At 42.8% G+C, this 123,852-nt stretch overlaps 3 protein-coding genes, 2 non-coding genes and 1 pseudogene across 10 annotated transcripts; 4 read left to right on the plus strand and 2 right to left on the minus strand.

Moving 5' to 3' along the window:
* The first annotated feature begins 7,401 nt into the window (after positions 1-7,401).
* Positions 7,402-7,841, plus strand: LOC120361358 (NADH dehydrogenase [ubiquinone] 1 alpha subcomplex subunit 1 pseudogene; annotated as a pseudogene).
* An 8,816-nt stretch (positions 7,842-16,657) lies between these two features.
* KNL1 (kinetochore scaffold 1) lies at positions 16,658-96,600 on the minus strand. 5 transcript variants are annotated; one of them, XM_074394088.1, is made up of 27 exons: positions 96,405-96,600; positions 84,122-84,173; positions 81,986-82,025; positions 80,687-80,746; positions 77,258-77,319; positions 74,387-74,439; positions 72,936-72,966; positions 69,520-69,557; positions 67,803-67,919; positions 65,221-65,273; positions 58,910-63,493; positions 54,809-54,947; positions 54,027-54,094; positions 53,333-53,431; positions 39,681-39,796; positions 36,811-36,901; positions 35,826-35,942; positions 34,223-34,310; positions 29,862-29,939; positions 29,648-29,687; positions 28,816-28,917; positions 28,261-28,361; positions 23,773-23,844; positions 21,465-21,574; positions 21,152-21,270; positions 18,920-19,042; positions 16,658-17,477 (listed from the first exon to the last, which is right to left on the minus strand). In XM_074394088.1, the coding sequence occupies exons 2-27, from the start codon at positions 84,154-84,156 to the stop codon at positions 17,363-17,365; spliced, it is 6,651 nt and encodes a 2,216-aa protein (XP_074250189.1). In that variant the 5' UTR covers positions 84,157-84,173; positions 96,405-96,600; the 3' UTR covers positions 16,658-17,362. The 5 variants fall into 5 exon arrangements, with proteins under 5 accessions (XP_074250189.1, XP_074250190.1, XP_074250188.1 ...); XM_074394089.1 differs by lacking the exon at positions 96,405-96,600 and adding an exon at positions 96,126-96,379 and having other exon boundaries at positions 84,122-84,170; XM_074394087.1 differs by lacking the exon at positions 96,405-96,600 and adding an exon at positions 96,126-96,379.
* LOC120361413 (small nucleolar RNA U13) lies at positions 79,773-79,876 on the plus strand. The gene has a single exon (XR_005577613.1). It is a non-coding gene; the product is annotated as a small nucleolar RNA U13 (small nucleolar RNA).
* LOC101048886 (small ribosomal subunit protein eS24) lies at positions 86,929-87,485 on the plus strand. The gene has a single exon (XM_003935711.4). The coding sequence runs from the start codon at positions 86,969-86,971 to the stop codon at positions 87,359-87,361; it is 393 nt and encodes a 130-aa protein (XP_003935760.1). The 5' UTR covers positions 86,929-86,968; the 3' UTR covers positions 87,362-87,485.
* A 3-nt stretch (positions 96,601-96,603) lies between the features above and the next one.
* TRNAS-GCU (transfer RNA serine (anticodon GCU)) lies at positions 96,604-96,685 on the plus strand. Its single transcript has one exon. It is a non-coding gene; the product is annotated as a tRNA-Ser (tRNA).
* Positions 96,686-113,274: 16,589 nt separating this feature from the next.
* RPUSD2 (RNA pseudouridine synthase domain containing 2) lies at positions 113,275-119,094 on the minus strand. Of its 2 annotated transcripts, none has more exons than XM_003935713.4 (3): positions 118,649-119,094; positions 116,573-116,869; positions 113,275-115,268 (listed from the first exon to the last, which is right to left on the minus strand). In XM_003935713.4, the coding sequence occupies exons 1-3, from the start codon at positions 119,069-119,071 to the stop codon at positions 114,534-114,536; spliced, it is 1,455 nt and encodes a 484-aa protein (XP_003935762.2). In that variant the 5' UTR covers positions 119,072-119,094; the 3' UTR covers positions 113,275-114,533. The 2 variants fall into 2 exon arrangements, with proteins under 2 accessions (XP_003935762.2, XP_003935761.2); XM_003935712.4 differs by having other exon boundaries at positions 118,466-119,094.
* Between the last annotated feature and the right edge of the window lie 4,758 nt (positions 119,095-123,852).

Below are 123,852 nucleotides of genomic sequence, written 5' to 3' on the forward strand. Positions count from 1 at the left end.
ATCAGGAGTTTCAGACCGGCCAGGCCAACATGGGAAGACCCGTCTCCACTAAAAATACAAAAAATTAGCTAGGCATGGTGGTGGGTACCTGTAATCCCATCTACTCAGGAGAGTAGCTGAGGCAGGAGAATCACTTGAACCTGGGAGGTGGAGGTTGCAGGAAGCTGAGGCAGGAAAAATTACTTGAACCCAGGAGGTGGAGGTTGCAGTAAGCTGATATTGCGCCATTGCACTCCAGCCTGAGTAAGAGAAGTGAAACTCTGTTGGAAGGAAGGAAGGAAGGAAGGAAGGAAGAAAGAAAGAGAGGGAAGGAGGAAGGGAGGGAGGGAGCCAACTGAAAATACTAACTGCAGCTGGGCACAGTGCCTCACACCTGTAATCCCAGCACTTTGAGAGGCCGAGGCAGGTGGATCACAAAGTCAGGAGATCAAGACCATCTGGCCAACATGGTGAAACCTGTCTTTACTAAAAATGCAAAAATTAGCTGGGCATGGTGGTGTGCATCTGTAGTTTCAGCTACTCAGGAGACTGAGGCAGGAGAATCGATTGAACTCGGGAGGAGCAGATTACAGTGAGCTGAGATCTCGCGACTGCACTCCAGCCTGGTGTGAGAGCAAGACTCTGTCTCAAAAAAAAAAAAAAAAAAAAAAAAGAAAAGAATAATTACAACTTTTCAAGACATAGTACAATAAGACAAACAAAATATTAAAAACCAGGGGAAAAAGTGAAAGTGTACAGATTTTATTTTTTTTATTATTTTTTTTTTTTTGAGACGGAGTTTCGCCCTTGTTACCCAGGCTGGAGTGCAATGGCGCGATCTCGGCTCACCGCAACCTCCGCCTCCTGGGCTCAGGCAATTCTCCTGCCTCAGCCTCCTGAGTAGCTGGGATTACAGGCACGCGCCACCATGCCCAGCTAATTTTTTGCACTTTTAGTAGAGACGGGGTTTCACCATGTTGACCAGGATGGTCTCGATCTCTCGACCTCGTGATCCACCAGCCTCGGCCTCCCAAAGTGCTGGGATTACAGGCTTGAGCCACCGCGCCCGGCGCAGATTTTATTTTATTTTTGTGTGTTTCCATATGCAATCAATGTTGTCATCAATTTTAAATCATGGGTTGTAAGACAGTATTTGCAACCCTAATAGTAGCCTCCGATAGAAAAACATACAATGATACACAAGAAATAAAAAGCAAGAATTTAAAGCATGCTACTAGAGAACATTACCTTCACTAAAAGGAACACAGGAGGGTAGGAAAGAAGGAAGACAAGACTGCCAAACAACCAGGAAACAAAGCTAAGAATAAGTCCCTACTTACCAATGACATTGAATGTAAATGAGACTAAACACGCCAGTGGAAAGACGCAAAGTGGCTGAAGCGATTAAAAAAAAACAACAAATAAACAAGTCTCCCTGGGCGCAGTGGCTCAAGCCTGTAATCCCAGCACTTTGGGAGGCCGAGGCGGGTGGATCACGAGGTCAAGAGATCGAGACCATCCTGCTCAACATGGTGAAACCCCGTCTCTACTAAAAATACAAAAAATTAGCTGGGCATGGTGGCACGTGCCTGTAATCCCAGCTACTCAGGAGGCTGAGGCAGGAGAATTGCCTGAACCCAGGAGGCGGAGGTTGCGGTGAGCCGAGATCGCGCCATTGCACTCCAGCCTGGGTAAGAAGAGCAAAACTGCGTCTCAAAAAAAAAAAAAAAAAAAAAAAGTCTAATGATCTCTTGCCTACAAGAGACACATTTAACTTATAAAGATACATATAGACTTAACATAAAGGGACGGAAAACGATATTCCATAATAGTGGAAACCAAAAGAGAACAGGAGTCACTACACTTATATCAGACAAAATTGATTTAAAGACAGCCGGGCGCGGTGGCTCACGCCTATAATCCCAGCACTTTGGGAGGCCAAGTTGGGCAGATCACCTGATATCAGGAGGTTGAGACCAACCTGGGTAACATGGCGATATCTTGTCTCTACTAAAAATACAAAAGTTAGCTGGGTGTGGTGGTGAGAACCTATAATCCCAACTACTCAGGAGGCTGAGGCAGGAGAATCCCTTGAACCCAGAGGCGGAGACTGTAATCAGCGGAGATTGCACCACTGCACTCCAGCCTGGGAGACAGAGAGAGATTCTGTCTCACAAAAAAAAAAAAAGAAAGAAAGAAAGAAAAAAAGCTGGAAAAGTAAGAGCAAACTAAACCCACAATTAGGAAAAGAAAATAATAAGGATCACAGCAGAAATAAGTGAATTTGAAATGAAGGAAACAATACAAAAGATCCAGAAAACACAAAGTTTTCTTTTTTTTTAATTGTACTTTAAGTTCTGGGGTACACGTGCAGATCTTGCAGGATTGTTGCATAGGTACATACATGGCGATGTGGTTTGCTGCCTCCATCCCCCTGTCACCCATATCTGGCATTTCTCACCATGTTATCTCTCCCCAACTTCCCCACCCCCCACTGTTCCTCCCCATCCCCCACAATATACCCCAGTGTGTGATGCTCTCCTCCCTGTGTCCATGTGTTCTCATTGTTCAACACCCACCTATGAGAACATGCGGTGTTTGATCTTCTGTTCTTGTGTCAGTTTGCTGAGAATAATGGTTTCCAGGTGCATCCATGTCCCTACAAAGGACATGAACTCATCATTTTTTATGGCTGCATAGTATTCCATGGTGTATATGTGCCACATGTTCCTTGTCCAGTCTGTCATTGATGGGCATTTGGGTTGGTTCCAGGTCTTTGCTATTGTAAACAGTCCTGCAGTGAATGTATGTGTGCATGTGGCTTTATAACAGAAAGATTTATAATCCTTTGGGTATACACCCAATAATGGGATTGCTGGGTCAAATGGAATTTCTATTTCTAGTTCCTTGAGGAATTGGTACACTGTCTTCCACAATGGTTGAACTAATTTACACTCCCACCAACAGTGTAAAAGTGTTCCTGTTTCTCGACATCCTCTCCAGCATCTGTTGTCTCCAGATTTTTTTTTTTTTTTTTTTTTTTGAGATGGAGTTTCACTCTTGTTGCCCAGGCTGGAGTGCAATGGCGCGATCTCGGCTCACCGCAACCTCCACCTCCCGGGCTCAGGCAATTCTCCTGCCTCAGCCTCCTAAGTAGCTGGGATTACAGGCACGCGCCACCACGCCCAGCTAGTTTTTTGTATTTTTAGTAGAGACGGGGTTTCACCATGTTGACCAGGATGGTCTCGATCTCTCGACCTCGTGATCCACCCACCTCGGCCTCCCAAAGTGCAGGGATTACAGGCTTGAGCCACTGCGCCCGGCCCAGTCTCCAGATTTTTTAAATGATCGCCATTCTAACTGGTGTGAGATGGTATCTCAATGTGGTTTTGATTTGCATTTCTCTAATGACCAGTGATGATGAGCATTTTTTCGTATGTTTGTTGGCCTCATATATGTCTTCTTTTGTAAAGTGTCTGTTCATATCCTTTGCCCACTTTTGAATGGGTTTGTTTGTTTTTTTTCTCTTTTCTGTTTTAATTTTTTTTTTTTTTTTTTTTGAGACAGAGTTTCGCTCTTGTTACCCAGGCTGGAGTGCAATGGCCCGATCTCGGCTCACCGCAATCTCCGCCTCCTGGGCTCAGGCAATTCTCCTGCCTCAGCCTCCTGAGTAGCTGGGATTACAGGCACGCGCCACCATGTCCAGCTAATTTTTTGTATTTTTAGTAGAGACGGGGTTTCACCATGTTGAGCAGGATGGTCTCGATCTCTTGACCTCGTTATCCACCTGCCTCGGCCTCCCAAAGTGCTGGGATTACAGGCTTGAGCCACCGCACCCGGCCCTGTTTTAATTCTTTGTCGATGCTGGATATCAGCCCTTTGTCAGAAGGATGGATTGCAAAACTTTTTTCCCATTCTGTTGGTTGCTGGTTCACTCTAATGATTATTTCTTTTGCTGTAAGTTCTGAAGTTTGATTAGGTCCCATTTGTCTGTTTTGGCTTTTGCTGCCAATGCTTTTGGTGTTTTAGTCATGAAGTCCTTGCCTATGCCTATGTCCTGAATGGTTTTGCCTAGATTTTCTTCTAGGCTTTTTATGATGTTAGGTCTTATGTTTGTCTTTAATCCATCTGGAGTTAATTTTAGTTTTTTTGAAAAGATAAAACTGACAAATCTTTAGCCAGATTAAGAAGAAAAGAAAGAAGAACCAAATAAGTAAAATCAGAGATGAAAAATGAGACATTACAACTGATACAGAAGAAATTCAAAGGATTGTTAGTGGCTTCCATGAACAACTATATGCCAATACATTGGAAAATCTGAAAGAAATGAATATATTCCTAGACACATACCACCTATCAAGACTGAACCATAGCCGGGCGCTGTGGCTCACACCTGTAATCCCAGCTCTTAGGGAGGCAGAGGCAGGAGGATAGCTTGAGCCCAGGAGTTCGAGACCTGCCTGGGCAATATAGCGAGACCCTGTTCTCCACAAAAAGGAAAAAAACAAAAAGACAAAAAAAAATAAATAAATAAACGTAAGACTGAACCATGAAGAAATTCAGAATCTCGCCGGGCACGGTGGCTCAAGCCTGTAATCCCAGCACTTTGGGAGGCTGAGGCGGGTGGATCATGAGGTCGAGAGATTGAGACCATCCTGGTCAATATGGTGAAACCCCGTCTCTACTAAAAATACAAAAAATTAGCTGGGCATGGTGGCGCGGGCCTGTAATCCCAGCTACTCAGGAGGCTGAAGCAGGAGAATTGCCTGAACCCAGGAGGCGGAGGTTGCGGTGAGCCGAGATCGCGCCATTGCACTCCAGCCTGGGTAACAAGAGCGAGACTCCGTCTCAAAAAAAAAAAAAAAAAAAAAGAAATTCAGAATCTCAACAGACCAATCACAAGTAATGAGATCAAAGCCGTAATAAAAATTCTCCTAGCAAAGAAATGCCTGGGGCCCAATGGCTTAACTGCTGAGTTTACCAAACATTTAAAGAACAATTAATACCAATATTACTCAAACTATTCCAAAAAATAGAGGAGGAGGGAATACTTCCAAACTCATCCTACAGCCAGGCACGGTGGCTCATGTCCTTAATGCCAGAGGTTTGGGAGGCTGAGGTGGGCAGATCACCTGAGGTCAGGAGTTCTAGACCAGCCTAACCAATATGGGGAAATGCCGTCTCTACTAAAAATACAAAAATTAGCTGGGTGTGGTGGCACATGCCTGTAATCTCAGCTACTCAGGAGGCTAAGGCAGAAGAATCACTTGAACCTGGAAGGTGGATGTTGCAGTGAGCCAAGATTGTGCCACTGCACAAAGGGCGAATTTTTTTTTTTTTTTAAATGGACTTTCGTTCTTGTTGCCCAGGCTGGAATGGAATAGGGTGATCTCAGTTCACTGCAACTTCCCCCTCCTGGGTTCAAGTTATTCTCCTGCCTCAGCCTCCCAAGTAGTTGGGATTAGGCATGTGCCACCATACCCGGCTAAGGCTCTTTTGGTCTTAAAGGGAAACAACCTTAAGCTTCTCAAGAAGTATCAAAGAACTGGTGGGTGTCTGTAGGCTCATATCTGTAAGCCCAGCAATTTGGGAGACTAATGTCGGCGGACTGCCTGGGCCACAGAGGGAGACCAGCCTGGGCCACAGAGGGAGATCCTATCTCTCCAAAATTTTTTTTAAAATTAGCTAGGTGTGGTGGTGCACCCCTGTAGCCACAGCTACTCCAGATGCTGAGTTGAGAAGATCACTTGAGACTGGGAGTATGAGGCTTTGGTGAGCTGTGATTATACTGCTGCACTCTGGCCTAGGTGACAGAGTGAGACCTTGTCTCAAAAAAAAAAAAAAAAAAAGCAAGTATGAAATAACTGAAACTCACCAGATCACCACATCCATATGAGATGCCAGACTCCTCATATGTCATAATTGCTTCCTTACTCCTCCCTAGTTCCTGTTTTCCCACATGTACCACATACAGTTACATTTCTTCCTGCTGCATAATCACCTAATTTTCATCAGGGAGACAGTCTTTTTTTTTTTTTTCTCTTGTTGCTCATGCTGGAGTGCAATGGTGCAATCTCGGCTCACTGCAACCTCCGCCTCCCGGGTTCAAGCAATTATCCTGTCTCTGCCTCCTGAGTAGCTGGGATTACAGGCATGTGCCACCATGCCCGGCTAATTTTAGTAGTTTTTTTAAGAAGAGACAGGGTTTCACCACGTTGGCAAGGCTGGTCTCAAACTCCTGACCCTGTGATCCACCTGCCTCAGCCTCCTGCTAAAGTGCCGGGATTACAGGCATGAGCCACCACGTCAGCCAGGGAGATAGATTTGAGACGGATCTCCCATCTCCTTGGCTGCAGAATCTGATTAAAGCATTATTCCTTGGCAATACTTGTCTCGGTGATTGGCTTTCTGTGCCACAGGCAGCAGGACCTAGACCAAACCCCTGGGTGTGTGTGTGTGTGTGTGTGTGTGTGTGTGTGTGTGTGTGTGTTTGAGACAGATTCTCTGTCTGTTGCCCAGGCTGGAATGCAGCGGCATGATCAGCTCACTGCAACCCCCGCCTCCTAGGTTCAAGTGGTTCTCCTGCCTCAGTCTCCTGAGTAGCTGGGACCACAGGTGCATGTCACCATGCTCAGCTAATTTTTGTACGTTTAGTAAACACAGCGTTTTACCATGTTGGCCAGGCTGGTTTCAAACTCCTGAGCTCAAGTCATCCACCCACCTCAGCCTCCCAAAATGCTGGGATTATAGGTGTGAACCATGTGCCTGGTTTAACCCCTGGTGTTTTGATAATGCCTTTTCTCTAAGGTCTAGGACAAGACAAGCATGATCACTTTCAGCACTGTTATTCAACATAGCACTGGAAGTCCTAGCTATAGCAATCAGACAAAGGAAGGAAATAAAGGGAACCCAAAACTGAAAGGAAGAAGTCAAATTATTCTGTTTGCAGATGACAGGCTGTTACATTTGGAAAAACCTAAGGACTCCACCAAAAAACTATTAGAACTGATAAACAAAGTCGATAAAGTTGTAGGATACAAAATCAACAAAAACAGCAGCATTTCCTTTTTTTGTTTGTTTGTTTTTGAAATGGAGTCTTGCTCTTTTGCCCAGCTGGAGTGCCGTGGCACATTCAGCTCACTGTAACCTGTGGCTCCTGGGTTCAAGCAATTCTTTTGCCTCAGCCTCCTAAGTAACTGGGATTACAGGCACATGCCACCACACCCAGCTAATTTTTGTAGTTTTAGTAGAGACAGGGTTTCACCATGTTGGCAAGGATAGTGGTATTCATCTCCTGGCCTCATGATCCACCTGCCTTGGCCTCCAAAAGTGCTGGAATTACAGGTGTAAACCACTGTGCCCAGCCAAGCAGCAGCATTTCTATATGCCAACAGTGAACATCTGAAAAAGAAATCGGGGGCTTACTGGGAAGAGAGCCGAAGATCCGTCACCTTTCAAGGACGTAGAAATAGGGTTTTGGCCTAGGTAACCGGGCAGAGATGTGGTTCGAGATACTCCCTGGAGTCGCCGCCATGGCTGTGTGCTTGCTTATTCCAGGACTGTCTACTACGTACATCCACAGGCTGACTAACGGCGGCAAGGAAAAAAGGATTGCTCATGTTTTGTATCCATGGAATTTGATGGAAAGAGATAGGCGCATCTCTGGAGTTGATCTTTACTATAAGTCAAAGGGTTTGGAGAACATTGATTAAAGAAGCATTTTCCTGATTGATGAAAAAATAACTCAGTTATGGTCATCTACCCCTGCTAGAAGATCATACAGTATATTATGTAGAATGCAGTGTGTTATGTAGTGCTTAATAAAAATAAAATGAAAAAAAAAAAAAAAAGAAATCAAGAAAGTAATCCCATTTACAATAGCTACAAATAAAATAAAACACCTAGGAACAAACTTTAACTAAAGAAGTGAAAAATCTCTGGAATAAAAACTATAAAACACCGACACAAGAAGTTAAAAGGGACACATGAAAAAATGTTATTCCATGTTCATGGATTGGAAGAATCAATATTGTTAAGATGTCCATACTATCCAAAGCAATCTACAGATTCAATGCAATCATTATCAAAATGCCAATGACATTCTTCACAGAAATAGAAAACAACAAACCTAAAATTTATATGGAACCAGAAAAGATCCAGAATAGCCAAGCTATCCTGAGTAAAAAGAACAAAACTGGAAGAATCACATTTTCTTACTTCAAATTATATTACAGAGCTATAATAACAAAAACAGTATGGTAGTGGCATAGTGGCATAGTGGCAAAATAGACACATAGACCAATGGAACAGAATAGAGAACCCAGAAATAAATCCATATATCTACAGTGAACTCATTTTGACAAAGGTGCCAAGAACATATACTGAGGAAAAGACAGTCTCTTCAATGAAAGGTGCCGGGAAGACTGTATATTCATATGTATAAGAATGAAACTAGATCCCTATCTCTCACCATATACAAAAATCAAATTAAAATCTATTAAAGATTTAAATCTAAGACCTCAAACTATGAAGCTATTAAAACAGGTAACCAAAGCAAAAATGGACAAATGGGAACACATCAAGTTAAAAAGCTTCTGCACAGCAAAGGAAACAATCAACAAAATGAAGAAACAACCCACAGAATGTGAGAAAATCTTTGCAAACTATCCATTTGACAAGGGATTAATAATCAGAATATAGGCCAGGCACAGTGGCTCACATCTGTAATGCCAGCACTTGGGGAGGCTGAAGCAGATGGATCACTTGAGGTCAGGAGTTCAAGACCAGCCTGACCAACATGATGAAACCCCATCTCTACAAAAACAAAACAAAAAACAAAATTAACCGAGTGTCATAGTTTGCAACTGTAATCCCAGCTACTCAGGAGGCTGAGGCAGGGAAATTGCTTGAAGCTGGGAGGTGGAGGTTGCAGTGAGCCAAGATCAGGCCACTGCACTCTAGTCTTGGCGAAAAAGCAAGAATCTGTCTCAATAGTAATAATAATAACCAGAATATATAAGGAGCTGAAACAACTCAGTAGAAAAAAAATCTAATAATCCAATTAAAAATGGGCAAAAGTCCAGGCACCGTGACTCACGCCTGTAATCCCAGCACTTTGGGAGGCTGAGGCAGGTGGACACGAGGTCAGGAGTTCAAAACCAGCCTAGCCAAGATGGTAAAACCTGGCTCTACTAATTAGCTGGGCATGGTGGCAGGCACCTATAATCCCAGCTACTTGCGAGACTGAGACAGGAGAATCGCTTGAACCCCGGCTGACGGAGGTTGCAGTGAGCCAAGATCGTGTGCCCCTGCACTCCAGCCTGGGCGACAGAGTGAGACTCAGTCTCAAAAAAAAAAAAAAAAAAAAAAAAGGCAAAAAAATCTGAATAGGCATTTCTCAAAAGACATACAAATGGCAAACAGGTATATAAAAAAGTGCTCAACATCATTGATCATTAGAGAAATGCAAATTAAAACTACAATTAGAATCATATCACTTAAGTTAAAATGGCTTTTATTTAAAAGACAGGCAATAATGAATGCTAGCAAGAATCTGGAGAAAAGGGAACCCTTGTATGCTCTTGGTGGAAATGTAGTTAGTATAACTTTTTTTTTTTTTTTTGAGACAGAGTTTCACTCTTGTTACCCAGCCTGGAGTGCAATGGCGCGATCTCGGCTCACCGCAACTTCCGCCTCCTGGGTTCAAGCAATTCTCCTGCCTCAGCCTCCTGAGTAGCTGGGATTACAGGCACATGCCACCATGCCCAGCAAATTTTTTGTGTTTTTAGTAGAGACGGGGTTTCACCATATTGACCAGGATGGTCTCGATCTCTTGACCTCGTGATCCACCCGCCTTGGTCTCCCGAAGTGCTGGGATTACAGGCTTGAGCCACCGTGCCTGGCTAGTATAACTTCTATATACAACACTTCAAAGGTTCCTTAAAAACCAAAAATAGAGCTACCATAGGATGGAGCAATCCCACTGCTAGGGCTATACCCAACAGAAAGAAAAGCAGTATATCAAAGAGATGTTGGTACTTCCATATTTACTGCAGCACTATTCACAATAGACAAGATTTGGAAGCTACCTAAGTGCCCATCAACAGACAAGTGGATAAAGAAAATGTGGCACATATACACAATGGAGTACTATTCAGCCGTAAGAAAAAATGAGAGCCTATCATTTGCAACAACATAGATGAAACTGGAGGTCATTACAGTAAATGAAATATGGCAGACGTGGAATGGCAAACTGCATGTTCTCACTTATTTGTGGGAGCTAAAAATTTAAATAACTCAAGGAGAAAGACAGTAGAATGATGACTACCAGTGACTTGGAGGGTAATGGGGATGGAGGCAAGCGTGGATAGTTAATGGGCATGAAAATATAGTTAGATAGAATAAAATCTAGCATATGATAATACAGAATTGTATGTGATACTGAGTTTAGCATACAAACAGATTTTAGACAGAATCAGCTTATATGTCATGAAATATATTTGTACTTAGCCATGGACAACAATATTTCTATGTTAGTCCATTTTCTGTTGCTGATAACAGAATACCTAAAACTCAGTCATTTATAAAGAAACAAAAATCTATTTCTTACAGTTCTGGAAGCTGAAAAGTCCAAGGTTGATGAGACACCTATGATGACGGCCTTCTTGATGATGGGGACTCTGATGGGAGTGCCTGTTGGCAGAAGGCATCACAGGTCGAGGGGGCTGAGAGTGTTAGCTCAGGTCTCGTTTCCTGTTTTTTTTTTCCTTCTTTTTCTGTAGGGGACAGGGTCTCACACTTACCCAGGATGGAGTGGAGTGGCACGATTCTTGGCTCACTGCAACCTCTGCCTCCTGGGCTCAAGTGATACTCCCACTTCAGCCTCCCAAGTAGCTGGGACGACAGGCATGCACAACCACATCCTGCTAATTTTTGTATTTTTTGTGCAGATAGTGTTTTGCCATATTGCCCAGGCTAGTCTCAAACTTCTCAGCTCAAGCAATCCTCCCACCGCTCCTCAGCCTCCCACAGTGCTGGGATTACAGGCCTGAACCACCATACTTGGCCCTCTCTTCCTTTTTTTTTTTTTTTGAAACGGAGTCTTGCTCTTGTTGCCCAGGCCGGACTGCAATGGTGCAACCTTGGCTTGTTGCAACCTCCACCTCCTGGGTTCAAGCGATTCTCGGGCCTCAGCCTCCCAAGTAGCCGGTACTACAGGCAGGTGCCACCACACCCAACTAATTTTTTATTTTTATTAGAGACAGCATTTCACCATGTTGGCCAGTTTGGTCTCCAACGCCTGACTTCAAGTGATCTGTCCACTTTGGCCTCCCAAACTGCTGGGATTATGGATGTGAGGCACCATGCCTGACCAGCCTCTCTTCCTCTTCTAATAAAGCCATCAGTCCCAGTCTGATAGTAACACATAAATCCATTCATGAGGCCTCACCTTTCAATACTGGCACATTGAGGATTAAGTCTTAACAAGTGCTTTGGAGGAGACAAAACATTCAAATCATGGCAATTGCTTTCTCTTAACATTAATTCCTGCAGTAAGGCTCTTTTGGTAATGTGAATGCTAGTTGTATGTACAATAAAGTATATGGATACATTTGTTAAAGTTTTATTAACAACCATAATATGCTGTGTTGGTGTTACGTTAGATAAGAGCTGCTATGTAGAAGTCTCTTGTGTTTGCTTAGTGCAAGTCTAAACACCTTACAGAGCTCCAGTAAAGGTTTGAGGCAGGAAAAGATTTTAGACAGAATCTGCTTATGCATTGTGAAATCTGCGTATTTATCCACAGACAACTGTGGCAATAAGCCTGAGGACAATACTCTGGTTTTGAGAGTGTTCTCCAAAAAAGATAATATCCTGGTGATTCAAATCTCTTACGGCTGGGTGCGGTGGCTCAGGCTTGTAATCCCAGCACTTTGGGAGGCCAAGACGGGCGGATCACCTGAGGTCAGAGTTCGAGAACAGCCTTACCAATATGGAGAAATCCCGTCTCTACTAAAAATACGAAACAAAAAGTAGCCGGCCATGATGGTAAATGCCTGTAATCCCAGCTACTCAAGAGGCTGTGGCAGGAGAATTGCTTGAATCCAGGAGGCTGAGGTTGCGGCAAGCCAAGATTGCACCATTGCACTCCAGCCTAGGCAGCAAGAGCAAGCCTTCGTCTCAAAAAAAAAAAAAAAAAAAATCCTCTTATATTATTACTTTAATTATTTCAGGGGAAATTTTTTTTTTTTTTTTTTTTTGAGACGGAGTTTCGCTCGTTACCCAGGTTGGAGTGCAATGGCGCGATCTCGGCTCACCGCAACCTCCGCCTCCTGGGCTCAGGCAATTCTCCTGCCTCAGCCTCCTAAGTAGCTGGGATTACAGGCACGCGCCACCACGCCCAGCTAGTTTTTTTTTTGTATTTTTAGTAGAGACGGGGTTTCACCATGTTGACCAGGATGGTCTCGATCTCTTGACCTCGTGATCCACCCGCCTCAGCCTCCCAAAGTGCTGGGATTACAGGCTTGAGCCACCGCGCCTGGCTCAGGGGAAATATTTTAATAGGAGTGGAATGTGTATTTTTGCCACTTCGGATTTATTCTGTTATTCAGTCTAAACACCTTCTTCAACTGTGAGTATAATTATTCTCAGCTATAGGTCCCACCAGGCTCCGTTTGACTTGTTATTCACTGTTCCTTTTCACAAACTGTAGAGCTGAAGAAAATTTTAGGCCAGGTGCAGTGGTTCACATCTGTAATCCCAGCACTTTAGGAGGCCGGGGTGGGTGGATTGCTTGAGCCCAGGAGTTTGAGACCATCCTGAGCAACATGTTTAAATCACATCTCTACAAAAATTAGCTCAGGGTGGTAGTGTGCATCTGTAGTCCCAGCTATTTGAGAGGCTGATGTGGTAGAATCGTTTGAGCTCAGGGAGGTCAAGGCTGTAGTAAGCCATGATTGTGCTACTGTACTCCAGCCTGCGTGACAGAGTGAGATCCTGTCTCTCTAAAAAAAAAAAAAAACATTTTAGAAGCAAACATATTAGTGCCAGATATCAATCTCTTGCCCCACAAAAATTTTTTATTTGTAGAGCAACCACCTCAAAACTCTTGTTCTTCAAGTCTGATCTGGATCTTTGAGGCTGAACTCTGTTATGAAGCAACGTTCTAAGAAACAATAATCTCATTTTCTTATTGATTAAAATATATTTATTTATTTAATTTATTTATTTATTTATTTATTTATTTAAGGCTTGGCACAATGACTCAGGCCTGTAATTCCAGCCTTTTGGGAGGCTGAGGTGAGAGGATCACTTGAGCTCAGGAGTTTGAGACCAACCTGGGCAACACAGTTAGACTTGGTCTTTCTTGAAATAAAAAAAAGACATACATATTTAAAAACATCAGATTAGGAGAATGAGTGGTAAAAACATTCCTTAGAAACAAACATATTGGGCCAGGCACGATGGCTCATGCTTGTAATTCCAGCACTTTGGGATGCCAAGGCAGACCGATTACCTGAGGTCAGAAGTTTGAGACCAGCCTGGCCAACATAGTGAAACATTGTCTCTGCTAAAAATATAAAAATTAGTTGGGTGCGGTGGCAGGTGCCTGTAATCCCAGCTACTTGGGAGGCTTGAACTCTAAAGGCAGCGAGCTGAGATGGCACTATTGCATTCCAGCCTGGATGACAAGAGTGAGAAACTCTGTCTCAAAAAAAAAAAAAAAAAGTAACTGTATCACCTTAAGTATTTGTTAAAAGAATGAAAATAGGCCAGGCGCGGTGGCTCGTGCTTGTAATTCCAGGACTCTAAGAGGCCAAGGGAGATATATCACCTGAGGTCAGAAGTTTGAGACCAGCTTGGCCAACATGGTGGAACCCTGTCTCTACTAAAAATGCACAAATTATCTGGGTGTGGAGGCACACACCTGTAATCCTTGCTACTTGAGAGGCTGAGGCAGAACTGCTTGAACCTGGGAAGCTAAAGTTGTGGTGAGCCGAGATTCCGTCACTGCACTCTAGCCTGGGTGACACAGTGAGACTTCTTCGTCTCAAAAAAAAAAGTATGAAAATATACTTATCTGGCAGGGGAGATACCATGATCATGAAGGTGGTTTTCCCATTGCAAGGCTTATCCATTGCACTCTGGATGTGCTAACCCCTACGATTTCCCATTAAAAAAAAAAAAAGTATGAAAATAAATGAGCTAGACATCTACTATCACAAGAAATTAGAATAGCAAACTGGGTACAGTGACTGACACCCGTAATCCCAGCAATTTGGGAAGCTGAGGTGGGAGGATCTCTTGAGACCAGTAGTCTTGAGACCAGCCTGGGCAACATAATGAGACCACATCTCAAAAACAACAAGGCCGGGCGCGGTGGCTCACACCTGTAATTCCAGCATTTTGGGAGGCCGAGGCGGGTGGATCACAAGGTCAAGAGATCGAGACCATCCTGGTCAACATGGTGAAACCCCGTTTCTACTAAAAATACAAAAATTAGCTGGGCATGGTGGCGCGTGCCTGTAATCCCAGCTACGCAGGAGGCTGAGGCAGGAGAATTGCCTGAACCCAGGAGGTTGAGGTTGCAGTGAGCCGAGACTGCGCCATTGCACTCCAGCCTGGGTAACAAGAGTGAAACTCCGTATCAAAAAAAAAGTTTCATTTTTTTCTGAGATAGAGTTTCACTCTTGTTGCGCAGGCTGGAGTGTAATGGTGCAATCTCAGCTCACTGCAACCTTTGCCTCCTAGGTTCAAGTGATTCTCCTCCCTCAGCCTCCCACGTAGCTGGGATTACGGGCATGTGCCACCACAACCAGCTAATTTTGTATTTTTAGTAGAGGCAGGGTTTCTCTATGTTGGTCAGGCTGGTCTCGAACTTTTGACCTCAGGTGATCTGCCTGCCTTGGCCTCCCAAAGTGCTGGAATTACAGGTGTAAGCCACTGCACCTGGCCAAGAAAAAATTTGTTTTAGAGACAGGGTCTTGCTATGTTGCCTGGGCTGGATTTGAACTCCTGGCCTCAAGCTACCTGCTCAACTTGGCCTCCCAAAGTGCTGGCATTACAGGTGTGAGCCATTACACTTTACCTAAACTCAGTTTTGAAATAGGTGGGTGTCCCTAAAGGAAGGTTTCTTTGGTATATCTTCAAAGGTCTATTGGATAAATGCTAAAATACTCTTTATAAAGAAACACTACTCACAAAAGATTTCAAGTAATAGACTTATTTTAATAGTGTAAAAGGTAATCTGCTTTCTAACCAATGAAAGAAAAACTTCCAAAAAATTCATGAAACTAGCCAATACCTTGAACAAAGAAAAACACATAACTAAGTAAATATTACAATTACGTACTCCAAATCCCCAAAAACACAGACCGTTACTACAAGCCAAATCATTCTTAGTGCTGGTTGTTGCAGGTTACTAAATTGCATAAAACAAAATCTTTACTTTTCAGACTAACAAAATAAATAAAACAACTCAAATAAGAAAGCTAACTTAAGTTTCAAGGGAAACAGACCATACTGATGACTTTAAAGTTTTTCAAGGAATTTATGGAACATCTGTATCTTGATTTTTATGGCAAATGAGTTTTGTGTTGACTTTTGAAACTTAGGTGTCTTTTGATGTATAGCTCAGAAAGATGGACAATAACATTTATGGGACCCACAGGACTTTAAACTGATCCTAAAGCATAAAGCAAAATTCTGAGACAAATTAGTTTAAGAATGCAAATCAAAATTATCATAATTATGATATGACTGAAGTTTGAGTAAAATTTTTTTAGTCTACTTCATACATAATATTGGTCATTTAACAATATGTATAACAAGGGTAGGCATCAGAAAACAACAGCAATAGTAAGTCTATCACTGCTAGAAATTAATAAAACTAGTCATTTGGATGTAATATTGTTGGATGTAGCATTATGTAATAAAAGAAAATATAAAATTTTGCTGTAAAACATTCCTCAGAAAGACGGAAACTGGCTATGCAGATGAGTATCTATATATCTCAATGAATTTCTATATACATCTCCTTATTACATCACAAACACAAAAACAACATTAATACATTTACATATATATACTAGACAAAAATGAATTCACTTTCCCTAGAAAAACCATACTTATTAAGAAAACATTAATAGACACCAAAGAATAGAAAGCAAGGCCCTCAAAAAAATGGCAACCATTTCAATAGCTGGAGTGCTACTGCTTTCTCTTTGTTTTTTGAGACATGGTCTTGATCTGTTGCCTAGGCTGGAGCGCAGTGGCATGGTCTTGGCTCACTGCAAACTCTTACTCCTGGGCTCAAGTGATCCTTCTGCCTTAAACTCCCAAGTAGCTGGGACCACAGATGCGAGCCACCATGCCTGACTAATTTTTGTATTTTTTTGTAGAGGTGGGGTTTCGCCATGTTGCCCAGGCTGGTCTCGAACTCCTGGACTCAAGGTATCTGCCTACCTTGGCCTCCCAAACTGCTGGGATTGCAGGTGTGAGCCACCCACCACGCCTGGCCCTGCTTTCTGTTAATAGCATTTTAGTAATGGAGAAAAAAGATGAATAGTTTGTAGACAGATAACATCTCTACTGAAGAAATAATGGCTAGGCAGAAGCCAGGCTACTTAAAAATAGTTCTATCTATGGGATTTATGGCTGAGGGCTACTGCTTTCTCTCTTTTTGTTTTAGTGTGGGGGAAAAAAAAAAGAAATTTTGTGGGAAAAGGGCCATTTTTTTTTTTTTTTTTTTTTGAGACCGAGTTTCGCTCTTGTTACCCAGGCTGGAGTGCAATGGCGCGATCTCGGCTCACCGCAACCTCCACCTCCTGGGTTCAGGCAATTTTCCTGCCTCAGCCTCCTGAGTAGCTGAGATTACAGGCACGCACCACCATGCTGAGCTAATTTTTTTTATTTTTAGTAGAGATGGGGTTTCATGATGTTGACCAGGATGGTCTCGATCTCTTGACCTGTGATCCACCCGCCTCGGCCTCCCAAAGTGCTGGGATTACAGGTGTGAGCCACCGCGCCCGGCTAGCTAATGTTTTTGTCCATGGTGACACTTCCTCTTATACTTAAAAGTTAACCCTTAGGGCCTGTACTAAAGCAGAAAGCACTAGCTTAGTTAGGAGAAATTTTTCCTCAGTGTCCTATTACTTAAACCTTTGGTACAAAGATGAATAAGTTGGTAACAGGCCTTTCATCAATCCAGTCTTCATCACCATCATTCCGCAAAGATCTAAAAAGCATACAGATTAACTATAACATCATCAGAAGGAATTTTACTCAGCTTGTAATGACCTAAAGACAAAGGCTACAGAGCAATGGCATCCTGACATAGTATCGACGACATTCCGCTGGGTTGTTCTAATGGTGGTCCAAGCGTCTAGTGGTAGAAGTGGCAGTCCTGAAGCAGATCTTGGTAAATTTGCTTGACTACATTCTTCAGGTAGTTGTTCTCCAGGGGCACTTTAGATAGAATGGTAGCAATATCATCTTGGCTGTAAAGAACAAAGGTTCATCAATTTTTCTTTTTTTTTTCCTTTTTTTTTTTTTGAGACGGAGTTTCGCTCTTGTTACCCAGGCTGGAGTGCAATGGCGCGATCTCGGCTCACCGCAACCTCCGCCTCCTGGGTTCAGGAAATTCTCCTATCTCAGCCTCCTGAGTAGCTGGGATTACAGGCACACGCCACCATGCCCAGCTAATTTTTAGTATTTTTACTAGAGAGGGGGTTTCACCATGTTGACCAGGATGGTCTCGATCTCTTGACCTCGTGATCCACCCACCTCAGCCTCCCAAAGTGCTGGGATTACAGGCTTGAGCCACTGCGCCCGGCCTGTATTTTTTTTTTTTTTAAAGACAGAGTCTCACTCTGTTGCCCAGTCTCAGTCTGGACTGCAGTGGTGTGACCCCGGCTCACCGCAACCTCTGCCTCCTAGGTTCAAGTGATTCTCCTGCCTCAGCCTCCCTAGTAGCTGGGACTATAGGCTCCCATCATCACACCCAACCAATTTTTGTATTTTTAGGAGAGACAAGGTTTCATCATGTTGGCCAGGCTGGTCTTGAACACCTGACCTCAAGTGATCACTCACCTCGGTCTGTTTTTTGTATATTTAGTAGATACAGGGTTTCAAATGTTGGCCCGGCTGTTCTCAAACTGCTGACCTCATGATCTGCCTGCCTCAGCCTCCCAAAGGGCTGGGATTACAGGCGTGAGCCACTGCACCTGGCCTAGGTGAGCACATTTTTAACTCTGCTATCTTCCAATTTGTCAGCAGTGTGTCTAAAAAGTCACAAAATACATCACAGCCTAGGAGGAATGAGACATTTTTAGGTCTGGTTCCACAGACTCTGTTTTGTTTTGAGACAGTGGCATGATCCTGGCTGATGGCAATCTCTACCTCCCAGGCTCAAGCAATCCTCCTAACTCAGCCTCAGGATTAGTGGGACTAAAGGTGCTCACCACCACACCCAGCTAATTTATGTATGTTTAGTAGAGACAGTGTTTCACCGTATTGGCCAGGCTGGTCTGGAACTCCTAAGCTCAAGTGATCCGCCCACCTTGGCCTCCTAAAGTGCTGGGCTTACAGGCGTGAGCCATCATATCTAGCCCTAACTCTTTTTAAGGCCATAAAATTTGTTTACATATAATCTGTACTACTCTTACATTGAATTTTTTCCTTCTTGATTCATGTTTTAGGTTGGCGTGTTCAAAAAGTGAAGCAGGTATAAAAGAAAAGACCAATGGTCTCCAGCATCCACTGGAGATAGTAATGAAGGTAACTGACTTTAAGAAAAAAATTATTCAAAATGAAGTCAAAGAACTGACTTTTAGCTCCACTATGATCCACTGATTTGCTGACCATTTTGAGGAATCTTTCAAATAAAATAAACAACATTAAAAAGTAGTCCAGTGTCTCAGCCTGTTGGCCCTTTACTTACCTAGTGTTCCCAATATGATTCCGAATGGTGAAAGGTAATGGTACAGATGGATAATGGGCTGATAGAAACAAAGTTATTTCAAACTTTGCAAATGCTGCAGAGCTAGAGAATAAAAGTCTCAATCTGTAAAAGACAAAATCCATAATTAAAAATGCAATACAATCATAGCATGAAACACAATTTCTTTTTTGTTGAGATGAAGTCTTGCTGTGTCACCTATCTTAGGTCATAGCAACCTCTACCTCCCAGGTTCTAGCGATTCTCCCGATAGCTAAGATTACAGGTGTGCGACATCACGCCCAGCTAATTTTTGTATTGTTAGTAGAGATGGGGTTTCACCTTGTTGGCCACATTGTCTCGAACTCCCGACCTCAAATGATCCACCTGCCTCACCTCCCAAAGTGCTGGGATTACAGGCGTGAGCTACTGAGCCCTGCCAAAAACCAAGGATTTCACCATGTTGGCTAGGCTGGTCTCAAACTCCTGGCCTCAAGCAATTTAGCCCACCTTGGCCTCCCAAAGTGCTGGGATTACAGGTGTGGGCCACCATGACTGGCCCATTATTTCTTTTCTTTTTTTTTTTTGAGACAGAGTTTCACTCTTGTTACCCAGGCTGGAGTGCAATGGCGTGATCTCGGCTCACCGCAACCTCCACCTCCTGGGTTCAGGCAATTCTCCTGCCTCAGCCTCCTGAGTAGCTGGGATTATAGGCACGCGCCACCATGCCCAGCTAATTTTTTGTATTTTTAGTAGAGACGGGGTTTCACTATATTGACCAGGTTGGTCTCGATCTCTCGACCTTGTGATCCACCGGCCTCGGCCTCCCAAAGTGCTGGGATTACAGGCTTGAGCCACCGTGCCCAGCCTGGCCCATTATTTCTTATCCTCATCTAGTGAGCAAAGGCAAAACACCTGGAACAAGGTATTATAATGACTGCTTTTTCATTGCTAGTCATGAAATGCACTAATATATTCATTTAAGGCGAGGCACGGTGGCTCATGCCTGTAATCCCAGTACTTTGGGAGGCTGAGGTGGGCAGATAATGAGGTCAGGAGTTCGAGACCAGCCTGGCTAAGACACCAGGCTGGCCAATATTGTGTAACAGTGAAACCCTGTCTGTACTAAAAATACAAAAATTAGCTGGGCATGGTGGTGGGAGCCTGTAATCCCAGCTAGTTGGGAGGCTGAGGCAGAATCGCTTGAACCTGGAAGGTGGAGGTTACTATGAGCTGAAGATTACGCCATTGCACTCCTGCCTGGGTGACAGAGTGAGATTCTGACTCAAAATATATGTATATATTATTATATTTTTTTATTAAATAAAATGAATATATATATATATATATATATATATATATATATATATATACACATACATATATTCACTTAATAAACTGTTGACCAAGTACTTACTGTTGGGTTGAACTGTATTCCCCAAAATTCATATGTTGAATTCCAAACCCCTAATACCTCAGAATGTGACCGTATTTGGAAATTGGGACACTACACAAGTAATATGTTAACATGAAGTCCTACTAGAGTAAGGTGGGCCCCTAATCACCCTATGTCTAGTGTCCTTATAAAAAGGGGAAATGTGGGCTGGTCGCGCGGTGGCTCACACCTGTAATCCAGCACTTTGGGAGACAGAGGTAGGCAGATCATGTGGTCAGGAGTTTGAGACCAGCCTGGCCAACATGGTGTAACCCCATCTCTACTAAAAATACAAAAATTAGCCAGGTGTGGTGGCTGGTGCCTGTAATCCCAGCTACTCTGGAGGCTGAGGCAGGAGAATCACTTGTATCTAGCAGATGGAGGTTGCAGTATGACAGGAGACCATGACATTACACTCTACCCAGGGTGACAGAACAAGGTCAACAAAGCAAGACTCTGTCTCAAAAAAAAAAAAAAAAAAAAAAAAAAAGTCAGGGGGGTGAGGAATGTGAATGCAGACATGCACAATGAAAGAACACCATGTGAAGATGAAGGCAGAGATCAAGTTTATGCATTTACAAGCCAAGGAATGCCAAAGATTGCCAGCAAATCACCAGACATTGGGAACTGGGAGAAGGTATGGAAGATTCCTTCTAACAGCCCTCAGAAAGAACACCACTGCTTATACCTTGATCTCAGACTTCCAGCCTCTAGAACCATAAGACAATACATTCCTGCTGTTTAAGGTACCCAATTTGTAGTACTCTGTCATGGCAGTCCTTAGGAACTACTACACTTACTCAATATTATTAACATCTATGTTCATTAGGTTATAATTTGGTCCCCATGTCTTTAAATACTCAATCTCCTCTCCAAGGAGTCTGCAGTGGTTCACTACCAGTGAGAATTCTTGAAGCATCTAGAAAAAATGGAAATAAAAATCCAATGAAATTATGAAAACATTTCAATGCTTAGTGGCTCACTTATAAAGAATTCAAACAAGTTAAACAATTGAATACATTTATCATTTACTATTATATATGTAAAGTTTCAATTCTGCTTTTTTTTTTGGAAAGCTAATACAAATTTTCCTTTAAATACTTCAGACTTTACCTTGGGTACTTGATGCTGTGTTGCACATGTCTTCTTCCAGGATTCCTTTTCCTCAATGTACTGGAAAATAAGCTTATGAACTAAAAGGGAGGAAGGAGGAGCTTCATCCTCTGGGGAGGGAAAAAAACGCAAGAGCAGGTTATTACTCATGATTCACATATTTTATATAAGCAAAAAATACCCTAATATATAAGCTAGAAATACTCTCAAACTACCAGGTACCTAAGTATTCTCTCCTATTTTTTCTTTTTTTTGAGACGGAGTTTCGCTCTTGTTACCCAGGCTGGAGTGCAATGGCGTGATCTCGGCTCACCGCAACCTCCGCCTCCTGGGTTCAGGCAATTCTCCTGCCTCAGCCTCCTGAGTAGCTGGGATTATAGGCACGCACCACCATGCCCAGCTAATTTTTTGTATTTTTAGTAGAGACGGGGTTTCACCATGTTGACCAGGTTGGTCTCGATCTCTCGACCTCGTGATCCACCCGCCTCGGCCTCCCAAAGTGCTGGGATTACAGGCTTGAGCCACCGCGCCCGGCCCTCTCCTATTTTTTCTTTCTTTCTTTTTTTTTTTTTTTGAGACAGAGTCTCACTCTGTCACCCAGGGTGGAGTGCAATGGCGCAATCTCGGCTCACTGCAACCTCCGCCTCCCAGGTTCAAGCAATTCTCTTGCCTCAGCCTCCTCAGTAGTTGGGATTACAGGCGTGAGCCACCCCACCCGGCCATTGTTGCTTATCTTTAACGTACTTTGTTAAAGAGTTCTCAAGGAGCACTTTATACCTGTGTATCACCAATAAATAAATTTTTATTTATTTATTTATTTTGAGATGGAATCTCACTCTGTAGCTCAGGCTGGAGTGCAGTTGTGGAATCTTGGCTCACTGCAACCTCCACCTCCCAGGTTCAAGGGATTCTCCTGCGTCACCCTCTCAAGTAGCTGGGACTATAGGCATTCACCACCACACCTGGCTAATTTTTGTATTTTTACAGGGTTTCACCATGCTGGCCAGGATGGTCTCCAACTCCTGACCTCAGGTGATCCGCCTACCTCAGCCTCGAAAAGTGCTGGGATTGGGCCGGGCACGGTGGCTCAAGCCTGTAATCCCAGCACTTTGGGAGGCCGAGGCGGGTGGATCACGAGGTCGAGAGATCGAGACCATCCTGGTCAACATGGTGAAACCCCGTCTCTACTAAAAATACAAAAAATTAGCTGGGCATGGTGGCACGTGCCTGTAATCCCAGCTACTCAGGAGGCTGAGGCAGGAGAATTGCCTGAGCCCAGGAGGCGGAGGTTGCGGTGAGCCGAGATCGCGCCATTGCACTCCAGCCTGGGTAACAAGAGCGAAACTCTGTCTCAAAAAAAAACAAAACAAAACAAAACAAAAAAAAAAAAAAAAAAAAAAAAAGAAAAGTGCTGGGATTATAGGTGTGACCCATAGCACCTGGCCAAATTTATTTATTTATTTATTTATTTATTTTTTGAGACAGAGTTTCGCTCTTGTTACCCAGGCTGGAGTGCAATGGCACGATCTTGGCTCACCACAACCTCCGCCTCCTGGGTTCAGGCAATTCTCCTGCCTCAGCCTCCTGAGTAGCTGGGATTACAGGCACGTGCCACCATGCCCAGCTAATTTTTTTTGTATTTTTAGTAGAGACGGGGTTTCACCATGTTGACCAGGATGGTCTCGATCTCTTGACCTCGTGATCCACCCGCCTTGGCCTCCCAAAGTGCTGGGATTACAGGCTTGAGCCACCGCGCCCGGCCCAAATTTATTTTTTAATTAAAAAAAAAAAAAAAAAAAAAAAAAAAACCTCATTTTTATTGTTGTAGAAACAGGGTCTTGCTATGTTACCTAGGCTGGTCTCAAAGTCCTGAGCTCAAATGATCTGCCCACTTTGGCCTCCCAGAGTGCTGCAATTATAGATGTGAGGCACTGTACATGGCCCAACGAATTTTTATTTTATTTAATTTTGATTTTTTTTTTATTTTTGAGACATAGGGTCTTACTATGTCGCCAGGCTGGAGTGCAGTGGTGTAATCTTGGCTCACTGCAACCTCCACCTCCTTGGTTCAACCAATTCTCCTGCCTCAGCCTCCAGAGTAGCTGGGGCTACAGGCAGGCACCACCAGGCCCAGATAGTTTTTGTATTTTTAGTAGAGACGGGGTTTCACCATGTTAGCCAGGCTGGTCTTGAACTCCTGACCCCACATGATCTGCCCGCCTTGGCCTCCCCAAGTGCTGGGATTACAGGCATGAGCCACAGTCCCCGGCCCCAACAATTTTTAGAGGCTTAAATGTTTTCAACTTACCGTCTAACAGAGATTGAAAATTCACATCAATAATCTTCCTTACGTAACGGTTGTCCAGGAAAGGGAGACCAACTAGAAAGAACCAGAATAATGCTACATGATTGATGTTTTTTTTTCTTTTTAACTACCTGATTTGAAGCCACATAAAACACAGTACTTTAGATACCTATTCCTTCTGTGTAGCATAGTTTTTTCCACAGGAAGTTGAAGGTTTATCCTTGAATTATTATTCTCTGTATATCATAAAGGCTCTTCTGAGACTGTTCAACTACACTGATTGGTAGGTCTTTCAAGGAAATTTAATACGTAGTACACAGCTATATTTGTTAAGGCCTCCTCTCTTTTTTTTTTTTTTTTTTCTTTTGAGACGGAGTTTCGCTCTTGTTACCCAGGCTGGAGTGCAATGGCGCGATCTCGGCTCACCGCAACCTCCGCCTCCTGGGCTCAGGCAATTCTCCTGCCTCAGCCTCCTGAGTAGCTGGGATTACAGGCACGTGCCACCATGCCCAGCTAATTTTTTGTATTTTTAGTAGAGACGGGGTTTCACCATGTTGACCGGGATGGTCTCGATCTGTCGACCTCGTGATCCACCCGCCTCAGCCTCCCAAAGTGCTGGGATTACAGGCTTGAGCCACCGCGCCCGGCTGGCCTCCTCTCTTAACCCCTAACATCTGTGCAAAGATAAATTTATTTTTTAGGAATTGCATATTTTTTTTAAAAAGGCTATAACTTCCCTATACCTATACTCCTTGTATAAATACAGTAAAAATGAGTTATGCTTTTAGCATTGCTATGTTTTGGGTAGCTGAGATAGCTGCTCACTCCTCCAGACTAGGGTTATCTCTGTCTCTTAAATTGATTCTTTTCTATTTGTTGAATGCTTTGTTAAATATTTTCTATGTGTTAGGCACCGGGGACACCATGAGAAAAGCAGATATACTCAACCTGTGCCCTCAAGAAGCTTACAATTAAGGGAGACATACAGATAACTGCACTAATAAACACAGAACTATAATCTAATAAGCTATAACTATATAATAAGCTATAACTATATAAGCTATATATATATAGCTTATATATATAGCTTATATATTATATATATAGCTTATATATATATTATATATATATAGCTTATATATTATATATATAGCTTATATATATTATATATAGCTTATATATATTTTATATATATAACTTATATTATATATATAGCTTATATATATATTATATATAGCTTATATATATAATATATATAAGCTATATATAACTATAATAAGTTATATAACTATATAATAAGCTATATAATAAGCTATAACTATATAATAAGCTATAACTATAATCTAATAAGAACTATTAAGGAAAACCACAGGACACAAGGAGAACATATAATAGAAGGGTGAGAAAGTGATCAGTGAGGCTGGGTGAGGTGGCTCATGCCTGAAATCCCAGCACTTTAGGAAGCTGAGGTGGGCGGATCACGAGGTTGAGAGATCGAGACCATCCTGGTCAACATGGTGAAACCCCGTCTCTACTAAAAATACAAAAAATTATCTGGGCATGGTGGCGCGTGCCTGTAATCCCAGCTAGTCAGGAGGCTGAGGCAGGAGAATTGCTTGAACCCAGGAGGCGGAGGTTGCGGTGAGCCGAGATCGCGCCATTGCACTCCAGCCTGGGTAACAAGAGCAAAACTCCGTCTCAAAAAAAAAAAAAATTAAAAAAAAAAATAAATAAATAAAAATAAAAATTAGCTAAGTGTGGTGGTGTGTGCCTGTAGTCCTAGCTACTTGGGAGGCTGAGGCAGGAGAATCACTTTAACTCAGGAGGCAGAGGCTGAAGTGAGCTGAAATTGTGCCACAGCATTCCAGCCTGTTGATAGAGCGAGATTTCGTCTCAAAAAAAAAAAAAAAAAAAAGAAAGTGATCACTGAGAGCTGAGCTCTTACAATTATTAGTAGGAGTTCATTAGTGAAGCAGGGGAAAAGAGCTCTTAGGCATAAGAAACAACAGCATGATGCGGGGTGGGGATTTGGGGAGAGATAGCAAGGGGAGAAATGCCAGATATAGGTGAAGGGGAGGAAGGCAGCAAATCACACTGCCAGTGTGTACCTATGCAACAATCTTGCATGTTCTTCACATGCACCCCAAAACCTAAAATGAAATTTAAAAAAATTAAAAAGAATAATAAGATAAATAAATAAATAAATAAAAGAAACAACAGCATGAAGGTGTTGAGATAGGATGAATACGACTGAGCAGGAAAGACCACAATCATTTAAGGAAATAAAAGAAGTCTACTGTGGCCAAAACATGCAGAGGTAGGAAGGTAGTATGAGATAGGAAAAGGAGAAAAATTCAATTCAGGCAGGGCTTCATAGGCTAGATCAGGTGTCCCCAGACTTTTTACACAGGGGGCCAGTTCACTGTCCCTCAGACTGCTGGAGGGCCGCCACATACTGTGCTCCTCTCACTGACCACCAATGAAAGAGGTGCCCCGTCCTGAAGTGTGGCGGGGGGCTGGATAAATGGCCTCAGGGGGCCGCATGTGGCCTGCGGGCTGTAGTTTGGGGACGCCTGTGCTAGATCAAATACTCTGATCATTAGCCTAAGAGTAATAGGTGCATAGTCAAATTTTCAATAATCACTATAGCTTCATAACTTCAGGGAAGAGAAGGAGAAGATCCATAAAGTCCAGTTGGAATGTTACTGCAGTCATCTAGGTTAAAGATGATTATTGACAGAACAGATGAAAAACAGTGGATGAATATTAGGAAATTTAACCAGTAGGTTGGGTGCTGTAATCCTAGCACTTTAGGAGGCCAAGTTGGGAGAATCACTTGAGGTCAGGAGTTCAAGACCAGCCTGGCTAACATGGTGAAACCCCATCTCCACAAAAAATACAAAAATTAGCCAGGCGTGGTGGCACATACCTGTAATCCCAGCTATTTGGGAGGCTGAGGCAGAAGAATCCCTTGGACCGGAAGGAGAGATTGCAGTGAGCAGAGATTGCACTAGTGCACTCCAGCCTAGGTGGCAGAATAAGTGAGACTCTGTCTCAAAAAAAAAACCAAAAAACAAAAAAACCCCACAGTATATCTTACTGATGATTTGAATATGTACATCGAGGGAGAAAGAGGTATAGAGTGACTCCTAAGTTTTAATTTTGAACCTGGACAGAAGGTAATGCTAGTCATTGAGAAAAGAAACTTTTAAGGAGAATCAGTTTTAGAGGCCCAGAGATTGTGAAGATCCTAAATTCTAAAACAGCCATGTTTGTCCCTGGTTGGCCACTTGAAGCTGATTGGTTAAAGAGAAAAGACACTTGACAATTAGGACACTCCAACAAAACAGCTGGGCCTCTGTCCAGTTACCATATAGTGATTTCTACCCTATATGGTGATTTCATCTTTTTAAATGAAAAACCCACCTATACACACAACTTCCAAATAACTTGTTAGGGCTTCACTCTTAAGTCAAAAAAAAGAAAAAGAAAAAAGAAAAAAAAAGAAGAAACACTAGCCATAGCCATTAGAGTAAATTATTCTATTCTCTATAACAATAGATGGAGATTAAAAGAAAGAAGCTCGCCGGGCGCGGTGGCTCAAGCCTGTATTCCCAGCACTTTGGGAGGCCGAGGCGGGTGGATCACGAGGTCGAGAGTTCGAGACCATCCTGGTCAATGTGGTGAAACCCCGTCTCTACTAAAAATACAAAAAATTAGCTGGGCATGGTGGCACGTGCCTGTAGTCCCAGCTACTCAGGAGGCTGAGGCAGGAGAATTGCTTGAACCCAGGAGGCGGAGGTTGTGGTGAGCCGAGATCGTGCCATTGCACTCCAGCCTGGGTAACAAGAGCGACACTCTGTCTCAAAAAAAAAAAAAAAAAAAAAAGAAAGAAGCTCACAGTTAATTGGAAATAAGTAGCATGTTTATCCATTATTTGGATAGCAAAATTTTTATCATTTAATGTAATTCAAAAAAGGGCAACTCTGACTAACTGCATTTTTCTTTTCTTTTTTCTTTCTTTTTTTTTTTTTTGAGACAGAGTTTCGCTCTTGTTACCCAGGCTGGAGTGCAATGGCACGATCTCGGCTCACCGTGACCTCCACCTCCTGGGTTCAGGCAATTCTCCTGCCTCAGCCTCCTGAGTAGCTGGGATTACAGGCACGTGCCACCATGCCCAGCTAGGTTTTTTTGTATTTTTAGTAGAGACGGGGTTTCATCATGTTGACCAGGATGGTCTCGATTTCTTGACCTTGTGATCCACCCGCCTCGGCCTCCCAAAGTGCTGGGATTACAGGCTTGAGTCACCATGCCCGGCTTATTTTCTTTACAAAATAAAATTCTGCTATCACTAAAGATGACTCTTCTAAGACTTTCAGCAGTGCTCTCATCAAGTCAATAGTTATCAGTATAGCAAAATAAAGATTTGAATCTTTAGTTAGTATAGCCATTAATTTTTCTGTAGAGAATTATCTCACTTTGGCTCCTTACCAACTGACTCTCCAAAGGTAATGGTGAGTTCTATCGAGTCATAAACAAAGGTGAATACAGCTTGATCATCACTCCACTCAACAACATCCCACTCAGACAAGCTGAAGAGAGATAAACAAGATTTTTAAAAAGCATTTTTGGAAACAAGATAAAACCAAACTTCTGATACCACCCAAACAGTACCAATAGCAGCTGCTAATGTTTTTCCACTGATTGGGAGACAATCAATATTTCCACTGATTGGGAGACAATCAATATTTCAATTCAAATATTCAATGTCCAAACTTAAGCTTTTGAAAGAAGAACCCAATTTTGAGTTGTGTATCGGAGAAACACCAAGTCTAGGCAATGAACGATGTAAAATACTGAAAAATTGTAAGTCCATAGTTCTTCTACTCTATTTTCAGCTTACTGCTGAGTACAGACTCTTTTTGAGACTGCACTGTATAGGTTAAAAACAGCAACACATTAAAAATACATCAACTGCTCCAGTGGTTTCAGACAACCACAAGGTACAGATTAAAACACAAACAAATGACACTTGCATTTCCTTACCTCAACTGATCCAGTAGCTCTTCAGTTCTATTTGTTTGTTTTTGCATAAAGTCTATTTGAACAAGGGTCTGCTCTTTTTGTACCTCCAGTTCTAAGAGATTTCTGTAAAAAAAAGCAGGTATTCACAGAGAGATAAGTCTTTTCTTAGAGAATTCAAACTATCAATATAAAAGGTTTATGATAAGAAGTCACATGCTACATGACTCCCCACTGAGGTAATAATGTTAGGTGTATGGCATCCATTTCTGCATTCTTTTTTTTTTTAAATAAGCATTAATCTACCTGAGAAATGCATAAATCATTGTGTTTCAAATTAGGATCCATGAAGGTATTTTTATTTTTGATAAAAAGCAAAAATATAAAGATATAAGCATAATGTAGATCATAAGATCTACCTTAAAACTGAGACATGTCACAGTTAATTTCAGCCAAACACTATCCCTTGTCAAATCAATGTTGTCAACTAGAAATTTAGAGATTTAGTCATTATTTCTATTTACTTGATTTTAGACTGATAGCTGAGTAAGAGTCATAGGCCTAAGAAAGTATACTTCATTTTACACTTGTTTATTTTTATATTTATTAAACAAAAAGGATACTGGTAGTTTTCAAGCTTTAGAAACACTGTTTTAGATAAATGCCCTGTAAACAATAAGTGCTTCAAAACTATTGTTGACAAAGATGGACTCTAGGGTTCCATTCAAAGTGGAGAAGCCCTGAGTCAGCCTGTCAAGACTCATGTCCCCAGTCCTGTCAGTCCCTGGAAGCAAGAAGTCATCTAGCCTTCTGTAGTTTGATATTATATTTTCTGACAGTTGGATTGAAGGCTGACCTTTGAAACTCCTCTTCCTCAGTTTTCAGCTGTTCCAGTTCTTTGGAAAAAGAAAAAAAAGAAAAAAAATAACAAACACATTAGAATGTTGCCCAAAAAATTATGTGTTTTACTAAAAAGTCTATCTGACTTAATCTCATCTAAGTATATAAACAAACTCAGAACAGAAGGGCTTCCCCCACCCCCCATTTATCTCCTTAACTACTTCATTTACCTTTCTCTGCAGTTCTCATTTCAGAATCCCATTCTTCCACAAGATTGTCTTTCTGTTCATCCTCCAAATTCTTAGTTTCTAAAGTAGACAACACGTGTTACAATAATTCAGTAAAAAATAAGGAAAAAATAGAACTATTCAGTCAAAAACTTTCTCTTCATCCTCCGAATTCTTAGTTTCTAAAGTAGACAACATGTGTTAGAATAACTCAATAAAAAATAAGTAAAACAGAAAACAAAATAAGGGAAAAAAATAATTCAGTCAAAAACAGTTTACTAAACAACAAGAGATTGTTTCTTTAGTAGTAGGGAGTTTAGAGGTTCCAGTTTGATGGCTTCTATTTTCTTTTTCTGTGAAAGAAAAAGTAAGGTAGTCAACAAAGGGATGAAGTTTAGACCATGGAATTCATGTACTCATTGTCAATTCAGTGCCAAAAACATGTACTAGGCACTTATTCTGTATGAAACTAGAGACTCTGAAGGATATGCAGAAAAAGAGCTAATTCTTCACTCCATAGAAATCATAATTTAATCAGGAAGAAAAACTATCCAAATAACTATAATACAAGTATATGATGTGATTGATGAGTGATATAAAAAGTACTAACAAATCCAGACGAATGGTCATCTAAAAAAAAAAAAAAAAAAAAAAAAAAAATTACTAACAAAATAGCCATGGGAGCTCAAGGAATATAGACTATTTCTTTTTTTCTTTTTTTTTTTTTTTTTTGAGATGGAGTTTCGCCCTTGTTACCCAGGCTGGAGTGCAATGGCGCGATCTCGGCTCACCGCAACCTCCGCCTCCTGGGCTCAGGGAATTCTCCTGCCTCAGCCTCCTGAGTAGCTGGGATTACAGGCACGTGCCACCATGCCCAGCTAATTTTTTGCACTTTTAGTAGAGACGGGGTTTCACCATGTTGACCAGGATGGTCTCGATCTCTCGACCTCGTGATCCACCCGCCTCGGCCTCCCAAAGTGCTGGGATTACAGGCTTGAGCCACCGCGCCCGGCGGAATATAGACTATTTCTTTTGGTGAAAAAACAGAAGAGAATGTAGTAGCAAAAACAAAAGTGGTAGAAATGGTCAGGCTAGTGGTGTGTACCTGTTGTCTCAACTACTAAGGAGGGAGGATTCCTTGAGCCCAGGAGTTTGAAGCTGCAGTGAGCTATGATCACGCCATTACGCTCCAGCCTAAGCAGCAGAGTGAGACTCTGTCTCTTTAAAAAAAAAAAAAAAAAAAAGGCGGGCATAGTGGCTTATGTCTGTAATCCAAGCACTTTGGGAGGCTGAGGTGGGCAATCACTTGAGGCTAGGAGTTCGACACCAGCCTGGCCAATATGGTGAAACCCCATCTCTACTAAAAATACAAAAATTAGCTGGGGGCGGTGATGCATGCTATAATCTCAGCTACTTGGGAGGCTGAGGCACAAGAAATCACTTGAACCCAGGAGGCAGAGGTTGCAGTGAGTAAAGATCACACCACTGGCCTGAGTGACAGAGAATCTGTCTCAAAAAAGTGGCAGAACTGCATAAAAACAGCAATGTTTGATTGGAATTTAAGATGTGCATGGGAGTAGTAACAAACCACGTAAATTTGAATACAACTGTAGAGAACATGAAATGCCCAGCTCAGAAGTTTGGACTTTTTCTTTTTTGAGACGGAGTCCTACTCTGTCACCCAGGCCGGAGTGCAGTGGTGTGATCTCGGCTCACTGTAACCTCCGCCTCCTGAGTTCAGGCGATTCTTCTGCCTCAGCCTCCTGAGTAGCTGGCACTACAGGCTCACACCACCACACCTAGCTAATTTTTGTATTTTTAGTAGAGACGGGGTTTCACCATGTTGGTCAGGCTGGTCTCAAACTCCTGAGATTACAAGCTTGAGCCACTGCACCGAGCCTTCTTTTTTCTTGAAGCCAACCACAGAGAGTTAAGTTTGGATTTTATTTTGTAATAAATGGAAGGACAGAAGTTTTTCAGAGGAGTAACATTAATGAAAACTGTCTTTCATTATTATTAATTTGGCAGGAACGTGCAGGTTGGACTAAAAGGAGGCAGAATAATGGTAAAAATGTATAAAGATGAGTTAGAAGACTGAAATTGCACATGTCAGAATTAATGAGAGCCTTAATGCGAAAGGGAAAAAAACACATGAGATGCTGAAGCTGCTGCTGTGACAGGACTTGTTAAGAGAGCATCAAAGACAATGAAAGTATTGAGCCTCTTATAATGTGTAAGAATTGTGACTACTATAAAGATGATAAACATCGTTAAGAGAGAACAAATTTTTGGATTTATTTTGGAGCTGGGAGAAGATAATACATTTAAATGTATTTACTTATTTAGTTTGCTCTGTTGCACAGGCTGGAGTGCAGTGGTGTGATCCTGGCTCACTGTAGCCTTGACCTCCTGGGCTCAAGAGATCTTTCCACCTCAGCCTCCCAAGTAGCTAGGATTACAGGCATGTGCTACCATGCTGAGCTAACTTTTTTTTTTTTTTTTTGTAGAAATAGAGTCTCATTATGTTGCCAGGCTAATACATTTCATTTTATTCACAGAGTTTAAGGAGCTTAAGGATACCTCTGCATAGAGGTTCAGAAGGAAGCTAGAAATTAAGCCTGGAACTCAAGAATGAGAGGCTAAAGATGTCCTCACCTGAAATGATTACAAGCTACTTTAGGGCATAATTTGTGTCTTAAATATTTTTATTTCTTTTCTAATACTAAGCACAGTATCTGGCAAGCAGTAGATGCTCAACAAATGCTTGGAGATTTAACTGAATTTGGGAATCAGTCACATAATTATTAAGGCAGACGAAAGCACTGGGAGAGATAATATAGAAAATAATAGATGATAAAATTTAAATCCCACAAAGGGTCAGTTAGAGAAAGAGAGGCTGCCAGGTACAGTGGCTCATGCCTGTAATCCCAGCACTTTGAGAGGCCAAGGCAGGCAGATCACCTGAGGTCAGCAGCTCAAGACCTGGCTGGCCAACATGATGAAACCCTATCTCTACAAAAATACAAAAAGTAGCCGGGCTCAACGGCAGGTGCCTGTAACCCCAGCTACTGAAGAGGCTGAGGTGGGAAAATCGCTTAATCCTGAGAGGCGGAGGATGCAGTGAGCTGGAGATCATGCCACTGCACTCCAGACTGGGCGACTGAACGAGACTCCACCTTAAAAAAAAAAAAAAAAAAAAATAGGCCAACAGAGAAGTTGGATGCAGCAGCCAGGAGACAACAACTGAGTCAGGGTAGTATACTATCACACAGGTTAAGGGGATGAATGTTTCAGGCAAAAAAAAAACATTCATTAATGTCAAATTCTGAAAGAGGTCAAAATGGCTAAGGACTAGGAAGAACAAAATGTGATGACTAAGCAGAATTACGTGATTTTTTTTTTTTGAGAAAGGAGTTTCAGAGTAACACTAACAACTTGGGCTTCTGAAAGGCCAAACTGAAAGGATAGACAGTTTTCAAACTGAGATAAATTTATCTGTTAAAAAACACAAAACTGGCTGGGCATGGTGGCTCACGCCTATAATCCCCGCACTTTGGGAGGTTGAGGTGAGGGAGATCATGAGGTCAGGAGATCGAGACCATCCTGGCCAACATAGTGAAACCCTAGCTGCATTAAAAATACAAAAATTAGCCAGGCATGGTGGCGGACGCCTGTAGTCCCAGCTACTTGGGAGGCTGAGGCAGGAAAATCACTTGAACCCGAGAGGTGGAGGTTGCAGTGTGGGGAGATCACACCACTGTACTCTAGCCTGGTGACAGAGTAAGATTCTGTCTCAGAAAATAAAGCAAAACAAAACAAAAACACACAAAATTAATCTAGGTTATCTTGAGCAGCTCTTGTTGACTGTATTACAGATGACTATAGTAAAGGAACTTTAATTTGCATTTATTCATTCATTCAGATGGAGTCTTGCTCTGTTGCCCAGGCTGGAGTGCAGTGGCACAATCTCAGCTCACTGCAACCCATAGCTCACTGCAACCTCTGCATCCCGGGTTCAAGCAATTCTCTGGGTTCAAGCAATTCTCCTGTTTCAGCCTCCTGAGTGGCTGGGATTATAGGCAGGCACCACCACCCAGAGTTAATTTTGTATTTTTAGTAGAGATGGGGTTTCACCATGTTGGCCAGGCTGGTCTTGTACTTCTGACATCAGGTGATCTGCCTGCTTTGGCCTCCCAAAGTGCTGAGATTACAGGCATAAGCTACCACACCCAGCCAATTTGCTCTCATTTAATATCTCAAGCTGCTAATACAAGTCTTCAGTAGAGTGACACCAACACTCTACTGTAGAAAAGCATTTATATAAAATTAAATTTTCTTTTGGAAAAGAATTTAAAATACTTTACCTATTTCCACCTCAGTGAGACAGTTATCGATCTTCTTAAGTATTTTATCCATCTCATGTATCTTTGTCTGAAGTTTCTCCCTCTCATTCTAAATACAAAAGATTATAGACTGTCAAGTTAAACCTCCAAAGTATTACAAATGGTTCAAACTGCTCACATAATTGCTCTATCAGGATCATGAACAGGTAAATTTTTTTTTTTTTTTTTTTTTTTTTTGAGACGGAGTTTTGCTCTTGTTACCCAGGCTGGAGTGCAATGGCGCGATCTCGGCTCACCGCAACCTCCGCCTCCTGGCTTCAGGCAATTCTCCTGCCTCAGCCTCCTGAGTAGCTGGGATTACAGGCACGCGCGACCACGCCCAGCTAATTTTTTGTATTTTTAGTAGAGACAGGGTTTCACCATGTTGACCAGGATGGTCTTGATCTCTTGACCTCGTGATCCACCCGCCTCGGCCTCCCAAAGTGCTGGGATTACAGGCTTGAGCCACCGCGCCCGGCCCATGAACAGGTAAATCTTAAAATTAAAGTCAAAGCTTTAAGTTGGAACTTAAAAAACAAAAGTAAATTTTATTAAAATAAGTTTTAGTCAAAAGAACTCTGGAAAATAAGTTTATTTTATAAATTTAATAAAATATTTCATTAAAAAATAAAATCCTATAAAAAGTATATTGACATAAAACTAATTTTGGTACTTTATTTTAGCATTTCTATATGTGTTCCATGGAATATAATATATTAATATCTATTAAAAATATTTCTATGATGAACTAAACATGGGAAACACTGGTCAAAAAGAATTTACCATTTATGTTTTGACTTAAAAAAATTTGTATTTCTCTGAAAGGGCATATTGCTTGCAGCATTTCCAAACTTATCTGCCACTGGGAAGTTTTTTTTTTTTTTTGGTTTTTTTTTTTGAGACAGAGTCTCACTTGTCTCACTCTGTTGCCCAGGCTGCAGTGCAGTGGTGCAATCTCAGCTCACTGCAACCTCTGCCCCTCGGGTCAAGTGATTCTCCTGCCTCGGCCTCCCGAGTAGCTGGGATTACAGGTGCACACCACCATGCCTGGCTAATTTTTGTATTTTTAGTAGAGATGAGGATTTGCCATGTTGGTCAGGCTGGTCTCAAACTCCTGACCTTGTGATCTGCCTGTCTCAGCCTCCCAAAGTGCTGGGATTACAGGTGTGAGCCACCACACCTGGTGCAAAGTTTTTTTATCCAGAGCCTTTTAAAAAAGCTAATTATTTTGGGAAATGCTACTTTAAACACATGTATATACATAAAGAGCTAGGTATGGACTATGAAGAAGATAATACTATGGTATAGTCCTTAGCAATGGGAGACCAGAATCCTATGTATTTTATTTCAGTATGTATGATGGATAATAGTATTTAAGATGAGACATAGATCCACACTGGTAATTATATTCCAGTATTCATTAAGATGCCAGGATTGGCCACTTTTGACAATTAAACCTTACCTCTTAAGTTTCTGCCCAAGTCTTATTCACATGTCTTCTAAGGAAGATTCTTCATATTCTATAACCACTATAAAGTATTTTTGGTATCTCTTTCTTTCTATGATGTTAATTGTCTCAAATTACCTGAGCTGACTGCACCAGCTTGCCATACAGAGCCACTTTTCCTTGGTGAGTGAAGACTTTAGTCATCTTGGTAAAACGTGATTTTATTTTGTTAAGGTAAATTCCAAAGGCCTGTAGCTGAAAAGGAAAATTACAGAGTACATTAAACTAAAACAAATGAGTCACAAGAGGTAAATGGTCTAGGAAGGCTACACTTTGCCTATCCTAAGGGCAGGATATTTGTCATTTGCAAATTTAATTCTATATAATTGTCTAAGACCAGAAAAAAAGATTTTAGTTTTGATTCCCACCTTTAATTGATTTATTCATATTATTAATTAGAAAATGACAGGCTCTTAAAGAAACTTTTTTTTTTTTTTGAGACGGAGTTTCGCTCTTGTTACCCAGGCTGGAGTGCAATGGCACGATCTCGGCTCACCACAGCCTCCGCCTCCTGGGTTCAGGCAATTCTCCTGTCTCAGCCTCCTGAGTAGCTGGGATTACAGGCACGTGCCACCATGCCCAGCTAATTTTTTGTATTTTTAGTAGAGACGGGGTTTCACTATGTTGACCGGGATGGTCTCGATCTCTTGACCTCGTGATCCACCCGCCTCGGCCTCCCAAAGTGCTGGGATTACTGAGACACCGCGCCCGGCCAAGAAACTTTTAATATATTAGGGCACATATAAAATGGGCTGATTACTATTTAATCAATTAAAACAAATCTTTTCTTCGTCTAAATCTAAGTGAAAGGCAAATAGGAAGGAGGGAACTCTAAACTTCAACTATATATTGAAGTTTAAATTGATAAATTGATCATCTCAGGTTTGTAAATATTACATATTAAAAATAGCGTATAATTAAATAAGACCTTGGTACCACATTACACCTAAAAAATAAGTTAAATGACTCATCACTAACGACCAAGTAGCAGTTACTTATTTCCCAAGAGACATTGTTCAGAATGTCTTTACGGATTCCCATTCAGAAAATAAGACAAAAGTACCTCTTCATCAGAGCAGTGTCTCATTTTTTCCCACAGGTTCTTATTTATATCAGCCAACAGTTTATCTTGGTTTGAGGCAGAAAGCTTTAACCTAAAATACAAAAAAGTTAATTAGCACAGGATTCAAAACCAGCTTTAATGAACCAGCTCTGATCTACAGTCATGCTTAGCTTAACTCTTCCTAGTTTTTTTTTCTACATAAAAAGAGGGGAATTTGGCCGGGCTTGGTGGCTCATGCTTGTAATCACAGCACTTCGGGAGGCTGAGGCAGGTGGATTACCTGAGGTCGGGAGTTCAACACCAGCCTGACCAACGTGGAGAAACCCATCTCTACTAAGAACACAAAAATCAGCCGGGTGTGATGGAGCATGCCTGTAGTCTCAGCTACTTGGGAGGCTGAGGCAGGAGAATCGCTTAAACACAGAAGGCAGAGGTTGCAGTGAGCCAAGATTGCGCCATTGCATTCCAGCCTGGCCAACAAGAGCAAAACTCCGTCTCAAAAAGAAAAAAAAGGAAAAAAAAAAAAAGAGGGGAATTCACTCTATAAAAGCCTGATTATTCAATCTGATTATTCACTTGAAAAATGGCAGTTTAAGAATGTCACAAATCAAAAAACCTTCTATCACTAACAGAATTCTCATCTCAACATACCAACTTGTTCCAATGTGAAACACTTTGCTTACAAAGAATCCTTAAGGTCTATCAATGATCTATGCTTTGAAGTTGTAGCTATTATTTTAATAAAAGTTCCCAATTCAGTTCAAAGTCTTATCTCACATTTTTAGAACAGCATTTATAAAAGCAGCAAAGCTATTATAATCTTAGTCTTTTGTTAAAAAACGGAGAAAATGGTGGCCGGGCGCGGTGGCTCAAGCCTGTAATCCCAGCACTTTGGGAGGCCGAGGCGGGTGGATCACGAGGTCAAGAGATCGAGACCATCCTGGTCAACATGGTGAAACCCCATCTCTACTAAAAGTGCAAAAAATTAGCTGGGCATGGTGGCGCGTGCCTGTAATCCCAGCTACTCAGGAGGTTGAGGCAGGAGAATTGCCTGAGCCCAGGAGGCGGAGGTTGCGGTGAGCCGAGATCGCGCCATTGCACTCCAGCCTGGGTAACAAGGGCGAAACTCCGTCTCAAAAAAAAAAAAAAAAAAATTTAAATATTCTTTTTCTTCTACTTCCAAAACCCAGATAATTCTTTTTTTTTTTTTTTTTTTGAGACGGAGTTTTGCTCTTGTTACCCAGGCTGGAGTGCAATGGCACGATCTTGGCTCACCGCAACGTCCGCCTCCTGGGCTCAGGCAATTCTCCTGCCTCAGCCTCCTGAGTAGCTGGGATTACAGGCACGTGCCACCATGCCCAGCTAATTTTTTGCACTTTTAGTAGAGACGGGGTTTCACCATGTTGACCAGGATGGTCTCGATCTCTTGACCTCGTGATCCACCCGCCTCGGCCTCCCAAAGTGCTGGGATTACAGGCTTGAGCCACCGCGCCCGGCCAATAATTCTTAAAGATTGTTTTATTTCTTTTCTGTTTGTTAGATTGGTTCAAATTTAGTTGGATAGTCCCAGATAAGTATGACATAAACATTATTTTGAGTTTTAAAGTCTGATTTACTGAAGGGAGTCTAGATATATCTAATTTGTAAATCAGTCTGCAGTATTTACGTATACCATAACAATAAGCTATCTTCTAAGTAAAACCATGTTCTTTTATATATGTAAACAAGAGTAAATGTGGTAAAATTACAAAGTCAAAGGCAATCTGATTTCAGGCACTACATACAGGTTAAGTACCCTTACCTGAAATGCCTGGGAACAGAAGTGTTTTGGATTTTGGAATATTTGAATATACAAGATATCCTGCAAGTGAAACCCAAGCCTAAACATGAAATTCATTTATGTTCCATATATACCTTGTACACACAGTTTGTAGGTAAATTTACACAATTTTTTTGTTTTGTTAGACAGGGTCTTGCTATGTTGCCCAGGCTGGAGTGCAGTGACTATTCACAGGCGCAATCCCACTACTGATCAGCACAGGAGTTTTGACCTACTCTGTTTCCAACCTGGGCCAGTTCACCCCTCCTTAGGCAACCTGGTGGTCCCCTGCTCCTGGGAGGTCACCATATTGATGCCAAACTTAGTACAGACACCCACTTGGCATAGCGCATACAGCCCAGAACTCGCGGGCTCAAGCCATCCTCCCACCTCAGCCTCCCAAGTAGCTGGGACTATAGGCATGCATCACTGCACCTGGCAATTTAGACAATATTTTAAACAATTTTGTACATGAAGCAAAGTTTGTGTAAAGCATTTATATTTATGTGTGGCATTTTCCACCTGCATCATATTGGTGGTTAAAACATTTTGGATTCTGGAGCATTTCAAATTTCCAATTTCCAGATTAGAGTTACTCAACTTGCATAAATCTCTAAAAGATATTTTCTTTCAAAGATGTTCTCTAGCAATCAACTTACAATATTGTAATCTAATAATTACTGTTTATTCTTATTAAGGACCTACTTTTTCCTAAGAATGGTATGAAAACAATTCATGTATGCCATTTCTACTGTTCATATCTTTTGGCTGGGTAGGTTTTATTATCTCCACTTTATGGATTTAGATACGAAGGTTAAATGACTTACCCAAAGGTATATAGCTAGTGTTGAAGCCAAGACTGAGCTTCAATCTGCCAAGACCGAAACTCTTTCCCCACATCACACAGCCAATCAATGTCATCAAACTGCCAACTAATACCATCCACTTTTCCCCGTGCCAGTGTTATTCTAATCAAAACCTTACCACACAAACTATTCACTGATCCCTCCCCTAAAAAAAACACCGCATATAAACATTACAGCTTTCATACTCTTCAATCTTTTGGCGACGAGCTTCACAATCTTGTCTATAAATCTGTATCTTGGGTCGGTAAACATATTGACTTAACATCAGGTCTTCTGGAGTAGGTGGTGTGTTTACGGTAAACTGGAAAAAAAAAAAATCAGTGCTTGTGAACTGGTATCTTGCAGACAAAACCATATATAAGAATTAACTCAAATTTCAGAGTGCCTATTTTAAAACATTCTACAAAGAAAAATTTGAATACTCCATTGAAGTTCATAATGCTAGTAAGCAAAAAATTTGAATCTGAATTCAAGTCTCTGACTTCTAAGTCCATTTACCCATAGATGTTTATGGAACTGTGGCTGTCTCACTCACAAAGGAATGAAAGTAGTTCGAAAAATGGCTATGCGTTAAGTAAATAAACACTACCGGCCGTGTGTGGTGGCTCACGCCTATAATCCAAGCACTTTGGAGGCCAAGGCGGGCGGATCACCTGAGGTTGGGAGTTCAAGACCAGCCTGACCAACACGGTGAAACCCCATCTTTTTTAAAAAAAAAAAAAAAAAAGAAAGAAAATAAACACTACCTAAAAATTCAAACTTACCAGGAATCCTTTTTAATTTTTCTTTTTAAGCCAGTTTCCTCGTAACTATTCCAATTCTCTAGCCATAATCCTTACTCTACCCCAGGCTGAACTCAAACTTTTCTGACATATCCTCCATTTATAAAATAAGGCAGTGAAAATTTGGGTTATTTAAAAATGTTTTATAGCACTAATCCAATGGCTTTGACGTCCTTGATGCAGTATTGAAAAAAATCAAGTTGGGGCCAGGCACAGTGGATCACACCTGTATTCCCAGCACTCTGGGAGGCAGTGGGCAGATTACTTGAGGTCAGCAGTTTGAGACCAGCCTGGCCAATAAGGTGAAACTCCATCTCTACTAAAAATACAAAAATTAACTGGGTGTGATGGCACACGTCTGTAGTTCCAGCTACTTGGGAGGATGAGGCAGGAGAATTGCTTAAGCCCAGGAGGCATAGGTTGCAGTGAGCCGAGATTGTGTCACTGCACTCCAGCCTGGGCAACAGGGCAAGACTATCTCAAAAAAAGAAAAAGAAAAAAGAAAAGAAAAAAATCAAGTCAGCTCCTTATTTACAAAAATCTAACAAAACCCCACAACTGAACTTCCAACTCCTAGTCTCAAGCGATCTTCCCTCCTCATCTTTTCCAGTAGCTAGAACTACAGGTGTGTATCACCATGCAGGCATGGTGACAATTTTGAAATTTTTTGTAGAGATGGGGTCTTACTACGTTGCCCAGGATAGTATCAAATTTCTGGCCTCAAATGATTCTCCTGCCTCAACCTCCAAAGCACTGGGATTACAGATATGAGCCACTGTGCCCAGCTACAACTAGCCTTTTTTTTTTTTTTGAGTTGGGGTCTGGCTGTCACCTAGGCTGCAGTTTAATGGCATGATTGTGGCTCCCTGCAGCCTCAGCCTTCTTGGATCAAGCAATCCCCGACCTCAGCCTGCCAAGTAGCTGGGACTACAGGTGCATGCCAGCTACTATCCCTTTTTTTTGAGACTAAGTTTCCCTCTTGTTGCCCAGGCTGGAGTACAGTGGCACCACCATGGCTCACTGCAACCTCCACTTCCTGGGTTCAAGTGATTCTACTGCCTCAGCCTCTTGAGCAGCTTGGATTACAGGTGTGCACCACCACGTCCAGCTAATTTTGTCTTTTCAGTAGAGATGAAGTTTCACTATGTTGGCCAGGCTGGTCTCAAACTCCTGACCTCAGGTGATCCACACGCCTCAACCTCCCAAAGTGCTGAAATTACAGGCGTGAGCCATCACACCTGGCCAAAAAAAAAATTTTTTTTTAGGTATGGAGTTTTGCTATGTTGCCAAGCTGGTCTCAAACTCCTAGGCTCAAGTGATCTTGCTCTGGTCTCCCAAAGTGCTGGGATTATGAGCATAAACCACTGCACCCAGCAAAAAAAAAAAAAAAAGTTTTTAAGGTTAGAATTATACATAAAAATTGAAATTTTATGTACTGGTTAAAAAATAAATCGTGGCTGGGTACGGTGGCTCACAGCTATAGTCCCAAAACTTTGGGAGGCCAAGGTGGGCAAGTCATGAGGTCAAGAGGTCCAGACCATCCTGGAGCATGACTCTGAAAAAAAAAAAGAAATGCAGACCCGGGCACAGTGGCTCATGCTGTAATCCCAGGAGGTTGAGAAGGGAGGATCACTTGAGGCCAGGAACTTGAGACCAGCTTGAGAAACACAGCAAGACCTTGTCTTTATTATTATTCTTTTTATTATCTTTTTTTATTTCCCAGATCCCTGTTCTTTAAAGACCTTGTCTTTAAAAAAGTTTTTCTTTTTTTTTTTTTTTTTTTGAGACGGAGTTTCGCTCATTACCCAGGCTGGAGTGCAATGGCGCGATCTCAGCTCACCGCAACCTCCGCCTCCTGGGTTCAGGCAAGTCTCCTGCCTCAGCCTCCTGAGTAGCTGGGATTACAGGCATGCGCCGCCATGCCCAGCTAATTTTTTGTATTTTTAGTAGAGACGGGGTTTCACCATGTTGACCAGGATGGTCTCGATCTCTCGACCTCGTGATCCACCCGCCTCGGCCTCCCAAAGTGCTGGGATTACAGGCTTGAGCCACCGCGCCCGGCCTCTTTTTTTTTTTTTTTTTGAGACGGAGTTTCACTCTTGTTACCCAGGCTGGAGTGCAATGGTGCGATCTCGGCTCACCGCAACCTCCGCCTCCTGGGTTCAGGCAATTCTCCTGCCTCAGCCTCCTGAGTAGCTGGGATTACAGGCACGTGCCTCCATGCCCAGCTAATTTTTTGTATTTTTAGTAGAGACGGGGTTTCACTATGTTGACCGGGATGGTCTCAATCTCTTGACCTCGTGATCCACCCGCCTCAGCCTCCCAAAGTGCTGGGAATACAGGCTTGAGCCACCGCGCCCAGCTAAAAAAGTTTTTAAACATTAGCTGGGCATGGTGACGAAGTGAGCCTTCTCTAAATATAAATAAATGACAGATTAGGCTTTCTAAATACCATTTCCCCCACTAAAAGAAATCAGGAGTCCTTGGAGAAATGGACTGCCTTTCCTACAGGAGCCAAACAATTCATGAAAAAAATATGTCTTTATAGAAGTATTTAGACAATAAATAAAAAATTACAGAATTATAGGTTGAGTATCCCTTATCCAAAATGCCTGAACCAGAAGTATTTTGTTTTTTTTTTTTTTTTTTTTTTTTTTTTTTTTTTTAGAGGCAGAGTCTCGCTCTGTCGCCCATGCTGGAGTGCAGTGGCGCAATCTTGGCTCACCTCCAACTGCTGCTTCCCAGGTTCAGGTGATTCTCCTGTCTCAGCCTCCTGAGTAGCTGTGACTACAGGTGCATGCCACCACACTGGCTAAATTTTTTGTATTTTTAGTAGAGACGGGGTTTCACTATGTTGCCTAAGCTGGTCTCAAACTCCTGAGCTCAGGCAATCCGCCTGCCTTGGCGTCCCAAAGTGCTGGGAATACAGGTATGAGCCACCAAGTCTGGCCAAGTATTTTGGATTTTTTTCAAATTTCTGGAATATTTATGTATACACAATGAGATATCTTGGGTATGGAACCTGTCTATACATTAAATTCATTTATGTTTCATATATATCTTATACACATAGCCTGACAGTAATTTCATTCAGTATTTTAAATAATTTGCATGAAAAAGCTTATATACATTGAACCATCATAAAGCAAAGATATCACTATCTCAGCCACCCATGTGGACTATCTGTGGTTGTTAGGCATCGCCATCATTCCTGACTCACAGTACATTTTGACAGCAACTCATTACATGAGGTCAAGTATGAAATTTTCCACTTGTGGCATCATGACAGCACTAAAAAATTTTGGGTTTTAGAGATTTCAGATTTTTGATTTTTTGGATCAGGGATGCTCAACCTGGAGCATATCACTACTTCACAATCCCTAATGAATTAATGGCTGCATACATATCATCACCAGACATTATATTATCTATCTTCTAATGGAATTACAATAAACTTGAAAAAAAAAAAAAAAAACCCAAATCTGTTAATCTGATCAAGCCTCTATCAATTTACAAAAAACACAAGGGCAGAAAAATATAGGGTATGGACAATTAGCAAAATCCAGACTATGGTAAACTCTACAGGAAAAATCTGGTTTCTTCATTAAAAGGAAGGAAGGAAGAAAAAATAAAGATTAAAAAAATTTTAAATACAAAATAAGAAAAAGAAGAAAAAGAGAGATGGAAAAGGACCTTATAGATTATAAGACTAGAGAGAGGGGCCAGGCACGGTGGCTCAAGCCTGTAATCCCAGCACTTAGGGAGGCTGAGGCGGGTGGATCACAAGGTCAAGAGATCGAGACCATCCTGGTAAACATGGTGAAACCCCGTCTCTACTAAAAATACAAAAAATTAGCTGGACATGGTGGCTCGTGCCTGCAATCCCAGCTACTCAGGAGGCTGAGGCAGGAGAATTGCCTGAACCCAGGAGGCGGAGGTTGCGGTGAGCCGAGATCGTGCCATTGCACTCCAGCCTGGGTAACAAGAGTGAAATTCCGTCTCAAAAAAAAAAAAAAAAAAAAGACTAGAGAGAGAGTTCAGCTAACTGCAATGTTTGAATCTCATTTGGATCCCAAGATAACAGACTGGAAAAAAAAAGGCATAAGATGATCAGGGAAATATAAACACTGACTGAATAACCATTTTATGGTATGACTATGGTATTGGATATGTTTTTAAAATAAGAGTCTTCGTCTTCTTAGGGATACATATTTTAATACTCACAGATTGATTGATGATGCTTGGGATGTGATTCACAATAATGCAGGAGGGGAAATAGAAGGTTAGGTAGAGAAAAAAATGAGAGTAGATTTTTTTTTTTTCTTTCTGTGTTTCTTTTTTTTGGGAGTTGATAATTTTTTTAAATTTTGAGACAAGATCTCACTCTGTTGCTCAGGCTGGAGTGCACTGGTGTGATCTCAGCCCACTGCAGCCTCCACTTCCTGGGTTCAAGTAACTCTCTCACCTTAGCCTCCCAAGTAGCTGGGACTATAGGCATGCACCACCACTTTCAGCTAATTTTTGTACTTTTTTGGTAGAGGGGGATTTTACCATGTTGGCCAGGCTGGTGGTCTCGAACTCCTGACCTCAAGTGATCCTCCTGCCTACGTCTCCCAAAGTACTGGGATTAAAGGTATGAGCCACAGCACCAGGCCAAGAGTTGGTAATTTTTGAAGCGGGGTGACAGACACACGAGGATTAATAAAACCACTCTATTTTTGGATATGTTTGAAATTTTCTATGAGACTAAATTTTTTTTAAAAAGGTTTCATCGGGCCGGGCGCGGTGGCTCAAGCCTGTAATCCCAGCACTTTGGGAGGCCGAGGCGGGTGGATCACGAGGTCGAGAGATCGAGACCAACCTGGTCAACATGGTGAAACCCCGTCTCTACTAAAAATACAAAAAATTAGCTGGGCATGGTGGCGCATGCCTGTAATCCCAGCTACTCAGGAGGCTGAGGCAGGAGAATTGCCTGAGCCCAGGAGGCGGAGGTTGCGGTGAGCTGAGATCGCGCCATTGCACTCCAGCCTGGGTAACAAGAGCGAAACTCCATCTCAAAAAAAAAAAAAAAGGTTTCATCACAAACTTTCATAACACATAAAGGGAAGTACAAGACCACGTTCCCAGAGATCTGCCAAGAATAAAAGTGCCAGTGAATATTATGCTCATGCACAGTGGTCACATATTGGATGCAGTTGCCCATGCTATATGCAGTGGGTACATTAACTGCAGCACCTTGAATTCAGCACCATGTGTAAAGCCAAGCTCCTCTACTGGACTTATTATAATTAAGTAGTATACAACTCATACATAATCAGCACCTGAGAACTTCAAGCCTAGAAGGAGGACCTGCAATAGTTCCTCAACCAGCAGGGCATGACAGCTCACACCTGTAATCCCAGCACTTTGGGAGGGCGAGGTAGGGATATCACCTTAGGTCAGGAGTTCAAGACCAGACTGGCCAACAAGGCAAAAACCTGTCTTTACTAAAAACACAAAAATTAGCCAGGCATGGTGGCGAGCGTCTGTAATCCCAGCTCTTCAAGAGGCTGAGGCAAAGAGAATCACTTGAACCTGGGAGGCGGAGGCTGTAGTGAGCTGAGTGCTACTGCACTCCAGCCTGGGCAACAGAGGGAGACTCCATCTCAAAAATAAATAAATAAATAAATAATATAGGTCTTCAACCTTACTATGGGATGTGCTTTGGCCTGAGTCACTCCATGAACATGCAGGGGGTTATGGGCCTCTACACTAGCACCTTCTGCTGGTGCTGCCAACTGAGTTCCTGCAACTGCACATATATATGGGATCTGTGTACTACATGTCTATGAGGGCTGGCACACATCTTCCCCCTGCCTCAGGAATACATTCCCCAATTCCTTCACCCTAAAAGAGCCACAGTCATTCAAATCCTCAAATAGATGCCCACAGCCATGAACCTCATTTCCTGTGGTCCATTCATAATTCTTTTTTTTTTTTTTTTTTGAGACGGAGTTTCGCTCTTGCTCCCCAGGCTGGAGTGCAATGGCGCGATCTCGGCTCACTGCAACCTCCGCCTCCTGGGTTCAGGCAATTCTCCTGCCTCAGCCTCCTGAGTAGCTGGGATTACAGAAACGCACCACCATGACCAGCTAATTTTTTGTATTTTTAGTAGAGACGGGGTTTCACCATGTTGACCAGGAACTGGTCTCGATCTCTTGACCTCGCGATCCACCTGCCTCAGCCTCCCAAAGTGCTGGGATTACAGGCTTAAGCCACCGCGCCCAGCCATAATTCATCTCTTTTGGCCTTTTCCTATTCTGGGATTTTCAGACTTCTTTCCTGAAGTACCATGAACTTTCTTTCCATTTTTAAGAGTTTGTTCCCAGATATATTTTCCCATCACTGCCCCTCTTGACTTCAGTAAGACCTGGAGGGAAAGGGAAAGATTCATAACATCGGTTTGTCAAGGATCAATTCCTAAAGCTTCCTCTCCCAATTCCTAAAGCTTCCTCTTCCTCCTTTGCCCTGCCAGCATCCTCTCTACTCCTATCCTTTCCCTGTGCTCTCCTGTTTGCTCTTGGTTCCCTGATACTCTTTGTACTTTCTTATAAAGGGAAAGTAGAAAGAGTCTCAGACCCGGGATGCACATGGATGCACACCTAAGCTCCTTTCTCCTCGCTAGCTACAGCTGAGGCAAGAAAGCTCTACTGGAAAGGGGGAGCTGCCATGGTAATGAGGCTGAGGCCTAAAAGAACTGTGCCCATCTTCCTAATTTCTATCCTTGATTTACCTTTTGTATTCAAACATATAATTCCCCTGGAATTGATTTGTTTCTAAACAGCTTTATGGAGACATAATTCACATATAATGTAATACAATTAAAGGAATTTTAAAGCATATTCATAAGGTTGTGCAACCAATGGCCACAATTTAATTATAAAGCATTTTCATCCCCCCGCCCCACCAAGTGCCCTTTAGCTTCCACTCTCCATTCTCCTCTATTCCTAAACCCAGCCTAAGTAATCACCAATCAGTCTACTTTTTGGCTACTATGGCTATTTTGGCTGCTATGAGTGTTTGTGTACAATTTTTTGAGTGAATTTGGTTATTCATATCTCTTGGGTATATATTTAGCAATGGAATTATTGTCTCATGTTTAACTTTTTGAGGAACTGTTAAACAGTTTTCCAGTGTGTCTGTACCGTTTTACACTCTCACCAGCAAAGAATAAAGGCTTCCATTTCTCTCTCTCTCTCTCTCTCTCTCTCTCTCTCAAGACACAGTCTCGGCCGGGCGCGGCGGCTCAAGCCTGTAATCCCAGCACTTTGGGAGGCTGAGGCGGGTGGATCGCGAGGTCAAGAGATCGAGACCATCCTGGTCAACATGGTGAAACCCCGTCTCTACTAAAAATACAAAAAACTAGCTGGGCATGGTGGCGCGTGCCCGTAATCCCAGCTACTCAGGAGGCTGAGGCAGGAGAATTACCTGAACCCGGGAGGCGGACGTTGCGGTGAGCCGAGATTGCGCCATTGCACTCCAGCCTGGGTAACAAGAGCGAAACTCCGTCTCAAAAAAAAAAAAAAAGACACAGTCTCGCTTTCTTGCCCAGGCTGGAGTGCAATGGCACAATATTGGCTCACTGCAACCTCCTGGGTTTAAGCGATTGTCCGGCCTCAGCCTCCCGAGTAGCTGGGATTACAGGCGCACACCACCATGCCTGGCTAATATTTTTTTAGTAAAGACAGGGTTTCACTGTGTTGCCCAGGCTGGTCTCAAACTCCTGAGCTCAGGCAATCTGCCCACCTTGGTCAACCAAAGTGCCAGGATTACAGGCATGAGCCACTGCGCCCAGCCAGGTTTCTGTTTCTTTATACAGTATTGTTGCTGACACTTGTTATTTCTGTCTTTTTTATTATAGCCACCCTAGTGGCTATGAAGTAAGTTGTAACTTGTTTTCACTACCATTTCCTAATGGCTAATGATGCTGAAGAGATATATATATATATATATTTTGAAACAGAGTCTTGCTTTGTCACCAGGCCGGAGTGCAGTGGTGCGACCTCGGCTCACTGCAACCTCCACCTCCCAGGTTCAAGCGATTCATTCTCCTGCCCCAGCCTCCCAAGTAGCTGTGACTACAGGCACGCACCACCCCCCCCAGCTAACTTTTGTATTTTTAGTAGAGATGGGGTTTCACAATGTTGGCCAGGATGGTCTCGATCTCTTGATCTTGTGATCTGCCCGCCTCAGCCTCCCAAAGTGCTGGGATTACAGGCGTAAGACTGTGCCCAGCCCATGATGCTAAAGATATCATTATGTGTTTATTGACCATTTGTATACAGTCGTGTTGCTTAACAATGGGGATAGTTCTGAGAAATCCTGTGTTAGGTGATTTCAGAGTATACTTACACAAACCTAGATTGTACAACCTACCACACACCTAGGCTATACAGTATAGCCTACTGCCTACAAATCTGTCCTATACTGAATACTATAGGCAATTGTTATATAATGTTAAGTATTTGCATACCTAAACATATCTACACATAGGAAAGGTAAAGATATGGTATAAATGAAAAAAACAGGGCCAGCGTGGTGGCTCACACATATAACCCCAGCACTTTGGGAGGCAGAGGTGGGTGGAACATTTGAGGTCAGGAGTCTAACACCAGCCTGGACAATGTGATGAAACCCTTTCTCTACTAAAACTACAAAAATTAGCTGGGCATAGTGGCACACACCTATAATCCCACCTACTTGGGTAGCTGAGGCAAAAGAATTGCTTGAATCCGGGAGCTAGAGGTTGCAGTGAGCTGAGATTGCATCACTGCATTCCAGCCTGGGTGATGGACTGAGACCCTATCTTGAAAAAAAAACTTTACACCTGTATGAAGCACTTCCATGAATGGAGCTTGCAGGACTGGAAATTGCTCCAGGTGAGTCAGTAAGTGAATGTAAGGGGCTAGGAGATTACTGTACACTACTGTAGACTTCATAAGCACTGTACTCTTAGGCTACTCTTTGAGACGGAGTCTCACTCTGTCACCCAGGCTGGAGTGCAGTGGCCCGATCTCGGCTCACTGCAACCTCCACCCCCCAGGGTTCAAGTGATTCTCGTGCCTCAGCGTCCTGAGTAGCTGGGGTTACAGGCATGTGCCACTATGCCCCGCTAATTTTTGTATTTTTAGTAGATGTTAGTAGTATTTTTAGTAGATTTTAGCCGGTCACTGCGCCCAGCTAGTTTTTCTATTTTCAGTAGTGACAGGGTTTCACCATCTTGGCCAGGCTGGTCTTGAACTCCTGACCTCGTGATCCACCTGTCTCACCCTCCCAAAGTGCTGGGATTACAGGCGTGAGCCACCATGCCTGGCCTTGTATTTCTTTAAGAATAAATTAACCTTAGCTTACAACTTTTTTTTTTTTTTTTTTTGAGATGGAGTTTCGCTCTTGTTACCCAGGCTGGAGCGCAATGGCGCGATCTCGGCTCACCGCAACCTCCGCCTCCTGGGCTCAGGCAATTCTCCTGCCTCAGCCTCCTAAGTAGCTGGGATTACAGGCACGAGCCACCACGCCCAGCTAGTTTTTTGTATTTTTAGTAGAGACGGGGTTTCACCATGTTGACCAGGATGGTCTCGATCTCTTGACCTCATGATCCACCAGCCTCGGCCTCCCAAAGTGCTGGGATTACAGGCTTGAGCCACTGTGCCCAGCCACAACTTTATTATTATTATTATTATTATATTATATATATATATTTTTTGAGATGGAGTTTCGCTCGTTACCCAGGCGGGAGTGCAATGGTGCGATCTCGGCTCACCGCAACCTCCGCCTCCTGGGTTCAGGCAATTCTCCTGCCTCAGCCTCCTGAGTAGCTAGGATTACAGGCATGCGCCGCCATGCCCAGCTAATTTTTTTGTATTTTTAGTAGAGATGGGGTTTCACCATGTTGACCAGGATGGTCTCGATCTCTTGACCTCGTAATCCACCCGCCTCAGCCTCCCAAAGTGCTGGGATTACAGGATTGAGCCACCGCTCCTGGCTTTAATTATTATTTTTTTTAAAGATGGGGTTTCTCCATGATGGCCAGGCTGGTCTTGAACTCCTGATCTCAGGTGATCCACCCACCTCGGCCTCCCAAAGTGCTAGGATTACAGGCGTGAGCCTCCGCACCTGGTCTTACTATAACTTTTTACTTCCAAACTTTTTAACTTTTTGACTCTTTTATATTGATATTTAGCTTAAAACATGAACATGTACAGCTGTACAGAAATATTTCTCCTTTATATCCTTATTCTATAAACTTTTTTCTATTTTAAAATTTAAAATTTTTTAAAGCTTTTCAAACTTAAACTAAGATACTAACACACACATTAGCCTAGGCCTACACAGGGTCAAGGTCATTAATATCATTGTCTTCCACCTCCACTTCTTGTCCTACTGGAAGGTCTTAAAGAATAACAACACCCATAGAGCTATCATCTCCTATGACAACAATGCCTTCTTTTGAAATAACTCCTGAAGGACTTGCCTAAGGCTGTTTTATAGTTAACTTGTTTTATTTATAAGTTGGATTACATTCTAAAGTAACAATAAAGGCCAGCTACAGTGGCTTGTGTCTGCAATCCCAGCACTTTGAGAGGCAAGTCAGGATTGCTTGAGGCCAGGAATTTGAGATCAGCCTGGTCAACATAGTAAGACCCCATCTCTCTACAAAACATTTAAAAAGTAGCCAGGTGTAGTGGCTGGGATTATAGGCGTGAGTGTATAATCCTAGCTACTTGGGAGGCTGAGGCAAGAGAATCACTTGAGCACAGGAGGTTGAGGCTGCAGTAAGCCAACCAGCTTGGGTGACAAAGCAAGATTCTGGCTCAAAAAACTAAAATAATGTAACAATAAAAAGTATACTACAGGCCAGGCACGGTGGCTCAAGCCTGTAATCCCAGCACTTTGGGAGGCCGAGGCGAGTGGATCACGAGGTCAAGAGATCGAGACCATCCTGGTCAACATGGTGAAACCCCGTCTCTACTAAAAATACAAAAAATTAGCTGGGCATGGTGGCGCGTGCCTGTAATCCCAGCTACTCGGGAGGCTGAGGCAGGAGAATTGCCTGAACCCGGGAGGCGGAGGTTGCGGTGAGCCGAGATCGTGCCATTGCACTCCAGCCTGGGTAACAAGAGCGAAACTCCGTCTCAAAAAAAAAAAAAAAAAAAAAAGGTATATTACAGTAAATACATAATGGTAAATACATACAGTAAATACTTAATGGCTTGTCATCATTATTAAGTATTATGTTATTGTACATAATTATATGTCCTATTCTTTAACAGGACTGGCAGCGCAGGTTTGTTTACATTAGCATCACCACAAACATGTAATTCGTTGTGCTACATTACAGTGTCACTAGGCAATAAAAATTTTCCAGCTCCAATATAATCTTTTATTTTTTTTTGAGACAGAGTTTTGCTCTGTTTTCCAGGCTGTGGTGGCGGGCGCCTGTAGTCCCAGCTCCTCATGAGAATCTAATGCGTGATAATCTGTCAGTGCCTCTCATCACCCTCAGATGGGACCTTTGTGTGTGCAGTTTACAACAGGGTTCACACTCCTATGAGAATCTAATGCCACTGCTGATCTGACAGGAGGCAGAGCTCAGGTGGTAATGCAAGCAATGGGGAGTGGCTGTAAATATAGACGCTTTGCTAGCTCACCACAATTCACCTTCTGCTGTGTGACCCAGTTCCGAACCCCAGGGGTTCAGGACCCTTCGTCTGAAAGATAGTGTGTTTCTTAATATTTAAGAATCTCACAATATTTTGGTTCTTTTGTTAGTTTTAATTTTATTGGATCAAGATTAAATGTCGTCTGTATAAAACCTCCATTTTTTTCAATTTATTAATGTTTTCTTTGTGGCCAAGAGTACAACTAACTTTTGGAAATGTTTGATAGACTTAAGAGAAAAAAATATTCCCATGTAAGGAATACAAGTTTTTCTATTAAATTGAGTTTGTTGATTATATTATTCAAATATTCTATGATCTTAAATTTTTTTTTTCATTTTTTGATCTTAAATTTTTTGAGATGGAACATTGATATGTTGCCCAGGCTGGCCTCAAACTCCTGGGTTGAAGTGCTGCTTCCACCTCAGCCTCTCAAGTAGCTGGGATTACAAGTACCTGCCACTGTATTCAGTTTACATATGTTTGATTCTGAAAACTGTTAATTAAAAACCTCTGCTACTCTTAGATTTTTATAAGGGATGAAAAACCACGTTAGTTTTATAATCAGGAAACTGTATTAAAAAAATAGATCGAGACCATCCTGGTCAACATGGTGAAACCTCGTCTCTACTAAAAATACAAAAAAAATTAGCAGGACATGGTGGCACGTGCCTATAATCCCAGCTGCTCAGGAGGCTGAGGCAAGAGAATTGCCTGAACCCAGGAGGCGGAGGCTGCGGTGAGCAGAGATCGCGCCATTGCACTCCGGCCTGGGTAACAAGAGTGAAACTCTTTCTCAAAAAAAAAAAGATGGCAAGGAATGAAGAAGAAATTAAAATTTTATCTTATCAAAATCCACGATTAAAGAAAATCCATGTGAAAATTTTTGGGTTTTGTTTATGCTAACCACAAATGTATCTACTATAAGAAAACTACAGGAAAATTTGCTTTCATTCTTTTTATGCTTTTTTTTTTTTTTTGAGACAGAGTTTCGCTCGTTACCCAGGCTGGAGTGCAATGGCGCGATCTCGGCTCACCGCAACCTCCGCCTCCTGGGTTCAGGCAATTCTCCTGCCTCAGCCTCCTGAGTAGCTGGGATTACAGGCACGCGCCACCATGCCCAACTAATTTTTTGTATTTTTAGTAGAGACGGGGTTTCACCATGTTGACCAGGATGGTCTCGATCTCTTGTCTTTGTGATCCACCTGCCTCGGCCTCCCAAAGTGCTGGGATTACAGGCTTGAGCCCCCGCGCCCGGCCCTTTTTATGCTTTTAAATAAATGTTTGCTTTGATGCAGTTTAATAAAAAGTGCAATATATTTAACTGAAATAACTAGTTTGCCAAGAAACAGCACTTACATTGCCTGGAAGATTGCTCTGTCGGGGTTTCTGTATCAAGATGTGGACCTGGAGAAGTATAAAGAACTCTCTTATTGTTATTCTCCCATCTTTGAGTTTCTGAGAAAAGAAAAAAAAGTTTGCATGACCATTCAGTATGATCTCACTTTGATATAACCAGCTCATTTTTGTTTCTAAAAGCTTAAAGTACCTTGTATATATTTATGAAAATATTATCCAGATATCTGCAGGCTATAAATCAGCAGATTTTATCCAAGATTATTTCTTAAGGTTATTAAATAACAATAGACTTTAAAAAAATCCAAAAACCCAAAACATACACCTTTTTTTCCCTTTTTTTTTTTGAGACAAGGTCTTGCTCTATCGCTCAGCCTGGGATGCAGTTGTGTGGTCATGGCTCACTGCAGCCTTGAACTCTTGGGCTCAGGTGATTCGCAGGCCACAGGTTCCCATGTTGCTGGGATTACAGGCATGTACCACCATGCCCAGCCAAAACAAATACCTTTTAATCATGACTTGTACTCCATTTAATTAATTGCTATGTTGGATCTTTAACAAAGAAAAGTAGTCTTCTATAGATTTAAAATATTTCATAATTAAAAAAAAAATTTAAACCAAGAAAATTACTTGTATTAGAAATGAGACATTTAAACTTCTTTTCCTTTGTAAATAAATAAAAATAATTTTAACATACCTCCCTCAAGCTCTCTTCACAAATAGTATCTCTCAGAAACTGTGATTCCATTTGACTACTGTGGTAAGCTAAAAGTAAAGGAAATTCTGGTGAGGAACAAGTCAAAACTAAACTGTGAACTTAATTGTAGTTATCATTCAGATCATTTATAATCCTGAAGCCATCCACTGTGATCTTTCTGGGAAGGAAGTCATGTAGCAGTGCAAAGTACACATAGTTTTAAAATCCAATGTTTATCCATTAATTATAAGCCCATGAAAGAAATCACTCTATTTCTCCATAGTATGTCACTTCTTTTTTTTTTTTTTTTTTGAGACGGAGTTTCGCTCTTGTTGCCCAGGCTGGAGTGCAATGGCGCGATCTCGGCTCACCGCAACCTCCGCCTCCTGGGCTCAGGCAATTCTCCTGCCTCAGCCTCCTAAGTAGCTGGGATTACAGGCACGCGCCACCACGCCCAGCTAGTTTTTTGTATTTTTAGTAGAGATGGGGTTTCACCATGTTGACCAGAATGGTCTTGATCTCTCGACCTCGTGATCCACCCGCCTCGGCCTCCCAAAGTGCTGGGATTACAGGCTTGAGCCACCGCGCCCGGCAGTATGTCACTTCTTAATGCATTAAAATAACTAAGAATTCAAAATAAACCAAATACTATTTTACTAATCAACTGTTTATAACCCCCAAATGGCATATACAACATTCAAATATTTCCTGAACTAAGATATATTTATTATTAGTCAAGTAAGCAGATGGCTGGTATTATTTAGCCCTCATGAAGATCTTACTGCTAAAGTCCAGGGAGGTCCCATCAGCCTTGATCGAATCCAGAGAGCTGCTGCAACTAGATGGGGTCCTGCTCAGGCTTTTTATCAATACACTGTTAGCATTTTTATCTATATGCTCTTCAGTACGGTGATCAAAAATCTGAAATTGTCAATTAAGGAATATCATCAGAATAAAGTATACACTGTATACTTAAGATGAACACTAACAGAAGTACTTCTAACATACAATTTATCTATAATTCATGTGAAATAATCTCAGTAAAGAATCAGAATAAGTAACAAGCATCTTAGGCCTTTAATTAGAGTTTAAAAGTAATTTTATTAAAAATAACTTTATGGATTATACTGTGTATGCAAATTATTTCTCATTATGTATCTAAGTTATAATCAGATCCTGTAAGCTACCAAATGTTGACATATCCAACTACTAGCCACCAATAGCAGGTCTACCACATTGCAGAAAATCAGACTCGAATATCAGCTTCATGTGGTGGCCCTGGCTAGAATCCAGACAATAAACTTATTTCCCAGTTCTTCTACTTTCCTACCCAGCTGACCAAGACTTCTTTGGCTGAATAAGTTATGTGGTCCTGCTTTTATCATTTTAACCATTTGACTTCACAGCTTTAAATGTCATCTTCATCTACCTTCTTACATGTTTTTTTGGAAAAAATATATTCTTTTATCTAAATGCATTATGGGGGCCGGATGCAATGGCTCGGGCCTGTAATCCCCGTATTTTGGGAGGCTGAGGAGAGCAGATCTCTTGAGGTCAGGAGTTTAAGACCAGCCTGGCCAACATTGTGAACTCTCTCTCTAATAAAAATACAAAAGCCAGGTGTCATGGTGCATGCCTGTAATCCCAGCTATTGAGGAGGCTAAGGCATGAGAACTTCTTGCACATGGGAGGCGGAGGTTACAGTGAACTGATATCGAGCCACTGCACTCCCACCTGGGCAACAGAGCAAGACCTGATCTCAAAACAAAACAAAAAAATAAGCAAATAAACAAATAAATAATGCCATTATGGGCTGGTTGTGGTGCCTCATGCCTGTAATCCCAGAACCCTGGGGGGCCCAGGTGGGTGAGTCACTTGAGGCAAGGAGATTGAGACCAGCCTGGCCAACGTGGTGAAACATCATCTCTACTAAAAACACAAAAATTAGCAGGGCGTGTTGGCATGCAACCATCCTTCCAGCTAATGGGGAGGCTGAGATATGAGAATCACTTGAACCAGGGAGACAGAGCTTGCAGTAAGCCAAGATCACTCTACTGCACTCAAGCCTGGATGACAAAGACTGTCTCAAAAACAAATAGCCAGGTGTAGTGGCTAATGCCTGTAATCCCAGCACTTTGGGAGGCCGAGGTGGATCATGAGGCCAGGAGACCATGCTGGCTAACCGAGTGAAATCTTGTCTCTACTAAAAATACAAACAAATAGCCAGACGCGGTGGCACACACCTGTAGTCCTGCTACTCAGGAGCCTGAGGCAGGAAAATTGCTTGAACCTGGGAGGCAGAGGCTACAGTGAGCTGAGATCACACCACTGCACTCCAGCCTGGGCGACAGAGTGAGACTCTGTCTCTAAATAAATAAATAAATAAATAATTATGTAAGCTCCATGAGAGCAGAGTTTTGTCAGCATTCCTAGCACATACAACAGTGCCTAAGACACAGCAGATTCCCTGCATGGGTGTGGTGGCTCACACCCGTAATCCCAGCACTTTGGGAGGATAAGGTGGGTGGATCATGAGGTCAGGAGATCAAGACCATCCTGGCCAATATGGTGAAACCCCGTCTCTACTAAAAATACAAAAATTAGCTGGGCAAGGCAGCACGTGCCGGTAGTCCCAGCTACTCAGGATGCTGACGCAGGAGAACTGCTTCAACCCGGGTGGCAGAGGCTGCAGTGAGCCGACTGCACCACAGCACTCCAGCCTGGGTAACAGAGACTCTGTCTCAAAAATAAAAAGACACAAAAAAAAGACATAGCAGATACTCTATATATTTACTGAAAAATAGAATGCAGGCCAGGCACAGTGGCTCACTCCTATAATCCTGGAACTTTGGGAGGCTGAGATTGGCGATCACCTGAGGTTGGGAGTTCAAGACCAGCCTGGCCAACAGGTGGTGGGCCCATGCCCAGCTATTTTTTGTATTTTTAGTAGAGACTTTATCTTAGCTACTCTGGATGTATTTTTGTATTTTTAGTAGAGCTGTTATTCCAGCTACTCGGGAGGCTGAGGCAAGAGAATCTCTTGAACCCAGGAGGCAGAAGATCCAGTAAGCCGAGATCACACCATTGCACTCCAGCCTGGGAAAGAGCAAAATTCCATCTCCAAAAAAAAAAAAAAAATAGAATGCAAATTTCCATAAAAGCTATTGCTAAATTTTATATTACTGCTTTCTCATAATTTTATGACTAACCACTGCCTCATGACATTATCTTATAGAGCCACTCAAATTACCTTCTATGCTTACTTATGTATTGAACAGATTTGAAGCCTTGTTTTCTGTGAACCTCTGATACTTCCTAATCTTTATTTCTCCACCTACAAAATTTGATCTAAGTGACAGATTTTTTTCTCCCCAAGTTATGGAAATAGTGCTTCTTGACTTAAAAAAATTTGTCGGCCAGGTGCGGTGGCTCAAGCCTGTAATCCCAGCACTCTGGGAGGCCGAGGCGGGTGGATCACAAGGTCGAGAGATCGAGACCAACTTGGTCAACATGGTGAAACCCCGTCTCTACTAAAAACACAAAAAAGTAGCTGGGCATGGTGGCACGTGCCTGTAATCCCAGCTACTCAGGAGGCTAAGGCAGGAGAATTGCCTGAAGCCAGGAGGCGGAGGTTGCAGTGAGCCGAGATCGCGCCATTGCACTCCAGCCTGGGTAAGAAGAGTGAAACTCCGTCTCAAAAAAATAAATAAATAAATAAATAAAATTTGTCTTCTTAAAAAAATAGTGCTACAGCCAGGCGCGGTGGCTCAAGCCTGTAATCCCAGCATTTTCGGAGTCCGAGGCGGGTGGATCACGAGGTCAAGAGATCGAGACCATCCTGGTCAACATGGTGAAACCCCGTCTCTACTGGGGCATGGTGGTGCGTGCCTGTAATCCCAGCTACTCAGGAGGCTGAGGCAGGAGAATTGCCTGAACCCAGGAGGCAGAGGTTGCAGTGAGCCGAACAAGAGCGAAACTCCGTCTCAAAAAAAAAAAATAGTGCTTCTTTTCATAAAAAATGACCTAGGCATTCTCCTGCCCACTAAAGAAATGGACTCTCTAAGGCCGGGCACAGTGGCTCATGCCTGTAATTCCAGCACTTTGGGAGGCTGGGGCAGGCAAATCACCTGAGGTCAGGAGTTCAAGATCAGCCTGGCCACCATGGGGAAACCCATCTCTACTAAAAACACATACACGCGCACACACACACAAAATTAGCCAGGTATGGTGGTGGGTGCCTGTAATCCTAGTTAATTAGGAGGCTGAGGCAGGAAAATTGCTTGAACCTGGGAGGCGGAGGCTGCAGTGAGCCACGATCATTTCAGTGTACTCCAGGCTGGGCAACAGAGAGACTCCGTCTCAAAAATAAAGTAAAATAAAATAAAAAGAAATGGACTCTCAATCTTAACTTCTACATATCCTTGTCAGCCAAGAAAATTCAGTCAAGCTTTATTTTATGCAGTTTACAAAACAGAAAGGCTTTTTACTCCTCAAATATAACAACACTGAAGATGACTTTTCAAACTATATATACCCCTCCCTAGAGAGTCTTATATAAACCCCAACTGACAAAACACTAGAGGTAACAATATTTGCCTTTTGAAATCATACTATTTTAACACTACTTCTTGTACAATTTTTCATTTAATTTTTTTTGTGACTATTTGTCACTTTAAGTTGCTTTGAAGTCTAGCTGTTAGGCAATTAATTCCTGAAGGTTCTACAAAAGAATATTTCTCCAGTCCTGTAAGTGGAAATAATCATTTTCTGTCACCCAAGACTAAGATTAAAATTTGAGAATACCCACAATTTAAAAAAAACAAACAAACAAAAACTAAAAACCCAAAACTCAAGAACATTCCTTGATTCAAGACAGAGCTCACCTCCTGATCTTGTGCAGTATCACTAAACGTAATCTCATTTTTTCTGATTTTTTTCTCCTTCTGAGTATCTTCTTCTTCTTCTTGTACCCAGGTTCTTTTTTGGCTATTTAAAGTTTTCTCCATTTTATTTTCATATGGTGAAATCTCTTTTTGGTATGTCTCAATCAAAGCCTTTTCCTCAGTTTCTATGTTAATAGAGTCTGAAGAATTGATCTCATCAGGATATATAGGAAGATTTTCCTCATTTATATATTGAGAAGGACTTAGGTTCAGTTTAGCTGCAACAGATCCAATGCCTGAATCTGTGCTAGAGACTGGCTGAGTTTCTAAGTGATTTAAATCAGTTGTGTATGCTGGAATCTGTTCCAGGTCATCAATACCAGTGACACTGCAATTTCTCTTGTTTGGCAATCTAGGCAAAAAGATTCCCAAAGAACATCTCCTCACTTTATCTTTAATAACTGTCTTTAACGGTAGAGAGGTGGTTTCAGCTCCATTACGAGTCTTTTTATTTTCTTCACCTCTACTATCTTTAGCATTGCTGAAGATTATGTTAATATTAAGTTTTTCTGTAGCTTGCACTACACTCATACCATTGTGTGCCTTATTTCCCAATTCAAGTAATTGCTCTGGAGGAGGCGGTACATGAACAGTTTGAAAAGCTTCAGTTTTTCCATTCAAATCATTCAGATTTGGTTTGACTCTATGCAAACAGTGAATATTAGATGTCATGGCAGGATCTGGTGCTTTTCTAGCATTCACATGAGTTTGAATGACTTGCTTAGTCAAGTCTGAGTTACTGTGGAAATCAAGAGCTGTATTATAGTTAGTTGTTTGAGTATTTTCCTTCAGTTCTTTTTTATAGGCTTCAGCAAACCACTTCTCATTATTGAGCATTTTAGGCTTGTTTTCACATATGGGTGCAAGATCATTCTGCACTGGGCAATTATTGGCTTTTTCCTTATCTTTATCACATAAGGGCATTGCACTACCCTCCAAATTATCAGTATAGTTAATAACATTTGGAAAACAGGAATAATTATCACTGGATCCACAAACAGCAGTTGCATGACTGCTTGTAAAATCTACATTTCTTCTATCTCTATTATTTAACTGACAGCTTTCAATTTGGGCTTTTTCCAATGTACAGGCCTGGTCTACAACTTTCCCTGTGACCTTTTCATCCATAGCAGCACTATGGAATTTGATGATTTCCATTTCACCTTGATCCCCAGACAATGTATTAGCAGAAGCAAAGCACTGTTGCTTTTGCTCAGTGTGAAGAACAATTTTGTTTTCTACATCCAGTGCTTGTTTTTCAGTGATTTCTTGAACACAGCTATTATCCTTAGGAAAGGAAACACCCAAGTTTTTTCCTTTTGTTATTCCAAATTTAGGGTTCTCTTCAAGTATTTTCTCTGTGGCTTGACATTCAATAAAAGCAGTATGGGATGTAGTGACATCCAGATCATTGTGATTATCTGTGAATATTACAGTTTTGTCCATGGGCCTAGTAACTATTTCATTTGGCAAGACAGCTTTACATTCTAAGGTAGTTGTGTGACTTCTAGTGATCTCCATGTCATCCTGCCCACATGAATACAAAATAGTTTTAGAAGCCCCTGCCAAAGGCACCAAATGGAAGTCCTCTTTATCCTCCAGGGTACTTTTGTTATCTATTTCCACCATACAACTCTGGGTAATATCCATATCATTTTGATCATTCTCTGAAAATACAATGGTCTTGTCATTTTTTAGCTTAAAGCTTTTTCTTCTCTGACTTTTGGCTGATAGAGGTTCATTCAGAAATCCACGATTTTGCACATCTTTGAAGTTTTTCCAAGTGGTTGATTTAGATATTTCCATGTTATCGGCAACCCCTACAGGACATCTATTATTAGACCATTCCTCCAGAGGTGTTAGCTGGCTGTCACTTGCTACTAGACTGTCATTTTCATCATTTTCTGGCAAAAAAACACTCTCCTCAGTAGGAGTACTTAACACTTCTGGTGTTCCTAGGCTTTTCCTTTGGGATAGTTCAAAGTTAGGTCTGTTTGGAAGCACAGTTCTTTCCTTTTCTTGGTAGTCAATGAAAACAGTATGGGACTTTGTCATTTCTAGTTCATCATGATTATCTACAAACGATACAGTTTTGTTCATAGGCCTAGTAGTTATTTCATCTGGTGAGACAGTTTTACATCCTAAGGCAGTTGTGTGACTTCTAGTCATTTCCATGTCATCCTGCCCACATGTATATAAAATAGTTTCAGAAGTTCCTGCCAATGGCACCAAATGACAATCATGTTTATCTAATAAAGGTCTATGGTTTATTTCCACTGTATAACTCTTAGTGATATCCGTATCATTCTTATCTTCTGAAAATACAATAGTCTTATCAATTTTTAGTCCACCAACACTTTTCCTTCCCCAAATTTTGACATTTTGCTTTTCCTCAGGAAATTCAGATTTCTGTACACTTTCATCCTCTAACACATCCATAATACTGTTAGATATAAGTACTCCACTTCTTTCTATGGGACTTTTACCACATTTTTCAACTTTTACAGCTGTCTGTCTGCTTGTTGTTTGTTGGCTAACAGTGTGTTCTAAATTAGTTTTACCAAGTTTTTGTAGTTCGGAAGGACCAAATCCAATGATAACAGTGTGGCTCTTTGTTAGATCCATATTTTGCTCTTCCTCAGAACACATAATCATATTGTCATGACAAAAGTCAGATGTGGGATTACTTAAACTTTTCCTCAGTGGCTCAGCCAGTTTAGAATTCGGACCTAGTAGAGATTTCACCGTATGACTACTAATAGTAGTATTACGAATTTTCATAGAAGATTGTCCTGATGAAAATTGCTTTGTAGTAGAAAACAAAGACTGTTCACATGAAACTGTATTTCTATTAGCTACTTGTTTATCAAGAACTCCACCAGGGTAGACTATATTATGGCTTGTTGCCATGTCCTGATTACAATCAGCTGACTGAGGAAAATCTTTATCAAGGTATGGCAAAATCTTCAAAATCTGCTCTTTGTCTTTGTTAGAGGCATTGGTTAGGCTGTTTTTAGATATTATGTCTGGTTGTTGAAATGGTTCAGTATGACTTTTGGTCATTTTTTGACATTTATCTGAATAGCTTTTGCTGTGAGAGTGAGATTCACTGGTATTCTCCGGTGCTGGACTGTAAGTTGCAAGAGGAACCTGACTTCCTAAGTTACTTGTGTGACTTTCAGTCAAATCCATATCTTCACCTGCTAAAAGTTCAGTCTTTCTATCAGTCAATGAAATTGATAGAATATTTGACAAGCTCTGCTGTATTCTTTCCTTAGATACAAGAGGAACTGAGTTACAATTTACACTCGTTTTCCCATCTTCTGATGTGGTCATGTGATTTTGGAGCATCATTTCTTTTTCAGGTGGTAGTGCAGCTGCTATCTGCACATTTGATTCATCCTGTTTAAAAATCTGATTATCTATTGCAACCGTGTGACTCTTGGTGATATCCATGATATCCTCTTCAGAATAAATAGTTTTCTCTGTGACACAAGACATAGCATCTGGATTGCAATATATTTTAGAATAATTACTGTCATGCTTTAGCAAATTTTTCTCTTCTCTCATACTTGAGAGACACTTGGTCATTTCCATGGTATCATTACGACTGGAATAGAAAACTGTCTTACAACCTTGAATAGCTGAATTAGAACATATAGATTCTGGGGTCATGGCTAATATTCTGTCATCTTGAGTACAAGTATGTGAGACTATGTGAGTTTCTGCTCCCCTAGTGGTAATAGGTATTTTGTCTGCAGGGTTTATGGAAGGGTCTTGAAAAGCAGCATTTTGTTTACTCTTAAAAATTTTTTTCTTTCCTGAAGCTTTAGTCCCATAACCTCTTGTTACATCCGTTATGGCATTCTGAGTTTGATTTTCTATTTTAGAAAAATTGTCTGTTGCAGGTAAAATCTGTATAGTGTGGTTCAATGTCAAGTCCATAACATCACTGCCATAAATTGTAATATCATTACCTTTAGATTCCTGTGAGTTAGTCTCCCTGGATGTGGGAATCAATGTCTGAATATTCGCTGTATGACAATGAGTGAAATTCATCCCATCATCTTTTTCTCTAAAGATCCTAGTAATATTACTGTTATTCTCATCTTCATTAAGAGAGACATGCATTTGATGTGAAGAAGAGGTGCTATGTGACTCATCAGAATAAATAGGTATCTCAAAATTTTCTTTATCAGGCCCATTAGGAAAAGCATTACATTTTCCTGTTTTCAATCTTTTTATGAAGTCATTGAAATTTATTTTCTTTTCTGAAGAAGTGTTTTGATCCATGGAAAAATTTAATTCTTTTTTCATTCTTGAGTCCTCAGTGTGAAGCTTTAAGTTAGCTAGAAATGATGTGGTATCTATCTTGGTGAACTTTTCACTTTTGGGATTATCTAAAAGGCCTTTGGTAATCATTACAGTGTGACTTGATGTCAGATCCATCTGGTTTTCATCTGAAAAGATGACTGTCTCGTCATTTGCATGTTTCCTTTCATGGTTATGTTCTATAACTGAAAACTATAATGAAAACAAAATATAAGAGATAAGAACAAATGCAAACTATTAAAAAGGTATTTTGTAACACGTATTATATAAAAAATCCTCAGTGATGGCTTCATAACACATTGGTTTGTTTGAATCAATAATGTAGTATGTTGCCTAAAATTTGCCATTTAAAATTATTCTAGGCTGGGTACAGTGGCTCACGCCTGTAATCCTAGCACTTTGGGAGGCCAAGGCAGGATTGCCTGAAGCCAGGCATAACAAAGTAAGATCCTGTCTCTACAACAAAAAATTTAAATATTAGCCACAGTGGTGCTTGCCTGTAGTCCCAGCTACTAGGAAGGCTGAGGTGGGAGGACTGCTTGAGTGTAGTAGTTTGAGCTGTAGTGAGCTAGGATCACACCACTGCACGCCAATCTTGGCAACAGAGTAAGACCCAGTCTCTTAGGTAAAGAAAAGAGCCGGGCGCGGTGGCTCAAGCCTGTAATCCCAGCACTTTGGGAGGCCGAGGTGGGTGGATCACGAGGTCGAGAGATCGAGACCATCCTGGTCAACATGGTGAAACCCCCGTCTCTACTAAAAGTGCAAAAAATTAGCTGGGCATGGTGGCACGTGCCTGTAATCCCAGCTACTCAGGAGGCTGAGGCAGGAGAATTGCCTGAGCCCAGGAGGTGGAGGTTGCGGTGAGCCGAGATCGCGCCATTGCACTCCAGCCTGGGTAACAAGGGCGAAACTCCGTCTCAAAAAAAAAAACAAAAGAAAAATTCTAAAATCTGTGCATCTGTGAGTAATTTACTTTTTAGTGTTTGGGGACAAATTAAAAATTCAAGGTTAATTATATACCCACTAGAATGACTAAAAAATGAAAAATACTGACAGCACCAAATGTAAACATAATGAAAATTCTAATTACTATATTGAATAGAAGGTCATTCTTATCCTAAATTTTAAAAGACTAGGAAAGGCATTAAGTGCATGGTGACTAATCTGTATTATATTCTAGACTGGGTGTGGTGGCTCACACTTGTAATCCCTGCACTTTGGGAAGCTGAGGCAGAAGGACCCCTTGGGCCCAGGAGTTCAAGACCAGCCTGGGCAACATAATGAGACCTTGTCTCTATAAAAAATGAACAAAATTAGCTAGGCATGGTGGCATATGCCTGTAGTCCCAGCTACTCAGGAGGCTGAGGTGGGAGGACTGCTTGAGCCCAGAAGGTTGAGGATGCAGTGAGCCAAGATTGTGCCACCACACTCCAGCCTGGGCAACAGTGTAAGACTCTGTCTCAAAAAAAAAAATCCTTCCTGTAGGAGATAGCTTAAAAAAAAAAAAAAAAAAAAAAATATATATATATATATATATATATATACACACACACACACACACACATATATGCATATTACATTCTATGCTACAACAGTTTTTTTCTTTTTGGCAAGGACACAGATTAACTCCTTGCTACTGAAAACACTGCCTATGGACTTGTGTACTAGTATCACTCAGAAAACAGAAATAAAGACTCATATGTTCTTTAATCTTTGAGACATATACTGTATCTCCCATTATTTAAACTGGCAGTGATTCAACTATCCTTAAGTTAACTGGAAAGGTAGGAAGGCTTTCCAGTTTAGGCTGATTCATTTTATTAAGGCATCCCTAAATTATGCCATTATCATTGAATTATGTTTTCTGTTTTAACAATCAGAAGACATTAAAATATGAAGGCATTTGCATGAACTTATACCTCCTTCTGTTGCATCTGGGTATGAATGGGAGCAGAAAGCAATGTGTTCATCCCTATTTAGAAAAAAGAAAAAACTATAGTCAGAAAATATATTACTGAGCCTCATTTTCCCTTTCTTAGGTTCTTCACCAGTTACAAGTATTTAAAAGAATTTACCAGTAAGTAAGCCCTTAAGAATTTATGTATTAATTTTTTTAATTTTTAAAAATTGATATATTAATAGTTGTACATATTTTTGTGTTACATGTGATACCTGTATACAATGTGTAATGATCAAATCAGGGTAATTGGAATATTCACCACCCGAAACATTTATCTTTTGTGTTGGGAACATTTTAAATTTCATGACTTTTAATTGTCCTATGTTAGTGACAGAGAGATCAGTAATTATTATATATCCTCCGTGTGACTGAAATCTTTTTATAATGTGGCAGTGACTTTAAAGGTGGAAAGTTTGGACTACTACTTATTATTATTTTTTTATTTCTCTATTTTTATTTCCTGGATAGTCGAAGTCCCATGGAGAAGAGCATCAAGTGATGAGACTGAAAGGTTAGGGGAGGATTCTAAAGGGTCTTTTATTCTGTGTTAAGGAGTCTAAACATTCCCATGATAAGACAGATGCGCTTTACAAAATTAATCCCCTTATAAAATATAATGCGTTTAAGAAAAATAACAAAAAGTAATAAAGAGAAGAAAGTAGATTCAAGAGAAGATAAACCAATTGGGAAGTTACTATAATACTTCAGATTAACAAACGAGTTCATGTTAGGGCAACAGAGCAACTAAAAAGGGAATAAAGGATTAGACTAAAGATTTACTTTAAAACTACAAATTAGACTTTGTAAATAAAGAAGGGATTGAAAAGGATATATTAAAACAGGAAATACATTTTAAAATACTTTAAAGTTTAAAGGCAAATCCTTAGAACATAATAAAGAATTTATGAGCCGGGCGTGGTGGCTCAAGCCTGTAATCCCAGCACTTTGGGAGGCTGAGGCGGGTGGATCACGAGGTCGAGAGATCGAGACAATCCTGGTCAACATGGTGAAACCCCGTCTCTACTAAAAATATAAAAAACCAGCTGGGTGTGGTGGCGCATGCCTGTAATCCCAGCTACTCAGGAGGCTGAGGCAGGAGAATTGCCTAAACCCAGGAGGCGGAGGTTGCGGTGAGCCGAGTTCGCGCCATTGCACTCCAGCCTGGGTAACAAGAGCGAAACTCCGTCTCAAAAAAAAAAAAAAAAGAATTTATGGCAACCTTGAGCACATATAATGAAATAATTATAAGCTTTTTTTACTAAAAGCCTTTTTTAGGCCAGGCACAGTGACTCACGCCTGTAATCCCAGCACTTTGGGGGCTGAGGCGGGCAGATCACAAGGTCAAGAGAGCAAGACCATCCTGGTCAACATGATAAATCACCGTCTCTACTAAAAACAAAAAAATTAGCTGGACGTGGTGGCGGTGCCTGCAGTCCCAGCTACTTAGGAGGCTGAGGCAGGAGAATTGCTTGAAACTGGGAGGTCGAGGCTGCAGTAAGCCAAGATCGTGCCGCTGTACTCCAGCCTGGCAACAGAGTGAGACTCCATCTCAAAAAAAAAAAAAAAAAAAAAAAAAAAAAAAAAAAAAGCCTTTTCTATATGTCAGGCTTCCATTCATTTATTCAACAAATATTGATTCAGAACCAAAAGTAAAAAAGTAAAAAAAAAAAAAAACAAAAAAAAACAAAAAAAACCTCAACTGTCTATTAAGGTACAAAGAAGAACAAGACAAAATTTCTGGACTCCCAGATATGGTGGTTCAGCTATTTTGGGCACAGTGCCTATGGGGTAGCCCTGCTCCTCAAGGAGCAGTACTCCCCCACCCCCCAAAAAAGTTTTAGCTTCTTTAGTAAGAGAGCCAGAAATACTCAAAATATAATGTGATAAATTCTAAAATATACTGCGAAATACTCAAAATATAATGTGATAAATTCTAAAATATACTGCGAAATACTCAAAATATAATGTGATAAATTCTAAAATATACTGCGAAATAAAAGAGGTGCTATGAAAGCACAGAACATGTGACTAACTCCTTAGTTTTGTCATTTAAGCCAGTGCTACTTGAAGTATGGTGCCAGACTGTGAACTGCTTATTACCAATACATAATGAGATAAGGAACTCGAGGCAAACATAAATCATAAAATAATAATTGCTAGAAAAAAGTATAAGCTAAACAAAACGGTGGCTTAGTGCCACAGTTAACGCACATTATGGTGCAAGTTCCTTTTCTGTCATCGACTGGGCAGTTAGTTTGTGGACTGGCTACTCTGAATAGCATTGAAGTTGAACTAAGTGAAGTGAAAAATGAAAAGCCTGACAGGCAAACGGGAGTAGAAAGATCACTTTAGATAGTGAAAATAGCATTTATAAATGCATATAGGGACCAGGTGCGGTGCCTCATGCCTGTAATCCCAGCACTTTGGGAGGCCAAGGCAGGCAGATCATCTGAGGTCAGGAGTTCGAGAGCAGCTTAGCCAACATGGTTAAACCCCATCTCTACTAAAAATAGAAAAGTAGCTGGGTGTGGTGGCACGCACCTGTAATCACAGCTTCTTGGGAGGCTGAGGCAAGAGAATCACTTGAACCCGGGAGGTGGAGGTTGCAGTGAGCAAGATTGCACCACTGCGTTCTAGCCTGGGTGACAGAGTGAGACTCTGTCTCAAAAAAATAAAATGAAATAAAATAAAATAAAAATCAAATGCATATAGGCAGAAAGAGAGTTTATATGGTGAACTACAAACAATTTAACATTGGCTAGAGCATAGGATACCTATAAAGGGCAGGAGATAAGTTGGGAGAAGACAGGCCAAACGATAAAGTACATTCTAACTCACTGCTAAGGAGTATGGGCTTTATTCTGTAGGCAAAAAAGAGTCATCAAACCATTTTCAGCTGGAAGGGAATACAATCAAATTTAGAAATACGGAGAATGGATTGGGAAGGATAATACATGAAATACAATAGCCCAAGAAAAAATAATGAGGACTTGAATTAAAGCAGTGGCAGAAGGAATAGAGAACAGGTAATAGATTTTCAAGACATTTAGGAGACAAAATAGAAAGTAGGCCGGGCGCGGTGGCTCAAGCCTGTAATCCCAGCACTTTGGGAGGCCGAGGTGGGTGGATCACAAGGTCAAGAGATCGAGACCATCCTGGTCAACATTGTGAAACCCCGTCTCTACGAAAAATACAAAAAAAAATTAGCTGGGCATGGTGGCACGGGCCTGTAATCCCAGCTACTCAGGAGGCTGAGACAGGAGAATTGCCTGAACCCAGGAGGCGGAGGTTGCGGTGAGCCGAGATCGCGCCATTGCACTCCAGCCTGGGTAACAAGAGTGAAACTCCGTCTCAAAAAAAATAAAAAATAAAATAAAATAGAAAGTAGGCCAAATAGATATGAGGCATAAAGGAAGAGTAGAAAATGACTTCCTGATTCCTGACTTAAGTGAATAACTGAACGAGCACGAATCCAAGACAGAAAAAAACAGGAGAAGCAGAGGTTTAAAAGAAAGAATAGTGAGTCGTCCAGGTTTGGTGGCTCTTGCCTGTAATCCCAGCAGTCTGCGGGGCTGAGGCAGGTAGATCACCTGAGGTCAGAAGTTTGAGGGCAGCCTGGCCAAAACGGTGAAACCCCATCTCTAATAAAAATACAAAAAAATTAGCCAAGTGTGGTAGCAGGTGCCTGTAATCCCAGCTGCTCAGGAGGCTGAAGCAGAAGAATCACTTGAACCTGGGAGGTGAAGGCTGTGGTGAGCCAAGATCGAGCCATTGTGCTCTGGCCTGGGCAACAAGAGTGAAATTTTGTCTCAAAAAACAAAAGACATAATAGTGAGTCTGTGAAATTTTAAACTGAAGACATTTTGTAAAGAACAAAGCTCTGTTTGCTTTTTTTTTTTGAGACAGAGTCTCACTTTGTCGTCCAGGCTGAAGTGCAGTGGCATGATCTCAGCTCACTATAATCTCCGCCTCCCAGGTTCGAGAGATTCCCCTGCCTCAGTCTCTGGAGTAGCTAGCAGTACAAGTGTTAACCACGCCCAGATAATTTTTCGTATTTTAGTAGAGACAGGTTTCACCATGTTGGCCAGGATAGTCTCTATCTCCTGACCTCATGATCTGCCCGCCCGGGGCTTCCCAAAGTGCTGGGATTACAGGCGTGAGCCACTGTGCCCAACCTCTGTTTGCTTTATTTTCATGGTTCGTGGAACATAGATAAAGAGACTATCTTACTATAGAATTGTAGTCTAGTCATACTCACCAGTAATTTCACAGTCGTTATCTTCTAATTTCTTATTCCTAGAAATTAAGAAGTATTTTTATAATCTATATCCCAAACAATTACTAAGAACCTTTAGTAACAGTTGAAAGAATAGGGAAGGTAAAAGACTTTCATAGAATGACTAGCAAAAAATTATAAAGACATTTTTTAAAAAAAGACTTAACTAATGCACAAAATATTTATAAAGATATCTTTTTTAAAAAGACTCATCAACTGGGCATGGTGGCTCACACCTGTAATCCCAGCACTTTGGGAGGCCAAGGTGGGTGGATCATGAGGATGAGAGATCAAGACCATCCTGGCTAACATGGTGAAACTCCCTCTCTAATACAAAAACTAGCCAGGCGTGGTGGTACATGCCTATAACCCCATAATCCCAGCTACTCAGGAGGCTGCGGCAGGAGAATCGCTTGAACCCAAGAGGTGGAGGTTGCAGTGAGCCAAGATCGTGCCACTGCACTCCAGCCTGGGCAATAGAGCGAGACTCCAAAAAAATAAAATAAAAAATTAGCCAGGTGTAATGGTATATACCTGTAGTCCCAGCTATTCAGGAGGTTGAGGCAGGAGAATAACTTGAACCCATGAGGCGGAGTCTGCAGTGGGCTTAGATTGTGCCATTACACCCCAGCCTGGGCAACAAGAACAAAACCCTGTCTCAAAAAAAAAAAAAAAAAAAAAATGAAGAGGGAAAGAGGGAATAATTACTTTGCAACGTATACACTTGTGCATCTTTTTATTTTAAAATGTCTTTTTCTTTTAAGCTCTATTGGACTTAATTCTGTGCCTTTTTAAGCCATGACTACTATTTTTCAATTTCTTCAACAATTTTACTTTAAAGAATGTAATAGGCAATACTTTCATACAGTTTTAAATTAATAAACCACAAAACCAACATGTAACCTATAGTAAAGTTCTCTTCTCTGTAGGCAATAAATCTTACTAGTTTCTTCCAGAGATACTATGCATAATGCAGAAGTCACTACATATGCATGCAATGCATATATGTACACACACACACATATACATCTACACACAGATGCTTTTCTTTTTCCCTGTTGTATAAGTGGGGAATACACGATGTACTTTATTTTGCATCTTGCTTTTTTTTTTTTTTAGATGGAGTCTCACTCTGTCATCCAGGCTGCAGTGCAGTGGACTGATCTTGGCTTACTGCAACCTGCACCTCCAAGGTTCAAGAAATTCTTCTGCCTCAGCCTCCCAAGTAGCTGGGACTAGAGGCGCCCACCACCACGCCTGGCTAATTTTTGTATTTTTAGCAGAGACGGGGTTTCAACATGTTGGGCAGGCTGGCCTTGAACTCAAGACCTCATGATTCGCCCACCTCGGCCTCCCAAAGTGCTGGGACTGCAGGTGTGAGCCACTGCGCCTGGCTTGCATCTTGTTTTTTATGTTAAGTAATATGGCTTAGAGATTTCTCTATTTAGCATAATTTTTTTTTTTTTCTGGTTGCACAGTAGTCAATTATATGGAAAATGTACAATTTATTTATCCAGTCCCTTACTGGACTTTCAGGACCTTTCACAATGTTTACTATTATAAAAAAAACACTGTAGTGAATAACCTTATCTACTCATCATTTCAAACATTTAAAAGTATATTGGTGAAATAATTTCCAGACAAAAAACTGAATTCAAAGGACATGTGCATTTAAAATTTTTAATATTACCAGGTTGCTGTCTACAAATTATACTCCCACTAGCAAAGAGTGACTTTTTACCTATTTCCTTAACTGATTAAATAAAAGTATCTTTTTTTTTTTTTTTTGAGACGGAGTTTCGCTCTTGTTACCCAGGCTGGAATGCAATGGCGCGATCTCGGCTCACCGCAACCTCCGCCTCCTGGGCTCAGGCAATTCTCCTGCCTCAGCCTCCTAAGTAGCTGGGATTACAGGCACGCACCACCACGCCCAGCTAGTTTTTTGTATTTTTAGTAGAGACGGGGTTTCACCATGTTGACCAGAATGGTCTCATCTCTCGACCTCGTGATCCACCCGCCTCGGCCTCCCAAAGTGCTGGGATTACAGGCTTGAGCCACTGCGCCAGGCCAAAAGTATCTTTTTTTTTTTTGAGACAGAGTCTCCCTCTGTCACCCAGGTTGTAGTGCAGTGACATGATCTCAGTTCACTGCAACCTCCACCTCCTGGGTTTAAGCGATTCTCGTGCCTCAGCCTCCCAAGTAGCTAGGATTATAGGCACAGTGCCACCATATTCGGCTATTTATTTTTTTTTTTGAGATGGAGTCTCGCTCTGTCTCCCAGGCTGGAGTGCAGTGGCGTGATCTCAACTCATGTCCACCTCTGGGGTTCAAGAAATTTTCCTGCCTCAGCCTCATGAGTAGTTGGAACTACAGGTACCTGCCACCACAACCTGCTAATTTTTGCATTTTTAGTAGAGACAGGGTTTCACCATGTTGACCAGGATGGTCTCATTCTCCTGACCTCATGATCCACCTGCCATGGCCTCCCAAAGTGCTGGGATTACAGGTGCAAGCCACCGAGCCTGGCCAACTTTTTGCATTTTTTAAGTAGAGACAGGGTTTTACCATGTTGGTCAGGCTGGTCTCGAACTCCTGACCTCAGATGATCCACCCGCCTTGGCCTCCCAAACTGCTTGGATTATAGGCATGAGTCACCATTCCTGGTCAAAAATATCTCAATATACTAAATTTAAGTATAAATATATCTCAATAAACTAAATTTAAGTATAAATATAGTTAAATTTATACTTCTCATGATAAAAAACATCTTTTCATTTGTTAAAGAGTGACTGGTATTGGCTTTTCTATGTAATAACATTATAATAAGAAAAATGAACTTAAAAAACTAAAGACTTGTTATCTATTATTTTATATTAGTTAATAAATATAAGGATTTATGTATTATATGGTTTCATCACTATTAAAACTATAAACTAGGCTGGGCGTAGTGGCTCATGCCTGTAATTCCAGCACTTTAGGAAGCCGAGGCAGGCAAATCACGAGGTCAAGAGTTTGAAACCAGCCGGGCCAAATGGTGAAACCCCATCTCTACTAAAAATAGAAAAAATTAGCTGGGTGTAGGGGCGGGTGCCTGTAATACCAGCTACTCCAGAGGCTAAGGCAGGAGGAGGACATGAACTTGGGAGGTGGAGGTCACAGTGAGCTGAGATCGTGCCACTGCACTCCAGCCGGGGCAACAGAATTGAGAATTTGTCTGGGGGGAAAAAAAAAACCTATAATCTGTGCAATGGCCATATTAATCAGATATAGCAGTATACTAAATTCTGCAAAGCACTTGTTTTCTGAATTAATTCTAGGTATTCCATAAAAGAAACACAAAAATAAGTAACAAATATATTAACTTATAACCTTTTAAATACAATTTGAATATTACTTACTGTATCAAGAGACTTTCTCCCGCTTCTGTTTCTAAAAATAAAATAAAAATTAAATTTGTCCAAGGACACACTGATAAAGCATTAGAAAAATTACTGAAGGACATTAACGACAATGTTTTAAAGAATTATTAACTGCCCAGTGCGATGGCTCACACCTGTCCTAGTACTTTGGGTGACTTGAGGCCATGAGTTGGAAATCAGCTTGGCCAACATAGTGAAACCCTGCCTCTATTAAAAATATAAAAATCGGCCGGGCGCGGTAGCTCACGCCTATAATCCCAGCACTTTGGGAGGCTGAGGCGGGTGAATCACGAGGTCAAGAGATCGAGACCATCCTGGTCAACATGGTGAAACCCAGTCTCTACTAAAAATACAAAAAATTAGCTGGGCATGGTGGCGCACGCCTGTAGTCGTAGCTACTTGGAAGGCTGATGTAGGAGAATTGCTTGAACTGAGGAGGCGGAGGTTGCAGTGAGCTGAGATCAAGTCATTGCACTCCAGCCTGGGTAACAAGAGCAAAACTCCATCTCAAAAAAAAAAAAAAAAAATCAGTTAGGTTTAGTGGTGCATGCCTGTAATCCCAGCTACTAGGGAAGCTGAGGCAGGAGAATCAACTGGACTCAGGAGGCAGAGGTTACAGTGAGCCAAGATCTTGCCATTGCACTCCAGCCTGGGGGACAAGAGAGAAACTCCGTCTCAAAAAAACAAAAGGGCTGGGTGCAGTGGCTCACACCTGTAATCCCAAACACACTTCAGGAGGCCGAGGCAGGCAGATCATGAGGCCAAGACATCGAGACCACCTTGGCCAACACGATGAAACCCCTTCTCTTCAAAAACTACAAAAATTAGCTAGGCATGGTGGCACATGCCTGTAGTCCCAGCTACTCAGGAGGTTGAGGCAAGAAAATTGCTTGAACCTGAGAGGCAGAGGTTGTAGTGAGCTGAGATCAAGCCACTGCACTCCAGTCTGGCGACAGAGACAGACTCTGTCTCAAAAAAAAAAAAAAAAATTATTAACTATCCACTCTAGTCTATATCCCCCAAGACTCAAGGTATACTTTTTTTGTTTTTGAGACAGGGTTTCACCTTGTTGCCCAGGCTGTAGTGCAGTGGTGTAATCACTGCAGTCGAAATCTCCTGGGCTCAAGTTATCCTCTCACCTCAGCCCCCTCAAGTGGCTGGGACCACAGGCATGTACCACCACACCTGGCTAATTTTTTATTTTTTGTGGAGGCGGGGTTTCACCATGTTGTGAACTCCTGAGCTCAAGCGATCCCCCCACCTCAACCTCCCAAAGTGTTGGGATCACAGGTGTGAGCCACTATGCGTGGCCCATCATATACTTTTTAAGCAATAAGATAGACAATAAGTTGTATCAGTTGTCTGGTTAGATAGCCACAGCAAAATTTTAAAGAAAGCAGATTTAGCAGGAATTACAGTAACACACTTACCTGCCATTTCTGACTTTCTCACTATTTCCATATGAGACTCTGTTTGGAATACCCTGGAAAAGAAAATAAAGATTATTGAAAATCTGCAATTTGTAATCTTTTTTTTTTTTTTTTGAGACGGAGTCTTGCTCTGTCACGATGGACTGCAGTGGCATGATTTTGGCTCACTGCAACCTCCGCCTCCTGGGTTTAAGCAATTTTCCTGCTTCAGCCTCCCAAGTAGCTGGGATTACAGGTACACACAACCATGTCTGGCTAAGTTTTATATTTTTTTTAGTAAGATGGGGTTTCACCATGTTGGCCAGGCTGGTCTCAAACTCCTAATCTTGTGATCTTCCCATCTCAGCCTCCCAAAATGCTGGAATTACAGGCTTGAGCCACAGACTCAACACAGACTACAAATTAACACTTATTTATAGGTAAAGATAATACTTTGATTTTAGCTGCCTCTTTGCTATTACCATATCCTCTTAATATTTCAAATGCCAAAATTAGTTTACTACAATAAAATCTATCATAGTTTTGTTTTTTTGTTTTTTTTTTTGAGACGGAGTTTCGCTCTTGTTACCCAGGCTGGAGTGCAATGGCGTGATCTCGGCTCACCGCAACCTCCGCCTCCTGGGTTCAGGCAATTCTCCTGCCTCAGCCTCCTGAGTAGCTGGGATTACAGGCATGCACCACCATGCCTAGCTAATTTTTTTATTTTTAGTAGAGACAGGGTTTCACCATGTTGACCAGGATGGTCTCGATCTCTTGACCTCGTGATCCACCCGCCTCGGCCTCCCAAAGTGCTGGGATTACAGGCTTGAGCCACCGCGCTCGGCCTTGTTTTTGTTTTTAAACAGGGTCTCACTTTGTTGCCCAGGCTAGATTGCAATGATGCCATCACAGCTCACTGTAGCCTCAATCTCCCAGGCTAAAGCGATCACCCCACCTCCACCTCCCAAGAAGCCTCACCAACATACCTGGCTAATTTTTTTTATTTTTAGTAGAGACAAGGCTGTTACAATTTACTTATTTATTTTATTTATTTGTTTTTTTGAGACAGAGTCTTGCTCTGTTGCCAGGTGCCAGGCTGGAGTACAGTGGAAGGATCTTGGCTCATTGCAACCTCCACCTCCCAGGTTCAAGCAATTCTTCTGCCTCAGCCTCCCAAGTAGCTGGGACTACAGGCGCACCACACCCAGCTAATTTTTGTATTTTTAGTAGAGACAGGGTTTCACCATGTTGGTCAGGATCATCTTGATCTCTTGACCTCATGATCCACCCACCTTGGCCTTCCAAAGTGCTGGGATTACAGGAGTAAGCCACCGCCCCGGTCTTATTTTTTAATTTTTTTTTTTTCTGAGACGGAGTCTCACTCTGTTACCCAGGCTGGAGTGCAATGGTGCGATCTCGGCTCACTGCAACCTCTGCCTCCCAGGTTCAAGCAATTCTCTTGCCTCAGCCTCCTTAGTAGCTGGGATTACAGGTGCGTGTCACTGTGCCCAGCTAATTTTTCTATTTTTAGTAGAGATGGGGTTTCATCATCTTGGCCAGGCTGGTCTTGAACTCCTGACCTCATGATACACCTGCCTCAGCCTCCCAAAGTGCTGGGATTACAGGCATAAGCCACGGCGCCCGGCCCTATTTTTTAATTTTTAACTAAGATTCTGAGCCATTTGTTACTCTGGAGGTTATAGTTTTTAAATGAGCTCTGACTTAGTAATTATTTTTTCTCTTTCAATAGCCTAAAATATTAATTTAATTCAACAAGTATTTATTAAACACTCACTATATACCTGGTACTATACTAAAGTCTGGGATACAAACACATGATCCTTGACTCAAGGGGCTTCCACTATAAATACAGAGGTGGAACAGTGATTATAAACATTATTTCACTGGCTTTCGTTATTAACAGTTATGGTATCGTAGCATGGACTCCACAGGAAAGGATCCCTTTTCACTGGTATTATTAAGAAAAAGCTGCCGGGCGCGGTGGCTCAAGCCTGTAATCCCAGCACTTTGGGAGGCCGAGGCAGGTGGATCACAAGGTCAAGAGATCGAGACCATCCTGGTCAACATGGTGAAACCCCGTCTCTACTAAAAAATACAAAAAAAATTAGCTGGGCATGGTGGTGCGTGCCTATAATCCCAGCTACTCAGGAGGCTGAGGCAGGAGAATTGCCTGAACCCAGGAGGCGGAGGTTGCGGTAAGCCGAGATCGTGCCATTGCACTCCAGCCTGGGTAACAAGAGCGAAACTCCGTCTCAAAAAAAAAAAAAAAGCTTTGTCGAGCATTTGACACCTGCCTTGAATCTGACCAGTTAATTCTAATTCTGCTAATATGAAGTATCACTCACCATATAGAGGCTGTTCTTTTTCCTTTTTTGAGACAAGGTCTCACTCTTGCCCAGGTTGGAGTACAATGACACTAGTATGGCTCACTGCAGCCTGGAACTCCTGAGCTGAAGCAATCCTCTAGCCTCAGCCTCCCGAATATCTCGTACTGCAGCGCAAGCAACCACGCCTGATTAATTTTTATTTTTTTGGTAGAGATGGGATCTTGCTAAGTTGCTCAAGCTGGCCTCAAACCATTGGCCTCTAGTAATCCTCTGGCTTCGACCTCTCAAAGTGCTGGGATAATAGACATGAGCCACCACACCTGGCCCCTAGTACAATGTTAAACAATAGTTGAATATCATTGTTTTGTTCCTGACTTTAGAGGGAATTTCTTCATTGTTTCTCTTTTAAACATAATACTGAATAACCTTTTAAATAACAACTAATGTTTAATCAAAACAGTTAATCGAGTCAGTACCAATACATTTGGTTTGATACATAAAATACTAGTAGTACCTGTAATAGTTACTTCTGCTTTCAACTTACTTGATAGTATCTGCAAAGCTGACTCGACGCGAGTTTTTCTTATTTCTCAAAGCATTGGATTCCTAAAGGCAGAGAATATATGCTATTAAGTCTTAGAAAAATCACTGTGAATTACATCTCAGAGTACTACAGACAGATATCAACTCTTTTTTTTTTTTTTGCCTTGAGACAGAGTTTTGTTCTGTCACCCAAGCTGGAGCGCAATAACTCAATCTCAGCTCAATGCAACCTCTGCTTCCCCGGTTCAAGCAATTCTCATGTCTCAACTTCCCAAGTAGCTGGGATTACAGGAGTATGCCACCATACCCAGCTAATTTTTTTTATTTTTAGTAGAGACAGGGTTTCACCATGTGGGCCAGGCTGGTCTCGAACTGATCTCAAGTGATCCTCCCACCTTGGCCTCCCAAAGCGAAAAACTGCCCCTGGCCAGAGATCATGTCTTATTCTGAATTACTTCTTCAGATGTTGTACTATGTGTCAGAATTTCCTTCTTTTTTTCAAGGCTGAATAATACTTCATTTTATGTATATACTATCACATTTTGTTTATCCATTCATCCATCAATGGGCACTTGAGTTGCTTCCACCTTCTGGCTACTGTGATTAATGCTGCTATGAACATGGGTGTACAAATATCTCTTTGAAACTCTCCTTTCAATTCTTTTGGATATATATCCAGAAGTGGAATTGTTGGATCATATGGTACTTCCAGTTCCAATTTTTTGAGAATTGCCGTACTGTTTTCAATAGCAGCTGTACCATTTTATATCCTCACCAACAGAGCACAAGGTTTCCAATTTCCCTGCATCCTCAACAACACTTGTTATTATCTGTCTTTTTTTTCTTTTTGAGAGGGAGTCTCACTCTGTCACCCAGGCTAGAGTGCACTGGTGTGACGTCGGGTCACTACAACCTCCACTTCCTGGGTTCAAGCAATTCTCCTGCCTCAGCCTCCTAAGTAGCTAGGATTACAGGTGTGCAACACTGTGCCTGGCTAACTTTCATATTTTTAGTAGAGACAGGGTTTCCCCATCTTGGTCAGGCTGGTCTCGATCTTCTGAACTCATGATCTGCCTGTCTAGGCATCCCCAAATACTGAGATTACAGGTGTGAGCCACTGTGCCTGGCCATCTGTTTTTTATTTTAGCTATTCTAATGGGTAGTAGTGAGGCGGTATCTCATTGTGGTTTTGATTTTTATTTCCCTAATGGCCAATGATGTTAAGCATCTTTTCATTAGAATATACTATTTTTACTTTCCTTCCCCACCTTCCTTAATAAGAGCAAACATTTCTACTCACATAAATACCACACACAAACACCAAAAGACATTAAGAATGAACTTGCTGGGTTTTTTTTCTTTTCTTTTCTTTTTTTTTTTTTTTTTTGAGACGGAGTTTCGCTCTTGCCAGGCTGGAGTGCAATGGCGCGATCTCAGCTCACCGCAACCTCCGCCTCCTGGGTTCAGGCAATTCTCCTGCCTCAGCCTCCTGAGTAGCTGGGATTACAGGCACGCGCCACCATGCCCAGCTTATGTTTTGTATTTTAGTAGACACGTTTCACCATGTTGACCAGGATGGTCTCGATCTCTCGACCTCGTGATCCACCCGCCTCGGCCTCCCAAAGTGCTGGGATTACAGGCTTGAGCCACCGCGCCTGGCCTTTTTTTTTTTTTTGAGATGGAGTTTCGCTCTTGTTACCCAGGCTGGAGTGCAATGGCGTGATCTCGGCTCACCGCAACCTCCGCCTCCTGGGTTCAGGCAATTCTCCTGCCTCAGCCTCCTGAGTAGCTGGGATTACAGGCACGTGCCACCATGCCCAGCTAATTTTTTGTATTTTTAGTAGAGACGGGGTTTCACCATGTTGACCAGGATGGTCTCGATCTCTTGACCTCGTGATCCACCCACCTCAGCCTCCCAAAGTGCTGAGATTACAGGCTTGAGCCACCGCGCCCGGCTCTTTTTTTTTTTTTTGATACAGAGGCTCACTGTTGCCCAGGCTGGAGTGCACTGGTGCAATCTTGGCTTACTTCTCTTGCCTCAGCCTTCCAATTAACTGGGATTACAGGCACCTGCCACCATGCCCGCTTAATTTTTTTGTGTTTTTAGTAGGGATGGGGTTTCACCATGTTGGCCAGGCTGGTCTTAAACTCCCGACCTCATGATCCACCTGCCTCGTCCTCCCAAAGTGCTGGGATTACAGGCGTGAGCCACTGCGCCCGGCCCAAGCTTGCCGTTAAGTAAAAACATAAAATAATAATAATAAACCAAAAGACAGAAACAAACAAAATCCACAGAGATTTTACTGGGTTAATTCTGAATACCTGACCATAAGTCTTGCTGTAATAAAGAATCAGGAATGGTATCACCTCTGCATCAAAGCAGTGTACCTGGTTAAGGCCCCAGAAGACACTACAGGTAGTGGCCTTAAGCTTAACATGACAATTATAATAAGACATGGGAAAAACACTGGGACTAACAGAGACTAATATATTTCTTACTAAAAAAAAGGAAACTGATCTTCTCATAGTTCATAAGTGTGATTATAGGGTTTTCACATGCATGTGTGAGATGTGCTTTCCTCAAATTTTGTTACAATGTTGGCATATTATACATCTGACATGAAAGGCTTGGCACAGTGGCTCATGCCTGTAATACCCATACTTCAGGAGGCCTAGGCAGGATCATTTGAGCCCAGAAGCTCAAAGCCAGCCTGATCAACATAGCAAGACCCTGTCTGTACTAAAAAAAAAAAAACAAATCGTTTTAAAGGGCTGGGCACAGTGGCTGACGCCTGTAATCCCAACACTTTGGAAGACCAAGGTGGATGAATTACTTGAGCCCAGGAGTTCAAAGATCAGCATGGACAACATGGCAAAACCCCATCTCTACAAAAAATACAAAAATCAGCCAAGCATGGTGGTACATTCCTGTAGTCCCAGCTACTCAGGAGGTTGAGGTGGGAGGATCTCTTGAGCCCAGGAGGAGGAAGTTGCAGTAAGCCATGATCACACCATTGCACTACAGTCTGGGCAACAGAGTGAGATCCTGTCTCTAAATAAATAAATAAATAAATAGCCAGGTATGGTAGCATTTGCCACAGTCCCAGCCACTCAGGAGGCTGATGGGGGGAAGATTGGTTGAACCCAGGAATTCAAGGCTGCAGGGGGTTATGATCATGCCATTGCACTCCAACCTGGGTAACAGAGGGAGATACCATTCCTAGAAAAAAAAAAAAAAAAAAAAGAAAAAGAAAAATAATGAATGCCAGTATATTCAAGTGTTTGGATTTTAACCTAAAAGCCATGGGATGCTTACACATTCAACTTGTAATCATTTATGATATTGCCTCTTCATATAGCTAATGAAGTTCCTGACTTACAAGTATCACGGAAAATAGTCATCTATCAAATATTTCCACCAGAGACTTACCTGAACTGCTTCATTCCCACCTCTGAGGTCCTGAAGAGGACTTCTTGGGGGTTTCAAAATCTAGGTTAACAATTAGAATTATTAAAAAAAAATCTGGCATATGCATTAAGACTCAGTTTATTTCAAGTTATAGATAGAAAGCTAAAATTTTCATAAAAACCTCTGAAACTCCTCAAATTCATTCTGCTCAATGTTATACTGTGTGGCAGATTTAAGTAACAGACATCTATTCCCTTCTACCTGCCCATTCTCCCCTATTAATTTACCCACTCTCATCCCATGTGGTCTGAGTGAACTCCACACCAACTCTAGTGTAAAACACATAGCCCTATCTAAAACAATCTGATATTCTCTTGTCAATGATGATTGGTTCAGGAATGAGGACTTGACCCACATCAAGATAATCGAGCTAACATGATTCAGTTCTAAGTCGTTTCTGTATGTGGAAAGATACTCACTATTCTTCACATAGGACTTGAGCCTGGAAGTAAGAGAGCTAAACGTACCACGGTAATTATGGGAGAAGAATCTATCTGATGAAGATTATCCAGAGAAAGCACTAAGAGCAGAAAAAAACAAAGGAAATCCTAGTACTGTTCTCATTGTTGGAACTGCTGGTCAGTAAAATTGTGCCTAAAACCATTCTTTCTTTGGATTTTTTAGTATCATAACCCAATACATCTTGTGCTTAAAGCAGTTTGGGCGGGGCACAGTGGCTCACACCTGTAATCCCAGCACTTTGGGAGGCTGAGGTGGGAGGATCACTTGAGGCCAGGAGTTTGAGAGCAGCCTGGGCAACAGGGTGAAATCCCGTATCTTCTAAAAACACAAAAATTAGCCATGTGTGGTGGTGCATGCTTGTAATTCCAACTACTTGGGTGGCTGAAACATGAGAATCGCTTGAACCCAGGAGATGGAGGTTACAGTAAGCCAAGACTGTGCCACTGCACTCCAGTATGGGCGACAGGGCGAGACTCTGTCTCAAAAAACAAAAGCAATTTGGGTTGGATTTTTGTCTCTTGCAACAGCTTTGTACAACAGGTTAAACATACATTTTAAACAGCTCTACTGAAGTATAACTTATATACCATAAAATTCATAAAATTACTTAAAAAATTCATAAAGTATGAATTTTAGTATGTTTACAGAATTGTATAACCATGTTAAATATTTGAGTCTTTATCCAGAGAGCAACAGGAAGCCAGTGAGGGTAGGATGGTGAAGCCACAGTCAAAACTACCATGATATATAGTTATTATTAAATAAAAACTGATAATTATTAATTCAAGTCAGTCTTACTGAGGAATGCTGTCTTCTAACAGGTCTCTCTGTATTGTCACTGAAAAAAGGAAAAAACAACTTAAACATACATTGATAAAAAACTGAATTCCCAAAGCCATTATCACAGCACCCCTTATATGCTTTCAAACTGGTCACCACTTTCACTCAGCACTCCGGCAAGCAAAATTTGTATTACAAGACTTTAAATTCAGTTAGGAATTCAGTGTTTTAAAATACATATTATGTACTACAAGACTATCTCCTGAATAATAATCAGTACAACGTAATTTACCATATGTATAGAGGTATAATAAGAAAAATGGGCTCTAGTTTTGGTTTTACTACTACATGATTTTTAGACCAGGTTTTGAAAATTCAAATGCCTATGAGGCTAATAAACAGATAATTTTTTAGGACTAAGAAAAATAGGTAGTGTGAGATTATAATGACCTAGAGAATTCCTCTTTCACCTAAAGGTCAATCATTGCTCTGCTGTGGTTAGTTGCTGCCAAACAGTAATAGGAGCCCAATGATGCCACACTCAATTTTTCAAGAGAAGCTGAAAACCCAATTGTTGTACAAAATTTTATGATTTTGAAATTTTGGCAACTAATTCAAAAACTAAAAACCGTGTGTAGGCCAAAGCCAGCCAAAGTTGCTCAGAACTATAGTTCCAGCTATTCAGGAGGCTGTGGCAGGAGAATCACTTGAACCCAGCAGTCCAAATCTAGCTTGAGCAAGACACAGTCTCTTAAAAAACAACCACCAAAAAATGCTATGTGTAGGCCAACAACTTATGACTGCAAACTGCAAACAAGCCATCAGACTGTAACGGCAATTTTAGACAAATCATTTTGTTTTCCTGGTCCTCAATTCTCTCATCCTTACATGAAGAGATGGGAGGTAGTGTCTAAAGTCCCTCTCAGATTTGACTCGAGATGAGATGATGATGATGATGATTTTTGAGACAGACTCTTGAGGTAGGAGGCAGAACTTGACTGCAAGGTGGGGCTAGGACACAGGACCAAATTGAGGACTAGCTAAACAGGTCTGGGGCAGAAGCACCTCCCCACAAGACACACCCACCAGTGTGCCTTGTCAGTTTACCACTGCTATGGCAAAAACCCAGCAGTCATCTGCCCTTTCCATGGCAATGACCTGACAACCTGGAAGTTACCACCCTAATTCTAAAAATTTCTGCATAAAACACCCTTTAATTTGCATATCGTTAAAAGTGGGTGTATGAGTGCAGAACAGCCTCTGAGCACTACGTTTAGGGTAGCCCTGCTCTGCAAGGAGCTTTACCTGTGCTGCTGCTTTACACTAACACTTCAAAAAAAGTACTATAGGCCGGGCGCGGTGGCTCAAGCCTGTAATCCCAGCACTTTGGGAGGCTGAGGCGGGTGGATCACGAGGTCAAGAGATCGAGACCAACCTGGTCAACATGGTGAAACCCCGTCTCTACTAAAAATACAAAAAAAAAAAAAAAAAGTACTATATAGCACCACTTGCTGGCCCATGAATTCTTTCCTGGGCAAAGCTAAACACCTTCCCTGGCTGGTAAAGCCAGAAGTCCTCCATTTTTAAAATTTTATTTTTTGGGGGAGTAGGGGGGTTAAAACATGTTTTTTTATTTTTTGTAGAGATGGGGTAAAGGTGTCTTACTATGTTGCCCAGGCAGGTCTCAAATTACTGAGCTTAAGATATCCTCCCACGTAAGCCTCTCAAAGTGCTGGGATTATAGGTGTAAGCCACTGTGCTCAGAGTAGATGAGTTTATACAAAGATACGGCAACGGCAAGGGGAGCTATCAGTTTGTAACATCTACTTTTTTTTTTTTTTTTTTTTTTGAGAGGGAGTCTCTCTCTACTGCCAGGCTAGAGTGCAGTGGCACGATCTTGGCTTACTGCAACCTCCACCTCTCGGGTTCAAGGGATTCTCCTGCCTCAGCCTCCCTCGTGCCACCACATGCAGCTAATGTTTGTATTTTTAGTAGAGGTGGGGTTTCACCATGCTGACCAGTGAAACATCTACTTCTTTTTCTTGCCACACAATGGAAAAAGATGTGAGAAGTTATGGACAGGTTTTACTAGTTAAAAAAAAATATCTTTCTCTGACAGAATATAACATTTTTAGCTGCATTAAATGTACTTACTTTTCTTCACCAGCCTCTGAAGACACCCCATCCATTTTTGAAGAAAACTCTTCTGTAACAAATATACAATGTAAGAAAAGGTGAGAAAAAAGGAAGAGCAACTACAATCTATGAAGAGATTAAGAGTACAGTTGGTCATGGTGAAACCCCGTCTCTACTAAAAAACATATAAAAATTAGCTGGTCGTGGTGGCGCACGCCTATAGTCCCAGCTACTCGGGAGGCTAAGGCAGGAGAATTGCTTGAACCTGGGAGATGGAGGTTGTGGTAAGCTGAGATCATGCCACTACACTCCAGCCTGGCACCCGGCGCCTGACAACAGAGCAAGACTCTGCCTCAAAAAAAAAAAAAAAGAATACAGTTGGTGACTTCAGGGTTACTTTCTGAGAGAAGACCAAAAATGGGAAGGAAAAAACTATACTTATGAGGATATAAAACATCATTCATTTTAAGGAGTTTAAATCACTATTATAATTAATATTGCTGGAAAATTTTCATACTCAAAATAAAATCTGTGACTAACTTTGATCAGGATGATAGGGACTTTACTGGCTCAAATAAAAATTTGGCCTAGCTTCTAAGAGTTTGCATATTATCTAATAATCCACTCCCAAAAAGGACGGCAATTAGGTCAGTGGTCCCCAACCTTTCCTGAACCAGGGACCGGTTTTGTGGAAGACTATTTTTCCACAGACCATGAGGGTGTGGTGGGGGATGGTTTCGGGATGAAACTGTTCCACCTCAGGTCATCAGGCATTATACTCTTATAAGGAGCCCACAAACTACATCTCTTTCACGCACAGTTTAAGACAGGGTTTGTGCTCCTGTGAGAATCTAATGCAACCGCTATCCAACAGAGGCCGGAGCTCTGGCGCTAATGCTTGCCTGCTGCTGACCTACTGCTGGGCCACCCAGTCAGTGGACTTATACTGTTCTGAAGCCCAGGGAGCTGGGGACATCTGAATTAGATATCTAAATACAGTGCATTTGCATCATATGTATATTTATCCGAGGAAAAGTCAACTTTAAGTACTCAGCAAAAAAAAAAAAGAAAAAAAATATTATTATTATTATTATTATTTTGAGAGAGTCTCCTCTGTTACCCAGGCTGTAGTGCAATGGCACGATCTTGGCTCACTGCAACCTCCACCTCCTGGGTTCAAGCAATTCTCCTGCCTCAGCCTCCCAAGTAGCAGGGATTACAGATGCACACCACCATGCCTAGCTAGTTTTTGTATTTTCAGTAGAGAAGAGGTTTCACCTTGTTGTCCAGGCTGGTTTGGAACTCCTAACCTCAGGTGATCCAGCCACCTTAGCCTCCCAAAGTGCTAAGATTACAGGGGTGAGCCACTGTACCCAGCCAAAAAATTTCAGACATGAAAATAACATCTTTTTTTTTTTTTTTTAATTTTTTTTACGGGGTTTCACCATGTTGGTCTTGAACTCCCAACCTCAGGTGATCCACCTGCCTTGGCCGCCAAAGTGCTTGGATTACAGGTGTGAGCCACCACAACTGGCCAAAAATAACATCCTATTAGTTCAGCCAATAATGCTTTAAATTTCACTCAGTGAGTATTTGCCCTGGAAAGAATATGAACTAAGAGGCATAATGTAAAGTTTCCTCAACTGGGCTCAGTTCCTGCCTCCCTATAACTATATTTGATTTTCACTTTATGTATTAACTTTAGAACCTCATCCTTGGGTAAGAAAAAAATGCAACTGCAGATTTCAAAAAAGAATAACTAGGCCGGGCGTGGTGGCTCAAGCCTGTAATCCCAGCACTTTGGGAGGCCGAGACGGGTGGATCACAAGGTCAAGAGATCGAGACCATTCTGGTCAACATGGTGAAACCCCGTCTCTACTAAAAATACAAAAAATTAGCTGGGCATGGTGGCGCGTGCCTGTAATCCCAGCTACTCAGGAGGCTGAGGCAGGAGAATTGCCTGAACCCAGGAGGCGGAGGTTGCGGTGAGCCGAGATTGCGCCATTGCACTCCAGCCTGGGTAACAAGAGCGAAACTCCGTCTCAAAAAAAAAAAAAAAAAAAAAAAAAAAGAATAACTAGACATTTTGATTCAACCGTATTAGCATTCTGCCACAACACTAAATTAATACAATACACATAAACAGGATCAATGTTCTTGGTTTTAGCAATAAGTAAACAGGTAACTGGAAGATATTTTAGGTGCTTCGGTCATACGTAACAAAAGCCAAATTAGGGAACAGTACTTCACAGTGAATCTGAAATTACAACTGAAACAGAAGCCTGCTTATTTTTTATTATCTCTGAATTCAATCAGCTACTAAGATAAGTAAGATGATGTTCTAGGATCTAATCTCTGATCCTCTCCTCTTGTTCTTGATCATTTTCTCAGTATGCTTTTCCACTCTTCTGGTTTTACTTACCTCTTGTTCACAAATAACAGTTTTAATTTTAGCTTTCATCTGCCAGTATAAGGAGCTGATTACATAAGACTGGCTAAATTGCTGTTTTTAAATTAGCAATTCCGGCTGGGTGTGGTGGCTTACGCCAGCAATCCCAGTACTTTAGGAGGTCAAGGCAGGCAGATCACGAGGTCAAAAGATGGAGACCATCCAGGCCAACATGGTGAAATCTTATCTGTACTAAAAAATATATAAAAATTAGCTGGGCGTGATGGCATGTGCCTGTAGTCCCAGCTACTTGGGAGACTTGAGGCAAGAGAATCACTTGAACCTGGGAAGGGGAGGCTGCAGTGAGCCGAGATCATGCCACTGCACTCTAGCCTGGCAAGAGAGTTGAGACTTCATTTCAAAAAAAAAATAAATAAATCTTTCCCTCCTCGGCTTCGTAAGGATAGGCCACCATCATGAACGACACAGTAACTATCCGCACTAGAAAGTTCATGACCAACCGACTGCTTCAGAGGAAACAAATGGTCATTGATGTCCTTCACCCCGGGAAGGCAACAGTGCCTAAGACAGAAATTCGGGAAAAACTAGCCAAAATGTACAAGACCACACCGGATGTCATCTTTGTATTTGGATTCAGAACTCATTTTGGTGGTGGCAAGACAACTGGCTTTGGCATGATTTATGATTCCCTGGATTATGCAAAGAAAAATGAACCCAAACATAGACTTGCAAGACATGGCCTGTATGAGAAGAAAAAGACCTCAAGAAAGCAACGAAAGGAACGCAAGAACAGAATGAAGAAAGTCAGGGGGACTGCAAAGGCCAATGTTGGTGCTGGCAAAAAGTGAGCTGGAGATTGGATCACAGCCGAAGGAGTAAAGATGCTGCAATGATGTTATCTATGGCCGTTGTGGATTTTTCACGAGAAGCTTAATAAACTAAAAACTTGGAAAAAAAAAAAATAAATAAATAAATAAATAAATAAATAAATAAAATAAGCAGCTCCTTGCACGGTCCTTTCCTCCCTCCCCCAAAGCAACCACTTTTACTTTTAGCTAATTATTTTTGCATTTACCTTGTTAACATAGGTAACTTATTCGTATTGCTAGTTTTCAATTTTTATAGTTTTACTTAATAATTTAATATAATTTATTTATTTTTGAGACAGGGTTTCACTCTGTTGCTGAGGCTGGAGTGCAGGGGCACCATCTCAGCTCACTGTAACCTCTGCCTCTCTGGCTCAAACGATTCTTGTGCCTCAGCCCCCCTAGTAGCTGGGACCATAGTCATGTGCCAGTATGCCTGGGTAATTTCTGTAGAGATGGGGTTTCGCTGATGCCCAGGCTGGTCTCGAACTCCTGGACTCAAGGGATCCACCTGCCTCTGCCTCCCAAAGTGCTGGTGCTGGGATTATAAGCATGAGCCACTAAGCCAGCTATTTTTCTACTTTTAGCTATTAAAATGTTTGTCTTCCCACCATGGGAGATAAAAATTTAACTCCCTTTCCTGCAACCACCTCAGAGACACACATACACACACACACCAAGGAAAGATTACATGCCATTCTTAAAAATATAAAAATCCCAAATAAATATCAGCAAAAAGAATCCAGCAATTTGTAAAAAGGGATAACATATCACAGTCAAGTGGTTTTATTTCAGAAATGCAAAATTGGTTGGGCAGATTATGGGGCAGTGTGCCTGCAGTGCCAGTTACTTGGGAGGCTGAGGCAGGAGGATCTCTGGAACCCAGGAGTTCCAGGCTGTGTGCACTATGATGGCAACTGTGAACAGCTACTGTCCTCCAACCTTGGCAACATAGTGAAACCCTATCTCTTTAAAAAAAGAAAAAAGGCTGGGCGTGGTGGCTTAAACCTGTAATCCCAGGACTTTGAAAGGCTGAGGTGCGCGGATCACCTCAGGTCAGGAGTTCCAGACCAACCTGTCCAACATGGAGAAACGCCATCTCTACTAGAAATACAAAATTAGCCAGGCATGGTGGCTCATGCTTGTAATCCCAGCTACTAGGGAGGGTGAAGAAGGAAAATCGCTTGAACCTGGGAGGTAGAGGTTGTGGTGAGCCGAGACTCAGGCTGGGCAACAAGAGCGAAACTGTCTCAAAAAAAAAAAAAAAAAAGGAATGCACAATTGGTTTAATATCAGAAAATCAACCTTGCAATTTACCACACTAACAGATTAAAAGATAAAAATGAGGCAAGGCGCGGTGGCTCACACCTGTAATCCCAGCACTTTGGGAGGCTGAGGCAGGCGATTGCCTGAGGTTGGGAGTTCAAGACCAGCCTGATCAACGTGGAGAAACACCATCTCTACTAAAAATACAAAATTAGCAGTGCGTGCTGGTGCATGCCTGTAATCCCAGCTACTCCGGAGGCTGAGGTAGGAGAATCACTTGAATCCGGGAGGCAAAGGTTGCAGTGAGCCAAGACTGCACCATTGCACTCCAACCTGGGAACAAGAGCAAAACACCGTCCCCCCTAAAAAAAGATAAAAATGATGTGATCATCTCAACAGATGAAGAAAAAAGTTTAGGGCCGGGCGTGGTGGCTTACATCTGTAATCCTTGCACTTTGGGCAGCCGACGCAGGCTTATCACTTGAGCTCAGGAGTTCAGGAGGGGCCTGGACGACATGGCAAAACCCCATCTCTGCAAAAAGTACAAAAATTAGCCAGACATGGTGGCTCCCATATGTAGTCCCAGCTACCCCGGAGGCTGAGGTGGGAGGATCGCTTGAATCTGGAAGGCAGAGGTTGCAGCCAGCAGAGATCACACCACTGCACTCCAGCCTGGGCAGCAGAAAGAGACTCTGGGGGAGGGTGGAGGGGATGCTTAATGAACATTTTAACATCCTTTCCTGTTTTTAAAAAAGTACTCTTTTTTTAAAGCTATAGTTGGTTTTTTTTTTGTTTTTTTTTGAGACGGAGTCTCACTCTTGCTGTCCAGGCTGGAGTACAGTGGCGTGATCTCGGCTCACTGCAATCCTTGCCTCCCAAGTTAAAGCAATTCTCCTATCTCAGCCTCTCAAGTGCTGAGATTACAGGCACCCACTGCTATGCCCAGCGAATTTTTGCATTTCAGTAGAGATGGAGTTTCACCACGTTGGTCAGGCTGGTCTCAAACTTCTGACCTCAGGTGATCTGCCTGCTTCACCCTTTCAAAGTGCTGGGATTATAGGCGTCAGCCACTGCACCCGACAAAAAAAACATTTTTTTTAATGGGCCAGGCATAGTGGCTCATGCCTATAATCCCAACACTGTGGGAAGTCAAGGAGGGAGGACTGCTTGACTCCAGGAGTTTGAGAGTGGCCAGATAGTGAGACCTTGTCTCTACTAAAAATAAAAATAATTAACCAGGCGTGGTAGCACACATCTGTAGTTCCAGCTACTGGGGAGGGTGAGGCAGGAGAATAGCTTAGGCCTGGGAGGTAGATGCTGTAGTGAGCCATGATCATGCCACGCTATTCCAGTCTGGGCCACAGAGCTATATACCTTGTCTTGAAAACGAATTTTAAAAAATACTTTAAAAAATATAGTAAACTACAAATAGAAGATTAACAGTAGCTATTCAAAAAACTAATAGCAAAGATCAACTTAATAGCTAAACTTTGAAAACTTTCCCTCTAAAACCCAAAAAATATGACACCCATTTACGTCTATTCAATTTCTCATCTAATTTTATTTCCAATATATGCTCCCAATATCCCCAATCCACTCATTTCATTTTTTCTTTTCTTTTTTCTGTTGGGGGTCGGGGAGACAGGGTCTTGCTCTGTTGTCCAGGCTGAAGTGCAGTAGTGTGACCTCAGCTTACTGCAGGTTCAAACTACTGGGCTCAAGTAATCTTCTTGCCCCCGCCTCCTGAGAAGCTGGGGTTATAGGAATCTGCCACCATGCCTGTCTAAAATTTTATTTATTTACTTATTTATTTATTTTTTGAAGAGTTGGAGTCTACTAGGTTGCCCAGGCTTGTGAGGAACTTCTGGGCTCAAGTGATCCACCCAGCTCTGCCTCCCAAAATGCTGGGATTACAAGTATAAGGCAGGAGGCCCCGCCTCGATAAACATTTGCTGAATGAGCAATTAAGAAACAATTATTTGACCACCAACTTTCGTACTTTTTCTCCTTTGAAAATATTTTCAAATTCAACGTACATGTTCAAAATTCACAGATGAAAAAACAACAACAACGAAAAAGAAGAAAGAAAAAAAACAACAAAATTCACAGATAAAAATATTAACTACTATAAACTCAAGATCACCTAAAGATCTTTGCTGTTTAAAATAGTCATTAGGGCCGGGGGCGGTGGCTCAAGCCTGTAATCCCAGCACTTTGGGAGGCCGAGGCAGGTGGATCACGAAGTCGAGAGATCGAGACCATCCTGGTCAACATGGTGAAACCCCGTCTCTACTAAAAATACAAAAAACTAGCTGGGCGTGGTGGCGCGTGCCTGTAATCCCAGCTACTCAGGAGGCTGAGGCAGGAGAATTGCCTGAACCCAGGAGGTGGAGGTTGCGGTGAGCCGAGATCGTGCCATTGCACTCCAGCCTGGGTAACAAGAACCAAACTCCGTCTCGAAAAAAAAATAATAAAATAAAATAGTCATTAAAAGCATAATTCCTGTCCAATCTGTAGACCTATCAGTTGGCACTTAATTAACTGATGAAATTCAAAGGTTACTGAAGTCCCTCTTTTTAAATATTCTATAACTGTTAAGTTCTATTTTTCTTTTCTTTTTTTTTTTTTTTTTTGAGACAAGGTCTTGCTCTGTCACTGAGGCTGGAGTACAGTGGCACAATTTTGGCTCACTATGGCCTCCGCCTCCCGGGTTCCAGCAATTCTCCTGCCTCAGCCTCCCAAGTAGCTGGGATTACAGAGGCACGCCACCACACCCAGCTAATTTTTTTTATTTTTTTTTTGAAACGGAGTTTCGCTCTTGTTACCCAGGCTGGAGTGTAATGGCGCGATCTCGGCTCACCGCAACCTCCGCCTCCCGGGTTCAGGCAATTCTCCTGCCTCAGCCTCCTGAGTAGCTGTGATTACAGGCATGCACCACGACGCCCAGCTAATTTTTTTTGTATTTTTAGTAAACACAGGGTTTCACCATGTTGACCAGGATGGTCTCGATCTCTTGACCTCGTGATCCACCCGCCTCAGCCTCCCAAAGTGCTGGGATTACAGGCTTGAGCCACTGCGCCCGGCTAATTTTTGTGTTTTTAGTAGAGACAGGGTTTCATAATTTTGGCCAGGCTGTTCTCGAACTCCTGATCTCAGGTGATCTGCCCACCTCAGCCTCCCAAAGTGCTGGGATTACAGGTGTGAACCACCACGCCCGGCCAAAGTTACACTTTCAACACAAATGGGAGACTCCAGACTCACAGATTAAGCTTCATTTATAAAACACCGTTATGGCCAGACTCTTAGTTATTGACACATTAAGTTACTGGTTCCAGGGACCAGGTGCAGTGGCTCACGCCTGCGATCTCAGCACTTTGGGAGGCTGAGGCCAGTGGATCCTTGAGGCCAGGAGTTCAAAATCAGCCTGGGCAACATGGTGAAATCTCTGTCTCTACTAAAAATACAAAAAGTTTAGCTGGGTGTAGTAGCAATCTCCTGTAATCCCAGCTACTCGCAGCTACTTGGGAGGCTGAGACAGAATACGTTGAACCCAGGAGGCGGAGGTTGCAGTGAGCTGACATGGCACCACTGCACTCCAGCCTGGACAACAGAGTGAGTGAGACTCCATCTCAAGAAAAAAAAAAGTTACTGGTTCCAAACTGCGTACCTGGCACCCAAGGGTGCTGCAGCATACTCACAGTGGTGTCCTGGGATATTTAAAAATTTTGAGGGCCGGGCACGGTGGCTCAAGCCTGTAATCCCAGCACTTTGGGAGGCCGAGGCGGGTGAATCACAAGGTCGAGAGATCAAGATCATCCTGGTCAACATGGTGAAACCCCGTCTCTACTAAAGATACAAAAAATTAGCTGGGCATGGCGGCACGTGCCTGTAATCCCAGCTACTCAGGAGGCTGAGGCAGGAGAATTGCTTGAACCCAGGAGGCGGAGGTTGCGGTGAGCCGAGATCGCGCCATTGCACTCCAGCCTGGGTAACAAGAGCGAAACTCCGTCTCAAAAAAAAAAAAAATTTTTGAGATGTGCAGCAATTCTGAACATCTGTCAGGTATTGTATAAACTACTACCTCAAAACAGTACCATGTGCATTACATTAGTTTTAATAACACCACTGTAAAGATAAATTGTTCACAGTTGCTATGATAAAAAACAAGTACTTTTATTAAAGTGGTACAGGAAATGAGGGTGGCAGTGTATAAACTGATTCCAAAGTTTGGGAAGTTGTGCAGTGTCCAACAGGCATACATATCCAAATGAGTAAGTGTGATTATTTAAGAATAAGATTTTCAGGCCGGGCGCAGTGGCTCAAGCCTGTAATCCCAGCACTTTGGGAGGCCGAGGCGGGTGGATCACAAGGTCGAGAGATCCAGACCATCCTGGTCAACATGGTGAAACCCCGTCTCTACTAAAAATACAAAAAATTAGCTGGGCGTGGTGGCGCGTGCCTGTAATCCCAGCTACTTAGGAGGCTGAGGCAGGAGAATTGCCTGAGCCCAGGAGGCGGAGGTTGCAGTGAGCCGAGATCCTGCCATTGCACTCCAGCCTGGGTAACAAGAGCGAAACTCCGTCTCAAAAAAAAAAAAAAATAATAATAATAATAATAACATTTTCAAAATCATCTTTTCCTTCAATTTACGTATTTTTTTAAATGGCTACTACTAAGTTCGTGACATAGGTACTTAATGTTTGGACCCAACAACCACCGAACTCAATAAATAGAACTGTTAGGTTTTTTTTTTTTTTATCTAAGGGTGCCATGCATCAAGAAAGTTTGAGAACCACTAATCTAAATAATCTGTAGATCTTCAAACAAGCAGAGAATATGTGACAAAGACCATGTAGGCTGCAAAGCCTGAAATATTTACTCTCTGGCTCTTTCCCGACTCCTGCACTTATAAAACCAGTATCTAGAGTTAGTATTTTCCAGGACTATAGAAGGATAAGAGTGAAATGATAGACTATAGAAGTGTGCTAATACAGTAGTTATTTACATTTAAATTAATTAAAATAAAATAAAATAAAATAGGCCGGGCGTTGTAGCTCATGCTTGTAATCCCAGCACTTTGGGAGGCAGAGTCACCTGAGGTCGGGAGTTCGAGACCAGCCTCACCAACATGGTGAAACCCTGTCTCTATTAAAAAATAATAATAAGCCGGGCGCGGTGGCTCAAGCCTGTAATCCCAGCACTTTGGGAGGCTGAGGCGGGTGGATCACGAGGTCGAGAGATCGAGACCATCCTGGTCAACATGGTGAAACCCCGTCTCTACTAAAGATACAAAAAATTAGCTGGGCATGGTGGCACGTGCCTGTAACCCCAGCTACTAAGGAGGCTGAGGCAGGAGAATTGCCTGAGCCCAGGAGGCGGAGGTTGTGGTGAGCCGAGATCGCGCCATTGCACTCCAGCCTGGGTAACAAGAGCGAAACTCCGTCTCAAAAAAAAATAAAAATAAAAAAAATAATAGCCGGGCGCGGTGGCTCAAGCCTGTAATCCCAGCACTTTGGGAGGCCGACGTGGGTGGATCACGAGGTCAAGAGATCGAGACCATCCTAGTCAACATGGTGAAACCCCGTCTCTACTAAAAATACAAAAAATTAGCTGGGCATGGTGGTGTGTGCCTGTAATCCCAGCTACTCAGGAGGCTGAGGCAGGAGAATTGCTTGAACCCAGGAGGCGGAGGTTGCGGTGAGCCAAATCGTGCCATTGCACTCCAGCCTGGGTAACAAGAGCGAAACTCCGTCTCAAAAAAAAAAAAAAATAATAATAATAATAATAATAGTAGCCGGGCGCGGTGGCTCAAGCCTGTAATCCCAGCACTTTGGGAGGCCGAGGCGGGTGGATCACAAGGTCAAGGGATCGAGACCATCCTGGTCAACATGGTGAAACCCCGTCTCTACTAAAAATACAAAAAATTAGCTGGGTATGGTGGCGTGTACCTGTAATCCCAGCTACTCAGGAGGCTGAGGCAGGAGAATTGCCTGAACCCAGGAGGCGGAGGTTGCGGTGAGCCGAGATCGCGCCATTGCACTCCAGCCTGGGTAACAAGAGCGAAAACTCCGTCTCAAAAAAAATAAAAAAAAAAAAAAAATAATAATAATAATAATAAAATTTAAAATTCAGTTCTCCAGTCACAAAAATCACATTTCAGGTGCTCCATAGTCCCATGTGGCTAATGGATACCATGCTGAAGTGCAGATATAACATTACCATTTTCACAGGAAGTCCTACTGGACAGCACTGCTTTACCGTCAATATCTACAGTTAGTATTTTTTACAGTCTATTGTTTAACATCGAACACATCCATAATTCTACCATTCCAAACATTTTAATTTACATGTATTTATCATCTTGTAAACATTTCCAGCCATTCAAAGTGAGAATTATACTGCATTGAACCCAACCGTTAATTACCAAAATTTTATCATATATTAACTCCTATCTCTGTAAATCATCTCTCCAAGATCCACCTCAAATACGGTCTTCTCCAAGAATCTACCTCCAAAAGCATCAAATAAGCATTCCCTTTTCTGTGCTCCCACACCACTTTACAATGTCCTATAATCTTTTAAGTTCTGTCTTATTATAGTTATTTGTGTATAGTAGTTATTTTCCTTTCTGGACTGTAAACCTCTCTAGGTTTGGGACCCTGTATCATTTGTCCCCAGTCCTATCACCAGATAACGAACCCAATAAATATCTACGGAATTCAACCTAAGTGAAAACTTCAATCTTAATATCCACACTGGAAAAAAAGAGTCTCCTTTGGTCTTCATCCACATCCTTCATCTATTAATGCTTATTAAACCTATCTGTAAAATTCCAATTGGCAAGATTTTTCTCCCCTCAAACTTGAGTAAACACCAAGAATAGGGGCTCAAATCCTGAGGAATAATGAACAGAGGAGGATTTTTAAAGACAAATGTGCGGCGTACTTTTACTTTATTTGTTAATACTATTATATCTGCAGGAAATGAGAAATCTGTTATGTGCCGCCGGCACTCTGAGCAGACACCTTAAACCACAAAAGGCTGAGAATTTTTAAATCACTCATTGGTGTCATTTCATTTAGAGCCAAGAAAAGCTTAAGTGAGAAATACACACAGCCGAGAGGTCCCTAGGGAAGAGCGGCAGGGGTGCAGGAAGAGCTCGCGAGCCCTAACAGAAGACAGCAAGCAGGGCGGAGCGGAAGGGGAGCCCAGAGAGCGACGGACACGCAACGCGAGCCGGGTGGCCGGAGGGGCCCAGGTGCGGGCGGAGAAGCGCTAGGGAAGAGGGAGGCGGCGCGACGTGCAGGCCGAAGACAGGCCCAGGGCCCGGCCGGGGACAGAGGGGTCTACTAGCCCGGGGCTCACAGAGGCCGCCAGGCTGAGGGAGCGTCCCCCACCTCCCACCGCCGGAACTTCGGGGGGTCCAGACAAAACCCGAAGCCTTCCCTGGAGCCCAGAACTGAAGGGTCACTCTCCTTACCTGCCGCGGCTCACACGCCCGACAAATATTGCGCCGACTTGTCTGGGCTCTACACGCTTCTGAGAGCGGAAAGTCACCGCCGCCTCTCGCCGTCACCCCACAACGCCCAGCTTGCCTCAGAGAAGTATTCAAATCTAACCGCCTAGGTGTTGCGCACGCGCAAAGCAGCTCTACGCTTCGGCTCCGCCCCTTAGGCGCCAGACGAACCCCATTTCTAAGACTGCTTAAATCAAACTAGTTTCCCAGCCTCCGTGCCAATTTCATTTGCTTCAGGTTTACCTCATTTTCGACCGAATTTCCTTTGCCCCTCCCCAGTGCAGGCCTTCCTCACAGTCATGGGAGCCGCCATCTTCTTTCGATTGCTTGCTATAGAAGTTTTTGAACCTCGGCTTCCGTACAAAATGGTGGCTTCCATAACATTGCGTCACATCCCCTTGATATTACTCCCTATAGCAATCGGGAAACAGTAGGCTTCGGAGACGAGGTGGCCGAGTGGTTAAGGCGATGGACTGCTAATCCATTGTGCTCTGCACGCGTGGGTTCGAATCCCATCCTCGTCGATGTGTTAACGCCCTCTTTTTCCGCTTATAGTCAATGTAAATTTGCTCAGTGGAAAAAGTTGAATATTCCACTCATTATTTATTACCCAATTAATCTGGCATCATCAATCTCAAGTCTGGAATGCTTGAAATACAGTGTTTTAAACAGTCTGACATCACAGATAAGAAAAAAGGAGGGAAAGAGACATTCGGGGAATCAGAAAATGTACTGGATTTAATTCCTTTTTATATGAAGTTAACAACAGTACATAGAATTCCACAATGATTACCATCCCATATGTTTCAGTGCTGCTCTGTTCCAACTTTAACCTAGCTCCTCACTGAGGAGTTTCAATTATTGTGGACTGTTACTCTGGGGTGTTTAATACCTGTCCTGATTACGAAATACCAGTTTTCACTTCAAAAGCTACCGCCAGACACTTTACCCAGTATTTTTAATCTACAGGCACCGCGTGTTTTTGTTGTTGTTGTTTGTTTTTTGTTTTTTGTTTTTTTGTTTTCAGACGGAGTTTCGCTCTTGTTACCCAGGCTGGAGTGCAATGGCGCGATCTCGGCTCACCGCAACCTCCGCCTCCTGGGTTCAGGCAATTCTCCTGCCTCAGCCTCCTGAGTAGCTGAGGTACGTGCCACCAAGTCCAGCTAATTTTTTGTATTTTTAGTAGAGACGGGGTTTCACTATGTTGACCAGGATGGTCTCGATCTCTTGACCTCGTGATCCACCCACCTCGGCCTCTCAAAGTGCTGGGAGCACCGCATGTTTTATGTGAACTACATCACCATAACCCATGATCATGAAAGATATATTTATCACTCCGTTTTACAGATGAGGAGACTAAAACATTAGTTTGCCCAAGGTTATACAACTTCTAAATTGCAGAAAGGACAGTGTAATCCAAATCAATTGGACACTGACTGAATCACCCACCTATACTGCGCTGTAGATTAATAATCATTATCAGGCTGAGCACCATGGCTCACGCCTGTAATCCCACCACTTTGGGAGGCTGAAGCAGGTGGATCATGAAGTCAAGAGATCAAGACCATCTTGGCCAACATGATGAAACCCCTTCTCTACTAAAAAATACAAAAATTAGCTGGGCGTGGTGGCGTGCGCCTGTAGTCCCAGCTACTAGGGAGGCCAAGGCAGGAGAATTGCTTGAACCCAGGAGGCAGAGATTGCAGTGAGCCGAGATTGCGCCACTGTACTCCAGCCTGGCGCCTGGTGACAGAGCAATACTCTGCCTCAAAAAATAAATAAATAAAATAAAATAAAATAAAATAAAATAAAATAAAATAAAAATCAGTACTTATCAATCTCTTGCAGTAATGGTTTATAGATTCTCTCCTCCACGAGGCTGTCTGCATTACATCATGCTCCACAACCCAGCACCTGACAGGTGCTTCAGCAAGGTTTGGCCACTGAGTGTGGAAGGCAGTGGCCCCTTCTCTGCTGCCTCCAGTGGCTCCTTCCTGTTATAGATCCAAATCCGTTGGGAATGTTGATACCTCCCTGGGCTCAGGACATTGAGATACCCATCCTTAGCCTTGCTCACCTTGCTACTAGGAAGGGTTTTGGCCAGTTCCACACATTTCCAAGGGATCCATGGATAGAATTCAGTGGGTTATTTGGTTCAGAAAAAAAGATTTCATCCTTATTTCCATACTCTCTAATTGAAAGCATATTCTTCAAAAATGGTAAGCAACTAACTATTATAGTAATATTAGCCTTATCCATTATTTTGTCACCAATAGAAATAACAGATTTCTTTTTTCAGATGGAGCCTGCTTTGTTACCCAGGCTAGAGTACAGTGGCGTGATCTCAGCTAACTACAACCTCCGATTCCCGGGTTCAGGCAATTCTCCTGCCTCAGCCTCCCGAATTGCTGGGATTACAGGCATGTGCCACCATGCCCAGCTAATTTTCATATTTTTAGTAGAGATGGTGTTTCTCGATGTTGATCAGGCTGGTCTCGAACTCCTGACCTCAGATGGTTTGCCCACCTCGGCCTCCCAGAGAGCTGAGATTACGCACAGGAGCCACTGTGCCTGGCGAGAGATACCCTACTAAAATTCCCTGGAGACACAGATCTTACCTTTCCTTGAACTAGGACTTTTTCTCTTTTCTGAACGGTAGATACTGTCTCTGCTCCTCTCCCTGCAACATAACCCTGACCCACCCCTCTTCTTTACCATCAGATCACTGCCTGGCTGGCTCCTGCTCCTCCTTCAGATCTCAGCTTAGAGATCACCCCCATCAACAAGCCCTGCAGCCTGCAGCTCCCTCTTGCATTTCCCTCAATTAGCCCCTCTGCTCTTTCTTGCTTCTGCACCTTTGTAACCTTCCTAGATGCTTCTGTAGCCTGCTAGGCTTTTCCCAGCACTTGCTAGGGAAGTACTGGGAACGCATTTGTAAATACGTTTTTATTTATGTTGCCCATTAGTACCGCAACTTCTTTTTTTTTTTTTTTTTTTTTTTTTTAGATGGAGTTTTGCTCTTGTTACCCAGTCTGGAGTGCAATGGCGCGATCTCCGCTCACCGCAACCTCCGCCTCCTGGGTTCAGGCAATTCTCCTGCCTCAGCCTCCTGAGTAGCTGGGATTACAGGCACGCGCCACCATGCCCAGCTAATTTATTTATTTATTTATTTATTTATTTATTTATTTATTTATTTATTTATTTTTGAGACGGAGTTTCGCTCTTGTTACCCAGGCTGGAGTGCAATGGCGCGATCTCGGCTCACCGCAACCTCCACCTTCTCGGTTCAGGCAATTCTCCTGCCTCAGCCTCCTGAGTAGCTGGGATTACAGGCATGCGCCACCACGCCCAGCTAGTGTTTTTTGTATTTTTAGTAGAGACGGGGTTTCACCATGTTGACCAGGATGGTCTCGATCTCTCGACCTCGTGATCCACCCGCCTCGGCCTCCCAAAGTGCTGGGATTACAGGCTTGAGCCACCGCGCCCTGCCGTTTTTTTAGTTCTTTTTATTTTACTTTATTTTAAAGATGGGATTTCACCATGTTGGTCAGGCTGGTCTTGAACTCCCGACCTCAGGTGATCCACCCGCCTTGGCCTCCGGCCCAGGCCCACGCCGCAACTTCTTTAGAGACTCCACGACCGCTCTGCAGGAATTGGGTATGAAACAAAACAAAACGAAAAAAAGACTCCACAACCGCATCATTTCCTGAGGTTTGCCAGCTTCTTGGTGTGATGACTATAGGTCTATCAATGTCTGTGCAAAGTATTGGTGGATTTTTTTTTTTTTTTTGGTCAGAGTTGTTCTGTCACCCAGGCTGGAGTGCAATGGCGTGATCCCGGATCACTGCAACCTCCGCCTCCTGGGTTCAAATGATTCTCCTGCCTCAGCCTCCCAAGTAGCTGGGACTACAGGCGCACACCACCATGCTGGGCTCATTTTTTGTATTATTAGCAGAGATGGGGTTTCGCCATACTAGCCAGGATGGTCTTGATCTCCTGACCTTGTGATCCACCTGCCTTGTCCTCCCAAAGTGCTGGAATTACAGGCATGAGCCACTGCGCCCAGCCAGATTTTTTTTTTTTTTTTAAATGAGGCAGTATCTTGTTCTGTCTCCCAGGCTGGAGTGCAGTGACACTATCTCCAATCATTGCAATCTCCAACTCCCAGGTTCAAGCAGTTGTCCTGCTTCAGCCTCCTGAGTAGCTGAGATTTCAGGTGCGTTGCCACCATGCCCGTTAATTTTTCTATTTTTAGGAAAGACGTGGTTTCACCATGTTGGTCAAGCTGGATAGGATGACATGCTGCATGGGCTGGGAAGATTACTTTTTAAAAGGAAAATCTTCAGCTGTAGAAGTTGTGAAAATGAAATGTACTGACAGAATCTAGAAGGGAAAAAAAAAAAGAGAAAGAATTGTGAGTTGAAAACTCACTTTTTTAGGCTGAGTACAGTAACTCACACCTGTAATTCCAGCACTCTGGAAGGCTGATGTGGGATGATTGCTTCAATCCCGGAGTTCAAGACCAGCCCAAGCAACAGAGGGAGAACCCGTCTCTACTTAAAAAAAAAAAAAAAAAAAAAAAAGCCGGGCGCGGTGGCTCAAGCCTGTAATCCCAGCACTTTGGGAGGCCGAGGCGGGTGGATCACGAGGTCAAGAGATCGAGACCATCCTGGTCAACATGGTGAAACCCCGTCTCTACTAAAAATACAAAAAATTAGCTGGGCGTGGTGGCGCGTGCCTGTAATCCCAGCTACTCAGGAGGCTGAGGCAGGAGAATTGCCTGAACCCCAGGAGGTGGAGGTTGTGGTGAGCCGAGATTCGCGCCATTGCACTCCAGCCTGGGTACAAGAGCAAAACTCCGTCGCAAAAAAAAAAAAAAAAAAAAAAAAAACAGAACGAAAAGAAAAAGAAAGAGAAAAGAGCCGGGTGTGGTGGCTAGCACCCATAGTCCTAGGGAGACTGAGGTGGTAGGATAGCTTCAGCCCCGGAGGTCTAAGCTGCGGTGAGCTGTGATTGCTTCACTGCACTCCAGCCTGGGCAACAGAGTGAGATCCCGTGTCAATAAATAAATAAATAAAATAAAAATCAAAGAAAGAAATATTTGAATTAGAAACGGAAGAGAAACTTATAAGAAGCTGACAGTAAAAGAGTTAGAGGCGCCATCTACTGGAGCAGCTGCAACTGCAAAACTTGGACAAGATGTTCTAATCTACAGGGATGGATGGATGTTCTAATCTAAGGAGATCTCCATTAACTCCCCAAATTCTTCAACAAACCACAGCTCAAAGAAACCATTCTCTTGTAACACCAAGGTTCTTCCTTGCAAGTACTATCCTGAACTATTGCAGACACCTCAACCTCTGGAAGACCACAAGAAAGGACTGTTGCATAGTTAAATATGTTACCAAGATATTGCAGCTCTTTTACTACTTAGTGTCAGGAATGGGACTTCATTATCTAGGGCCAGCATTAAGAGGACCAATTCTATATTTTGAAAATGAGGTTCTCTGGAAATCAATGGCTAATGTTGATTATGAAATAATGAAATAATAAACAGTGTTCATTATTTATTATGAAATAATAAATTGGTCCAAAGCCCAGACAGGTTGTTATGTGTCAACAGCCCTTATACAACACAGCTCTGAAGGAATAATTGAAATCAATGCTTTGTTTTTGTTTGGTTTGGCTTTCTTTCTTTCTTTCTTTCTTTTTTTTTTTTTTTTTGACATGTCTAAAATTTCTTTCTTTTTTTTTTTTTGAGATGGAGTTTTGCTCTTGTTACCCAGGCTGGAGTGCAATGGCGCGATCTTGGCTCACCGCAACCTCCGCCTCCTGGGTTCAGGCAATTCTCCTGCCTCAGCCTCCTGAGTAGCTGGGATTACAGGCACGCGCCACCATGCCCAGCCAATTTTCTTTTCTTTTCTTTTCTTTTTTTTTTTTTTTTGTATTTTTAGTAGAGACGGGGTTTCACCATGTTGACCAGGACGGTCTCGATCTCTTGACCTTGTGATCCACCCGCCTCGGCCTCCCAAAGTGCTGGGATTACAGGCTTGAGCCACCGCGCCCGGCCCTTAAAATTTATTTCTTAACTCTTGCAATAAAAACCCAGATCTCAGGCTCCAAGGGTTGCAAAGACTGTTTTTGTTTGTTTGTTTGTTTTTTAAGATAGGGTTTCACCGTGATGGCCAGGCTGGTCTTGAACTGCTAACCTGAGGTGATCCACCCACCTCAGCCTCCCGGAGTGCTAGGATTACAGGCATGAGCCACTGCGCCCAGTGCAAAGACTGGTTTTGACAGGCAGTCAATGACAGAAGTGAAGTCAATTTGTTCCTCACTATTAGGTTCTCTAACTGGAGAACCATCTCTGGGAAGACAGTAATGACAGGGTCTGGAGAGGTTCCATAGTGAATCCAGGCATTCTTCTCTGAGTCTGCAACACCAACCGAAAACATTTTCTTTGCTAAAATCATTCCCTGAGCTGCATGCCATCATGTGAAAACACTACAACAGCTTCTAAGAATGTGTATTGAGCAGAAAACTAGCACTTTCATATTGTAGAGCAGTAGAGCAAAACAGAAATCCAGTTTTAGTAACATTGTTTAGGAAAGCCAAGACAAATGAGCAGATGCCAAAGACTTGGGGAAACAGGGAATAACACTGTAACACTTGATAGTATATCTCATGCTGAGGTAGTGATGGATAGTTAGCCAGTTGTTTAAAATAGGCCAATAAAAAAAATCATGTCATCTCAACCGTCAACTTTCTTTTTCTTTTTTCTTTCTTTCTTTCTTTCTTTTTTCTTTCTTTTTTTTTTTTCCAAAGACAAGGTTTCACCATGTTGGTCAGGCTGGTCTTGAACTCCCAACCTCAGGTGATCCACCTGCCTTGGCCTCCAAAGTGTTTGGATTACAGGCGTGAGCCATCGCGCCCGGCCTCTTTTTTCTTTCTTTTTTTTAGATGGAGTTTGACTCTTGTTACCCAGGCTGGAGTGCAATGGTGCCATCTCAGCTCACCGCAACCTCCACCTCGTGGGTTCAAGTGATTCTCCTGCCTCAGCCTTCCGAGTAGCTGGGACTACAGGCATGCACCACCATGCCCTGCTAATTTTTGTACTTTTAGTAGAGACAGGGTTTCACCATGTTGACCAGGATGGTCTCGATCTCTTGACCTCAGGTGATCCACCTGCTTTGGCCTTCCAAAGTGCTGGAATTACAGGTATGAATCACCATACCCAGCCTAGAATTCGGATTTTTAAATTATTGAATAACACAGAAACCTGACATCTGAAAAAATGTGTTTTGTTTTGTTTTGTTTTAGCTTAAAAAAAAACAACAGGCCAGGCATGGTGGCTCATACCTGTAATCCTAGCACTTTGGGAGGCCAAGGAGTGCAGATCACGAGGCTGGTTAGGAGTTTGAGACCAGCCTGGCCAAAGTGGCAAAACCCCGTCTCTACTAGAAATACAAAAATTAGCCAGGTGTGGTGGCATTGAGAAGGGAGACCCCTTTACCTCCTTCAATTTCACCTCTTCCCCCACCTTCCAGATGGGAAAGAGAGTGATGAAGAAAAAAAAAAATGAAATAAAATACCAAAGAGCTGGGAAAATAACTCCCTCTTTAGTTCCCAGCTTCTCTGCTATCTGTTAACCTTGAAAGAGCTGCAACTGAATGCTATCTCTGCCAGCTGGAGCCTGGCACTGGTTCATACCCCCATGTCTCCACAGACCAGGCTCCCTCCTGCTCCCCCCTGGTGACACCTCTGCCAATAAACAGCTTGTTGCTTTTGTCTTTTTTTTTTTTTTTTTTTTTTTTTTTTTTTTTTTTGAGACAGAACCCAGGCTGGAGTGTAATGGCGTGATCTCGGCTCAACGCAACCTCTGCCTCCTGGATTCAGGCAATTCTCCTGCCTCAGCCTCCTGAGTAGCTGAGATTACAGGCACGAGCCACCATGCCCAGCTAATTTTTTGTATTTTTAGTAGAGACAGGTTTCACCATGTTGACCAGGATGGTCTCGATCTCTCGACCTCGTGATCCACCCGCCTCGGCCTCCCAAAGTCCTGGGATTATAGGAGTGAGCCACCGCGCCCGGCCTTACTTTTGTCTTGTCTCTGTAAGCCCCCCTCCCTTGCTGGTCCTCGCTGGCACTGCAAATAAATTATCAAATCAATGAAGCCAAAAGACTGTAAGGTCAGACATCCAGCAAATGGACAATAACATAGTTCCACCTCAATTTCCCCTTTAGCATTGTAAGCCTATAAAAGGAAAAGAAGTTGTAGGTTGGGAAGCTCAGTAAATAAGGCTGAAGCACCCTGCAGCTCCCGGCCAAATAAAAAGCCACTTCCTTCCTCAGTTCGATGTTCAAAAGGTTTGTTCCCTGCTGCTCCTGCTACAGCATGCACCTGTAATTTCAACTACTTGGAGGCTGAGGCAGGAGAATTACTTGAACCCAGGAGGCAGAGGTTGCAGTGAACCGAGACTGTGCCATTGCACTCCAGTCTGGGTGACAAGAGCAAGATTCCATCTCAAAACAAAACAAAACAAAACAGCAAAAAAACTAGAATTGTTCCTTAATGTCGGTTTCTGGGTATTCACAGAAAAGATCACTTCCAATCAACTCTCCTTTCAATGACTGTCAGTAGTTATTTTTTATATAACCTAGGAGTATCAGAGGTGGCCTTTCTTTCAGCCCGAGATGCAAGGCTTTAAAATTCTTTTTTGTAGGCCGGGCGCGGTGGCTCAAGCCTGTAATCCCAGCACTTTGGGAGGCCGAGGCGGGTGGATCACGAGGTCAAGAGATCGAGACCATCCTGGTCAACATGGTGAAACCCCGTCTCTACTAAAATACAAAAAAAATTAGCTGGGCATGGTGGCACATGCCTGTAATCCCAGCTACTAGGAGGCTGAGGCAGGAGAATTGCCTGAACCCAGGAGGCGGAGGTTGCGGTGAGCCGAGATCGTGCCATTGCACTCCAGCCTGGGTAACAAGAGCGAAACTCCGTCTCAAAAAAAAAAAAAAAAAAAAAAAAAAAAAAAAAAAAAATTCTTTTTTGAGGCCAGGTGCTGTGGCATATGCCTATAATCCCAACATGTTGAGAGGCAAAGGCAGAAGGATTGCTCGAGACCAGCCTGGGTAATGCAGTGAGACCCTGTCTCTACAAAAAATAAAATTAAAATTAAAAAAATTAGCTGGACGGCAGGGCATGGTGGCTCATGTCTGTAATCCCAGCACTTTGGGAGACTGAGGCAGTCGGATCACTTGAGGTCAGGAGTTCAAGACCATTTTGGCCAACATAGAGAAAACCAGTCTCTACTAAAAATACAAAAATTAGTTGGGGGTGGTGGCATGTGCCTGTAATCCCAGGTACTCGGGAGGCTGAGGCAGAATTGCTTGAACTCAGGAGATGGAGGTTGCAGTGAGCCAAGATCATGCCATTGCTCTCCAGTCTAGGAGACAGAGTGAGACTCTGTTTCAAAAAAAAAAAAAATGTTAGCCAGGCATGGGTGTGCACACCTGTGGTCCCAACTAATCAGAAGGCTGAGGCAGGAGGATCATTTGAGCCCAGGAATTCCAGGCTGCAGTGAGCTGTGATCATGCCACTGCACTCCAGCCTGAGTGACAGAACGAGCCTCTGTCTCAAAAAAACAAAAACATAAAAAAACAAAAAATTTTGCTTAAACAACAAAAATTATTGTATCCCAGTTCTGGAGGCTAGAAGTCTGACACCAAGGAATCAACAGGGTTGTTTCCTTAGGAGGGTGAGGGAGAATCTATTTCATATCTCTCTCCTGGATTCTGTAGTTTATTGGCAGTCTCTGGTGTATCTTGGCTTATAAAATTACTAATCGTTGCAATTTTGCATCAGTTGTGATTCTGGAAGATTTGGCATTTAGATGAGATATAAAGCTTTTCTTTTAAAGTTTCTAACATATCTTCCCTGAGTTCTTCTTTTTTTTTTTTTTTTAAGACGGGGTTTCACCATGTTGGTCAGGCTGGTCTTGAACTCCCAGACCTAGGTGATCCGCCCGCCTTGGCCTCCAAAGTGTTTGGATTACAGGCGTGAGCCACCACACCCGGCCTCAGTTTCTAACATATCTTAACTTCAAAATTTGGAATGTTGGAAAGAAAAAATAACCAGAATAATTGCATCACTTATTATTTACTTGAATTACTGAAACAGTTTCAATAATCTTGTGTCTAGATGCCTTGGTAATGAAGTGTTAGAAAATGCAAGTTCTGGCCAGGCATGGTGGCTCATGGCTGTAATCCCAGCACTTTGGGAGGCTGAGGCAGGCGAATCACGAGGTCAGGAGTTCAAGACTTGCCCGACCAACATGGAGAAACCCTGTCTCTTCTAAAAATACAAAATATAGCCGGGCATGGTGCCATGCGCCTGTAGTCCCAACTACTCAGGAGGCTTAGGCAGAAGAAATGCTTGAACCTGGGAGGCGGAGATTGCAGTGAGCCAAGATTGCACCAATGCACTCCAGCCTGGGCAACAGAGCAAGACTCTGTCTCAAAAAAAAGAGTTCTGTAGTGAGGGACTGAAAGAGGAGAGTCATTATTTCAGAGATAACCAAAGGTTAAAAAAAGAGGTGAGATATTTTAATGTTTGTTGTTTAAAAGTTTTATCTTGAACAAAAATGAAAGAAAAAAAGAAAAAAAGTTTTATCTTGAAAGTATTAAACAATGATACAAGACATACATGTATAATGTAATATGTATGTATGGTTTAAAAATAACAAGTCCAGATGCACAGACTCATACCTGTAATCCCAACATTTTGGGAGGTCAAGGTCGGAGAGGATCGCTTGAGGCCAGCAGTTCAAGACCAGCCTGGGTAACACAGTAAGATCTTGTCTCTACAAAAAAAATAAAAATTAGCCAGGTGTGGTGGTATGCACCTATATTCTCAGCTACTCAAGAGGCTCAGATGGGTGAATCGTGGGAGCCCAAGAGTTCCAGATCACCCTGGGAAACATAGCAAAAACCCTGTCTCTACCAAAAATACAAAAATTAGCTGAGCTTGGTGGTATGTGCCTGTGGTCCCAGCTACTCAGAAGGCTGAAGTGGGAGGATCACTTGAACCTGAGAGGCCAAGACTACAGTGAGCTGTGATCATGCCACTGCACTCTAGCCTGGGTGACAGAGCAAGGCTTATCTCCAAAATAATAATAATAATAATAAAAGAAAAGAAATAAAGAAAAAGCAACCCAACTTGAGAAATAGAACATTACCAGTCCCTTTGTTTCTTTTTTTCTTTTCTTTTCTTTCTTTTCTTTTTTTTTGAGACAGAGTTTCCCTCTTGTTGCCCAGGCTGGAGTGCAATGGCACGATCTCGGCTCACCGCAACCTCTGCCTTCTGGGTTCAGGCAATTCTCCTGCCTCAGTCTCCTGAGTAGCTGGGATTACAGGCATGTGCCACCATGCCCAGCAAATTTTTTGTATTTTTAGTAGAGACAGGGTTTCACCACGTTGACCAGGATGGTCTCGATCTCTTGACCTCGTGATCCACCTGCCTCAGCCTCCCAAAGTGCTGGGATTACAGGCATCAGCCACCACGCCTGGCTTGTTTCTTTTTTTAAAAAAATATTTTTAATTATTTTATTTGCTGGGAACATTGGCTCATGCTTGTAATCCCTGCACTTTGGGAGGCCGAGGTGGGCGGATCATGAGGTCAGGAGTTCGAGACCAGACTGTCCTGATCAATATGGCAAAAGCCAGTCTCTACTAAAATACAAAAATTAGCTGGGTGAGGTGGCTTGTGTCCGTAATCCCAGTTACTCGGGAGGCTGAGGCAGGAGAATCGCTTGAACCCAGTAGGTGGAGATTGAAGTGAGTGAGATGCTGCCATTGGCAACAGAGCAAGACTGTGTCTCAAAAAAATATATTATTACTATTATTTTTCCTAACCTCTTGGCAGTTGCCAGATTACTAGCACCTCTTTTTTTTTTAGATAGAGACTCGCTGTTGCCAGGCTGCAGTGCACTGGCATGATCTTTGCTCAATGCAACCTCCGCCTCCCAGGTTCAAGCTATTCTCCTGCCTCAGTCTCCCAAGTAGCTGAGATTACAGGAATGTACCTTCACACCTGGCTAATTTTTACATTTTTAGGAGAGATGGGGTTTCAGGCAATCTCTTGACTTCGTGATCCACCCGCCTCAGCCTCCCAAAGTGCTGGGATTACAGGTGTGAGCCATCATGCCCAGCCAACTAGCACCTTTGATGATTCCTGTGTGTCCCTTCCTGAAGGCATCCTCCCACCAAAAAGATAACTACTTTTCTGAATTTCATATTAATCATCTTCTTGTTTTTCTTACCAAATATTCAAATTTGTAGTCCTAAAATATGTTTTGTCTGTTTTTGAATTTTATATAATGTATTCATTTTAAATAATATATTCTTCTGTGACTTCTTTCACTCAACACAGTTTTATCCACATAATTACTTCATTTTCACTGCTGTTTAGTTTACAATTGTCTGAACATACAAATAGGTATTCATTCTTTTATTGATGGATATTTTTGTTATCTCCAGGTTTTTTGCTACCAGAATACTGCCGTGAGTGTTTTTATACGTCTCTTGGGACACATGTAGAAATGTTTCTGTGGGTAGATAGCTAGAAGTAGTCATTGGTTATGGCATGTTCGCCTTTGGTAGGCAATTCTTTCTTTTTTTTTTTTTTTTTTTTTAACATGGGGTTTCACCATGATGGCCAGGCTGGTCTTGAACTCCTGACCTCCGGTGATCCACCCACCTCGGCCTCCCAAAGTGCTAGGATTACAGGAGTGAGCCACCGCGCCCAGCCTAGTAGGCAATTCTTAACTGTTTGACCTGGTTAATGGTTGACTATAACATTGCAGTTTTGAAAACGAGGACAAGCTTCAAATGAAAAGAAGAGAGAGACAGAGGACTTGGAGGGAAAGAAAACAATAATCATAATCATACACAATATTGTTCACCATGTACAGGACAGTGTCCTATGAAGAATGAGTGACTTTGCTGATACGTCGTCAGGACCGCAGTAAACTTATCCACCTAAAAGCTGGTCACATTCCATGGCTGCTCTGCTTCTATCTTTGGTTTTCAATAATCCTATGTTCTAGAATATGTGAGTCTTGAGGATCAATAATCCAAAGCTCAAAACGGCTTTGAAATGAGTCCGTTTTCTCTACCATCTTTGGAGGCAAGATTGACTGGAGCAAGTCTAGGTCATCCATGAAAAGATACAGACATTCAGGGAAACCCCTAGTTCCAACCCCTGGCTGGAACCAATGCTAACTTTGATAATGCAGCTGTTGGACCAGCTGCATTTTCAGTTGCTACATTCAGCTGCCTCAGCCTCTCACATGACTGGAGAGAATGAAAATTGTTATACTCTTTTTGGAGGGCAGTTTCCTATTACCTATTTATATTTAAAGCCATTGACCCAATAATTACCCTAAAAAAACTGTCCTATAGAAACTACACTACAAGTATGGAAGGGTATAGGCATGTTTACTATGGTCTGAGAATAGTGAAAAACTGCAAACACCTATAATTCCACCAACAGGATTATACTACAATGGAACACACTGCAGCTATGGAAAAAAAAAATCAACTTGCAGAATAATTTGTAAGCCATGATCTCATTTTTGTTAAAGGAAATAAATGTAGATTTGTGTATCTTAGGAAAACACACAGAAGAACTCTGAATTTTTATCATTATTGTTCCCACCTCCTTCTGTTACTGGTTTTGACTGCAAGTTGTCCCGGTTCTTGGCATTTTTAAGAAATAATTGAACAAAACTTACAGCAAAGCAAGGAAAGAATGAAGCAGCGAAAGAAACTAAATAAAGGCAGGTATTTCTTTTTCTTTTTTTTTTTTTTGAGATGGAGTTTCGCTCTTGTTACCCAGACTGGGGTGCAATGGCACGATCTCGGCTCACTGCAACCTCCGCCTCCTGGGTTCAGGCAATTCTCCTGTCTCAGCCTCCTGAGTAGCTGGGATTACAGGCACACGCCACCATGCCCAGCTAATTTTTTGTATTTTTCGTAGAGACGGGGTTTCACCATGTTGACCAGGATGGTCTCGATCTCTTGACCTCGTGATCCACCCGCCTAGGCCTCCCAAAGTGCTGGGATTACAGGCTTGAGCCACCGTGCCTGGCCCCTAAAAATTTTTTTTTGATGGGAGTCTTGCTCTGTCACCCAGGCTGCAGTGCAATGGCGTGCTCTCCGCTCATTGCAACTTCCACCTCCTGGGTTCAAGTGATTCTCCTGCCTCAGCCTCCCAAGTAACTGGGATTACAGGTGCGTGCCACCACACCTGGCTAATTTTTTTTTTTTTTTTTTTTTAGACGGAGTTTCGCTCTTGTTACCCAGGCTGGAGTGCAATGGCGCGATCTCGGCTCACCGCAACCTCCGCCTCCTGGGTTCAGGCAATTCTCCTGTCTCAGCCTCCTGAGTAGCTCGGATTACAGGCACGTGCCACCATGCCCAGCTACTTTTTTTTTTTTTTTGTATTTTTAGTAGAGACGGGGTTTCACCATGTTGACCAGGATGGTCTTGATCTCTTGACCTCGTGATCCACCCGCCTCAGCCTCCCAAAGTGCTGGGATTACAGGCTTGAGCCACCGCGCCCGGCTTAATTTTTGTATTTTTAAAGTAGAGATGGGTTTTCACCACGTTGGTCAGGCTGATCTCAAGCCCCTGACCTCATGATCTGCCCGCCTTGGCATCCCAAAGTGTTGGGATTACAGGTGTGAGCCATGGCACCCAGCTAATTTTATTTATTTTTAATCAAATAGCCATATGTGGCCAGCGTTGGACCATGAAGCTTTAAAAATCTGCTGAAGGCTGGGCGTGGTGGCTCATGCCTATAATCCCAGAATTTTGGGAGGCTGAGGCAGGCGGATCACCTGAGGTCAGGAGTTCGAGATCTGCCTGGCCAACATGGTGAAACCCTCTCTGAACTAAAAATACAAAAATCAGCTGGGTATGGTGGTGCACACCTGTAGTTCTAGCTACTCAGGAGGCTGAGGCAGGAGAATTGCTTGAGCCTGGGAGGCGGAGGTTGCAGTGAGCAGAGATCATACCAGTGCACTCCAGTCTGGCAACAGAGTGAGAGTTTTGTCTCAAAAAAAAAAAAAAAAAAAACTGTTGTAATATTAATATATAGACTCTTCTCAGAGAAGTATACACATGGCCAGGCACGGTGGCTTACGCCTGTAATTCCAACACTTTGGGAGGCGAAGGTGGGCAGATCATGAGGTCAGGAGGTCAAGACATCCTGGCGCAACATGGTGAAACCGTCTCTGCTAAAAAAAAAAAAGATATAGCTGGGCATGGTGGCTCATGCCTGTAATCCCAGCATTTTGGGAGGCCGAATATAGTGGATCACGAGGTCAGGAGTTCAAGACCAGCCTGGCCAAGATAGTGAAACCCCATCTGTATTAAAAGATATATATACAAAAGTTAGCTGGGCATGGTAGCGCATGCTGGTAATCTCAGCTACTCGGGAGGCTGAGGCAGGAGAATCACCTGAACCCAGGAGACAGAGGTTGCAGTGAGCTGAGACTGTGTCACTGCACTCCAGCCGGGTGACAGATTGAGACTCTGTCTCCAAAAAAAAAAGAAAGAAAGAAAAGTACACACATATACAAAATTTTACATAAAATTTCAGGAGATCCAGGGATCCTCTCAAGTCCATCCATGTGTCTCTAGCTCAAGAACCTCTGAAATAATGAGAATGGAATAAACAGCACTAGAGAGGGCAAAATTCAGAACTGAAGAGATGAGATAGAAAACGGGCAAATGCTAAAGCCCCCCCAGTTCAGAACCCTGGGATCCTGGAAGGAACCGCACTAGGTATGAAGATAGCCTCTGCCTCTCTCCTTCTTTCGTCACACAGAACATTTGCCACGTTGTTTACTTTACCACATTATGCTAGACATTCAGACTGCAAACTTCATAAGAGCAGAGACTGTATTTGTCTTACTCACCATTATGTACCTAGAGCCTAGTATGAATCCAGCACATAGTTGGCTTTCAAATATCTGCCAGATGAATTTATTGGATATCTGATTCTTTCCAGTCCTAGGAGATCACAGCTCCTGAGTTACGGAGGGTCTTGGTGATAAGGAGAGTTGGCTGGCTCAGGGAATAAAGAGAGTTTCCTTGAAGTTGAGCAAATACTCACATCCATGAGAATCCGATCTCTCTTTCTTCAGGTTCAAAAGAGAAAAATTAAAAAGAGAATCCTGTATCACTGGGACTGTTTCTATGCCTTGTGATATAAAAATCACCCAAAGGCTTCAATAGTAAGTGATAGTATGGGAGCCATATACTGGAGCCCCAGGGTTAAATGCTCTCCTTGGGTATCTCCCTCCCCCTCTGTCTTCTGAAGTTCTGGAATATGACTCCCTTCTCTCAAATTGCCCCTCTATCTGGAATTCTCTTATATCTCTACTAGGCAAATTCTAAGTCACTGTGAAATGCCTCTTTCCTCGGAAATCTATATTGGTACTTTTAGACAGAATTATATACTTCCACTGGTTCCCTTTGTACTTGCACATTTCATTATGTGTATTCTAAAAGCGCAGGGGCCAGACATTCATCTCTGTATCCCAGCAATAATGTTTGGCATATAGAAGGTAGTTAATGACAATTATGAACCACTAAAATATAAACACAATCACTTTCCCCAACACTACTTCTGCTCCTTGTGCTGGTCAAAGACAATGGATTTGGTATGAATAAGCCTTTGTTATTCACAAGGAAGTTACCTGAAAACAAAACTCCATGGTCCTCTTTATGAGTACTCCAAAAAAATAGAATATACATGACAGATGTACAACAGAAGGAACAGGACAGAAAAGGTTTCTGCCTGAGCAGAAGTCGAAGGGCTGTCTAGGCAGAAATTCAGGGCAAGAACATCCTCAACATGGTAATGGGCATTTATGAAAAGCCCACAGGTAACATCACACACAATGGTGAAAACTCAAAACTTTCTGCCTAAGATCAAGAGCAAGACAAGGATTCCTAGTTTCCCTATGCTACTTCTATTCAACATTGTACTGAAAGTTCTATCCATGGCAATTACACAAGAAACAGAAGGAAAAGGCATCTAAATGGGTAGGGAAGAAGTAACATTTTCTCTATTTACAGATGACATGGATTACATATGTATAAATATATAATATACATAGTATAATCTACATATAATACGTATATATCCCTAAAGAATCCACCAAAAAAAGCTAATAAACAAATTCAGCAAAATTGCAGAGTACAAAATCAACATAAAAAAATCAGTCTTTTTGTTTTTTTTGAGGCGGCATCTCAGTCTGTCGCCCAGGCTGGAGTGTAGTGGCATGATTTTGGCTTACTGCAACCTCCACCTCTTGGCTTCAAGTGATTCTCCTGTCTCAGCCTCTTGAGTAGATGGGACTACAGATGCATGCCACCATGCCCGGCTAATTTTTTGTAGTTTTAGTAGAGACGAGGTTTCACCATGTTGGCCAGGCTGGTCTTGAACTCCTGACCTCAGGTGATCCACCACACTCAGCCTCACAAAGTGCTGGGATTACAGGCATGAGCCACTGTGCCCAGCCAATAATCTATCATATTTCTATACAGCAGCAATGAATAAATACTCAAAACATGAAATTAAGATAACAATTCCTGCTGGGTGTGGTCCACAGGTCCTAGATGGTCTTGTAGTAGTGTCTGTAGTGGCAGGAAGGCCCGGGCCAATGCTTCTGGTACCAGTCACAGATCTTCACCTCCAGCTCACCATTTGCCACCTCAAGGGTGTGTATCTCCTCCAGGTAGGAGATCACACGGAGCCGTCACCCAGGCCCCTGAAGGACAATGTGGCCCATGACTGGCAATAGCTGTAGGAAGTCATGGCAAGGTGGAACATGCCCACAGGCTGTGGATCACACGAGGAGATGTTTTTGTTTTTTTTTTTTTTTCCAAAGGGTCACAGTCTCATTCTGTTACCCAGGCTCTGGAGTGCAGCAGCACACAGTTGACTTTAACCTTGAACTCCCGGCCTCAAATGATCCTTTCACTTCTATCTCTCAAAGTCCTAGGATTATAGCCATGAGCCACGGTGCCTGGCCAGTTAAAGTGGTTAATTTTAGGTTATGTGAATTTAACATCAATCATAATAAAAAAGAAACCAGAAGTAAGAAAAACAGACACAAAAGATGTTAGAAAAAGGGATCTATTTACAAACCAAAAAGTCTCCAAATTCCTGTTGGAAGGAGGTAGCAAGTAGGAGCAGGTCCCTCGTAGAAACCCCAAGTACCAGCCCATGGGGTCAGCCCTTGCCCCTATGGCCCATCCTTGTCACAACCCAAGAAGCAATCCGTCCAATGTCCACAGCCCTCAGTCTTCTTGCCAGTCATCCTGTGCCCAGGCAGGCATTGGCGAAAAGTACTCAAAGCCTGGCCCTTTATAGCGTAGGGCGTGTAGGAACATCACAAGGTCTTGGGGCAAGGGATCCTGTCGTACCAGCCGGCACTCTGCACAGAGTGGGTCTGTCTCTTGATTCATGACGTCTGTTTCAATTGCCTTCTCTGGTGCCAATGCTAGTGTGTCCAAATCCTGAGGCACTGCCTCAACTACTTCCTCTATCTTCTGGGCTACGGCAGCCAACTCTTCCAGGTTGTCCTTGCCCAACTCTGAGGAGGGGGCCGTAGAGTCTGTGAGTCCTGAGGACAGGTCGCCCTCACAGAGATCTAGTACATCCAGGCTCTGTTTGGCCTGGTGCTCTGCTACCAGGTCCCGTAGCAATTCCTCATCTGTCTTGGGAATGTGGCCACCCCGGCCTCGGGAGGGACCCCAGGCAGCTGAGTTATAGATGGGGTCATTGAGAATAGGATGGCCCAAGAACTGAAGGTGGACTCGAATCTGGTGTGTGCGGCCTGTGAGTGGCCGGCACTGTACCACACTGGAGTGGCCATTGTAGCTCAGCCTCTGGAACACTGTCTCACAGGGCTTGCCCTGGGGATCTACACGGCACACCCCTACTTTGTAAGACACCACTAAGATGGGTTCTTTACAGGTCATTTCCTCGGTAGGGAACTCCCCTTCCACCCGGCACACATACTCCTTCTCCAGCTATATAGGAGGAAAGAGGAAGAAAGTCAGTACAAAGCCTACATTCATGGAGTCCAAACCCTCTGTGGGGTGATAATGACCATTGCCAGACAGAAGATTCCAATTCTAGCTCTACCATTTGCCAGTTTTGTGATCTTGGTTACATTACTTAACCTCTAAATCCTACTAACTCACCTAGAAAATGTGAAATTAGAAAAGCATTTACTGGCTGGGTGCAGTGGCCCATGCCTGTAATCCCAGTGCTTTGGGAGACCGAGGTGGGTGGATCACCTTATGTTGGGAGTTCCAGACCAGGCTGATCAACATGGAGAAACCTCATCTCTACTAAAAAATACAAAATTAGCCAGGCATAGTGGCTCATGCCTATAATTCCAGCTACTTGGAAGGCTGAGGGAGGAGAATCGCTTGAACCTGGGAGGCAGAAGTTGTGGTGAGCTGAGACTGCACCATTGCACTCCAGCCTGGGCAACAAGAGTGAAACTCTGTCTCAAAAAAGAAAAAGAAAAGCATTTACCTCATTGGGCTATGATAAGCATTTAGTAAGTTAGGCTCTAGTGTGTATGGTACTAAACCTGGTATACAGTATGCACTCAATAAATGTATTACGATTCAGATCCAGAATTACAAGTCTCAAGACAACAATTATTACCATTAAACTCCTGTATCAAGCCTTTTCCAACTACATCTATAATCTTTCCACCAAGCAGGCTCTCCCAACAATCTTAAAAGCCTTGCTCAGCCTGTCAGCCTTTTATTTTCTTATGTTATTTTATTTTTTTGAGACCAAGTTCTTGCTCTATAGCTCAGGCTGGACATCAGTGACACGATCATGGCTCACTGCAGCCTCAACCTCCCAGGCCCAAGAGATCCTCCTACCCAGCCTCCCAAGTAGCAGAAACCACAGGCATGTGCCACCATGCCAGGCTATATATTTTTTTTTTTTTGAACAGACAGGGTCTCCCTATGTTGTCCAAGCTGGTCTCAACCTCCTGGGCTCAAGCCACCCCACTGTCTCAGCCTCCCCAAATGCTGGGATTACAGGTGTGAGCCACTGTGCCTGGCCTTGTCAGCATTTTAAAACCTCAAAACAGCAAACTACTAAGAGACAAAGTGCAAGTCAACTCTAAAGATTTTTTGGAAACATTATGAGATATCCTGCGTTTGGCACTTTAGGCGTTGACCTGCCTTAAGGTAAGAAGGAAGGTCAAATATAAAGGCTCACTTCAGAACTCCGTGATGTCCTTTTGAAACAGAGCATTGGAGAGCCCAAGAAATGGCCCGTAGGAGACAAAAGTCTGACTCACCTGCCGGTCCCGAACCTGCTCGTGAATTCTCTCAGAGACTGCAGCTGTCTTCGCAAACATAAGTACCCCTGAGGTAAGGCGGTCAAGCCGATGCAATGGGTGTAGCTCCTTGAGTTGGTGCTCCTTGCCTAGGATGAAGATAACTGTGTTGTGTCGAAAGCGGCCACACGGGTGGACAGGAATGGAGGAAGGCTTGTCTACAACTACCACATCTTCATTCTCAGCTAGCAGGTGAATGGGCTCTGCTGTGACTGGTGGCTCATGCCTGTGCACTGTGTTCCGCAAGAAATCATTGTCCTGTCAAAGACAAAGATAACAAGTCGGCCCAGGGACCAGCAGCCTGTAATCAGTCAACTCCATACCCAGCTTCCCCTGTTCCCTACTGACATGGAAAAATGGTGATAGCACATCCTTAGGCAGAAAGAGCAGTGTGCACAGTGTGACCTCAATTTATAAAGACAGACAGACACAGGCATATAGCTGGCATTGAAGTTACTGGAAGAACAGACACAAAAATGTTAACTGTGGTATCTCATGGTGAGATTATGAATGTTTCTTGGTTTTGCTGATTATATTTTCTCTACAATAAAGGTATTTTAAAGGTAAAACTTCTTTTTTTTGAGACAGAGTCTCGCTCTGTTGCCAGGCTGGAGGGCAGTAGCGCCAGCTCCACTCACTGCAACCTCTGCCTCCCAGGTTCAAGTAATGCTCCTGCCTCAGCCTCCCAAGTAGCTGGGACTATAGGCGTGTGCCACCACGCCCAGCCAAATTTTTTATTTTTTAGTAGAGACGGGGTTTCACCATGTTGGCCAGGATGGTCTCGATCTCTTGAACTCGTGATCCACCCACCACGGCCTCTCAAAGTGCTGGGATTACAGGCATGAGCTACCGCGCCTGGCAAGGTAAAACTTTTTTAATGGAGGAAAACGTCCATAAAACATCACTTATCACTATCTCGAACAAACAAAACTAAGTTAAAGTCCAGGGATGTGGGCTCTAGACCAGGATTTGGCACAGGCTCACTACATGCTCTTGGGCAAGTCGTTTATCTTCTCTGGGTCTCCATTTCCTGTGGAATGTGAGGGTTAGACCAGAACTGTGCTTTCAGAATTGGGATAGGAGAGGGAATTCGTCAAGGTAAATCTATTACATATTGACTCAAATTGCTTGATCAGTGGGACAAGTTACTCTAAAACCATCCATTCCCCGAATGTTTTCCTCCACTCACAACATGGTAAACCACTGTTACTCAAAGGTAAACAGTGTAACTTCTGACAGGGGTGTCTGCTATCTCATACCTGTGATGGAATTTGAAAGGAGTCAAAGCACTGGGCTAAACAATTCTAGTCTTTATCCCTGACATCTCTCAATTCTATTAACGTATCAGGCTCTACGTTAAACAGTTTGAGTTACAAGGAGCACGGGCTTTGGTAGTGGCACTGTTTGGCCTTACTCTTTGAGATTCCTTAGTTTCCTCATAGGTAAAATGAAGTGGCAATTCCTACTTCACAAGGTTGTCATTAGAATTAGACGTTAAGGGACATAAAAGGGTTAACTTTGTGCCCAGCACACAGTAAAGAGACATAAATGATAGCCCCTATTATTACTATTTGCACAGAGATCACTGCCCTTGCCACAAGACAGTGTTTAAAGGAATTATGACAATTCCAACTTCTGTCCTTTGGTAACAAGGAAGCTGCCCTGAAGAGACTCTGTCCACTTTCGAGGGGGGAAAACGGGGACTAAAAAAGTGTTCCAAATGAAAGCGCGAAAGCTTTAGAGTTGCCATGATTTTAATCCAGTACCTATGCTCTACTAAGCCAAAACAAAAACAAACACAAAAAACCACCCCTTTTCCTCGCCGGCTTCTGGCCAGCCCCAACAGGACTCCACCTTGAGCACGATGCTGAGGTCCTGCACCGGCTCTTCGTTGAGATGCAGGCGGCCCGCCCGGATCGCGGCCTCGTAGTAGGCCAGGGGCTGAGCTCGGAACTCCGTGCTGAAGACGTGCAGCAAGCTATGGCCCACCCAGCGGCCTTTGCAGTAGGTCCGGAAGTCAAAGTAATAGGGCCGCACCTTACGCAGGCCGCCCTCGAAGTAATAACTGGTTTCTGCAAAGTGCTCATCGCCGAAGCTCACCCCGGTCCGCCGCTTCTTCGGGGGCGGCACGACACGCTCACCGGTTGCGCCGCGGCGCTTCCTACGCTTGCCCGGGCCCTGGGCTGCAGTCGAGGCATGCTCCCCGCAAACTGGGGCCGGCTCCACTTCCTGGCCCGCCGGCTTCGGGGCCTCCGGGGGAGGCTCAACCATCGCGTCGCCACTAGCGTCACCATTTTGCTGATGCAGAGCCTTTAGCCCGCCGGTTGTCCCAACCTGGGTAGACAGTGTTTCTGCCATTGGGCCTTTATAGCCACTCCAGGTCCTGGCAAAGCTAGGGCGCTGGAGGGCGTAGCACCACAGTCCCAGAACCCCGGGCAATCCGCGGCGGCTCAGCCACATAACCACGCTGCCCCCACTTCGGCGTCGCGATCTGAGGACGTCATTCGGCCCCAGCAAATCAGAGAGGTCCAGCCCCGGGGCGGGGTCTACGTTGAGTGAGCGAATGAGTGAGTTACTCGAGTTGAATGAGGTGAATTGAGTGAGCGGCATTAAGACTCTAGATGTCTCACCAAAAGTGACCTTCCGCAGACGTCTTCCTATTAGGAGATACGACGTTATTTATATAGGAAACCCTTGGAATTGCTCCGTGTAAAGGCCATGGCAGCAGTTGGTCGTGTAGCTTCCGATTCGTCCCTTGGGTCTGGAGAAACGCTTGAAAGGAGCTTTATTTAAAACAAAACAAAAACTAACAAACCAGAATAAAGATTGCTAAATTCTGCGAATGTACTAAAACCCACTGTACCGTATACTTTAAAAGGGTCAATATTATAGTATGTGACATATCTCAACAAGATTATTATATATGTATTTACAACACACACACAAGCACCCCAGAAGCAATGTGTTCACACCTGTGTTTCCCCCTAACAGCATGAGAAGGAATAGAGATCCCCATTCACCTCCCATATGGTTCCATCCTGAGATTAAAACTGCAAATAGATGAGAGGATATATTGCAAAATAAACCAATTCTGGCTAACTTCATTAGAGACGGAATTATGGAAAGAATATTAGTGCCTCATAGAATTCAAAAGACAGCTGGAGAATACTGTCGGAAAAAGGCCAAATCAAGGAAAACCAAGTCTTTTGAAAGCCTGGCTTCAGGGATGTCAGGGAAGAAACTCAGTTGGGGTGCTGCAGACACCAGACACTATGTCGTGCCAAAGGACCCTTTTTCCTGCAGCCCTGCCACCCCTTGGAGGCCTGTAAATCTCCTTGTGTCTCTCTGTCCCTCTCCCAAGGTTCAGAGTCCTGCGGGGGAGGATTCCCACCAGGCAAACCTCATTGGTCTGAGCCCTCACTTCCAGGTGCCTGGGGAAGAATTTAACCCCTCCTTTTTTTTGAGACGGAGCCTCGCTCTTGCCCAGGCTGGAGTACAGTGGCTTGATCTTGGCTCACTGCAACCTCTGCCTCCTGGGTTCAAGCGATTCTTCTGCCTCAGCCTCTCAAGTAGCTGGGACTACAGGCGCTTGCCACCACGCCCAGCTAATTTTTGAATTATTAGTGCTGGGGATTACAGGCATGAGCCACAGTACCTGGCCAAGACTGTAACCCCCTTTAGTATTCAGAGTGGGATTCCTCCAAATAAGGAGGCATTTCAATGTTTATTAAAAAAAAAAACAAAAAAAAAACTGGACACAGTCTAATTCTCATCCTATGCATTTGGATTCTGGAGAGGAAAAAGGAACATCTTTTTTTTTTTTTTTTTTTTGAGACGGAGTTTCGCTCTTGTTACCCAGGCTGGAGTGCAATGGCGCGATCTCGGCTCACCGCAACCTCCGCCTCCTGGGTTCAGGCAATTCTCCTGCCTCAGCCTCCCGAGTAGCTGGGATTACAGGCACGCGCCACCATGCCCAGCTAATTTTTTTGTATTTTTAGTAGAGACGGGGTTTCACCATGTTGACCACGTTGGTCTCGATCTCTTGACCTCGTGATCCACCCGCCTCGGCCTCCCAAAGTGCTGGGATTACAGGCTTGAGCCACCGCGCCCAGCCAGGAACATCTTTTTTAGCTAAATTTCTTCATGTCATCAGTCTCACTAAACTAACTGAGGAGCTGCAGCTGAGAAATTCACAGCTGCAGAACTCCATATGCTGAAATGCCTGATTCCTGACTCCCTCCAGAAATAAGAGGTAGAATTTTCCATTGATTGTGGGGTGTATTAGAACCAAATTACTTCACAGGAGAGACATCATCCCTCAACTCTGTCATCTTATTAAGATATTTACAGTGAGAGTAGAACCTTAAACAAAAGAAAAGTATTTATTCTTTTTTTTTTTTTTTTTTTTTTTTTTTTTTTTAGACGGAGTTTCGCTCTTGTTACCCAGGCTGGAGTGCAATGGCGCGATCTCGGCTCACCGCAACCTCCGCCTCCTGGGCTCAGGCAATTCTCCTGCCTCAGCCTCCTGAGTAGCTGGGATTACAGGCACACGCCACCATGCCCAGCTAATTTTTTGTATCTTTAGTAGAGACGGGGTTTCACCATGTTGACCAGGATGGTCTCGATCTCTCGACCTCGTGATCCACCCGCCTCGGCCTCCCAAAGTGCTGGGATTACAGGCTTGAGCCACCGCGCCCGGCCCAAGTATTTATTCTTTTAGCTTCTCTGCTCCATAGGATTGGGGTGGGATAATTAAATGAGTAAAGTACTTTGAATAGTGCCTGGCAAAACTGTGAAGACAGAAAACAGCAGAATCTTGTTCCCCCTCCCCTTCTGACCTACTAGATGAGAATCTGCACCTTAACATGGTCCCCAGGTGATTTTTCTGCATGTGAAAGTTTGAGAAGCACTGGCATAGACCATGTAGAGTAGACATTTGTCATATTCTATAAACAGCATCTTCTGAACACCCTTCTTTTGGGTGGGGAAATTTCTCACATTACATTACTGCCCCCTAGAGGTGGAAGCTAGAGCCTTCCCACACTCTGTTGGGAGCTTGGACAGAGGCACCGGACCTGGGCTCCGGCTCTCAGGCAGAGACTTTGGTTCAGAGGCACACAGCCGAGGAAGAGGGCCCAGTGTGAAATCTATGTCTAACAAGGTAGCATTGGAGGCATCTAATCTGGGAGGCCAACAGTAGGGGAGGTTCTCATGACCAGTGCCCACAACAAATGATGCCAGCTATTTATGTTCAGCGGCCACTGTGCAGTCTCTCAGTGAGGTTTAGATACTCTTCCTGGCTGTATAGACCTAAAGCCTGACTCTCCACCCACCTTGAGGTTCTGTGAACTACTTAATATAGTTGGAGGAATGTCTGGAGCAGACACAATGCAGAGCATGATTTAAGGGAAAAACAGTTATACCAGGACAAGAAGCTATGGCCCAGGCGGCAGCGTTCAGTATTGTAAAGACACCCATTACATGGCAGGCTTGGGGCAAGAGCCACTTCTCCTGATAAAGGAGTTGTAGGACCTTGCTTTAGTTTTTGTGGAAAGCTGCTCTGAGACTGGCAATCCTTTGAGGATCTGAGGGCTTAAACCCCTCTGGATAATTGCACCTTGGTGACTGTGAACTTTATTAGCTCAAGTTACTGTGCTGCTTGAAAAGCATTTCCTATATAACTCATTGGAAGCTGCCAGCAGGTGGCGGTAACTCTGAGAGCTTTGTTACTGCTGTGTGACTTAAAGCATTCTCCTATAAATTTTTTTTAAAGGTAGCTTGCCAATAGATAGAGGTATTGCACACTGCACCCTCTTCACTGCACACAGCCCACCTCTATGCCTCAGTGACCTAATGGGAGTGGACCCCTTACTGCACACGGCCCACTTCCTTGCCTTGATAACCTAATGGGAACGAACCCCTTGCTTCGCATTGTCCACCTCCTAGCCTAGGTGACCTAATGGGAATGGACCCCTTGTTTTATTGCTCACGACCCTATCACTATCCTTAAAGATAACTTCACTCACTGCCCTGCTCCCTAACCTATACACAATAAATACTGACGCTTCTGGACATTCAGGGCCTCACTTTGCTTATAGGTGGCGTGGGCCCCCTGAGCCCATCTGAGTTTTTCTTGTACTTCTGTGTCCTGTCTCTTTATTTCTCGGATCCTGTGCCTCAGCACAGCATAAGGGACACCCCATGACCCTGTGGGGCCCTCAGCCCTACACATGGTGGCATGCGCTTGTAGTCCCAGCTACTCAAGAGGCTGAGGCAGGAGAATCGCTGGAATCCAGGAGGCGGAGTTCCAGTGAGCCGAGATTGCAACACTGTACTCCAACCTGTGTGGCAGAGCAAGACTCCATCTCAAAACAAACAAAACACAATAGGGTCACCATTAGCTATGTGCCGTAAAATAGCTACATGTGGCTAATGAAATTTAAATTCATTAACATTAAAAAAATTTTGAGACAAGATCTCACTCCCATCATCCAGGCTGGAGTGCAGTGGCATGATCTTGGCTCACTGCAGCCTCAACTTCTCAAATTAGGTGATCCTCCCACCTCAGCCTCCCTAGCAGCTGAGATTACAGACATAAAACACCGTTATCAGCTAATTTTTTGTATTTTTAGTAGGGACGAGATTTTGCCACATTGCCTAGGGTGGTCTCGAAATGGGCTCACATAAGCCTACCAAAGTGTTAGGATTACAGGCCAGGGGCGGTGGTACAACTCCGCCTCCTGTGTTCAAGGGATTCTCCTGCCTCAGTCTCATGAGTAGCACCACGCCCAGCTAATTTTTGTATTTTTAGTAGAGATGGGGTTTCACCATGTTGGCCGGGCTGATCTCGAACTCCTGACCTCAGGTATTCCACCTGCTTCGCCCTCCCAGAGTACTGAGATTGCTGGCGTGAATCACTGCGCCCAGCCGTCTATAACTCTTTACTGCTTTTTTGTTAACTTTTATGCCTCCATGGCGGACCCCCGTTCTAAACAACTAAGCTGTAAGGATATCCGGGACGTATACCACATCACATGTGTCTTGAAATCAAGCTTGACACGATGCTTAGAACACAGCAGGAGTTTGCTATCTATTGACTAAATGAAGAAAAGCTTCATAACTTGATAAATGAGACATGGGTCTCCTCAGAGTAAGGAAAGAAGCCTCTTAAGTGCTCTATCTACGGGAACCAAGGGATGAAACTTTTGGAAGACAAACACAGGCGGAGATAATTGCGAAGG

Source organism: Saimiri boliviensis, chromosome 2, assembly GCF_048565385.1.
Source record: "Saimiri boliviensis isolate mSaiBol1 chromosome 2, mSaiBol1.pri, whole genome shotgun sequence".
Classification (NCBI taxonomy): domain Eukaryota; kingdom Metazoa; phylum Chordata; class Mammalia; order Primates; family Cebidae; genus Saimiri; species Saimiri boliviensis.

Coding starts and splice junctions, on each gene's coding strand:
- RPUSD2 (XM_003935712.4), bottom strand. CDS start 119,071: ATGTGGCTGAGCCGCCGCGGATTGCCCGGGGTTCTGGGACTGTGGTGC. Junction 116,870..118,465: donor ACCTCAGCATCGTGCTCAAG/GTGGAGTCCTGT, acceptor TGTCTTTGACAG/GACAATGATTTCTTGCGGAA. Junction 115,269..116,572: donor AGCAGGTTCGGGACCGGCAG/GTGAGTCAGACT, acceptor CCTCCTATATAG/CTGGAGAAGGAGTATGTGTG.
- LOC101048886 (XM_003935711.4), top strand. CDS start 86,969: ATGAACGACACAGTAACTATCCGCACTAGAAAGTTCATGACCAACCGA.
- KNL1 (XM_074394088.1), bottom strand. CDS start 84,156: ATGGATGGGGTGTCTTCAGAGGCTGGTGAAGAAAA. Junction 35,943..36,810: donor GACACTGCTCTGATGAAGAG/GTACTTTTGTCT, acceptor TTTCCTTTTCAG/CTACAGGCCTTTGGAATTTA. Junction 29,688..29,861: donor AATGAGAACTGCAGAGAAAG/GTAAATGAAGTA, acceptor CTTTTTCCAAAG/AACTGGAACAGCTGAAAACT.